Raw genomic sequence first — 131,465 nt, 5'->3', positions numbered from 1 at the left:
ATTATTTAGTATGAAAATTGAAAGATTAAATATCTATAAGGGCTAGGCTTTAAATGAAAATAAAAAAATTAGGGACATGAAGAGATAAATTAAGAAGGCCTAGTTCAATGAGTGATTTGTTTTGAGAAATTCCATCTTTTTAGTTTAGGGAATAAAATAGATAAGGTAAAGATCTTTTGGTTTAAGAAATAATAAGTGGTAGTCATCTTTTACTCTAATATGAGAGAGAAAATAGGGAAAAAAAGATTGAGAGAAAGATAGGGAGAGTATAGACCTTTTAGAGATAGATTTTATTTTATTTGGGATTTTTTTTGTAGTTATTTATTTATTTTATTTGAATTACATTTAACAGGAAGATGTCCCTCATTGTAAACCGATGAGAGAATAATCAGAGAATAAGTTGAATAAAGTTGATATTGTGATAATATATTTTTGAGTGGATTCCCTTGCCGACTTTGTTTTTAGGGTGATTCACTTGTAGACCTAGAGAAATGATTTATTTTATTTATTTTTATTGTTACAATTTTTTTTTCTTCGTGCATCACCTTGGCTTTATGAAAATAAAGCAAAGCCTCACCTCAAATACTAGTCTTGAAAGCACTTTGAGCATCGAAATCTTCAGTATCGAAAATCTTCATAATGGCTTTAAAAATGATTTCTAATACTGACTATGAAATTTGAAGGTCATAAGCTACTGCAAATCTTGTACATCCGTGAACATTTATTTCTGAGGCAAAATATATGGTCTAAACAATGTGCTATAATATACATTTTTTCAGTGCTTGAAATGGTTTTTTTTTTTTTTTACAACAATAATGATCAAGATGGAGATGATCAATATTTGAAAATTTTTCGATGCTAGAATTGCAAGAATTTTGAGGTGAGATTTTATTTATTTTTAAAGGGCTGCCTTATGAAATCATATTCCAAATTTGAAAGGGACGTGGACACCACAAAAGCCCAAGTTTTACAATAAAAAGTAAAGCCGGGTCCCATAAACCCCATAAGAGACATCTTGAATATGTGCATTTTGATAGATTTATGAAATCTTAAAAAAAAAAAAAATTTAAATAATATATTACAGGATGCACTGTAGCTGTATCCCCAAGTTTTTGCCACTGCCCTAAATTAACCTTTTATTTTTTAATTTTGAGAAATATGGGAATGGAGCCATAATTTTAAAGAAAATTAAATGATTGAAATAATGGGATGGAACTAATGCCAAGGTAGGGACTTATTTTTTAAAAAAATTTGACAAATATGGGAATGGAGCCATAATTTTTAAAGAAAATTAAATTATTGAAATAATGGGATGGAACTAATGCCAAGGTAGGGACTTATTTTTTTAAAAAAATTGACAAATATGGGAATGGAGCCATAATTTTTAAAGAAAATTAAATTATTGAAATAATGGGATGGAACTAATGCCAAGGTAGGGACTTATTTTTAAAAAAAATTTGACAAATATGGGAATGGAGCCATAATTTTTAAAGAAAATTAAATTATTGAAATAATGGGATGGCACTAATGCCAAGGTAGGGACTTCTTTTTTAAAAAAATTTGACAAATATGGGAATGGAGCCATAATTTTAAAAGAAAATTAAATTATTGAAATAATGGGATGGAACTAATGTGAAGGTAGGGCATATGGAGGAAGAGGAATTAAAAAAAATACCGAAGGAGAGCTGAGGTTTGGCGATAACGGGGTGATGCGGGGGAGTATTTGGGATTAAAGAAAAAAGGAATAGGCGGAATATGGAATTAATGATAAAAAGGAAAGATATTAATGATAAGGGGTGATGCGGGATTAAAGAAAAAAGGTAGAGGCGGAATATGGAATTGAAATTATTGCTAAAAAATTGGAATTAATGATAAAAAATTAAATATCAAAACAAAGTTTCAATATTCATATTAAGACACGTAGGTTATGGGCCCACCACGGTTCCGCTGCGCTATTTTGATTTAATTATCAATATAACCACCCAAATATATATATATATAATAAAAAATTATGTAAGGCCCGTTTAGATGAGAGAAAATTAGAAATATTAGATATTTTGTCACGGAATCCCCAAATCTTTTATTTAAAAAAAATACATTAAATTCATGGATTCCTTACAATCACTTGTTTGGTAACAAAACTTGATACAATTTTTCTCTCTAAAATTTTTTTATGTTTTGTCTCTTTAAAACTCAAAATTTAAGATACTATACCTATAAAAATTTTGAGATAGTTTCTTTTTCTAAAATTTGATATAGTTTATCTCTCTAAAATTTAACATACTTTCTATCTAAAATTTAAAATTTGAAATTGTCTATCTAAAAATTTTGAGATAATTTTTCTCTCTAAAATTTTTACTTGCTTTACTCTCTCTAAATTCAATATAGTTTTTCTTTCTAAAAATTTAAGATTATTTTTCTTAAACTTAAAACTTGATATTGTTCTCCTTTAAAATAATTTTGAGATAGTTTCCCTCTCTAAATATTTTTAAGTAGTTTCACTCTCTAAAATATGATATATTGTTCTCTCAATTTTTAAGATATTTTTTCTTTTTAAACGCTAAAATTTGAGATAATTTATCTTTAAGAATTTGACGATAGTTTCTTTTTCTAAAAATTTTTATGTACTTTCTCTCTCTAAAATTGATATAGTTACTCTCTTAAATTTTAAGATGCATTCTCTCTCTAAAACTTTAAGTTTGAGATTGTTTCTCTCTATAAAATTTTGAAATAGTTTCTCTCTTTAAAATTTGATATAGTGTCTCTCTAAAATTTGATATACTTTCTTTTTTTAAAGTTTAAAATTTAAGATACTCTCTCTTTAAAATTTTAATTTTGAGATACTTGCTCTCTCTAAAACTTAAATTTTCAGAAGTTTCTCTTTAAATTTTTTTGAGATAGTTTCTCTCTCTAAAAATTTCATGTACTTTCTCTATCTAAAATTTGATATAGTTTATCTTTTCAAAATTTTAAAATACTTTCTCTCTCTAAAACATTAAATTTTGTGATAGTTTCTCTCTCCAAAAAAATTATATAGTTTCTATCTCTAAAATATTTTAGGTAGTTTCTCTCTCTAAAATTTGATATAATTTTTATATTTAAAATTTAAATATATTTTCTCTCTCTAAAATTCCAAATTCGAGATAAATTCTCTTTAAAACTCAAAATTCAAGATAGTTTCTCTATCTAAAAAAACGAGATATTGATCTCTCTAAAATTTCTTTTTGGCCGTATCCCTTTCTAGAATTTATAATAATTTATCTCTAAAAATTTAAAAATACTTTCTCTTTTTACAATTTTAAGAATACTTTCTCTCTCTAAAACTTAAGATTTGATATAGTTTCTCTCTCTAAAAATTAAGATGTGAGATTGTTTCTCTATCTAAAAGTTTTGAAATAATTTCTCTCTCTAAAAAATTGAGATAGTTTCTCTTTCTAAAAATTTGCACATACTTTTTCTCTCTAAAATATGATAATTTCTCTCTAAAACTTAAAATTTGAGATAATTTCTCTCTCTAAAATTTTGAGATAGTTTATCTCTCTAAAAAAAATTGGCACTTTCTCTCTTTAAAATTTTAACATACTTTCTCTCTTTAAAAGTTAAAATTTGATATAGTTTCTCTCTCTAAAATTTTGAGATAGTTCATCACTATAAAAAATTTGGTACTTTTTCTCTCTAAAATTTTAATATACTTTTTCTCTAAAAGTTAAAATTTAAGATAGTTTCTCTCTCTAAAATTTCTGAGATGATTTCTCTATAAAAAAATTAGGTACTTTCTCTATCTAAAATTTTCATACCTACCAAATGCTCCCTATGTTTCCGGTCGAATGAGCCAATGAGTGAAATCGATGAGCCTTGGAAATGTAAAAAAACAGATTTTGGTGTGGAAATAAAATCATGGAAAGGTAGGAATTATGTGCATGCTTTTGATTTTCCTGATTTTAAGTATCTTAGTCCTTAAGCGATCCAAATGGTAGATTTGACAAAATCCAAGATATTAGAAATCCATGCTTTAAAATCCATATACCCAAACAGGCCCAAGTTCTCTACCTGCTGTACCTTTGATGATCTTTTCTTTTTCTTTTTTATTTGAACTTTAATGAAAATTCGTTAACTGTATTGTTGTGTATAATGAGATAATATACAAATTTCTGTGAAAAAGTTAATAAAAAATACGAGACAAGCAAGCCATAAAAGAGCCCAGATCATCATTGTTCCACCATATGAATGGTGATGAGCACAGCTGAAAACAATTCAAGCTCTCTTGTTTTCTCTATAAATTCAATAAAAATTCCTTTTCTTTCCCCCTGTTTTCTCTGTAAATTCAATACCTGCTTGGCTAACTTGTCAAAGTATAAAAATTCCTTTTCTTTCCCCCTGTTTTCTCTTGTAAATTTGATACCTGCTTGGCTAACTTGTCAATCTTACTGTGTTTCTCCTGGTTAGCATGCTGAAAAATGACTTGTTTAGCCACTGAAACATGCTTGTTGCATCCATCAATGGCTTCCAATACCATGCTGTGGGTCTATACCATTTAATATGGATCTTTTACCTGCCTGCTCTACCTCTTTTACTTATAATACGAGTTTGCTTTTGAGTTATTTTAGATGGCACTCAAATTAATAGTTGAAAAAAGACTATGATGATGATAATCAGATGAACATTCACACTAATGTAAATGAGAAAGTGAAAGAGACTTACGCTGAGTTAAAGTATAGAACTAGACTCGTCCTTTCTCCACTTTCAAGCACAAGAAGTAGAGCAGCCATCCAAACTGGCCCTTATTTTTTTGGTAGGTGGTTGAGAATTGAGCATGCTTTAATGACATTGATTTTTCTAATTCTCTAGGATTGTTTAGAAACTTTTTAGAGAGCTTTTCCTAATTGTTTGAAATTTTTTGGGAATTTTCTAATCAATCTGAGAATTTTTTAAGGATTATTTTAGGGATTTTTTAGCTATTTTTCATGTGTTTTTCCTAAGAATTTAAGGGAGTATTTATAGGTTTAAACTAGGGTAAGGTTTGAAATTAATTTCCTAATCTTAATTGGATTAGGAATGGGCCATTTTTCATATTCTTTCAAAATATTCCAAACTAAAACTGACCTTAAAAACCTATTTAAAAAGGGATTTAGGATGGCAAGATCCATTGGGCCACGCACCACGACAAGTTGCATGGAAAGCGGGCCGTTCGCAGCACGTTGTCACATACATGGGCATTTTGGACATTAAATTTCCACGACCTATATCTTTTTATCCATAGTCCAATTTGATGATTCTTGGACTATTGAAAAACTCTTGGGGTCTATTATGGCTTATAATAGGTTTGGGATTAATTAAACTAGGTATACATGAACTATGGTTCGCTAGAGTCTGTGTGCTCCTTATGACTCAAATTCATTGTTTCTAGAAATTTCCCTTAGCCAAAATTTTGAGGGATTAGTTTATAATCGATAAATAAAATAAGAGTAATGATACTATGAGACCCTCCCACACCCATATGAGTAGGACCCCAAAGGATTATCATTAAATTTTGATACAGATCTCTATAAAAGTTATGACATGGTGGGACTTGGGTGAAGGGGTTTATTGATAACTTTTCGAGAGATCTGCATCAAAATTTAATAGTGATCATTTGGGGTCTTACTCACATGGGTATAGGAGGGTCTCATAGTATCATTACTCATAAAATAAATGCGGAATATATCTTTTCTTTTCTTTTTTAATATAAAATTCAAAATCCTTTTGTACTATGTTGCTTTTCAAGAAATTATGTCATTGGTAATATATTATTTTAAATGGTACAGTTTGCATACGGATGCATCCGTAGCTGTAGAGGTAAAGTGCACCTTCAAAATTTATCATGGTATATAATTTTGATGTAAAATGTTCTTAGGATTATCTCAAAATCTATTTTTATATCTAATTATAAAATTTTTAATTTTAAAAATGGTTAAAATCAAGTAGATCTATAAACCTATGAAAATCTTGAAAATGGACGGTGTAGATAATATGTTGCAAAATACACTATTTCTGATATTTAAAATATTTTTATTTTTCATAGTCATATATCTCGATGTCGAGATCATAAATCAAAGGGTTTTTCAACATTAAAACTACCTTTTCCAATGGACTTTTGAGGTGCATCCGTAGTTCTACATTATAAGGTTGCATCCTTATATAAACTTTTTTCTTATTTTAAATGATAAAAGACTATGTTGTCATTTGGTCTTAAAATAATAATATTTTGAAAAAAAAATAGTTAAATTTTAGGACATGTTGGACCGTACCACAATCAATCAATAAAGGCAAGTAATACTTTTGTGGTGGGAAGGGCAAAATGTTGTATACATGCTCCCTTAGGAGCAAATTCTAGGGTTACTCCCTCAAGATAAAGACCATCAAATCTTAGTTTTTTAATAGAAAGTGTAGCAATCTTCATTAAGAAATGGTTAAGAAATAAACGTGAAATTTTCAAATTTTTTAACATATAAAGTTTGATATTAATTTGAGGGAGCATGTACATGATGCTAGATCATAAAATCTCTTGATTTTTTTCATGTGGTGTATTAATGATTTGAAAACTTTTTTTTTTTTTTTTTAACACCATCTCATACTACTTACCTAGTTTTACCGTAGCTATAGTTTTTTTTAATTTCACAAAACCTCTATCCAAACTTAGGTCCCAAACCTCAAAATAACTTCTTGAAAGGTGACAAACACGTTGGCGTTGTATATACGTAGAGAAGAGATATATGGAGATAGAAATATATAGAGATTTGTGAGGCATATAGATGTAGAGATAAATGGAGATTTGTGCCCCATACCATTTCTTAGTTTTACCTTATGCACATGGGATACATTATTTTAAGTGCATTGGTTGGTGTGAAAATATTTTCCAAGGAATGCTTTCACGTTAAATTTTCTTTATACATGTTGGTAAGGTCACTATTTACAATATAATATATTATATAATATTTTATTTATGTATTAAATACTATATTAATATGTAAAATATATTTAATATATAATATATAAATAGTATTTTATATTAAACTATATGTTAGTTAATTAAACTATATTACATAATATTTCATAATATACATTAGTATAATATAATGTATAATATTATATAATATATACTACATTACAGTACAATATAATATAATAGATCTTAGTTTATATATTATATTATATATTATATATAATACATGTATTATTTATAATTATTTCTATTATCTATAATGTATATATATTAAAATATATAATATTTATATTATATTTTATATATATATATATATATATATATATATATATATATATATATATATATATTATAATATGATATAGTATATACTATATATAATACATTTATTATATATAAAAAAAATTATTTCATGTGAGCTGGACCCCATGACTACATATGTGGTCCAAAAAAGGTAAAGCATCCATCTTAAAATGGATGCAATTAGGTGTTCCATCTAAAAACAATGAAAAGTAACGTTCCAAATGTTTTCTTATTAAAATTATTATTTTTAAATTTTTAAATTTACTTATTTTTTCATATTCATGATATCTATCTTAGAGATTACATGTCCTTAAAAATTAAGTCCAAAATCTATCTCAAAAATAAATTTATTAATAGGCCCACATTTCTACATATGTGGGCTTGGCTGCATAGAAACCGGGTCCTATATATAATATAATTTATTTTAGCTATATTTTATATAAAATATATATTTATTGTATTATGTATATTATATACTAATATCACATATATTTATTTATCTATATAATATATATTGTATTATAAAATATACATTATATTTTATTCCATAATATGTTATATATATATATATATATATATATATATATATATATATATATATATATATATATATATATATATATATATATAGAGAGAGAGAGAGAGAGAGAGAGAGAGAGAGAGAGAGAGAGAGCGCCAAGGCTCTAAACAATCAAAGTAAACCGCACTATAGTGCCAAGAAATGTGGTTTCAATACTGGAAATCTTTGTGATAGCCTTAAAATATATTTTTCATCTCTAATTATAAAATTTAAAGCTTCAAAAATAGTTTAGATCGACTAGATCTATGAAAACTTAAAAATCTTCAAAATTGACAGTCCAAGAATGCATTATTTCTAAAACTTGAAATCTATTTTTTTTTCATGTCCATGCATCGTTCTTCTCATGTCAATGCATCTTGAGTTTGAGATGATCAATTAGAGGATATTTGGGCATTAAACAACATCTTTCAGTGAAATTTTTGATGTACACCCTAATTTGATTGTTTAGAGCCTCACACTTATATAAACTTTTTTCTATATTTATATTATATTATATATTTATATTATTAATATATATGTATTATATATTAAATATTTATTATGTTATATATAATATAGACATTTACTATATTATATATAATATATTATATTATAATTTAATATATATTTAATGCTTCTTTAAAGATTTTCATCTCTTTCTAATCTTTGAATCCGTTTTCTCAACTCTTAATTAAAAGATCTTCAACGAAAATTATTTTAGGAATCCCATGTTTTACCATGATGCAACATTCTCGGTTGATGAAAGAGGAATTCATGGAAACATAGCAGACTACCTTATGACCTTTTATTTTTATGAAAGGCCTCGAATGATAAGAATTAATACTAAAACTTAGTTTATCAATAAAGTATACAAATGTTTACTTGGAATCTATTGGTTTACAAACATAATGAATATAAATGATATAAAGGAAGAAATTAAAACTAATAAAAAAAAAGAAAGAATAGTAGCTATAGATATATGTAAAAAGTTATTTAACCAATTCGTTCCTAAACAACAAATAAACAAAAATATTAGTTTAATAAAACCATCTATTACTACAACCCCTTTTATACCTAAGTCTGTGAAATTAGAAAAAACGCCTTTAAAATTCAAAGAAAATATGGAATTATTAACAATTAAATTATCTAAATTATCTTTAAAAGATAGGGGTTAGAAACAAATTAATGCTTTAACTAAAAATAATGAACAAACTTCTTTTGAGTTAGATTCAGATCTGTCTTATAAAGAAGAATATTTTGAAAATGATTTAGAACAAATCTCTACAAGGAGCTATACTAGTACCTTAAATATCTTTAAATATTATTAAACTATTAAACATTAAGTATTTTTGTATTAAATTTATATAATGTACTGTATTGTAAATATATTAATTATGCATTATATAAATAATAAAATATATTATATTACATATATAAATATAAATATATAATATATAATGTAATACAACCCAAGAAATAAATTAATAATATAAATATAAAATATACAAATTTATAGTATACAATATAATGTAATGTTTAAAATATAATAATATATATATATATATATATATATATATGTTAATAGTCTATATTATATATATAAATATATATATAAATATATATATATATGTTAATAGTCTATATTATATATATATATATATATATATATATATATATATATATATATATATATATATATATATATATATATATATATATATATATGGAAAAGTTTATATAATGGTGCAACCTTAAAATGTAGAATCACAGATGCACTACAAAAATCTATCGAAATGTTGTTTTAATGTTGAAAAAACCCTCTAATCGATCATCTCGACATTGAGATGCATAAATATGAAAAATAAAGTTTTTGAGTCTCGAAAATAGTGCATCTTACAACACATTATCTAGACCGTCCATTTTCAAGATTTTTATATATTTATAGATCTACTTGATTTTAACCATTTTTGGAATTTAAAATTTTCTTATAAGGTATGAAAATAGATTTTAATACAATACTTTGTATTTATATAAAAAAGTACTCAAATGGTGGGACAGTTACAAAAATAGAAATATTACAATTGTATGAAATAGAATTGTACAATTGTATTTTACCCATATATATATATATATAATACAAAAATTTATTTCTAATGTTATATAATATTATATACTATTAAATAATTTATTATTTATATATTATATATCAAATATTATTAAAATATAATTTCTGTATTAAATATATAATTTAACATATACATAAATATTATACATACTAATATTCATTTCTAATGTTATATAATATTGTATAATATTAAATAATATATTATTTATATATTAGATATTAAATATTATTAAAATAGTATGTTTTAAATATATTATTTGATAAATTGTATGTGTCAAAAATATATTTTATATTTTAAATATAGTATATTGTAAATGGTGAATAGAGAATAGTGAATGGTGGGTGTGCATATGAAAATAAACACACGGGGAATGTTTCCCCACCCCACCCCAAGAAGTGAGGTTTTATTTTACCGTGAATTACACCATTTCATGGTAAAATATTTTACATGCATTACACATCAAACAAACATAAGAAACAAAATTTGCATGTGTAAATATTTTTTGATATTTGCGAATGAACCAAATGTACCTTAAGGTTGCAACATTATATAGCTAGGGCCGATAATTTACCCTCTTCGGATCCGAAATCCAAAATTTGGATCCTAATCGGATTCGTATATAGATTCGAAATTTGGATCTAGATCCAAAATTTAGATCCGAATAGAAATTCAAATCGGATCTGGGGACATGTGGATCCGACCCAATTTTTTAAAACAGTATATTTATTTCATATATATATATATATATATATATATATATATATGAAAAAGTATATATAAGGTTGCAAGCCTAAAATGTAGAATTACACATGCATGTCAAAAATCCATCAGAAAAGGTTATTTTAATGTTATAAAGCCTCTAATTGATCATCTCGACATCGAGATATATGAATTTGAAGAAAAAAAAATTTGCGTCTCAGAAATAGTGCATCTTGCAACACAAGCTAGACCATCCATTTTCAAAATTTTCATATATTTATATATCTACTTGATTTTAACCATTTTTGGAATTTAAAATTTTATAGTAAAATATGAAAATAGATTTGAGATAATCCTAATAATGTTTTACACCAAAATTACATGTTATGATAAAGTTTGGCGGTGTGCCGTAATTGAATTGTTTAATGTTGCAACCTTAAAGAAATTACACCCATATATATATATATATATATATAACCTGTGAGCCGAACGGCTCAGATCAAATCATGAGCAATGGACGGTTATTGGAGAGTTGCCGTTTTCAAATTTTGAAAACGCTTTTCTCAGAGCATCCTGACAACACCTGAGAGGACGCTCTCTCTCTACTGCGAAACCCTCTCTCTCTCTCTACTGCAACATCAACAACCTAACAAGCTACGAAACCTCTCTCTCTCCACTGTGAAACCCTCTCTCTCCCTCTCTCTCTGTACTGCAAGTATCAACAACCCAACAAGCACTGCAAAAACCATATCTCTCTCATCTCACCCTCTCTCCTTCGCACTCTCTCATTTAAGTGGAACTCCTCTATCGAAACCCCTCTCTCTCATTTCAGTAAAACTCCTCTGCCGAAACCCCTATCTCTCAACTCAGTAAAACTCCTTCACGTTGAAAAGGCTCTCTCCCTCTACTGTAAAACCTATATCTCTCTCTCTCTAGAGCTCAACGAGACAAGGCTCTCTCTCATATGGGTAACAAGACAATGAAAGAAGGGCATCTTTCTCTCTCTCCATAGAGCACAACGAAGGTATGGATTAATGCCAAATTGGTTTCATTTTATGACTTCACAAATTAGGACTTTTTCTTCATTGCTTCTAGGGCATTCAATTTAGAGCTTTTTTTTTAACTTCACATAATAGATTTGTATTAGTGGGCACTTAGAAACATAAATAATGATCGCCTAGAAACATTCTGGATACTTTCGTAACATCAGAATATGGAATTGATGTTGCTCTGCCCCTTCCCTATCCCATCCCTAACCTCCCTCCAACCCCTTCCTGTACCCCTCCCTCCAAATTTCTATGTATGTGCTTGTGTGGATAACATGTGGGATTTTTTTCTACAATTTCGTATGCATCCTATAGCTAGCAGAATGACCATTTGCTTATTAGTTTATTATAGTATTCAAAATTTGTTAATGAATAGGGTTTAGCAAGTAGAAGCTGGAATCAGGATTGGAAATCTCTTTTTGAAATCTGAAATGAAAAAGTTTTGAGTACTAAGTAATTGAAAATACTTTGTTTGGTTAATCTATCTGGAATTCTAAGGATTTTGGAAACTGTGTTTAGAGCTATAAGTTTACCAACTTTGAGGTTTGTAAATTGGCTGATATTACTATTCAATGAAGTTTGCTAATGAGATTGATATTTGTTAAGAGCAAGTATCTCAGCCAGAAGACCTACTTGGGAGGACTTCTTTCAATTTAAAATTTTAGGAATCGCAATACTAGATGATTATTAAAAAATAAAATAATTGAAATTTAAGTATTCTAATACTTCTCATCATCTAAAAATTGGATAGTCTCTATTCAATCTTAATACATTATTTTTTTAGGTGCATGGAGCATAAAATTAGGAATTTTTATTGTTGAGCTTAATCTATGGGTTGAAGATGTTAAATCCTCAAAATTTTTGGGGCCCTAAAATTAATTTTAGGTGAGGCTTTTCCCTGATGGAGTACATACACATTACCGGATGGAATAGAATATGCTGAAGGAAATATATTTTGGCATGCGTTAAAAGGAAAAAGTCTATGTAAAGAAGAAGCTCTAAACAATCAAATTAAGGGGCACTTCCAAAATCCAACTTGTTTTGATGCTAAAAAATGCTCAAATTGTTCATATCGACCTCAAGATGCTCTGTTAAGTGATTAATTTTTTTTCATTAGGTTTGTTTCTTTTCAATCATGAAACTTTTTGGTTTGTTAATGGTTCAATTAGGGTTGAATTGATGTTGCTCTGTGAAGTCATAATTTGGAGATTTTTTTTTAAAAAAATTGTCGAATGGCATCCATTGATGTTGCTCTGTTAAGTGATTGATTTTTTTTCATTAGGTTTGTTTACTTTCAATCATCAAGCATTTTGGTTTGTCAATGGTTCAAACATGGTGGAATTGATGTTGCTCTATGAAGTCATAATTTGGAGATTTTTTTTTTTACATTGTCGAATGGCATCCATTGATGTTGCTCTATGAAGTCATAATTTGGAGATTTTTTTTTTTACATTGTCGAATGGCATCCATTGATGTTGCTTTGTTAAGTGATTGATTGTTTTTCATTAGGCTTATTTACTGTCAATCATCAAGCATTTTTGTTTGTTAATGGTTCAAATAGGTGGAATTGGTGTTGCTATGTGAAGTTATAATTTGGAGATTTTTTTTTTTTTTTTTTAAATTGTCGATTGGCATCCATTGATTTGATTCTTTTTCATTAGGTTTGTTTCCTTTCAATCATCAAGCATTTTGGTTTGTTAATGGTTCAAACAGAGTGGAATTGATGTTGTTCTGTGAAGTCATAATTTGGAGATTTTTTTTTTTTTTTAAATTGTTGAATGGCATCCATTGATGTTACTCTGTTAAGTGATTGATCTTTTTTCATTAGATTTGTTTCCTTTCAACCATCAAGCATTTTGATTTTGTTAATGGTTCAAACAGGGCATCTAGATTTTCAGGATTCTCTAATAGGAGTCATAGAAGCCACCCTACATCAAGGCCCACTTTATTTTAACTGTTATCCTAATTGTATATTAAGTTTAAGTGATCCAAATCTATTAAAAAGTTGAATTTTAATCATTGGAGCTCAAGGGTTTAGTATGATATCTGAATCTCAAAATTTATCTATAATATATATATATATATATATATATATATATATATATATATATATATATATATATATATATATATATATATATATAGAGTACTCAACACACTTAATCCTAATAATAAACATGGTAATATAAAAGGTTACACGACTCTATTTGAATCGGATATTCAAAATAAAACTGTAGTACCAAAACAAATTAAATAGAAAGATGTTGGGCTTCTTGAGAAATTTGAAGCTAATTCCCATCACCCTACATAGAGGTGACTGACAACTCCAAAAAACTGAGATAGATCATCATAGAGAATTGTCAACAAAAGGTGGTGCAACTAACTTTCTAAAAACACCTTTGAGACTTAAAGCACATAGGAATTCGTTAAAACTTAAAAAAACAACTTCTGAAATTTTATTCGTAATAATAAACCAAAGACACCTTTAAGAATCAATTATCCTCTATATAGTAATAAAAACTTTATTAATGCCATATCTATAGATAACAAAACATACTCTTTCGAAATAAACAGAGACTTGCTAAGAAAATATTTCTATTATGAGAAAAAAAGAACAAAGAAAATTCTTTTTAAATTTTTTCTAAATACAAACAAATAAAATTCAAGAAGACTTTTATTCGTTTTTAATAAAAAATAAATGTCATGTATTTTTTTTAGTTGGTTTAAATATATATATATAGAAGAAATCAATTTAAAGGTGCAAGCTATCTAAAAAATATCAAAAACTTGTCAAACATTTAAAAACCCAATAGAAGCATTCATCTATTTATGCAAGTTTTAATAATACTTAAAAACCATTATAAATGTTGTTTTTTAGGAATACAATAAGAAATGTGGTACTACATTATTAATTTTCATTTTTTTCATCAATATGCGAATATTGAGATGTTATTTCCCTGTATGAACTTTTGTTAACTATTAAATTTACATCGTATAAAAGAAAAATCATCGAATTATCATGGATGAAGTACATAATCATACATGAACTACAACAAAGAATGTATTAAATCGATGAAAAAATAGCTACCAAAATATCGAATTAGCCAAAAACACTAATCCACTAAAAAAAAACCCAAATTATTACAATCTAACTAACTATAATCCAAAATTATTACAACCTAACTAACTATAATATTATATACTAAAATTAAAATTGCTGGTTTATATTTTATAATTATTTTACTATGCAAATAATAATAAATCCAAACTATCTTATAATATCATCTAATTTAAAATATAGTGTTGACAATTGTAAGAAAAATAATACATTACATAATTTATAATGCCAATAAATTAATAAATAAAATACAAGATTTGGTTATCAATGTAGAAATTATTAGAATGCATACCAATTTTTGAAATAACACTTTAGTTACCAATTTTTGAAATAACACTTTAGTTTTTCAAAATTTAGGTTTCTAGAATAAATTTAGTGGAAGAGATTGTTAGTAGAGAGAGAGAGATTTCAATGGCTTCAGTGTATGAACCCTATCTTTAAATTAATATTCCTAAATTTATATTAAAGACCACTATGTTATCAAATTAAAAAATATAAATAGACCATTTATTCTTAAGTAAAAAATAATAATCTAACAATAGGTATTCATATATGAGAGAGAGAAAAAGAGCTAACATGCTTCAAGCCTATATTGTATTACTTTTACATATAATAGCAAATTGAAAGACATGAGGAAATCTAGATGACCAAGGCTAGGGTTTGAGAGAGATGTTGCAGTTGTCGAGCCATGGTAGATTGATTTTTTAAAGTCAGTAGCAATGCCGTGCGTGCGTGCGCTGAAGGAGTGAAATATTTTCTAGAGAGAGCGAGTGAATGGTTTGAGGCAGTTAATTGTAGAGAGAAAATTTTGAGGTCCAACATGGATTTTTCAACCGCTATTGTCTCATTTGAAGCATACGCTCTCTCTGCTACTCGCTAAGCATCTTCTCTTTTGGTTATTGGTTCCTTTTCACCCCCATCGAAAGATGTTTCGGGGTTGACTGAGTGGGCCAGAAGAACCTGGAATCTACCCTATTATCCTGTTGTTCGTTCAGTTGGGATCAACTGGATTGCTTTTTATCTGTCTTCAGTTGTTAATGTCCGTAGAGTGACTGCTTGGAAACACTGAAGGGTGCGGAACAAGTCGTTGACCATTGATCAATGGAAACCCAGTGATCACTCATCCCTGGTCCCTATGATTCATTATTGGGTGCATTTTTTGGGTCTCCCCCTTCACGCTTGGAACCTAGGCATCTTTCAGAGTCTTGCTAATCATTATGGAGAATATTGTGAAGTGGACTGGGATTTTGTGGTGGGTTAGGATCTGTCCTTTGTTAGAATCAAAGTCTTACGAGTACCTAAGTCTCTGATCCCTAAGCAGATTTATCTCAAAGTTGGTCATGACTATTTTCTTTTAGATATTACTGTCGAAGGAAATTCTACCCCTCCTTTTGATTCAACTTCGAATCATGATACAAAGACTGTGATTGAAAATGAACCACTCGAATATTGGGTGGAGGTTGTCAAGAAACTTTCTTCCAAATCTCATAAACCAGCTTCTACGGAGCCTTCCATTGCGAGGCACACACCTACTATTTTCAGACACCCTTCGACACATGGCAAGGCTAAGATGCTCCCATCCATTGGATCCTCCAGATCAACCTCCTCTTGCAATTCAAATTCAGTAGTTACAGTGAGAAAAAAGTGGATCCTAATAGGCCATTTGTTTAAAGTTGATTTCACGGGATTTTCTTTTAATGATGCAATACCCTTTAAGGAAGGTTCGATTGGATTGTCTTTAGACGTCTTGGACATGCTTGGTGTTACCTCTTTAGATAGGGACCCGAGACCCTACTCCTTTATTTCCTCTCCTAGGAAAGCTACGGTGGGCAGTTTCCATGGATGGACTATTGATCGTCCTACTATGTAATTATGCATTTGGTGCAACCCCTCATTTGGATAGTGCACGTGATTGTCTTGCTATTATAGAAGGTGAAGATCCCTCCTTGGACGGTGCACCCTCGTTGGACGGTGAAAAAGCTAATTCGGAAGCGGAGGTTGCTGTTAATGGTACAATCATGGCCGGTTCCGGTACCTACTACTATGGTTGTACCATTGGCAATCGTTGCCCCTGAGTTTCTTAACAACCTAGCACAAGTGTATGATGCCGATCTCTCTGTGGTTACTACTGAACCGCTGATTGATCCCCCAACTTTCAATCCGAGGACCATGTCACATACTTGGGTATGTTAGGTGACATGGGTGCCTCCTTCCAAGCTCCAATTTAGCAGGTTCTCAGTGCTATGGGCATCGCCTAGGCAGCTGCTGAGGCAATGGCCAACAATGTTGTCCCTCCTTCGATGGCTGATGCATCTATGGAAGATTTGAATGCTTCCTCTTTTCGACCTGCTCCTACTCTTGCAAGTGAGTCTCCTATCATCAGCCTTAATGGATCTAATATTATTCCCTCTTTGAAAAGCCAAGCCACTGCACAAGCGAAAGACAAGAACATAATTTCACATAAACCTACTCGTTCCTCAGCTAGACTTGCAGCTCGATGCACCACATCATGCTCGATGGCTGGTGGTATTTCATTTAGAGTCACTCGCAATGAAGATCAATCCTTGGTTAACTCTAGCTCTTATTCCTCAATTGCCTCGGTCGAATATGGTGGCTTTGACGAGTTGGATATTATCTCATTTTTTTATGAAGATCATTAGTTGGAATGTGTGGGGATTTGGAGAAGAACGCATGCAAAAAGAGGTTCTTTTCGTAGTTACTAAATTCCATCCTTTTGCTTTACTCTTACAGAAAACTAAATGTTCTAGTCCCTCTTTTTTGGATGCTAAGAAAATATGGCGTAATAGTTCTGTTTGTTTTGAGGGGATTGATGCTCAAGGTAGTTCTGGTGGTTTATGGTTTTTATGGGACCCTACAATTCTTCTGTGCTGCAATGTTTTTAAAACTGATAGATGTATTGCTATCACTTTTGCATGGCCTCTTAGAAATTTTCGTCGGGTGCTAGTTAATGTTTATGGGCCTAATAATTCTGCTCTTAAGCCTGCTTTTTTGGATGATATTTTCAATATTTCTATTTCTTTTGTGCTGCCTATTTGTATTGGGGGGGACTTCAACTTGATTCAGCATCCAGATGAAATTTCCTCTTCTTTTCACTTTAATCCATATAAACACATATTCAATGAATTTATTATGAGGAACAACCTCTTTGCTCTTCTTATTTCTGGGGCACATTTCACTTGGTAACACAATAGTATCAATCACCTAACTCTTTCCAAGCTAAACAGATTCTTGGTTTCTGCCGAATGGGAGAAAGTCTTTCCTCTTGTTAAGGTCAACACTTTAACTAATCTCTCTTCAGATCACCTGCCATTGTGTCTTCATATTGATGAAGTAATTACCGGTTCAAGGTGTTTCGGTTTGAAATTGGTTGGCTTGAAGAGTCTGATGTTGTCGATATCATCAAACAAACCTGGGGTAACTGCATTATTTTGGGAAGTGCGAGTATCAACTAATAGGAAACTTAATTTGCTCAAACGTAAACTCATTGCCTGGAAGGAATCTACCTGATACTAAATTAAGTACATAATTGATAATACTGTTATGGACCTTGAGATGTTGGAAAACCATATTCAAGAGCAGCAATAGTTCTCTGCAGAATTATTGGTTAAGAAGACCATTTTGTTAAATCAATTGTATGATTAGTTGCGACTAGAGGAAATCTATTGAAGGCAAAAGTCTAGAGTTAAATGGCTCAAGAAGGGTGACCATAATACAAAATTGCTTTTAATAATCTTACCACTGCACATAAATTCATTTACCATAGACAAGAGATCTGATTTAAGAAATCCTCAAAAACGTTGAAAGAAAACCAAAGGGAAACCATCTGGTCCCGGTGCCTTATTACCTGCTAGCCCAAAAACAACTTTTCTCACCTCTTCTTCAAAAACCTCCCCCTAGGTCCTCTGCTGAATTAGGGGATAACATTTTGAATGGAACCCCGTCCAAGATAACCTCAAATTATGCTCACTGGAGAAAGCCTTAAGAAAATTATTAATGATAGCATTTTCTTTACCCAGAGAATCTCCCTCAACAACTCCAGGCATGCGCAGTGCTGTAATGTCACTTGCTTCCTGCGAGAGTTAGCTGTGGCATGAAAGCATTAATTCCACATATATTTCTCTTATTCTCAAAAAGGACATCATTGCAGACATATGAGATGTTATGCCCAATTAGCCTTCTGTTGAGCCTACATAAAATTGTTTCAAAAGTCTTGGCCAAAAGACTCAAAGTGGTCCTCCCTTCGCTAGTTTCGGGTGAATAGTCTGCCTTTATTCGTGACATAATGATCTCAGTTAGTATTTGATTGTGCAAGAATGCCTTCACTCTAGATCTCTTGAAGGGAAAGTTAGGGTTGTTATCAAGTTGAATATGGAAAAAGCCTTTGACAGGGTTGAGTGGCAGATCTTTCAAGAAATTATGAGGCATCCTAATTAATAGTTGTCCTAGAGGTTTTTTCAAAGCTTCTATGGGTTAGACAGGGTGACCCTCTTTCCCCTTTTATTTTTTCCCTGATGGCAGAAAGGTTCAGCATGATGTTTAAAAATATAATGAGGAAAGAAAGACTGGAGAATTAGCCTTGGGCGTCAAAGTGATTTTCCATAAAACCTCTGTGGTTGGAGTTTCGTGTGCCAGTGATATGCTTCTTTCTTTGGCTCTTATTCCCAGCTGCAGAATTGACTCTTTCCTTCTCAAATATTTGGGGGTTTATATCTCAGATTCGAGGTTTCCTAGGTCTGTGTGGGACCCTCTAATCCAACGGTACCAAATTAAGCTGGATCTCTAGAAGTCTAAGACTCTTTCCTTAGGAGGTCGTATCCCTTGTGAAATCCACCTATGCAAATGTACCCATTTATCTAATGTCCATTCTACAAATGTCGAGTGATGTTATTAAAATCATTAAAAGGTTTATGCGCAACTTCATATGGGGTTCTTGCGATGATGACCATAGAAAATTCCATTTGGTAGCATAAGATAAAATTTACACTCCAATGAAAATGGGTGACCTAGGAATCCGAAAGCTTAAATAATATGAATTGGGCTCTTCTCTCTAAGTGGTGGTGCTGAATCATTCAAGGCTCTAGGCAGCTATGGAAAGATGTCTTAGCAACAAAGTATGGTTTTGAGCATTTCACTCATTTGATTAAAAAAGAGAGACGAGGTAAATTTTCTTCACAAATCTGGAAGGGAATTTATAGTTGCAAAAATGTGGTGCTTGGTAATTCTCGATGGCTTATTAGTAATGATAACGAAATTTTCTTCTAGTTTACTGAGTGGTACAGGGATTAGCCTCTATACCTTATCTTTCCAAATCTCTATGTGAGGGTAAGCTCTCCGGCAACAAAAAATTGAGAATTATTCTCTCGCTCACTTTTGGGTGCCTCCGTATGGAATGTTGAATGTAGCTATAACATAATGCCGGACCAAGTCATAGCACATTTTATAATTTATTATCTATCATTGAGGATGTTTATATCTTGCCTATGAAGACAAAGTTATATAGGAAAGTGACAGTGACGGGGTCTTTTCTGTTAAATCTGTCTATCGACTATTTTCTGATGATCGTCTAAGTCTAAGTACTATCTTTTGCAATCTGAAAATGGCATATCCATATGAAGATTAAGGCTTTCCTTTGGATTGCCTTATAAAATAAATGCTTTACTATAGACAATCTTCAAAAGAGGGGGAAAATCATTGTTAATATGTGTCTTATGTGCAAGAACAATGATGAAAATTGTTGCCACATTTTCTTACATTGCTTCGTTGCAGATGAAAATTGTTGCCAGCAGATCTTATTTTAGTTATTAATCATCTCAGCTTCCCATCTTTGCCCAAAACAATAACTATTATTTGGGATATCTTCAGAAGTGCTATGCTATGGCAGATTTGGCTAGAGCATAACATACACACTTTTGAAGCGAGGTTTTTGGATCTTGCAAACATTAAAGATAAAATTGTGTAGACTTTATGGGACTAGTTCTCTATTACTGTTGATGGGAGAGGAATTTCAAGGGCAGATACTTTTGTTAATTTAAAGCTTCTAGCCTTCTCTTATATTCCAAAATGCCGTCTGTCTTTCACTTGGACCCCTCTTCCTGAATGTGCTTATAAATTAAATTTTGATGGAAGTTCTTTGGGAAATCATGGGCAAGCTCGAGTAGGTGGTCTTCTGAGAGATCATGAGGGTACCATTATCTTCTCTTACGCTGGGCCACATGGTTCTACCACGGCTAACCAGGCTGAGATGGTTTCTTTAGGGCCTACAATTCATTGTTAGCAAGGAGATTCTTTTAGTGTTATCAAATGGTGTAATTAAAAGCAAGTAATCCCTTGGTCCCTTCATGTCTTCTGACTAAAGATCCTTGATATTTGTGTTGCACTTGGCCATAGGGTTTCATTTTTTCCTGTTTATCGAGAGACAAATGATGATATTTACCGCTTAGCTAAGCTCGGCGTTTCTCTTTCCTCAGTTTCTATTTTTGTTCCCTTAATTCTAGCATTGTAGTAATTTATCAATAAAAGCTTCTGAATATTGTCAAAAAACAAATATATTACCTTTACATATCTAATTTAAGCTTACGATAATAGCAGTTTTAATGTGTGAAGCATGATTACTGTTGATGGGAGAGGGATTTCAAGGGCATATATCTTTGTTAACTTAAAGCTTCTAGCCTTTTTTTTATGTTCCAAAATACCGCTGGTCTTTCACTTGGAAGGTGTTTATAAATTAAATTTTGATGGAAGTTCTTTAAGAAATCTTGAGCAAGCTGGAATAGGTGATATTGTAGAGATCTTGAGGGTACCACTATCTTCTCTTAGGGCCACGTGGTTTCCTGAGGGTACCACTATCTTCTCTTAGGGCCACGTGGTTCTTGAGGGTACCACTATCTTCTCTTAGGGCCACGTGGTTCTTGAGGGTACCACTATCTTTTCTTAGGGCCACGTGGTTCTTGAGGGTACCACTATCTTCTCTTAGGGCCACGTGGTTCATAACCAGGCTGAGATGGTTTCTCTTTTTTGGGGCCTACAAATCATTGTTAGCAGAGATATTCTGGGTATTCTTCTGATCGAAGGAGACTCTCTAAGTGTAAATGGTGTAATCAAGAGCAAAGAAACCCTTGGTCCCTTCATACCCTAAGTGTATATGGTGTAATCAAGAGCAAAGAAGCCCTTGGTCCCTTCATGTCTTTTGGCTGAAGATCCTTGATATTTGTGCTTCACTTGGCCATAGGGTTTCCTTTTTTCCATATTATTGAAAGACAAATGATGATGTTTACCGCTTAGCTAAGCTTGACGTTTCTCTTTGCTCCCTTTCTATTTCTGTTCCCTTAATTCCAACATTATAATTTCATGCTCTTGCAGCAATTTATCAATAAAAGCTTCTGAATATTATAAAAAAAAAACATATATTACCTTTACATATCTAAATTAAGCTTACAATAATCACAACTTAAATGCGTACTTGAAAAACATGATACTTGTTGTATTACCTTTTATTTACTTTTTGACAAGAAATATGTATTCTTTTTTACAAGAAATACGTGTTGCTTAAATGCGTGTAAGAAATACGTGTTGCTGAAATGCGTGCTTGAAAAGTATGGTACTTATTGTAATGCCTTTTATTTACTTTTTGACAAAAAATACTTGTTGTACGATACTTGTTGTATTACCTTTTATTTACTTTTGATAAGAAATACTTGTTCCATAAATGCGTGTTGTATTACCTTTTATTTACTTTTGACAAGAAATACTTGTTGCTTAAATGTGTGCTTGAAAAGCATGATACTTGTTGTATTACTTTTTATTTACTTTTTGACAAGAAATACTTGTTGTATTACTTTTTATTTTATTTTTGACAAGAAAAACGTGCTGCCCAAGTTCGAACTAGGGATCTTTAATGTGTAAGATGAACGTAATAACCGACTACACCACAACACCACTTGTTGTATTATCTTTTATAATAAAGGTCTATTGTATTACCTTTTCAAGCGTATCCTGAATTACTTTTTATTCACAATAAGTACCATGCTCAAATCCCACATCGAAAAAATAAAAGAAGTTAAACGTGAATACAAGACTCCTTAGTACCATATTTCATCACATGCTTGAAAACCATGAGGTAGTGTACACCTGGTCGTACTTGTACAATGCCATAATTGCCCCGATTTTTAAAAATTTTTACAAAAATACCCTCCCAATACAATACTCAATTTGATGACGTTATAATATCGATTACACAGCCGGATCCCGTTTTGTGATTGGATTCAGCACATCGATTACACAGCCGGATCCCGTTTTGTGACTGGATTCAGAACGGCCCAACTGATACCTAATCCGGATCGCCCGGTTTGGAATCGGATCAACGTTTTTTGGAACATTGCTTTAACCATTTATAATTTTTTTCAAACTTTTTTCATTGAGATATTTGCATAGGTCAATATGATAGGATGTGTGTGCAAAAGGAAAAAAGTGGTGTGAACTATCAAGATTATTTTAGTTGCTATTATGTTATTCTATAGCAATAAAAATGAGGAAGGGCATTTTTATCATTAAAAATAGGAAAAAAATTATATATAGTTGAGGCTTTGAATTATCAAATTAGAGCCCACCTCAAAATTTTCACTAAAAGAAGTTGTTTTAATGCCCAAATATCTTCAAATCGATCATCTTGACATCAAGATGCATGGACATGAGAAAAAAAAATGGATTTCAACTTTTGAAAATAGTGCATCTTGTAACACATTTTTAGACCGTCAATTTTAAAGATTTTCAAGTTTTCATTTGTCTGCTCGATTTACACTATTTTTGAAGCTTTAAATTTTACAATTAAAGATGAAAACATATTTTAAGGCCATCACAAAGATTTCCAATATGAAAACCATATTTTTTTACATTATTTGAATATGTGCTTTATTTTGATTGTTTTGAGCCTTGGCTCTATAGAAACCGCATCCTTAAAAATAATATATTGTTGATATGCAAATAATAAATTTACCATCTTAAAAAGGCCATTTTTGAAATATGCACTAACCGTTTGGATAGTCAGATATGCCTATCCTAAGGAGACACTCCTCGAATCCGCATGTCCTGAGATTTAGCAATGCCTGTCCTAAGGAGACACGCTCGTCAAATAGGCATCTCCTGAGATTTGGCAATCCTAGACGATTGATGTATGCTTCTTAGATAACATCTAAGCCAAAAAGACATTTTATCCCCTGTTTAGATTGTCTAGAGGATACATCTCTCTTATAAATTCATTACTTCCTTATTTTCTTTTAAAAATTTCCCCAAATATAATTAGTAATTGATACATTATTAATGTGATGTTCATTGCTTTTGCTAACATGGAAAAAAAAGTGGGGTGACCTTCAAAAGTAAAGCATACTCCCGAACAATGCCGAAAGACGCAATTCCAGAACTCTTGCAATAACATCTTATGAATTTTAAAGTTCTGAAAATAATATAGATCGAACAGATCTACAAACACTTAAAAATCTTGAAAATAGACAGACCGGATAATGCATTACATGATGCATTATTTTCTAAACTTGAAATCTTTTTTTCTTTTATACCCAGACATATTGAGGTCAAGATGATCAATTAGAAGATATTTCAACATTAGAAAGCTTTCTTGATGGCTTTTTGAAAGGCACCTTACTTCTATAGTAGAAGATTGACAACCTATATAAATTTTTTGCATGGCAACAACTTAAAATGGAAGTTAATTTTTGAATTGCTGTATTGGAAGACACAACCCTTCCACTAAAGCGAAATAACAGACAACCAGTCTTATACCCTTCCAGAAACACTAACAAAGAATCTACTAGAAAAAGGTCTAAAATTAAGGAACATGCACAGTTTTGGGGCATGATCATGGAATTTCTACATTAAAATCAGATACAAATCACGCTTAAGGCTGGTACTCTCTAGCCAATATTGGGAAAAACGGTTAAAAAGTATAAAAAAAGGAACATGTTTCAAATTTAGATCAAACTCCAATGCACCTCTTGATTCAAGGCTAGCTTAAAGACCCATAAAAGAAAATGTTGAATATAGTAGCTTAGTTAGCAAGGTAAAAATCATTTACTAAAAATCACATAAAACCAATTTCAAAACCTACAAATTGACACTAGAGGCCACCCCTAATTGACACTAGAGGCCACCCCTGTGAGAGAGAGAGAGAGAGAGAGAGAGAGAGAGGGGTTGGCAGGAGAATGGGAGTGGGGGAAGAGAGAGAGAGAGAGAGGGGTTGGCAGGAGAATGGGAGTGGGGGAAGAGAGAGAGAGAGAGAGGGGATGGCAGGAGAATGGGAGTGGGGGAAGGGGTGGGTTGGCAGGAGAACTGGGGTTGGGGGGTAAGGGGTAGAGAGAGAGAGAAAGAGGGGGAGGGGGAGAGATTGAGTTGCAGAGAATGTGGGAGAGAGGGGCAAGGGGGAAGAGAGGGAGAGAGAGTTCGGTGGAGGGTACCAAGACATGCATTCTTTATGAGATAGAGGGTGGGAGCTGTTAAGGAAGTGGAGAGAGAGAGAGAGAGCGAGAGAGAGAAAAGAGAGAGAGTTGCAAGGGAAGGGGAGGGAGAAAGTTGTACAGGAAGTGGAGAGAATTTGGAGGGGAACAAGAAAGACAGTTGGGAGGGGAACAATTGGGAGAGAGCGTCGTAGGAAAGCAGTGAGAGAGAGTTGCAGCGGCAGCAATGTATGTGAGAGTGAATACCTGAGAAACGGTGTACAGATCCATCAGATGTGAATGACAGGTATGAGGGAGAGAAGACAAGGAGCGACCTGAGGGATACAATGATGAGAAAAGGGCTTGAGGCTCTTTCTTCTAAACGGCATTCAAACCAAATAGGTGGAATTGAATGTGTAAAATAGCACCTTAAGGATACTTATTTCAAGGAGACCACAATTCCACTTATTTTAGTGGAATAGTGATCTCCACGTTTTAACCCCTAAAATGGGGATATGGCTTTCTGTGGGAGACATATTCATGTTTTTTTTGTGATCCCAACTAAGAAGATCGACAAATAAATGGGTCAAGTCACTTCCTCTTTCAGTCCATCTAACTATTAAAAGGAGAGCAAACACTTTCAAGGCCAACTGAAATGAACCGCTCCTTGTTCCTTCGATTGCATTCGCCAAACCACAAAGAAAAGTAATGGTCAATATAAACCAATTTACAAACCCTGAAATTCTATTTAAGGCTAAGAACAACAAAAACTACATTATCTCAAACCAAGTCCTCACATCTCTACATCTTCCCCTAGTAGTTCTTGATTGCTCTCTCTCTCTCTCTCTCTCTCTCTCTCTCTCTCTCACACACACAAAAAAAAAACCAAGTCCTCACATCTGTACATCTTCCCTCTGGTGGTTCTCTGTGTGTGTGTGTGTACGGGGGGGGGGGGGGGAGGAAAGAAGATAACAAACCGAAGGAGTGTCAATAGTCATCCCTAGTAATCATCCTAATGAAAGGGAAATATAAAAAAGCATATATATCCCAAACTTGACAGTAAAAATAAAATACCTCAACATCAACTGAGATTCCCTTGAGTCCTTTCTTGAGGAAAAAAAATGCAACAAAGCTCAAACGAGGACACAAGAACCCCTTTCTATTCTAGACCACAGCCAAGGTAAAGATCATTCTCAGATAGCTGTAAAACAATCAACCTGCAAAATCTTACTCAAATGGAGATGAAAAAGGAATCCAATAGGGCATGTTTCTGACACTATTGAGGGACTGTAAGAAGACGAGTAAAGATTCAAGTTCTTTCTTGTCTGCCTCTCCAAAGGAATTGATAGCAAAAGGATCAAAGAAACAGAAACTTCATAAGACAATAACTTCTGAAAGAGCAAAAACCAACCCCTTCTCAATTAGAATTTTACAGTTGCTTGTAAATCATTCTTCTCTTTGTAATGACAAAGCAGATTAAAGAAAAGAAGAAATATGTGAGTTTGCGTACCTAGATATATATAGCCATTCACTTGGTATTGTCTATGTCAACCCCCCTTAACCTTTAAATAAAAGGGTGGCTGCAGATCGAACTGACGATGGAATCAACCACATGTTTTGGCTGGAAAAGAAAACTCAGCTTCAAAAGCGACTCATTAATTGCGCCGGAATGAGTATTCCAGAGAAAGCTTTGGAGCAACAGAGGTTCCATTTGCAGCATAGATTGGGCAACATTACATGTTACATGTAAGCTGTTGCAGTATCAGATAAACAATTGTATAGCTCTCTGTACAAGAGATAAAATCTAGTCTTGGGGCAAGAGGGATCTGTCCTATGTGAGAACAAAAAACCCCAGGATATCAGACAAAAAACCCCAAAAAGACACAGGCATAACTGGGAGTGCGAAACCCCTAGATAGCCAACAAAAACTTTTCTTTCTTTGATCAACATGAGCTTGGGCCCTGCGGAAGCTCGTATCTAATAACAACAGAACCACAACGCATGATGCCGCGCCTTTGGCACATCATACATTCTATCATTCTCTGATACTCCAGTAGTTGCCATAATGCATCACCCTGATCCAATAGGATGGAGTTCCATATACTGCAAGATCACCACTCTTATCTGATACATAGGACCGCATTCCCACTCGATCGTAGAACCCTTCACCTCAGCATGCCCAAGCAAGTCCATTGTCCACCATGGAATATATAAAATAATGAAGACTCTGTTTATAGTTTCTCCCTGGTGTAATACCTTTTATGCCCACAGAATAATGGATTTTAATCAAACTTCAGATAACTCGGATGCTGGACAGGGGCTGGGCAATCTGGGTAAGAAACGTCGACTGTTTAACCAGTCGAGAGATTCACGATTTCTTATTTTGATTCGATGTCATATGCCTTTCGATCAATTTGTCAACAAAGGAACGTATCTGCAGTCAAAGGTTAGAAAGTATCAAAAAGTCAAATATGCACATTAAGGTAAGGTACAGCTCAGGCCAATCAAGGCCATAGATTCAGTTAACATGGCGATTAAAATGTCCAAATGGTTGCAGTGACCAGGTAAAGATATTTCAAAAGACTGAGTGGATGATCAGACAAGTATAAACACATTAAACAAAGAATAAAATGAGTCAATTGTGAACAACAAAATGATAGCTGGAGAAATCTGACCTTGTTCTTCCGCTTGAAGTCCAAAAACTCTGAAATGGACATTGCCTTCTCTGCTGCTGTGCTATTCTCCACTACCTGATCAAGATAAAATATGGAAATTAATGATCAGCATGAACATGGCACACTCTTGATATCTATGCCTCTTTTGAGCCTTACACGAAAAGATAAGAAAATATTTTGACTTCTGTAACAATAAAATGACTTGAAAAAAACTGATGCACAGATTCTTTCCAGGCAGCTAGAGATCAGTGACGTAACAAAAATGGAGGTCAGACATATTCGGCTCTTCATTTTCCTACTGAAAGACTACCCACCAACTACTGATACTACAATATCCTGCAGAAGAGGAGATTTTTTCTTTACACCTCATGGTATTTGGTCATTTTTGGCCAAATTAGTGGAATGTTTGCAGGCAAATTTCATCCTTTTGCATGAAAGAGAGAGAGCGAGCTTGCGGGAACTACTTATGACTATTGCAGCTCAATTCATCTGTTAAGCAAATGGCATGGAGCAAAGATCCACAAATTTTCATGGAAGATATAATTGACCAAGGGAAGAAGTCAATGTAATAATTATCATGAAGGTGGCAAACTGAAAAAAGAACATCTAAAACAACACAAATAGTGTGATCAAAGAGCAAAAAAGCACATATTCTACCAAGGAAGCCTTAAAGTAACCCAATTCTTGAGACTAACAAAAAAGGAAAAAATAAATAAATACCCAATTCTTTTTTTTCTTTTTTTTGAGACAAGGTTGACTAAAAAAAAAAAACCAATTCTTCTTTGGGATTTGCAAAATCGACAAAATAAAAAAGGGAAGAAATAGCCTGTGATAGATCACAATGGATTACCTTAGTTGCACTTTTCCTCAGTATCGACTTGTATCCTTCTTTGTCAATTTTCTTATCTTTATAAAGAGGCATAAGCAAGGAACCCACATAATCCACAAGACCTTGTTTTAACTGATCCATCCCTCCTGCCTGATTATCCAGCATCACTTTGTTTTCAGCAGCTTCTGAAGCACAACTACTTTGCCCCTCTCTTTCTACCTTCACAATGGGATGATTTAATGCCTTAGTTGAATCTTCTTCATCTGTTACATGCAAACCTGAATGCAATACCACATCATCAGCCCCAAATGGATGAGGTTGCCACCTTTCAGTTGCACGATAATCTTTTCCACCAGAAACACTACCAGTGGTACTGTGGACCCATGATTTTTTAAACCTGCTTTCCACAGCCCCACTTTCCCCAGAATGCTCTCTAAGATTCATCTGGGACAAGAGCTCATTTGAGTAGCCCCTCTGTGTATTATGACTTTCACCCAATATCCTCGAATCATCAAGATTTACACATGTCGCAGCAAAATCAACCGACCAATTCCTAACCCGACAGTTTCGAGAGTCTATTTCCGATAAGCAATCTTGCTTCCCTAAAACACCTCCAGGCCACTTTTTCTTCTTAAAATCTGAATCTTCTCTAGAAGCAACATGTTCACGGCGAGCAAATTTGTGAAATGAGGGGATTTTTGGAAGCTCAGGGAGTACATTAGCTTCACAAGATGCATATGCCTGCAGCCATTACATATCAACAATCTAAATCTGTTCCGAAACAATAAAAGAATACAACCAATCGACTAGGGAAAATGTATGAGCTAATTTATGCGAAACTTCAATGAAATAATCAAGATTTAGATTTTGAAATGACCAACCTCTGCAGCTGCAAGTGCTGCGGCTCGAGCTGTTTCAGCAGCTGCTAAAGCAGCAGCTTCTTCTTCGGTCATGACATTGTCATCCACCCTAGAATCTTGCAGCAGGCTTTGAGAACGTGAAGAGTTGGCTTCAGATTTAGAATCATTGCCAGTTTCTGATTTGAGAGGCTTGTTATCTGATTTCTTAGCATGCATATGGAAAGGAGTATGACTTTCAGACGGATCATTGGGTGCCCTAGTTGGAGGCTTCGCATGACTTGTATCTTTAGGCTTCATCTTTAGGGGGTCACCTGTGTTAAGTGAAGCACTTGTTTGCTTAAACAACCTGGATCCCCCATTTGCAGCTTTTTCCTTCCGGAAAACTTCGATCCACATGTTGACTAGCTGGCTAGCAACTGCACGAATATCACGGCTTGTGTGCACACAAACCTTCTCTTTTACTGTTTTTCCAATACCTACAAAAAAGGGTGGGCATATAAGGAATATAAATACATAATGAAGAAGGCATAGCTAGGATAAATTGAAGATCTGATGAAGAGAATGTAGAGGAGCTCTTATTGGAAAGTATATTAGAATCCAATGGTTTATGGTGCACTCATATTCCATATGGATCAGCACTAGCCAAGGAAATGGCAGGCGATGGAAAGGATGTGGGACCCCAAATCTGAGTCATGTCTTGCTCTGGAGGGCTCCTATTCTCTCTCCGTCACAGACCATTTCATTGAACAGTGATGACACTAATGGACTATGGTTTAAGTCCATTAGATAATTATAGTAATGAGAGGCTCGCAACCAAATTATGCATCTTGACATAGATATTTTTTCATTTTACAAAACCATGGTCACAAAATGGGTAACCAGGAAAAACCTTACCAGATAAACGGACAGAAAGTAAATCTGTTGACACAAGCACAAGCAAACGGACACAGTGACGCAAGAGCTGGGTTCCATCCTTTCCCATTGAATCCTATATATACAGAATATAAATATTCATCAACAAATCAAATCTGCAGTTCAAAGGCCAACAGACAAAAAGAACCAAAGTCCAATTATTTTTTTCGCAGCAAATCAAACCTGACGGTCATGGTTTGGACTACGAAGCCATAATTGTGATCTAAGAATGCTACACATATAGTAATTCCTCAAATCTACAACAGCCAAAATAAAACCCTAGCACACCGAAGAGAGCAAAGAAACAAACAAGCCACACATACCAAAATCCATGAGTTGAGTATACTGAGACCCTCTTTAGTTCCAGTGAATGCCTTCAAAACACCGATAGGTAGCTGCAACAACTCCTTAACCAGATATAGGCGCCCAGCCGTAGTCTTTGCATTCAAGAACATATCTTGTAGCAAGGCTTCCTTGGTCAACAACTTCTGGTCCCCATCCAAAGAGCCCTTGCAAAGAACATTGGAGAGCTCACCAGCATCTAGTCTCTTCATCATGTCCCTCACTTCATTTCTCTCAGAATCCGACTGTCTCTGTGCAGCCTCCATGGCCTCCACTTCAGCAGTGTAATCGTTGCTATTCCTCATTATATCAATAATTCTCACTGCTTCTCGAAGCCCACTCATCATGGCACCACCAACTGTGTCTGGGTGCTCTTTACAAGTGGCCTCACCAGCAAAGAAGACACAATTCTCGACCGGCCTCCCCAAAATATCATAATCCTCACCAGATGCTCCGACAGCTACATAAGAGTAAGCGCCCCTACTGAAAGGGTCATCCCCCCAATTCGTCACAACTGAAGCAACTGGATCAGGCACCGAAGCTTCCCCAAAAAGCTTTCGAAGAACCCTAACAGCATGGTCAACATGGTCAGAGGTACTCATGCTCTGGCCATATATGGCTGCTTTTCCAACCACAAGTGCTATCAAAACAGGAGCCCCAATTGTTTTCTTCAAATTCCAAAACATAAAGCAGCGACCTCTGTGATTTGTTTCCTCAGCAGTTGCCCCAAAGTAATCTACATTGTCATCCCAAAACACAAATGGGAATTCCAAGACCACTTTGTTCAGTACCCCAAACCCTAGACGTTGGATAGAGGACAGCTTCCAGTCAGGCAGTGAAGGAGAAAACTTAATGGTATTCGCTTTCAAGCAACCCAGTGGCACAGTGACTAGAACAGCATCCCCCACAAACTCGTGACCACTTGCTGTGGAAACCCTAACTTCGCTTCTCTTGGGGCATTCCCCTTTTGATTGCCCCACAACATATTTGACCTCCTGGACAACTTCATTCAAGCGAATATCAAGCCCCTTACCTTGGGACTCCACAACAGTACTGTACCCCCCTTTTATCATACAGTGAGCCCCACCAAAGCCCCCATAGACATCATCTTGGTTCCAGTAAGGAAGTGACACTATGTCAAGCTGAGCAGCACAGCCATATTCCAAGTTGGCGAAATGCCAATCCATCACTCTTCTCTCAAGAGGACTCAACACATCATCTTCAGTTCTATTCGTATTCCTATCCGGAGTTCTGCTCTCAGCCACTGTGGAAATTTCACTATCAAATGCAATGGCAGCGTTCAAGGAGCTGAAATCATCACTAACTTTAAGCAGATCTAACTCTGGAGTCACACTAGCGATATGAGCCTCGCGTCGCTTCCTAAGGGCATACTCCAACCCATCTTCAAGTGACATCTTCATTGCAGCTTCACCATTTTGGGCAACAAGCACAACCATGTCATCGAGAAGACTGTTATACTCAGCTTCTAAGGCTTCATCCAAATCACCAGGAACTTTTACACCGGACACAATATCATATAGAGGGCACTCACTGTTCAACACAGTGAGCTCAAGACCGAGTTGTGTGCAAACCAAGGAAGAAGGATCCGGTCTCCTTTCGGTTGCAACATCCGCCTCCACCCCAGTTATAATGCTTGCACCAAGATCAACAGGAACAGAAAGAGATGAACGATCTGTGTGGACACGACCTCCAATCCTGTTACGAGCCTCAAGAATACAGACTCGAAAACCATGGCGTTGCAAATGTCGTGCGGCCGTTAAACCAGCGGGACCTGCCCCAATAACAATCACCTTTTCACCGGATTCCATTGAGGTCTCAATGACACCATTCAGCACAAAAGGATCCAACCTAACCCCCTTTTCAATAGTCTCACTCTCAAGCGACTGAACATAAAGCGCCCTTTGATTGTCTATCTCATCAAATCCATCTTCTTTGTACAAAGCTTGGTTATGATTGAGAACGAAGCCAGCATGAGGATCAATTCCCAGTTCTCCAGAATTTTTAAGAGACAATGGCTCTGCCACCGTGGGGTACAGATGACCTTTGTTGGGTTCCACATAATTAGCATCAAGGCTTGAAGTGGGTATAGTTGGTAGGCCATCTTCATGGGGGCCATCATTCTGAACCAACCCAACATTCTCAGAAGTCTTGACCTGACCCAGAATGTAAGCAACTTCCTCCTCAGAATCAGCAGCAACTTTGCCTTCATAACTACTTCGAGTTTTGTTTCCTCTTGCAAGTTTCAGTTGAGGAGTTCCATGGTTTCTTGAATTTTCTTTTTCAGCAGCAATGCCTACATTTATATAACCCTGCTCAAGGCATATTAGTACTTGAATTACATGTGTTTAAAGTTTTTTTTCTCCAAAAAAAAAAAAACATCAGGGATCTAAGGAATCAAAAAAGGACTTGCGCATATCTATCACCATTAAGTGAAGCAAATCTACCCATTTATGTTGAGATATTTTCAGGGAATGTTTCCCATATGTAACGCCTTCCTGGCTTAAACTTTGCCAGATTATGGTTCCAGCAAAGCAGGATTCATCCAGTGGTTGTGCTTCATATGGGGCTTAAATGCATTTATTACAAGTTTTCGTTCATCCTCAATCTCCTAGAGGAGATCAAAACTCAATATGGCTGATAATTATTCAGCTAGTTAAGCACAAATGTCTGCATGGTTTAATATATCTATTTTCTTCTCAAACAGATGCTTAGTATGAGTAAATGAAATGACAAGAGAAGATTTTACAAAATGACTATGATATGCCAATATTCTTAGCATTCTAGAAATACTAATTTACAAAATAAGGATCCATCATATATGCTGTCCTTGTTTTCTTCATTCTTTCCTTTCCTGTCAGTATTTTTATTTTATAAATATTTTTTTACTTTGTTCCACATTTTAATGTGATGGACACTGGCCTGAAGGTCAAATTAGTTTGGACTATGCTCTTAGCAGAGGTTGTTTTTTTCCTTTTTGACTAAGTTGAGCACATTGGACTGACGTTGCAGTCATATTCCTTTCCCTAATGAAGAACATGAATAGTTCGAGTCATACATCCATAAATTGTTTTTTCCTTTTTTTGATGGTAGCCATCCATAAAATTATTATTTTTTAAGCTGAGCCATCCATAAAATTATTCAACATATACATTAACATATAATTTGATTTTATAAAATTAAAAAGGCAACAGACATGCAGAAGTAACCTTCAAAAGGGATAGGGGTATCATGAAATAAATAATTTGAATTCAACCTCATGAGATGCCATTTCAAACTTACCTGCACTTAACATCACTACCAAGGAAAAAATTACTTACATGATGGTCCAGAAATGAATAAATCTCTCGAATAAGGGCAGCACGTGGTGATTCATCTTCCAGAGGAACATTAGTTATCCCGCAGTCTGACAGAGGCAATATGCGACATACATCTTTACTCCAAAGACCTAGGATCATATTCCTGCAATATTATACATACAAAAAATCAGAAAGTGAGTGGTCACCTCAATGCTCTAATCTCACAGTAACACAGATCACTAAGGGGAGAACAATATCAAAATTTTAGACCTTGCAAGTCTAGTTCCCTTTAAGAAGCTATAGAATGTCCAATTATGCTGGTAAAGTAGACAAGCAGTCATGATTGAAGTTGTCGATTAGCACATAAAATTTCCAAAGACAAACTCATCATTCAATATGAAGAAATTAAATATGGCAACCTGGTCAAAACTTGCCATGACAAGATAAGGTCAAACATGGTAAAAGTTTAAATATTGATCCCATGTTAGCCCATTCCATATGCAACCCTTGTCCTCTGATCATATTAGGATGCTTGCACTATCGGAAATATAAAAAACAACAAACATAGTATGACAGTATGTGAAGCTATTGCTTCAAATGCAAGAAGAAAAGCAAACTATAATAACTTGCCCCCAAAAAAGTACTGCTATCAAAATGACTGCGGCATACTCTGTCTATTTAAGCTAAGACCATCCGTGGATGGAAAGAAAGTGGGACCCACCACAGGAGGACATGACCCTAATAGTGAGTCCCACTCTTTCTCTACTGGACAGTGATTGCAATGTTCAAAAAATCAACCCCCCCCTGCCTAGGCGGCCAGGAAGCCAAATCGCCTAGGCAGGCCAGCTAGGTGTTGTGGGTCTAGGCGCCTGCCCTAAGGCGGGTGCCTAGGCAACGCCCCGAGACAGGGAGGCCCAGGGGGGAAATGCCCTTGGCCGGGGGCATTTTCAGACTCCCCCACCACCCCATTTCTCCTTAAAAACGGGGGTGGAAGGGTTCAGGGGGACATTCTAGTCCCCAAAACCCCTCTTGTGCATCCTAGAAGAGAGAAAAACTCTCAGAAAACTTGGGATTTGAGATTTTTTTGCAAGATCGAAAAAATTTCAATCTTTTTCAGTTTCTTGCGAAAAGAAAAGAGATACTTCGAGATAGTTTTTGGAGCTTGGAGTGGTCGCGAGAGGACTTTTGGCGACCAAAGATCACCACTTTGGGCCGATATCAATTTCATTTTGAAAGGTTAGTGCATTACAATATTTGAATTAGGAATTGTATTTTTTCGTATAATGTACTATGATTTGAATCATTTGATATTCTTCTTTCCTTTTTTTGATATTTTCACATTTTTGTACTTGAAAGTTGAAAGCTTGAAATGTGTTGCGAATATTTCCCAGTTTGGACCTATATCGAATTCATATTGAGTTCTGTTGCAATTTGATGATGTTTGTGTCTATCTACTCTATAATTACCTATTTTTTGAGTTTTGTTGCAATTTGATGATGTTTGTGCCCATCTACTCTGTAATTACCTTCTTTTTTCTTTTTTTTTCAGGGGCTTTGGGCCTCTAAAACTGCCCAAAAACTCCCTAAGGAGGGGCCTAAACCCCTGCTCTAAGAACCCCCGCCCCTTTTTTTGGTTTTTATTTTTATTTTTTTTGGGATGAGGGAGGGATGTTGGTAGTTTTACCTATCCTTCTTCCTGGGAGCCCACCTGAGCGGTCGCATCCCACTTGTTGAATATTAAGGAATTGCTCCAATGGATTATGAGTATATTACCGATCCATTCAATTATAGCACACTTTCTGATACAAGAATCTTGAGCACACTACAGTCTATACACGAATATCAATCCAAAGCTTAGGTAAAGAACATGTGTTAGACGGTCCATAGACTAAAAAATGAAAAAAATATTGATAACAGAATCATTGAACTCTAGGCCATTTATGAAGACAGGATACCTGCATTCAAGATATTCCTGTAGCCCTCCTCTACGTTTCAGAACTTCCTTAAATCTTATCTTTTCAGCTGGACCGGGAGCACGAGCTTTCAACCCAGCTGCCACAGCTGCTGCAGCACCACTATCAGCATCAAGGAACAAACTTGAAAAAGAATCAGGCCTAGTTTTGCTTCTAGTCAACCGATCTTCATCATCTAAAGAAAAGGATCTCTCCTCATGCATCAAGACATCATCCCAATCACTATCTCCTTCATAAGTCATGTCACCATATCTCCGCCTCTTCACTTTTCGCAACACTCGTTGGGCAGCAGTCAGCCTCTGAGATTTCTTCTCTAAAGTAGATGTCTTTCCTGCATGATCAGGATAAAATAATCTCTTAAGATTTCATCGGAAAGGAACCGATGAATTGCTTTGAATAAATAGACAATCAAATTGTCACAAGAACCCAACCTTTTGAGCCATCACTAGACATTGGAATTTCCTCTTTGTTCTTTTCTGTAGCAAAACTACAAGATTCATGGACTTGTGTAGAAGGTAAATCCTTTGAGAAATCTTCAGATGTTTGATTTGGAATATCTTCAGAAATGGGGGTTTCTTCCTCATAGACAAAAGCTGAATTTGGCTTCTGAAAAGTTTGGTTCTCATCAGAAAGTGGATTCAACCCATCATTTGAATCGAAGAACTGTTTATGTCCCAAAGCTCCATCGGGGGCCTGATCCACACAAACCTCCGGCTTAGGAAACAATGCCTGATCTAGAGTAGAAGAATAAGGTGAAAACCCATCATTTGAAACAAACCCGTAACATCGACTGAGACCTCCATCAAGCCTTGGCGAACTTGAGTCCTTAACTGGAACTGAACTCAGGGCAACAGATTTATTCAATCCTTCATTCTCCATCTGCAAGTCCTGCATCTGATTTGCGTTCGAAATGTGATTCAACCCACCCGATCTGTCCTCTGGTAGAGAAGCAGAAAAAGATGTTTGAACTTGGGCACGTGGAGAATCTCTGTTAATTTCAACTGAAGGGAAAGCCTTCAGTTCATCATCTAAAATTCTATCAAAAGCTTGAGATGACCCATCATCAAGCCTATCAATTTTCTTGGGCATCTTAGCTTGGGAAAAGTTACAGGACTCCAATACCTGTGTGAACTGCAAATTTTGTAGTTCGGAGTAGCTTTGTTGCCTTAGCCCACCATCGGAAATACCACTGTTTAGTGGGACTTGAGCCAACCGCTTTGAAAGGGAAACCAAACTAAACTCTTGAATTACACCTGAGGACGAGTCATTTGAAGTTCCATCAGATCTCCTGGTCTCATCTGTCGCAAGTGAAAGTGAAGCGAAATGGTGATTCTGAGCAAGTGGAGAGCACCCGTCTTCTTGAACTCCTCTAGTTTGACCGAAACTATCACCTGATTTCTGAGTATCTTCTGTCAATTTTAAAATACCAGCACCTGTAGTCGTACCTGTAATTTGAAACAGATCCAACTCATCCACACTCATCAGGGTTTCCTCTTTCTTCTTGAGCATTGAACCAGAACCAGATTCCTGAAGTAGGGCAGACTGTGAATCCTTCAAATTTTCGACAGAAACCTCCTCAAAACCACTATCAGAGCTTGGGGTTTCTCTCATCTGCTCATCTATGGCAGCACAATGAGATTTCATTAATGAAACAGGGATAGATATCTCCATATTTACATCAATGCTTTGGTTCAATCCATCATTAAACCTCCGGGTCTCCGTTCCCTTCTTCTGATATGTAACAGAGCGGGATCTTCGAACTGGGGCGGGCAATGAATCCTTCAACAACTCAACAGATGGTCGATCCAAAGGGTCCTCAGTCCTCAAATTTTCCTCTCTCTGTTTCCTCAGAGAAGCAGAACGTGTCTTTCGAACCAGTGCTGAGATCAAAAAGTCTTTAGGGCTCTTATCGGAGACCTTTTGTTGCACATCATCAGAAATTAGGGTTTCTCCAATTTTCTTACGAATCAAAGCAGCTCGAGATTTCGGAACTAGGGCAGAAAGAAGTGAATCCTCCTTGACTACATCTGATTGATCAGACCCATCATCAAACTTTAGGGTTTCCTCAACAGGTTTTGCAATAGAAGAAGAGCGAGGCCTTGTAGACTTAGTCGAAAGCAGTGACCTAGATTCATCAACAACAGAAGGCTGACCTTTTAAAGCTCTAGTGAACTTTTTCGACAATTTCACTCTGGATTGCTTTGAAACCAAACAATTGCTCTCACTTGACTCTTTAACTATCTTTGGCACCTTCAATTTCTTCTTGAAATTAGCTAAAGTATCATCCATGTCTGCGACAATGTTGACATTAACAGAGACCTCCTCACTGACCTTTGAATCCTCTGCCCTAATTTCAGAGCCCTCTTCATTGTCAGACTTTTTCGTTTTAGGGTTTCGTAACTTCTTGATCTTGAATAGGGTTCCTATAGGTAACTCATCGTCTGAATCACCCTGAAATTCTATGGATTTCAGGTTTCTCTTTAGACCCACCTTCTTGTTATCCAACCCGTCCATTCCCCCTTCACCACTATCCATTACTGCACCATCCAAACCAGGCCTAAAAATTACAGAGGTCTTCCTAACCCGAATTCTTTAACCTAGAACCTGAATATCGCTGCAGTGACTCTCCCAACCCCAATCCCTACTCACCCAACAATGTATAGGTACTCTCTCTAACCCATCATCATTGCACTCCAAATCATCCTTCTCTTCACCCAAACATGCCCATCTATTCCCCTTTCTCCATTACACAGGTCGACATCATTCATGACGTGTCCAATTTCTTCTATAAAAAACCAAAAATAGCAACTAACCCAAAAACACAGACGATACTCTGAAACTCCTCACACAACAGAGAAAACCCTAAAAACCAGGTTTTGAGAGAGAGAGAGACCCAACTACAAAAACTGAATAAACCAACTAAAGGTATATGGCGAAAACCAGAAAACCAAGATAATAAAACAAGTTAAAAAAAAGAAAAAGAAGAAGAAGAAAAGCAAGTATAGTAAGAGAATTCAACAATAGCTTAATTCAAAAACTTGTAACTGGGTTGGAAGAACACCACCTGGTTAGGGTAGAGAGCATGATACCACCGACGTGCTCAAAGTGGCAATGCTGAAATTGAAATTTGGGCCTCTCTATTTTTGCAAAAAATCAATGTTTAGACTTTAGAGAGAGAAAAATGAGAAAGAATGGATGAATGTTCGCAGGATTGAAACTGGGGACATCATAAATCTCATGGAGGGAATGTGTTCTAAGAGAGGTTTCCATTTTTCATTTTTGGTGATGTTTTGGAGAGAGAGAGAGATGTTTTTCGAGGAGAGAGAATGGGGTAGGGCGCATTCGATAGAGAAATTTAGAGAGAGATAAATCTAGAGAGAGAAAGATAGTGGTGAAGAGCTGATGGCCTTAATGTTTCCCGAAGCGGGCACTCCACATCGTCCAATATTCAGAAGAAATTCGTATTGTCGTGGCATAAAGTTTGTTAATTTGTTTCATTTTCAGAAGAGATTACTATCTACTAAAAATAGTTGTTTTTTTTTTTTTTTTTTCTCTCTACTTGGAGCAGCATGGGTGGCAGCTTTAAAAGTTCAAACTTTTTTGATTCACTAAGTTAAGTTTGATTAGGGGTAGGTTCAAACTCTTGGGTGGTCGAACTCTCTTGGCGAAAGGCCCGTCGATACTTCTCAAAGAGTTTAATGGGAAAAAAGATCTTTTACGCATGATAGAAATGGAACTCAGATATCAAATCGCGTTAGCGCAACGGCTTTCACAATTAGCGCAACGGTTTTCACACTAAGCTAGTTGTTGCTAGTTGCAAGAAAATGAATGCACGCTAGCGCTCCTCTTGTCAATCAAGAGACCAAGTTCCCCTACCATGATCAAGATGTTGGATCTTCCATAGTGTATCACCTCACCATCCTAATCACGTAGCTTGAGCCAATTTCTAAACGACTGACCAATAGTTGGTCCTTGCTATCATAGTCTTTGCTCGTTTCCTTATCAGGCTTTACTAGGCCTCTCATTATGGCAATTTACCTATGCTACACACTAAAGCACTAATGGAGGAAGAGTAACATCAAAGAACTTGCTCTAACCAGAAAACTTACTAATTTATTGTAAATCCCTGTATGGATTTTTTATTGGAGTTAATGACAATTATTTAGGGGATAATGAGATTTTTATGGTCGGGCTCAAAGAATTAAAAATATATTTCACTTAGTGCAACGGAACAAGTGTGTTTGACAAAAACAAAGAGGTTTGGGAATTAGAAACCTCAACTAAATAAGGAATTGAGCTTGGGTCGAGGCGATCGTAGCTTGATTTTGTTTGAAGTTTCATTTCTATGCAACCTTGTCAAAAAAAAAAAAAAAACTCAATAAAATAAACACAACACAACTAATGAAGTGGTAGTGGAGGAGTGTTAGGCAACTTCTACTATAGTTGTTATTGGAGGAAATATGTTTAAAATTTTAAAATTCTAAAAAATAAAACATTTAACTAAGTTATCAATAAGTAATTATCCATGAGAACTTTACTAAACTAATATAATTATGTCAATCAATTTAGATGTCTCATGACCCTCATCCTATCATCTAAGATTGGCTACAAATTCTAAAAAATAAAACATTTCATAAAGTTATCAATAAGTAATTTATTCATGAGAAGTTTATTAAACTAATATAATTAAGTCAATCAATTTAAATATCTCATGACTCTCATCTCATCATCTAAGATTGGATACAAAATAAGGCAAAAATGACAAAATGATTAAAACATAATATAATCACTAGCATTATCCAAAATTAAATATACGATATGGTAAAAGCATCATAATTAATAGAAAAGTTAGGAGTTTGGGAAGGTGTAAACCCCAAGTCATGTAGCCATGCATCATCATCATCATCACGATTATCATAATTTGTGGAGGTATACTTATTATCCATCTCTTTTAAAGCTTTTTCTATAAATGAATCAAGTTGTTTAAGATTAATTGCATTACAATTACATTTTTCATTTTCACGAGATGCAGTCATCATCTTCGTGTCCACTCTTACGTAAACCAAGTCAGTTAACATAGTTGATGTCAATTTATTTATTTATTTTGGTTTCTATCGCTTCAAAAACACTCCAGTTTCTTTCATACACTGATGAGCTACATGGTTGGCTCAAAATCTGAATATCAACCATTCGAAACAGTGGAATACTTTCTCCACATGCTTCCCACCAAACTCCTACATAATAAAAGTGAAATAAAATATTTTCTTAAAAATAATGAAAAAACTAATAATATAATAAGATACATAATAACACAAGAAGATACTTATGAGAATGAGTTGCTAACAATAATCACATTGCAACACCATCAAATACGTGTGTGGTATTTCAACAACTTTGAAAATAATACATTTTTTTTCTCTTTGGGATCATTGTATTTGAAAATAAGGCAATGCCATTTTTCAATTCAGGATTATCAAGTTTAACAAACCCACCACACATTAAAAATAGATTAAGAAATGTTGCAGCAATATGAATAGGGTGAAGTTTATTTTCCTTTTGCTTCTTTTCAAATTTTTTCAATAATTCAAGATATTTAGATTCATTGTTATTACAATTCATCTTTAGTGCTTTCCTTTCCCTTTGTATCTCTTCACATAAGTATCACATGCCCTTAAATATCAACCATACGAATCACCTTGATATCAAGAGGCTCTAATGTGGTGATTATATCAATTGTATCATTCCAAAATTTGAAGCTTTGAATTATTTCAGTGATTTCTTTTTCATTTTTACTCTTGTTATGGCCCATAGATTTCCGCTTGGATGCAACCATCAATCTCAAACCCCTTTTTACTTGCAATATAAATTAAATCATAAAAAAGTCAATGGCAAATATAGTTTTACCATACTTTTCAATTCCCTTTTATTTGTGTGATTTCTCATTAAATTTAAAATAATGATATGTCAACACAAAAAATTCACTATCAACTTAGCATCTTTAATTACATTTGTTACCTAACGGACATCCTTATCAATGTCTTTTAGAAGCTAAATTAACAAATGGGCAGCATACTGTGTTTTATGAATATGAGGGAATTTCGATTCTATCAGATCACCAACAACTACATAATTTGATCAATTGTCAGTCACAAGTTGAATAATATTTTATGGCCCTAACCACTCAATGACTTTAATAAACACATTTCCAAGAAATAATCCAATTTTTCTATGCTCAAATACCTCAAATGATTTAATAAAAATTGAGGTCTTTGGACAAGAAGCAATAATATTAAGGAAAGACTGATTTTTCATATCCAACCCGATATTTGATATCAAAGTGATTCATGATTGAACCCACAACTTCTTTATTAAAGTTACTTATGCATCCTTCCTAAGCTCTTGTACCAATTTAGTGTGAAGAGAAGAGTAACTTGGTAAAGTGTAACCTGCTCCAAAAATGATACATACATTTATCATATTAACAAATGATTGTATATTGAAAACTTTAAATGCAATATTATTCATAATAAATGTACGAGCAACTTCTTTATTAACAAAGTCTTTATCTTTCTTGTTTAACAATGATGATGAATAATTTTGTTGCAAATGAAAAATGTTAGTAGAGGTACACAGTGACGAATTAGAATTACCTAGGCCTAAGGAACTTTGATCAATATTTTGAGCATATGATGTGATTTTATTTTTATTCTTTGGGGGCTTAGAGGATACCCTATGTGTTGCGCATACTGCCAAAGCTTGTACATCAAGTACTTGAAGGCAAGGTATTATATCATTCCCATGTTAGCTTGACAAGTGATACTTGAATCTTATAACCCTTGCAGAAAAACCTTCGCCACAAAATTTGCAATATAATTTATTTCCTCTTTAATCAAATTAATCCCAAAAAAGATCTTTTGACCTAACCACTGTTTCTTCTCTTTTTTAAAAAAATCAAATAAAAAATATAAAAAATATAAGTACACATCCACAAATTAATAATCTAAAATTATAAGAATATGTTAATGAATAAACAATATTTTAACACACACATTAGGGGTTCATGCACTTAAGATGAACCACCTCAAAGAAATCCACAAGCTTAACTTGTTAATGTGTAGATAAAATAGCATGGTAGGCTATTTAATGAAATTATTGAAAGTAAATATGTGTTTAATTTGCATTATACATAATCAAAATAAAATTAAGTAGAAATAAACAAAATGAAATGATAAAATTGATGAAAATTTTAGATATATCTAGAAACTAAGATCGCACCATATTAAATATCCCACTGTATTAGATCCATAAGTTACAACATATTAGTTCTTACATCCATGAGTAAGTTATACCATATTAAATATCCCATAATATTAAAGACTTTAACATTGCAATGTATTAAAGAGAGGGAAAAAGTTTATATAAGGTGTCAACCTTATAATGTACAAGTAAGGGGCATCTCAAAACTCATTGGAAAAGTTGTTTCATCATTAGAAAACTCTCAAATTGATCATCTCTACTTCAATATTTATGAGTATAAAAAAAATAAATTGAATTTCAAGTATTAATAATAGTACATCCTGTAACACATTATCTAGATCGTATATTATCAAGATATTTAAGTGTTTATAGATTTGCTAGATCTGCACCATTTTTTGAGCTTTTACTTTCATGATAGGGTGAAAAATACATTTTAGAACAATCATAAGAGTTTCAACACCTAAAATACATCTTACAAGATTTTGAGGGGCACCTTATAGTGATTGTTTAAAGTTGACACCTTATAACCTCACCTGAAAGAGGCAAGACTTAAAGTTAAAATTGGAGTGGAGAGAGAGAGAGAGAGAGAGGGAGCAAATGCAGAAGAGTAGGAACAAGATGGTGGACACAAAAGCCCAGAGAATGTGAAGAAGGTTGTGGATATGAAACCCTAAGCCGAGTGTTCTATCATGAGTTAGGTTTGAGGATTGATCCCTAGTCTGTATTTTATTTTAAAGCTTTTGTTTTAAGGATTTGTAGAAATTGTGATAATCTGGATGGTCTTTGAGCCCTAATTTGGATGAGTTTCTGTGGAATTTCGTCAACCAAAAATTGGGGTTTTTGATTAAATGGTTTTATGCTTTTTTATTATAATTTATGAGGTGAAATTGTCATGAGATTGCCAAATCTCTTTCAAGTTTCAACAGAGCTTATGCCATAAATAACGTATTTCCATAATTATTATTAATCACAAATAAAATAAAATTTAATTAAAAATCACAAATAAATTATAGTTCATCCCAAACCAGAGAAGAAATAAAGTGAAACTTAATTCAAGAAATTTGAACATTAGACAATGATTTTCCACAACAATTAGCAAAATTTGCACCTATACGTTCATGTTAAAATAAAAAATAAAAATTCATACCTTTAATTTGCAACTATGGCTTTGAAGAATACGAATTGAGCATAAACCGTAATGAGATAATAAAACCTACAAACATATAACCCCAGTGCTTGGGGATAAACATTTCTTTTGTAGGGAATATAAATCTGTTGGAAAATAATAAGTTTTTTATAGAAAGGATGATAATAGATGTTACTTAAAATAGGAAAAAGGTATTTATCTTTTAAAAATAAAAAAGTATACAGGAATAAATTGAAAATTATTTTTGGTCCATTTTTTTTCATGAAGTTCAATAGGGTGCGTATTAAATGTTTTTTGTGAAAATAACACGTTTTTTTGCCGATGTTTTGAAAATATCGTAGATTTAAATATATATTTTTAAAAAGCCCTTTTTAAAAAAAGTCGCGTTAAAAACGAAGACTTGTCTCACGACCAATATGGCTATGCATAGGAAATGAAGCAGAAGCAAAAGCAAAAGCCCTGCTCTAAGGTTTGCTGCCATTGGATAATCCGGATTTACTATTCATAAAGAGAAAATATATAATAAAGTAATTATGGAGTTTCAAACTATATATTCTTGTAGCAGTTTCTCAATCAATTAGGGCAATTATTATTGGGGGCTCTCTACAACGATATGGAAAAACGGATAAGAGGAGAAGTAGATGCATGAAGGGTTGTACTTCTTTTTAGAAATTACAAAAAACTCGAAGACAATATTTTCTATGCAACTTACTCTCAATTTAATTTTTTCTTATTTTTTTTTCCAAAACAAACTTTCTATGAAACCCTCAAAGGAAAAAATTTATTTTTAAATGGAAATGCCCTTCCCGTACATAAAAATCAATTTGGACCCAGTAGTACATTATCGGAGCGCACCATCACATTGTCGGAACGCACAAGTGCCGGACTGCCCTTTGCAACTGTTGGACCACCCTTTGCAACTGCCGGACCACACTTTACACAGTGCCAGAGCCCTACTGCCAGACCGCACCTTACATAGTGCCAGAGCCGGACCGCACCTTACATAGTGCCAGAGCCTTACGAAACTTTACATAGTGCTAGAGCCCTATTGCCGGACCGCACCTTACATAGTGCCAGAGCCTTACGAAACTTTACATAGTGCTAGAGCCCTATTGCCGGACCGCACCTTACATAGTGCCAGAGCCTTACGAAACTTTACATAGTGCTAGAGCCCTATTGCCGGACCGCGCCCTACTGCCAGATGGCACTTTACAAAGTGCCAGAGCCTTACTCCTGAACCAAACTTTACATAGTGCTAGAGCCCTATTGCCAGACCGCACTTTACACAGTATGGGAGCCTTAGTCCTAGACCGAACTTTACATAGTACTTACTAGAGAGCTACTGTCGGACAGCACTTACACGGTGTCGGAGCCCCTATTTTGGTGGGATAGAGGAAAGAGAGACATGGGTAAAGTAAAAGTAAGGAAGGATAGTTTAAGTATATTTTTATTTTTTATTTGGCTGGGGTTTTTGTATAGAAAATATATTTTGGAGACAAAAGTAAGAGAAAAAGTTAAGTTGGCGATAAGTTACATGAAAAGTGTAGTTTTGGGTTTTGTTTTTAATTTTCCCTTTTAATAAAAATTTTATCATAAATTGATATTGGATTTTTCCCTAATTTAGGGTTTTATCACATTAAAAAAAGACCTTAGGTTCCTTGTGTGATTGTGAATGTGTTAATGTTCTTTGCTGTTGGAATTTATTTTCTCAGTTAATCATTGCATATAAATCTATTATATTGGATTTAATATTTTGAGAAAATTACATATCGTATGAGAGACTAGTTTTCTCAAGTAAATTGATTGTGTATGTAGGGATGTCCATCGCTGAATTATTGGAAATAGAGGGGGAGAAATGATGATGTCTAATTCAATGGAAAAAATGTTTCTAGAAACCTATCACGAGGAGTACCAAATATGGAAAGGATGGTGCAAAATAATGAACATGTTGAAAGCTGTGGTTTCGAGTAAAAAAAGTGAAAAATACGTTGTTCCACAAGTGACTAAACACTGTATTGCATATTCGGTTGTGTTGGGCGTATTATGATTCAAATTTGGGACCCGTTAAAAAATAATAATTGGGACGTCCATTCCTTTTTTAAACTCCCACTAATAAAAACTTAAAAAAAATTCTCGATACAATAAAATGACTAAAAAACTTACTCATTTTATTTTTTCAAAATGTTTTTAAACTTTCTTTTTCTGTTGCGTCCCATTGAGATAATGATACATACCAAATTTCATTTGATTTGTAGAAAAAAATCAACATAAATACTCTGAGGTGTCTAATTTAGATCAAACGATCAATGGATCACTTGTGACATTATGGCTTAAGTTATTACAACCATCTATTCAGATTGGATGGCTGTGAGATGGGGGATTATATATATATATATATATATATATATATATATATATATATATATATATATATATATATATATATATATATATATATATATATATATATATATATAGGAAAATACTACGCAACGTCTATAGGTGAAAATGAACATTGATTTTGCCTACCCCCATCACCGTCCAAAGTTCATCTTGTGGTCACGATTGTCAGATAGTGTTTTATTTATTTATTTTTATTTTTACAAATCGGTATGACCTAAAATTTGGAGATTGTATTAATCAAAAATAGGAAAATCTTCGAAAAATATAAAAAAATATTTTACACGAAAAATATTAACCAAAATACCCCTGAAAATTTTCGGAGGTATTTTGGTCAATTTTTTTTTTGCGGATAATTTTTTTTATATTTTTATTAGATGCATCTCAATAAGATGTACATACCCTACAAATTTCAAGTCATTCCGATTTATAGAAAGAAATGAAAAATAAAATACTACGGGATAATTGTGACCGCACGATGAAATTTGAACGGTGATGAAGGTAGGTGAAATCACTATTCATTTTTTCCTTTTATATATATATATATATATATATATATATATGGGAAAATTTTATATAAGGTTGCAACTTTAACATGTAGAATCACAGATGCACCTCAAAAATCTAACGGAAATGTTGTTTTAATGTTGAATAAACCCTCTAATCGATCATCTTGACATTGAGTTGTATGAATATGAAAAAAAAGAAGTTTTTGAGTCCCAGAAATAATGCATCTTGCAACACAGTATCTAGACCGACCACTTTCGAGATTTTCATATATTTATAGATCTATTTGATTTTAACCATTTTTTAAATTTAAAATTTTCTAATTAGGTATGAAAATAGATTTTAAGATAATACTAAGAATTTTTATAACAAAATTATAGATTTTAAGATAATACTAAGAATTTTTATAACAAAATTATAACAAAATTTTAAGGTGCACTTTAATTGGATTGTTTAAAGTTGCATCCTTGTAAAAACCGTACCCTCTCTATTTCTATATATATATATATATATATATATATATATATATATATATATATATATATATATATATATATATATATATATATATATATAAGTGGGGAAGTATGGTAGTTTTTTCCATTAAAGAAAGCCAAATTATCCTGCATGATCTCCAACATGAGCTCATAAGATCTTCATTCAAATGGACAGCCAAAATATACACTCTCATGAGCAATGCATAACTTCAAGGACGGCACATATGGAATAGAAAGGAAGTGTTACAATAGGAAAGTATACAAATATACCATTTATTTATGGGTGAACTTTCTATAGGGCATAGTCTTTGTGAAAATAAAATAAACAGAAAGCACTTTTGTCAACAAAAATCTATGACATGGCTCTAAAATCAATTTCCAACATTCACAATAAAATTTGAAACTCAAAAAAACTTGTGAATTTGTAAAACACTTATTTGTACGGTAAAATGAATGATTTAGATAATTTGTTACCTTATACACTATTTTTAACGCTTGAAATCCCCCTTTTTTTTTTATAATCATAATGTTCGTACCAAGATGATCAATGCAAACATTTTCCAGAACTTGAATTGCTAGTTTAAATGAGTTAGAGTGATGCTTTAGTTATTTTGATGGGGTTGTGTACCTGTCAAACCACTTTCCTTACTTTTTGGTATCATTGACTCAGTCTCAAATCCATCAGATCCGAAATCAGGTAGTTATAAGAGTATCATTGACTCGGTTTCAGTAATTTGAACTCACATCCATCACCCTGCATTGTGATGAGAAAAGAAATGGGTCCCCTTCTAAGCCATCTCCGTCGGCCGTTTTATATGATCCGTGTGTAATCCCTAGTATCACGCTATACTCTCAAGTATAAATAGGTTTGCACCTTGAACAATCCCCATCTGCTTATTTAGAGACAGAGTGAGAGAGGAGCTTGGGTGTTCAGAAACCATGGCGATAACTCTCAACAATGGGTTTAAGATGCCAATTATTGGTCTTGGAGTTTGGAGGATGGAGAAAAACTTGATCAGAGACCTGCTGCTTAATGCCATCAAGTTGGGTTATCGTCATTTCGACTGTGCCGGTGTGCTTAGACTCTTAAACCTATTTTCTATTTTTGTTTTTTTTCGGATTTTAAGATCACTTGTTTGTCACCCAATTTATCCATTTAAACAATAGAGTTTATTTTCGAATTTGAAACCAAGATCAACCCATATTTTGTTACTGGGTCTCAGTCGTCATTGTAACCCATATTTTGTTACTGGGTCTCAGTCGTCATAGTAGCGGTGGAAGTAGAAGCAGTTTATGGTTTCAGAATATAACTGATGTTTTATGCTTGATAATAGCATACATCCCAAATTCTAAAAATGGGCTTTCATTTTTGCCTGTGTTTTATTCATTTTCATGATTGGCTACTGTTTTTTATCATGATGGCTACAAATGGATTATTTGGGCACTATCACAGTGATTATGAAATATTTGCAACTGAGTTTCTTAGAGGACTTTCAGCTGCATTTTCTGATTTTCTTCATATGATATTCTAATTACCACTTTGTTAATATGGTTGCTTTTATTATTTGGTATCTTGAAATTGCAATACATTTACAAGTAAGCACCCATCTAATCGGGCTTGGCTTTTTGGCTTGGTGGTATGGGAGAGAGCACAACAAATTCTTCAGCTAATGAGAACAAAAAAGGAATTGTTTCTTTAATGGTTGGTGCCATCATACTAGAGAGCCAGTTCTCTGAAAGAATAGAAAATGGAATGTATCACTTAATGGCTCTGAGTACATCAATACATTATAATCCATGGAAAATTTCTTAAGGTGAATTCAAGAGAATTACCTTCAATTTGATATGAACTTCATGTGCATCACATGCATAATCACTTGAATTGGTAATAATGCCTAGATTTTTCTAGTCAAGCACTAAACTTACCTAAAATATAAGATAGCAAGTTTTAATTATTGTATTGTTGTATAAGACATGGACCCTTTCGAGTTTATATCCATGTATTGGTAAAAGATATTGAGATGGCTTGCTATTTAATCCCTTAGAACTTTAAATCCAGTTTCATTAGTTTCCCTGATATTTATGGAAGAGTATAAAGTTAGTATGCTCACAGGGGGAACACTCCCATCTTGATTTTTGTGCTTCAGTACACTTGTAAGAAATAACTCTTTATGTTCTTGAGTTGGATGGACCACAGTTTGAAGCTTTTCTCAAGTCTCTCTTGTTGTGCTCCACTTTTTCAGAGATTGATGCTTACTCTCTAGTTTATTTGAGAAACTATCTAGACTATGACTTGAAAACATCCTCTAAAGGCAAGAGAGAACTTGAACGGCTACCCAAAACATCCTCTAAGGGCAAGAGAGAACTTGCCAACCTGCCTTTTGGTGTTAACTAAGACAAGCAACCCGAGACCTCAATTAGGGCAACTCATCCTACTCAGCTAACAGGCAGGCGGTCCTCAAGACATGCTACCTCCTCTTGCCCTCACTCTCTATGAAACTTTTGATGTGGAACATAAGGGGTCTCGTTGAACCCCGCAAATGTAGGAATGTCCTTAATTTTTGCTCCATTCACTCGTCGCTTGTCCTTGCACTTACAGAAACGAAACTCCCATCCCCAACCCTCCAACTCATTCGCCAAGTCTGGGGTCCCGACCATGCCAATGGGTGGCACTTGAAACTCTTGGGGGCCTCTGGAGGAATCTGTGTGATATGGGATCCACTGCTCACGCCCTTTTACCTCCTCATCCATCGGAAACCGATGACTTCCCATGGAAGTTCACTGCTGTTTATGGACCCAACTCACCTGGCCTCAGACCGGATTTGTGGAATGAATTAGAGAGGATAGGAAGAGCCCTTCCCATACCTGGTGCATAGGTGGGGACTGTAACATAACGCAATGGTTATTCGAAAGAAATTCTAATACCTCAATCTCCCAATCTATGTTGAACTTCTCAGACTTCTTGATTCGCTTAGACCTCATGGATATCTCTGTCCAAGGGCCTCTTTCACCTAGTCGGACCACTCATCAAATGCTTCCCTATCCAAATTGGATAGATACCTTATCTCCCTAGAATGGGATACTACCTTCCCTGATTCCCATTCCCTAGCCCTCCCAAAGCCTACATCTGACCACTACCCCATTTTGTTAGATACTTCCCCAGTTTCTTGAGTCTCAAAGCCCTTTAGATTTGAAATGGCCTGGATGGAGGAACACGATCTCCCCAATCTCATTCAAGAGTGGTTGTCCTCATTTCCCAATCAAGTCCATGGATGGGCAGGTTTCCACCTTCAAAGAAAGCTCCAACTTCTCAAAGCGGCAGTTAGAACCTGGAGTTCCCAATTACCAGGCGGCTTTTGCAACCAAAAAGAGGCCATCCTCCTCACCATCCAGCAGTTGAATTCCACTGAAGAGCACCGAAGCCTCTACTCTGTTGAAAGGGCAGCTTGATCACAAGCAAAACTAAACTTCCATAATCTCCTCTGGAAGGAGCAAGTCTATTGGGCCCAACGGTCCCGTGTCAAGTGGATTAAAATACTACTTTTATTCCATAAAATCGCCAATTGCAGAAGGCGTGACAACATTATAACCCAGATTAAGATCGGAAATCAAGTTCTAGAGCAAACCCCTCAGATAGAAAGTGTGATCCTTGACTACTTCCAGAATCTTTTCCAAGCCTCCTCTGGCCCAAGCCGAGGATAGCGGATTTGTCTTTCCTAACCATTACCCCACAATCAGCAGCATGGCTTGACCGTCCATTCTAGGAAGGTGAAATTCTCAAGGCCATCTCTGAGCTTGGCCAAGTCTGGGCCCCAGGCGACCGGGCCAGATGGTTTTCCAGTTGCCCTATTTAAATCTTTAAGGGCCTCTGTTAAGCCTGGTATTATGGCCTTTTTCCACGAGTTTCATAACAGAGGGGTCCATGGGCCATGAACAAGACTTATATCGCCTTGATTCCTAAAATTGAAGGGGCAGAGAAATTCAAAGATTTGAGACCCATTAGCCTCACCTTACAATAGTTCCTACAAAATCCTTTCCAAAGTTCTTGCCTCCAGTGTCTAGGAGGTTCTAGGATGGGTCATTTCTCCAACACAGGGTGCATATGTTAAGGATGGGCAAATCCTTGACGGTGCTTTTGTTGCCCACGAGGCCATTCATTCAAGGCACCTTTCTAAAATCCTAGGGGGGATCATCATCAAGATGGGCTCGTAGAATGGCTACGATCACGTCGATTGGGGCATCCTCGATAAGACTCTAAATCATATGGGTTTTGGGGCACGGCGGCAGACTTGGATGAAAGGTTGTGTGTCAAGCCCATTCTTCTCACTAGAGGATTCTTCCAAGGAGAACCCCTCTCCCCATTCTTGTTTGCCATAGTGGGCGAGGTTTTTAGTAGGTCCATTTCTTGAATGTACTAGTCTGAACTCCTCAAAGGCTTCAAGGTGAGCCGCTTCAGCCCTATTATTAGCCAACCTTCAATATGCTGATGACACCTTGTTTTTTTGTGATGCCTCCCCCCAATAGTCGGGCTACCTTCTCATTTTCTTGAAATGCTTCGAAATGACAACTGGCCTTAGGGTCAACATGGCCAAGACCTAAACGTTTGGGGTGGCCATGAATTCATCACTAGTAAGAACCTTTGCATCTTGGTGGGGCTGCACAGCAGAAGACCTTCCTTTTTTGTATTTGGCTTTACCTCTCTGCCTCGGCAAACCCAAGCTCAACCTATGGAGTCACATTATAGATAAGTTCGATCGTAGGTTTGCAAGCTGGAAGGGTAAATTTTTATCCTCGACAGGGCTCATAACTCTCATCAAAGCCACTCTCTTGAACATTTTGATATACCAAATGTCTCTTTTCCACATGCCAGAATCTGTGGTGTGTCGCCTTGAACAACTTATGAGAAATTTCCTTCGGTCGGGAGATGGAAACAAGAAATTTCACCTTATTTCTTGGTCTAAGGTCTGCTTTTGTTAGTCTTGGGGGGGTTAGGAATTCGCAGACTCAAGCATAACAATCTTGCCCTCCCCAGGAAGTGGTGGTGGTGACCGGCCACTCAAAGCAACCATCTATGTCAGGATGTCATCAACTCCACATACCGCTCTTCGGATTTGTCCTGGATCCCTGAGCACAGAGCTCGCAATAACTCCCCCGGGGTATGGAAATCACTTCTTCTCTCCTACAAACTCTTCAAATCCAAAATCAGAATTTGACCTTGCAGTGGGAACATAACCCTCTTTTGGTTAGACCCTTGGGTGGGTCCTGGACCTTTAAAGGAGCAATATCCTAGCTTGTTTCTGCTTGCTAGAAACCCGTGTGCCACGTTGGAGTCCTGATGGAAGCAGTTCCTCAACCTTTCCACCACCTTGCACTCTCTCTTTCTCCCGCTTTGGGGCCCGACAAACTCATTTGGACTCTTATCCCCAGTGCAGGTCCATCCTTTACGGCTAGAGCTTGGCTTCTGGTGGAGGCCAGTTTGCAATGGAGAAAGAGATGGGCATTGGTCTCCTCTTCTTCCTCCAAGCACATAATACAGCGGTTAGGAATCTGCATTCTCTGGAGAGCCTATCTGTAGCTGCAATACTCTGGGTTATCTAGCATGAAAGGAACAGCAGAATATTTCACAGCTAAAGGTCCAACCCGGTAGCCATGATTGAGAAGACCAAATCCCTCGTCATCTTTTGGGCCACTCGCATCAAACACTTTAGCTACTTATCCCTCTCTGACTTCCACCTTAATTGGTCTACTTTGATGAAACTGAGATCGATTAGAATCTCTGGGGCTTTCGTCATCTTTTGGGCGCCATATAACTTTAGCCACTTATCCCTCTCTGACTTCCACCTTAATTGGTCCACTTTGCTGAAACTGAGATCGATTAGAATCTGTCGGGCTTTCGTCATCTTTTGGGCCACCCACATCAAACGCTTTAGCCACTTATCCCTCTCTGACTTCCACCTTAATTGATCCACTTCTCAGAAACTGAGATTGATTAGAATCTCTCAAGCTGTCTTGGGCCTCAGGTAGGACACCATGTCCCTTGAGACTTGATGAGCAATTCGATTCAAATTCTGTGGAGTCACACCTGGAGAGAAGGCCAATTCCTCTCAATCCTCCCAATCGGCTGTAAACCCGAGCACAAGGGAAGCGACTTAGCACAGTTTTGAGCACGTGCCTTCCCCCTTCACTCCTGCTGTTGTTTTGTTTGGGCTTAGCAACTCAATCTGTATAGCATTTTTTGGACACTTTTTTGGACACGGCCTCTTTAATTTTACTTCTCCCTTGTAATTTTTTACTACTTTAATACAAATGTTAACACATTAAAAAAAAAAGACTATGACATGAAAAATTAAATGTAGCATAATATGGCTTGACAAAAGGAATGATAATTTTCCAAAAAATATAGAGGGTTCATGGAACTAGTGATGTTAGAGGAAAAATAGTCACTGCTTCTGCCTCTTCTTTCCTAGTGTATATTGGTCCATCTAAAGGTGCCTGAATCGATTGGAGGATTGGCAAAAGTTAATTTGTTTTTATCATTAACTAGAAAATCTGCTACATGTTTTATCTCGATATATTTATTGATGTTGGAACGAGATTAAAATTCTTTTTATCATTAACTAGAAATTCTGATACACATTTTATCTTGATACTTTTATTGATGTTGGAATCAGTGATAGCCAGGCATGTCACTCACTCTCATGTTGCATGTCAATGCATGCCAAAACTTTGACATGCATTGACACCGCTTGACACGGGGGTCAATAAAAGCCAATAAATGTAATTTCCGAGTTGAAATTCTGGACCTCTTGTAGAGAGGCAGTGACGTTTACTGCTGTGAAACTCCTGGGCATGTTTACAATATATGCAAATAGTTTATATAATATTCAAAAGAAAATATAAAACAATACAGAACTTAATTCTTGAAGCTTGAACTTGGGACCTCTCAACAATGAGTGAGCAAGGAAAGCTTGGAGAAGTGCTTTGAGAAGTTTTTCTGTGTAGGCATGTCTCGCCATCTCCCCTTTTTTGAATGAAGAACTTGACACTTTAGATACTGTCTGAGACCAAAACTTGCATATGTGTGCATGTGACTTTGGTTGGAATTTGATTAAATGTAACTGGAGGGACTTGCTTGAGCTTTTCTTTTCAATCATTGAAAGAACCAATTTGTGTTTGCAGCTGATTACGGAAATGAAGCAGAAGTTGGAGAAGTTCTCTCGGAGGCCTTGCGCTCAGGCCTGGTGAAAAGGGAAGACTTGTTTATTACCACCAAGGTGAGTTAATGCTTAATCAACTCCAAAGCTGCATATTCTCTCTTCCTTCTGCATATGTTTCTTTCATTGTCCGTTAATTATATATATAGAACTAGACTTCCATTGTGTTATCTCTGCAGCTATGGAATTCGGATCATGGGCATATTCTTGAAGCATGTAAGGATAGCTTGAAGAAACTTAAGCTGGAATATTTGGATTTGTACCTTGTTCACTTCCCTATAGCAACACGGCATACAGGTTTGGCATTCCTATGCAATTACTTGTATCTTGAGATGTTTAATCTCTCTCTCTCTCTCGCTCTACACAAATACACACGTGTGTATGCCATGTTCTTGTAAAATGAAAGGGTACCCTTATTTCTTAACAGAAAGATTGTTACTCTTCATAATTCAATTAATTAGTTTTCTTTTTCTTTCCTTTTTTTTGTAATAAGAGCCTATATTATTACAAAAAGGTTCAACATAGTTCATTCATATAAAAGAAAAGGTCTATCTTATTACTGATAAATATAATTCTGGGGATGCTATGCATGATTTGTTTTTCACCTCTGTATTATGTAGCTCTCGATGGGTTTTCCATTCTCAATGTTTTCTTCGTTCTGGCATAATTTAGGAGTGGGGACAACTGACAGTGCCTTAGGTGAGGATGGCGTGTTGGATATAGACACCACAATTTCTCTCGAAACCACCTGGCATGCAATGGAAGATCTAGTTTCCAAAGGACTGGTCCGCAGCATTGGTATCAGGTGATCCAATGTTTGTATAGTAAATTTTGAAAAGTCCTTTTGCATATGAGATAGCAAGTACCATTTTTTGGTAAAACTTAAGGTCTCTTTCTCTCTCTCTCTCTCTCTCTCTCTCTCTCTCTCTCTTTCTCTCTCTCTCTCTCTCTCTCTCTGACACACACACGCACACACACACACACTAAGAAAACCGGATGCACACACAACACTGACAAATACTTAGAAAAGTTACATATTTGAAATTCAAGGGGCTCTGAGGCTGGGCTGGTTTACTCTCTCTTTAATGGGACAATTATTTCAGCAAAATTAACCAACTTCTTGGTTTTCCACCAAAAACTGTTCCGTGAAATAGATACATATGTAATTTGAACAGAGTTTTCTTTTGTCTATTTTTTCATTTCTTATACTGAAACAAACAAGTTTAAATATGTAGAGAAATTTGTTCCCATGAGTTTCATGAAATATGGACTGCACTTACAAAAATTGAATTGCTCCATGTGCAGCAATTATGACGTCTTCCTTACTCGGGATTGCTTGGCTTACTCGAAAGTGAAGCCTGTTGTGAATCAGATAGAAACTCACCCTTACTTCCAACGTGAATGTCTCGTTAAATTTTGTCAGAAGCATGGGATATCTGTTACTGCACATACTCCTCTGGGAGGTTCTACTGCTAACACAGAATGGTTCGGTTCTGTATCTTGTCTGGATGATCCAGTACTCCAGGTAATCCTATTAAGCTGTCATCTTCCATTTTCTGTTAATTATGTGTCATATGTTTCAAAAAGGACCTGAAAATATTATCTGGTTCCTTGAAAATATTTGTTCCGAGTGTGTGGGCTTAATGCTAACGCAACAATTTTTTTGTGAGTTCGATGAAACTAAATATTTCAAGCCCAGATTCTGATGTTCGCTGTGCTTCAAGTAGTAATGTTAGGATTATACCCTGCTCCCTTGTTCTGTAAGACTGAAGTTCAGCTGAATTATTTCTAGGGAAAGGTTTCTATACTTCCCCAACAGCATAGAAGATCTATGCTTCCCCTACCATCCAGCCGTTCAATTTTGATCAAGAGAGCCACTTATCGTTTGATCTTAGATTCGACGTCTCAAAGTATTATATTTTTAATTTTTTTTATACAAATTTTATGGATATGAAATTTGGTACGTGCCACCTTCTCATTGGGGCGCACTTATAAAAAATATTAAAAATAAATTTTCGATAAAATATAATGACTAAAATATCCCTAGAGTCTTTCGGGTATTTTGGTCATTTTATTTTGTTGAAAAATATTTTTTTTATATTTTTCGCTAGTGCGAGTTTAATAGATGATTGGACGTACAAAATTTGGTGTCACAATAGTTTATATAAAAAACTTAAAAATAAAATAGTGTAGAAACGTGACATTGTGATTGAGGCCATCTTAGCCCTCCATTCAGAATGGACGGTTGGATAAGGGGAAGTATATAAGTTTTATGCTGTAGGAGAAGCATATAAAGCTTGCCCTTATTTCAACAATTTTTTTGTGAGTTCGATGAAACTAAATATTTCAAGCCCAGATTCTGATGTTCGCTGTGCTTCAAGTAGTAATGTTAGGACTATACCCTGCTCCCTTGTTCTGTAAGACTGAAGTTCAGCTGAATTATTTCTAGGGAAAGGTTTCTATACTTCCCCAACAGCATAGAAGATCTATGCTTCCCCTACCATCCAGCCGTTCAATTTTGATCAAGAGAGCCACTTATCGTTTGATCTTAGATCCGACGTCTCAAAGTATTATATTTTTAATTTTTTTTATACAAATTTTAATGGATATGAAATATGGTACGTGCCACCTTCTCATTGGGGCGCACCTATAAAAAATATTAAAAATAATTTTTCGATAAAATATAATGGCTAAAATATTCCTTGAGTCTTTCGGGTATTTTGGTCATTTTATTTTATTGAAAAATATTTTTTTTTATATTTTTCGCTGGTGCGAGTTTAATAGATGATTGGACGTACAAAATTTGGTGTCACAAATAGTTTATATAAAAAACTTAAAAATAAAATAGTGTAGAAACGTGACATTGTGATTGAGGCCATCTTAGCCCTCCATTCAGAATGGACGGTAGGATAAGGGGAAGTATATAAGTTTTATGCTGTAGGAGAAGCATATAAAGCTTGCCCTTATTTCAACAATTTTTTTGTGAGTTCGATGAAACTAAATATTTCAAGCCCAGATTCTGATGTTCGCTGTGCTTCAAGTAGTAATGTTAGGATTATACCCAGCTCCCTTGTTCTGTAAGACTGAAGTTAAGCTGAATTATTTCTAGGGAAAGGTTTCTATATTTCCCCAACAGCATAGAAGAATCTATGCTTCCCCTACCATCCAACCGTTCAATTTTGATCAAGAGAGCCACTTATCGTTTGATCTTAAATCCGACGTCTCAAAGTATTATATTTTTAGTTTTTTTTATACAAATTTTATGGATATGAAATTTGGTACGTGCCACCTTCACATTGGGGTGCACCTATAAAAATATTAAAAATAATTTTTCGATAAAATATAATGACTAAAATATCCCTTGAGTCTTTCGGGTATTTTGGTCATTTTATTTTATTGAAAAATATTTTTTTTATATTTTTCGCTAGTGCGAGTTTAATAGATGATTGGACGTTCAAAATTTGGTGTCACAATAGTTTATATAAAAAACTTAAAAATAAAATAGTGTAGAAACGTGACATTGTGATTGAGGCCATCTTAGCCCTCCATTCAGAATGGACGGTAGGATAAGGGGAAGTATATAAGTTTTATGCTGTAGGAGAAGCATATAAAGCTTGCCCTTGTTTCAACAATTTTTTTGTGAGTTCGATGAAACTAAATATTTCAAGCCCAGATTCTGATGTTCGCTGTGCTTCAAGTAGTAATGTTAGGATTATACCCTGCTCCCTTGTTCTGTAAGACTGATGTTCAGCTGAATTATTTCTAGGGAAAGGTTTCTATACTTTCTCAACAACATAGAAGATCTATGCTTCCCCTACCATCCAGCCGTTCAATTTTGATCAAGAGAGCCACTTATCGTTTGATTTTAGATCCGACGTCTCAAAGTATTATATTTTTTGTTTTTTTTATACAAATTTTATGGATATGAAATATGGTACGTGCCACCTTCTCATTGGGGCGCACTTATAAAAAATATTAAAAATAATTTTTCGATAAAATATAATGACTAAAATATCCCTTGAGTCTTCCGGGTATTTTGGTCATTTTATTTTGTGGAAAAATATTTTTTTTATATTTTTCGCTAGTGCGAGTTTAATAGATGATTGGACGTACAAAATTTGGTGTCACAATAGTTTATATAAAAAACTTAAAAATAAAATAGTGTAGAAACGTGACATTGTGATTAAGGCCATCTTAGCCCTCCATTCAGAATAGACGGTTGGATAAGGGGAAGTATATAAGTTTTATGCTGTAGGTGAAGCATATAAAGCTTGCCCTTATTTCAACAATTTTTTTGTGAGTTCGATGAAACTAAATATTTCAAGCCCAGATTCTGATGTTCGTTGTGCTTCAAGTAGTAATGTTAGGATTATACCTTGCTCCCTTGTTCTGTAAGACTGAAGTTCAGCTGAATTATTTCTAGGGAAAGGTTTCTATACTTCCCCAACAGCATAGAAGATCTATGCTTCCCCTACCATCCAGCCGTTCAATTTTGATCAAGAGAGCCACTTATCGTTTGATCTTAGATCCGACGTCTCAAAGTATTATATTTTTAGTTTTTTTTATACAAATTTTATGGATATGAAATATGGTACGTGCCACCTTCTCATTGGGCGCACCTATAAAAAATATTAAAAATAATTTTTCGTAAAATATAATAACTAAAATATCCCTTGAGTCTTTCGGGTATTTTGGTCATTTTATTTTATTAAAAAATATTTTTTTTTATATTTTTCGCTAGTGCGAGTTTAATAGATGATTGGACGTACAAAATTTGGTGTCACAAATAGTTTATATAAAAAACTTAAAAATAAAATAGTGTAGAAACGTGACATTGTGATTGAGGCCATCTTAGCCCTTCATTCAGAATGGACGGTTGGATAAGGGGAAGTATATAAGTTTTATGCTGTAGGAGAAGCATATAAGAGGAGAAGCATATAAGATGAAACATAGAACCCCCCCTCCCGTACTTTGCAAAACAAAAAAGGAAAAGAAAAATGATTCAAGCTCAAACCTATTTGAATGTAGTGTGGACAACAGCGGGGTCGAGAATGGATGTGTATTCAAATCGTAGGAGCTAGTAACCCCCGGTGTTTCTCATAGTTGATGCAAACTCAAACACCATCCATATTTTAAAAAATGACTAGTTCTTAAGGTTTCCTGAATTCAATATTATTTTTATTTTAGGTTTTTGTCTTTGTTCATTCTTTGTCATTTTATTGTTTTCTTGTTTCATATGTTAACCAAATTCCATAAATAAATCTATCAAAAATAATATAAGACAAGTTTTGTTACGAATGTTTGTGAATTGCTAGTTTTTTATATGAAAATTAAGAGTTTTCTGGTCTCCTGAGACAGGATCTTTCCAAGAAGTATGACAAGTCTCCGGCACAGATAGCCCTTCGATGGGGCATCCAGAGGAACACCGTCGTCATTCCAAAGTCATCGAGGATGGAGCGACTCAAGGAAAATTTTGACGTGCTCGATTTTGAATTATCCGACGAGGACATGGATTTGATCAAGAAGATGGATCGCAGGTATCGGACCAACACTCCTGCAAAGTTTTGGGGCATAGATTTCTATGCTTAGTTCCAATTTGCAAATTTCTATTTGAATTGGCCAGTGTCGAGAAAAATATGTAGTGATTCAACTATTGAAGAATCACGATGCATGGTTAATATCCTGATTTTGATAAGAAACTTATGAATGAATCAGTTTGATGAAACAGGGCTAATATGCTGTATATTTCTGTAAGAAACCTGTGAATAAATCAGATTGATGGATCAAGGATGGATTCTGTCTCTACCAGTGTTCACAAAATCGAACCGGAACGATTAGCCTGACATGGGATCGGGGACAGTTACGACTTGAACCAGACTAACCAGGCAGTTAATGGGACCAACATGTCTAGTAATTTGTCTTTTAGTTTTTGTTTTTGTTTTTTTTATTTTAATGGGTCGAAAACCCAAAAATAATTAAAAAAATCGAAAAACTTAGATTAAGTGTATACTATCTTATTACCAAAAATAATTAAAAAAATTTCAAAACAACTTTTTATATAAATTAGCATATAAATATTATGAAGATATGCAAGACAATTTATAATTTGATTTTTAAATCAACTGACGGAATTACAGAGTCCAACTAACAATGACTAGTACTAATGAGAGTGGTGAGGGGGGTCAGAGCACTGTTGTGTGTCACTATTCATTTAAATCTAAGTAAGGCTTGGTGGAGTATGTAATGTCGCAACTGTGCTATTTTGCCAATCAAAAATCAGAGTAAGGCTTGGTTGCTTGGTTGAGTAAGGTTTGGTGGAGTCTGTAGTGTCTTTTCTGAGAAAGGCTTGGTGGAGTCTATAGTGCCGCAGTTATACTCCATCATCAGTCAAAAACATTTCTCGTGGTACCCCTCGGCCACCCCTCGGCCACCACTTGGCCAAAGTCTCCTAGAATCGTCTGACTTTAGTGGTGTCCCCCACCTTGTTCCATGTTAACCCCACCTTGTTCTGTGTTACCAGAAATAACTAGGTTACGGTGTTGGCTATGGTTTTATCTCTCCCTTGTCGTCTCATGTACATCGGGCATTGTATCATGTTGCGCCCCTTCACATTCCTCGATGATTGGACCTTGCCAATTGTTTTCCATTGTCCCATCTATCTTCTCGTCATCATGCTCATCGTCTTCGTACTCGTCATAGTCGGTGTTTGAAGTAAATGAGCAGTACACCTAATATTGATTAATAAAACTAATGCAAATTTTGTGCAAGATTTTGTCCGGAACCGATAACAAAGTAGTGAAGTTTACTTCCTCAAACTTTCTGTTAGTGTGATATGCTAGGAAAATAGGCAAGGTCCAATCTAATGAAAAGAAATAAATAGAACATGGATTTCCTTATCCCTTTCGAACTCATAATCCTGATTGAACATAATCCATGGGAGTAACTCATTGCCCAATATTTCCGAAATAAAAGCCATTAAACAGTCATAGAGAATTAACAATGAGACTAGTAGCAGTAGACCAGCAGTTCTTGTAGATGCTCTTTGATATTGTTGTTGATGTTGTTGCATACAAAAGTATCCCATGAACTCTAAAAACTAGTATGTCTACCGAGATCTGAATTTATGGCCAAACTAATTGAGAACCGGTATGTTGGATCCCTGATATGGCCATAGAAGTTATTAAAGAATGAAATAAATTCAGTGATATGTAAAAGTGACATTATAATAAACATATTACCAATTTCCACGACTTCAACAGAGCCATTGAAAAGTTAAAAGAAAACAGAGAAATAGGCCATAAATCCAACTCAAAATCAATCCGAATTCCACAATTACATATACAATCCCATTTCCATTATTACAAATATAACTATACCGTGCACTTAAAAAAACATAATGAAAACTAAATCGAGCAAAAGATCGAGGGACATTATCATACACTTATTTGTTTTTTGTTAGAAAAAATATAAAACATTAGCAAAAGAAGAATCGATTTTTTTGTGATATTCATCGAAAAAACATATTTTTTATCAAAATAATAATTTTACTAAGCAAAATAGAAAAACACTTAGCATATTCATCAAAAAATAATTTTATTCAGAAAAATATATATATTTTTAAAATAATCAATATCTCAAAACCCCCTAAAACCGAGCAACATTTCGAACAACAAACGACCCTCAACATTTGGATAATCGAACAAATCATCACACATGCGTTGTAAAGTTTCGATCATCTTTCAAACGCACCAAATCTCATAAAAAATATTTGGTTTTTTTTATTTAATTGAAAAAATGGCAGAAATTTCAGATCTATAAAATTTTCATGACATCGTGTAACAAAAAAGTTCATATTAAAAATTTACTCAATCATAAATAAGCATACTTATTTTATTTGAGAGGTGAAGCTTTGATGATCAAAATTCACAACTCAATTTGATAAAAAATAACCAATAAATATTTAAGAAATTTGCCTTTGGATCAAACACAGGTTCTTTGAGCAACAACTTTTGGGCCCAAAATCAACCCACAATCTTTGATTTTTTGAACAAATTGAAACATAAATCTGGTAAATGCTTCGATTAACTATCAAACCCCCCCAAATTTCTTCAATAACCATTCAGTATTGAAGAGATTACTGAAAGAGTGGTAGAAATTTTTGAAACCCTAGAAAATCTGGTGTTTCAATCCAAGAACTTTTTTTTTTTCGATATTTCAATCCAAATTTCTTGTTTTATAAACATTATCTAATGATTTACAGCAATAAAGCATGAACAAAGCCAATAAAAAGGCAAGAAAATGAATAAAAAAAGGCGAAAAAGTGGATTCATGGGTGCCTGCCACACATAACGGCCACTATTTCAAAATAATGCTCTTTATAGTTACATTAGCGTTATTGCTTAAAACAGTCTTTTATATCGGGTAAACCGTTCCAGTTAGCAGAAAACCGGCCCGTAAGAAAAAAATATGGCTTGTTCGACCCCTAACCGGCTGGTTTTGGGCCAAACCTTTTAGGGGGGTTGTTGCCTAGGGTACTATACACTCAAAACAGCCCCTAACTAGACTCGGAACCCTAGCGGTTCCGGTTCTAATAGGTCGGTTTTTTTAACATTGGTCTCTACTGGCTAATTAAAAGCAACAGATTGCCAATAGCCAACAGAAAGCTGCTACCATTCCAACAATGCTTGTTGCCATAATAGAGAGGACACCATTCTCACCGATGAAATGGTCTAAATACACCCGCCAAATGTACCACTATGAGGGAAAAAAAGCCCCAAATTGTGAAACTACAAACTTTTAACCTCCATGAGTCGTCGTTCTATGCACATTTCATCAAGATTAAGACTCCAGAGCCCTTAGCATGTTTTAAATCATATATCAACTGTGACACCTGAACACAGTTCAAGACAAGCACACTGATCTGCCATTTGCATGTGAATGACTCAAAATATTTCTTGAGACTTCAAGCAATTTGAGGGCACTATCAGCTTTCCATGATGCGCTCAATAAGGGCAAAACGAAATGCACAATGAATACATCCCACACATTCCACTACACAATCCGTGGAATGATGGCATAACGAGTTCGTGGGTAGTCATCAAATTTGCGGAGATACCAATTGTGCGTTTCTAGTGCAGCTAAGGTGAGGTTTGATACCTGCATCCAAGATGAGAGAGTTAAGTATATTCTTTTTAAATGTGGCTATTATTTCTATCATGGAGTGCATATATAATTGTAGAGAAACGGTCAACCATACCACAAATATGAAAACCAGCCAAATTGTCAAATCTAATCCTCCACTGGCAATCAGAATTCCAGCATACAATATCTGCAGGATAGAAAATGCTCGAATGATGATGCTCTGCTAATAAATTTTGTGTGCAAGAGGAGGACAAAGAGAGGATAACCAAAACTTTTCATGAGTCATAATATAATATATGACTATAAACTCTGTGCCCTTTATGCCGAACCCAATACATATATATCCCCCACTCTTAGGTAAATACATGAGATAATCAGTATATATCATATGCTCATCCTTAAAAGCATGAGATAATCGCTAAAGAATTGGCTTAAAGCACTAATGAGAGCAGGGAAAAGTGATTTCAGCTTCCCTTTTGAAGCAACCCTGTAAATGGTACATCAATCTCCCCCTAATTTTGCATGAAAGGCTTGAATAAGAAAGAAAGCGCATTCTGATTACTCACAAATGCTGTGGTGCTCTAGTCACTCATAAATTTTTTGGTTTTTTGGAAGTTCTGTATTGTTTCAAAATATAGAGAAGTTGAGGACTCACTATTTCTGCCAAGTAATGTGCGCACGAGACAAATTCAAACCAATCGCCATGTGGAATTTTATATTCATCATCCTCTGATTGTGTTCTGAGAGATCCCTGCAAATTATTATAAAAGTCATCCATGAATATCCCTGTCCACGCAGCCATAGACAGGTGTATATAGACAAAAGAGCACACTGGCATGCACATTGTATGGGACAGAACATATGTATGAGCATGAAATGCACAGCTTAAACAGAATTGTTTGCTCAGCATGGCTAGACTTGCTGCTGCACTTGGTTTCAGAATATTTCATGAGAACATACCATCCACTGGTTTGGAGTATGTGAGATAGTTGCAATGATTATTAGTGCAAGAAAAAACTAACAGGAGATTTGCTTCTTTTGGATAAAATAAAAAGCTATACAGCATAAAAAGTAAGGAAAACCAAGGAGAGTTAAAAAAATAAAAAGAAAAAAATAAAAAATAATCTTCATAACCGAAACAAGAGAAGAAAATGAATAATGACATGCTGATCATAAATACATAATGAATATTTCTTTTTTTTTGGAAGTGTTAACCTTTAATAAGAGATAAAAGTACAAGAGGCCTTGGCAATCCACAGTGGATATTTCTTTGAGGTTAAGAAGATGCTTTTTAAGTCTTAAGCCAAGTACAACAGAATCTATTATTCCTTAGAAGTTGGGTGGTGTTTTTATGAGGATTTCAAATCTATCATCCATCTCAATCCTAGGTGTTGGCCATGATCACAGGTGGGTTATCTATCCAGTAGTTCATAAAAATTGCATCTTCATTTAGGTTGACATCCAAGGCCTGCCAACTGTAAGCTAGTTGTTAATCATTCATCCATGGGTACATTTATCTTTTCTTGTATGCATTGACACTGCTTCATAATTGATATAATGATACAGTTATTTCAACTCTCAAGGCACCTGTACAACATTGCTTGCATATGAAAGATATAAATCACCTTACATATATTCCCAGACTTGATGTGCTTGGTCTCCTGATGGGGTTTACTCCAAGTTTCAAAAAGTGCTGTTACACCATTTCATTGGCTAGGGGTTGTTATTGTTACATTGGGTATAACTGCTGTGATTTAAAACCAGTAAGAAGACACTAGGAGCACACCTCATGGTGTTGGCTCTCCTTGTTGGTATAACTTATCAGAAAACTGTGCTCACAAATGAACATGGAAGTGGATGTGTTCTGACCAACTTATGTCATGAGTAGAAGCAATAAGGGAAGGACTGATCACTTCTCCATAGTCCTTCTGGGTGGAGCAATCTGGCAAAAGTATTTTTTGCGAAGAGATAGTAACTGTATTAAAGAGGTATGTAAAGTGATACAAATACAAATTGCAAGGCATACAAAATTGGAAATATAATGTGTACAAAATCAGAAAGAGCCTTTCCAAAGAAGAAAACTGCCCAGTCTCCTGAAATTACTCAGCAAGGAAAGAGAAGCAAAACATTACAGGTGGTTTTGTACTTCATGGTAGATTGAGCACTAGAGATGAGTAAAAAGCCACCAGTTTAACCAAGCCATCCACATTGCTATTAGCCTTTCACCAAGTATGATTGAAAGGATGTTTCACCAGATACTAACAAACAATATCTCTTAAAAAGTCTGATCCATTCTCCATGGCAGATGAAGATTCCATTGGCCCCGTCAATGGTGTTTTTTGAATCCTTTCGACAATTAAAGAGGTACCCCAGCTTCTATAAAAGAATTGAGACCTTGTGGAAGGCCATCAGCCTATGTCATTGATGAGGTGGCAATGCGAATGGGCTCCGAGGAGATTAAGATCAGGGACCTGGATGGATCTAAATGTTCCTTCCACAACAACGCCCCCTTCCCCACCCTGCCCTACCTGGGTACCAAATGAGCAATCCAACAAAGTTTAATTTGATGATTTCCTATTCCAGAGGTCACCAGCAAGAGATCTACCTTGAGTGCTCTACCCGATCTAGCTATAGTCTCCCAATTCAGAACGAGTCTGAGCTTGTGTTGTTTCGAAACCATGAAGCTCTCACACCCATTCAATCACCAATTTTTTGAAGTCATCCATAATATTTAGGACGGAACTCTCCTTGTCCTCCTGTTGCACTCCAGCCATACATTCCATATAAAAGTAAGGATCAATGCCATCTAAAGTATTAGCCCTACCTTTGGTGGGGGGGCAAGAAATAGGCTGGAAATAGTTGTTTCATGGTTCCCAGTATTACCCATTCTACCCTAAATATCTGTAGACATTTGCTCCAAATGTGTCCTAAAGCAGGGCAATGGAGTCCTCTCTTCACCACGCCTTCGTAGTTTGTCCACATAAAGATCTTTTTATGTATGCATCCAAACAGCTGGATTTTGGAAGGCGCTGGATTTTGGAAGGCGGAAAAGGGAACCAGGTCCTATTGACCACCATGTTGGTGGAGCTTCATTCCTAATGATATGGTTGAAAGATGGGATGAAGAGAATTGATGGGGCGGGGCTGCGGATGAACTTGTCCCTGCTAAACTCAAACACAATAAAGCTTTGAAAGATAGGGAGTAGCCTTTCTAGTTTGAGCAGTTCCATGGTGTTGAGATCATATCAGAATCTGTGATGTATCATAAGATCACTTACTCACTTTGATGGTTTTGAAGTTAATGGGGTGTAAACTTTAGAGTTCTGATTTTTTGTGTGAAATTCCGGTTAAGGTTTCAAGGGATTATTTAGGATTAATTCTAGGAATGACATATACGTCACTTTTCAGGTTTTAGTGGTTGTATTAAATGGGGAATGTTTGCTGGTTTGGAGGGTTATAAAAGACAAAAAATATTAAAGAAAGAAGAAAACAGAAAAAAATAAGGGGGAGAAAGAATAATTATAAAAGGAGGAGGAATATTAAAGATTTTAAGGAACGAAAAGAAAGAAGGGAAAAAAAGGAGAGGACAAAAGAATTTAGGAGAAGAAAATGGAAGAAAGGAGAAGAAGATAATAGATGGGAAAGAAGAGGAAATGAAATTGAAGAATACCTTGAAGGGAGGGACCTTAGGAGGTGCTACGAAGCCTTCTTTATAACCTTCAATCAAAGAGTTCAAGAACCTCTTCTATAGGGTTTGTTTTTTTTACCTTCACAAAGTTATCAAAATAAACATTTTAAGAGTTGGACATCCCTCTCTTCCCTTCTATACAATTTGTCTTAAACATAATGACGTAACATACACTTGATTAAAATAAAATAATAAAGACTAAACTACCCCTGAATTATCTACAACTCCAAAAGACATAAACACCCATAGGTAGCTAAAAAAAATTAAAAGACCAGTAACCTTAGTTTTCAGTTCTCCAAAGATTAAAAAGAGTAGAAATCCTAATGCAAACTAAGGTTACCCTTAGGTACCTCCACGACAGAGCATATGCTTGGTTTGGGGGTAACAGGAACAAAGATGGAATTGATTAGTGATGCTCAAGTTTCCCAACAAAGTGTCTAACCAGCACCAAATTCTTCCCCCATCTTTTAGACTTAGTAGCAAAGGAAGAGTATTCCGAGAGCACCCCTTGCCATGTTACTCACATGCATGGACAGGCGTTAGGCTTTGGCAGCGAACTAGACTCATGCGAACCATATTTTTGCGGGGTGACCTTCCACCACCGGTGGGTTTCTTGGGTCACAAAGCGCCAAAACCAATGGCCCAGCAAAGCAGTGTTCATATCTTCAAGTGATCTGATACCTTAGACCCCGGCTTTCTTGGACTTGCATACAAGGGACAATTTAACCAAGTGCATTTTGGCTATCATGTGGCCCTTACCATAGGAATCTCCTCATCATTTTTCTAGTCTATTGACTGTTAGCATCGGCAGTTGAAAAGCGATGGCTTAAAGATTGCGATGCTTGAAAGGATAGTGTTGATGAGTGTAACTCTTCCCTCCAAAGATAAGAAGCACCCATGATAGGCGAATAGTCGCTTCTCGAACCTCTCAATTACGCCATTCCATTGGTGTATTTATGGTTTCCTACACACATAGGTAACCCAAGGTATTTACTTAAAAAAAATTCTACATCACGATCCAAACTAACAGCCAGATTCCTCAAGTTTTCATTTTCCACCCCAATACCCATGAGTTATGTTTTTTTTCGTGTTGATTTTGAGGCCTGTTGCAAGTTCAAAGAACCAGAGAAAATACCCAAAATTAGTCGACTTGTTTGGTGGCTTCGCACAAAAGTAGATTGTCATCTGCATATTGTAAGTGCGGGATTGATAAATTCCCATTTGACAATCTGAAACCACAGATCATGTTTTGGTTCTCAAGGTTTGAGTTGATCAGCTGAAAATTTCAGCCACTATGGCAAAGAGAAATGGGGATAGAGGATTGCCTTGGCACAACCCTCAAAAGCCTCTCAAGTGGCATTTTGCACTGCCATTAATCATGCCCATGTACATGGCTGAGGATAGGCACTCCAAGATCCATGATCACCACCCATCCACAAAATCCATCAACTGTAACCAACCTAATCAAGTTTGAGGATCAATCAGGTAGAAGTATTTTTAACCCTCTTTATACCAATTCACTAATTTACATCAAAGTTGGGTAAGGTATTGTTTCATTAATTTGGAGCAAGGTAGTTTCTCTCATATATAAATGCAAGACCTCTTCAAACTACACTGGTAATATGGATGGGCTCTATTTGTTCATTAAGTGGTGGTGCCACTTAGAGTAAATGATCCAATTACATGAATTGTTGCCATAAGGTAGATTGAGAAATCCCCTGAAAAATTATTGCTTTGATAAACCAACTACAAAACCACTAAATGCTTCCCCACTACCATGAAGCACATAATTAGAAGCAACTCAGATTAGGTGAAGTCTTACCATATACCAATGGGGGATCCAAAATGTGAAGGGCACAAATATCCAGTAAAAGAGGACAATTCACTTGATGTCATTATATGGAGGCATGTGCCAATATGGTGGCTGACACTTTTTCCAATATAGTGGCTGACACTTTTTTCTTCAATAATACAGAAATTTATAAATTTAGCTATACGAGATTAAACAATTTAACATTTTATCAATATTTTTTCATTTAATTTCAAAATACCCATAAAATAACTCATATCCTGAGTTGAAATGGTTCCAAAAGGGTAAGTTGTTGAATAGTTCATCTCTTATGGGTATTTTGATAAATTTCCCATAATAATATAATGGCCGATACTTTCACAGCCGTAATTCAGGAAGGATTGGATTTGTCACTGTAAAAATTCTTTTCTCTTTACTTCTAACGTAAATCTCAACACACTGGACAAAAATGGCAAATTATCAAAAGGAGGATGAGAATAGTTGCAAGTAGAATTCAGTTTAATCAAATATCATCTAACACAAGAAATTTCTCCATTTAGATTACTCACTCTTTCATGATTAAGATAAAGAAAGATTCCACATTTTGAAAAAGCACCAGACAATTTAACAAAACATCAATGTTTCAAACCTACAAGTATAGTGTGGCAACGAAACTGACGAGTCCATCCCCAAATGAAAATGCCTGCACCAATCCACTGAAACAATCCCAAGTGTACAAATGGCTTAATATATTCCAACCAATCAATCTTGACATCTGGCATATAAGTTCGACCTTTTACAATGTAATTAGCAGCTTGCTGGGTTACATATCTGATCACTTCTGGAGCATAAGAGATGCAAAGCGATAGAGGTGCAGCTATATAGAAACTGACCTACCAAAATAAACATGACAATCAACAAGCAAACCTATAATATGGACAAAAAGTGTTAAGATGTTAGGTTAACCAAAAAAACCACTTCAAAATTTATTTCACATGAGTTCTATGCACAGGAATTATGGCATGCATAATGACAAAAAAAAGTCCACACATAGATGCATTTGAAATAGCAGTGCTTGAAATATGAAGTGACATCTGGCAAGGATTAATGAAGCAGACAGTGAAAGAACTTCAATTGACCTACCTATCACACCAAGTCACAAACACAAGAGGTTGATAAAAGCCTCACCTCCTTCAAGAAAGGTACTAGGTGCTTTAGTTCCTAGAATGATTTAACAAGGTTGAATTAACCCAAAACTAACTACCCACTCAAAAAATGTTAGAAAACCCAAATTTCCATCACAAATAAACAAGGCCATTTCTGGCCTTGAGAATGTTGAGTTCGTATGGGAATTACATCAAGGAAGTTATCACTGTTATCCATGGAAGTAGACAACTTAAGTGGGAAGAGAAGGATATTTTAAAAGTGTTGGATGGAAAAATTCACCCATTAAGCGGAGCTCATGGCATCCACCATCAGGGCTAACCATTCTATTGGCATTTCGACACCCCATAAGAAAAAAAATCTGATCTCATCACTCAAGGAATCCAATTAGAAATTGTTATTTAACATCGCATTGAAGAAACTGCTCTAGAAAATGACATAAAAAGGTAAACCAATTGCCTTTCCTTTTTTATAAAAATAATTTAGCATTTAATTTTCAAGTGTCAACGTTTTAGCAAATTCTGATTGATGCAATGGCAGTTCATGGCACACAAGGGTGCAAGTCCTAAACTTGCAAGAAATATGATATTGGGGCAACAAAATATTGATGTAAAAGGCTTCTGATGAAAAAGGAAGGGATAAATCACCAAATACACTAGAAGACTAAATGTTTCAATAGACTGAAGTTCCTGAACTTTGATACATAACATCCCTTTTTAGGTTGGAAGATACATTATTTATAAAGAACACTGCTCATAAACTTAGACTTGCTCGACCTGCCAAGTGCCTGGAATGAGTTGGCCAGCGAGTCCAGACTCCAGAGTAGATTCACTATGTCTAGTCTGAGTTGGAAGAGTCACCCACAAAAATTCCCACAAACAAAATGGAAAATTAGAAGCAAAAAATAAAAGGAAATTCAAAATTATGAAAAGTTTATTATATTGGTATACACTCGGTGAAATCTAATGCAACATTCAATGATTGAATAACACCCAATTTTGCTTACCCAAACTTTTCAAGCTGACCCCTCAACCTTTGTGCCAGATGCGCATCGACGACTCCACTCTTTGCGAAAAGGTCCTCAAATACCCCAGATAAAAACCCCTACACTAGACTTGAATTCGAGTTGCGATCTAGTTGATCTCAGCTCCTGAAAGTTTCAGCCAACTAGTGTTTTGGCGTTCAAAATATCGCAAATCTGAGATTTAAAGTGGTTTTTCATGGAAACTAAGCCTTTGATTTGATAAAGAACTCAAATGTAAGGTTAGGGAAGAAACTTCAAGTCACATTGAGCTACGGTTGTGAAATTTTCGCAGGTTTTCAAACTTAGTAAAACTCTAGACAAAAATTAAATTCTCACAAATCCAAAATTTAAGATGTTCTCTCGATTGTGATCTTCCTAATAGTTAGAGGATGCAAAAATATGCCTAAGGATTAATGCAAATGGAAGATTGGATCTATGAGAAATGGGGTTCAGTTTTCAGCCTGCATCTTTTGTACTAACAAAGTGTAAAGACCCGGTGAGTTTCTACAAATTTGCCAAGTCTGTCAGAAACTCGCTGAGTCAGACAGAACTTGCCCGAGTACTAAAATAACTCAGGCGAGTATGTGAATAGGGGTGAGGGTCTTGAATACAGTAGCTGACCAGCCTAAGTAACTCAAGTGAGTCCGAGTTGGACTTGCTGAGTTTTTTGAACACCAATAAAGAGTGTATGTCATATGAGGGTAGAAAACTGCGTGAAAGTCATAATTGATAACACATATGACTATGTGGCCATAGGAAAATTATCAATGACGGGATATTTTCAATACTTAGGATCCTGATGCACATCATTTAGATGTATTATCAATAGCTGAAACTAAGCAACTCACAATATTTGTTAAGAACCATACTCAGACCCTTGGATGTTGTATCTGCTTAATATGGTCAAGGATGGCTACCCCCAGCTATAAGAAGAATCTAAACATACTTTATCACTCATCTCTTGCTATTAAGAAGGGACCTTAGACCAACCTATACACCTCATGAACAGTAGGAGCTAGACGCTAGCAGGAGAAAAAAGCTCAAGCTGTTTCATATAACATTGGAAGCTTTTGCGTGGTGCCAAGAAGTATTAGAAAATGCAACTTTTTGCCTTTTTTCATATATTTCCATTTAATCATATTTCAGAATCCTCAGAATGAAAAAAACATATTTTAGAATCCTAAAGCCACATATGACTTACTGTAACTAAATGCCTATTAATAACATGCTTGCAAGAACAAGTCGGAAAAGATTCCAAACTCAAGGATGGTTCCCTCTATTGGCCACCCCTGTCTGGCCTTACCCCCCCTCCTCCTCCTCCTCCTCCTCCTCCTCCTCCTCCTCCTCCTCCTCCTCCTGAACTACACACACCTCTTCTAACCTTCCAAATCCACCTCCTTGGCTCCCATATCCGCCAAGCAGACAATCAACTCCAACCCCTCTCCCCGCTCGCTTCTCTTGTAGTCCACTTACTCCCAACTTGATCTCCATAGAGGGACAACATATTGCTGCCCTAGAGCAGTCGTTGAAGCTCTCCTTGATTGGCCATTTCAACCCCCACAAAGATGATCTCAGAGGCATAGAGAAATGAGGAAAGGAACTGCAGGCTGAACCTAAACAGAGTCGCCACAAACTCTCCAGTGGAGACATACTCTTCTCTTTCCCCCAGAGGGGAGCGACCCAATGGAGCGAACCACAGTTCAAAGGTTCCTCGCTTTCTCTCATCTGGTGGAACAAGGATTTGGGGGACCCCTAACTCAGAAGATTTGGCTCAGAGAGTTTCACATCCCCCTTCATGCCTGGCATCTCGACAGTTTCAAGCTTATTAGAGAGGCTTGCGTGCCTTTATCTCGGTGCATAGGAAATCGTCAGAGTTCCTCGCTTTGGGGCAACATCTAGTTGCTCATCAACACTTTTAACTCTTATCTCATTCACACAATGCTCGGGTTAGCAGTGGAGGCCTAGTTTTTTTTGTATCCATATGTCCTGGTTCCCAGTCTCTCGACCATCCTCATGCCATGTCCAGGACCATGGTTCTGGTCTCTCGAGTGCCGAGGGCCTAGAGCACATAGGCCTCCACCCATAGTTCATGCCGCCGGGGATACAATCAGAACTATCAAAGCTCTCATTGCAGGGGTCATCTTGACCCCCCTCCTCGATCAATAGCTGAGATCCCTCCCCAGAATACCATGCCCCTCGTTTCTCCCACCACCTCTCTCCTCCCCTCTAGGGCTGATGTCAGCCGCCATCAAAATCTTTCGTGGTCCTTCCACATCTTTCTCCCATTCCTCTCATTTCTTGGATGCTCCTTGGGCCCACAGATCATACCCTGGGGCCACATGGCCTCCACTGACTCACTTGTTCATGTGGAGCCCATTCCCATACCCATTTCAATTTTACCACCTTTTAAAAGGCGGCTTGCCTTACACCTCCCCGACATATCAGGATTCCCCACCGTTTCTCCCCCCCCCCCCTCACCCACCCCCCAAAAAAACCAACAAACGAATCCAGGTGCAGCCTCCTAACCATCACCATCCATCCTTCCCCTTCCCCCCCTCTCTCGTCATCCACAACTCCTAGCATCAACCCTATGGCCCCAATATCGAAGGAGCCTCCACCGCACGTGCCGAGGCCACCCGTGCCACCCTCATCATCCCAAGACGGTGTCTCTTGTTCTCGTACTTTGACCTTTCCACTCTCTTCACAAACCCATTGGGTGAATCTATCCCCATCTCGGACCTCCACCTCCTCCGGGGCCCCATTGTGCCATTGTCCCCACAGCCCAAAGTCTCCGTCAAACCCCTCTTTAGGAACCTGCACTCCCCTCCCACCAACGGCAACTGCTTCCTAACCCCCCTCCACCTTTCCCCTCTTCCCCTCTTCTAATCCCTTGCTTCCCTTACCTGACTGTGCCTTTGCACCACTGTACTCTACCTCCAAACCCCTGCGCCCCCTCTCGTGGCATGCGCTCCTTGCCCTCCTCCTTACCTCTGCTAACCCATATCCTCCTCCCCCTCAGCCTCCTTTCGCCCTAACCCATCCCATCCCCTTTCTGTCTCTCCCTCTCTCTCGCTCCTTGGGCAGTGGTCTTTGCTACCCTTACTCCCCCTTCCTGCCCTTCCTCCCACCCACCGCTTCTCCTAATTGTTACCCCTACCACAGCCTCCTCCCCTTCACAGGACCTTGCCACTCTCTTCTCACCCAGTGGACTCTTCCCTGCCCCTCCCCTTCTTAGGACCCTTATCTTTCCCCTTCTTTGGGACCCCTATCCCTCCTGCCTTCCCCTAGTGGGTTGCTCTTACCCTCCCCAGGGTGGCACAGTGTTCATGTTCCCAAAGGTGAACCGAACCCACCCCACCTCTACTTTATTACAATTCCCCTGGTTTCCAAGAAATTTCCCACTCGTCATCTACAACTTCCATGGACTCCAACAGCATAAAAGGCATGGACAACGCACAAGGCAACATCCACCAAGTCCTCAAGTTCATGGTTCCACTACGACGGACCAAAGGAGGACATTGAAGTTTTCATTAGACATGACACCCAAACTCAATTCAAAGTAAGAGCCAAAGGCAATAGAGAGCTCTCCAACCTGGCTTTTGGGGTCAACTACGACCAGGTGGACAACAACACCCCTCCTTCCCTCCTTGCTGCTCCAGCCCCCTCGGCTTGTCAGCTCCCTAGGCACTTCTCGAGGCACGCCCCCTCCCCTAACCCTTCCCCATGAAAGTCCTTACTTGGAACAATCGGGGCCCAAGCGAGCCCACAATAAACGAAAAGCAGTTTGGGATTTCAGCCTTAAGTTCTCGCCCTCAGTTCTGGCCATCATTGAAACTAAGCTTCCCTCCCCCAGATCCGACGAGTTTGGGGTTTCAGGCCCTCCCAATGGGCAACTTTGGAATCTTACAGGGCCTCCGAAAGTATTTGGGTGCTCTGGGACCCGACCCTACATGCCCTCTCGACCTCCCAGATGGGTATCTTCTTTGTCTCTATTGCCCTTACTAGAATTTTCAATGGTCGTCCTTGAAGTTGACTGCTGTCTACGCCTGAACTCAAATAGCTTCACGGGCTCTTTTTGAGAGGAGCTCGAAATGGTCTCTTCTTTGCAAACTCCTATATGGTGAATTGGTGGTGACTTCAACGTAACCAGATGGTCCTTTGAGCGCAATTCAAACCCCAAAATCTCTCAAAAGCAGGCTCGGCTTTTCTGACTTTATTTCTAGGAATAATATCCTAGACATCCCTCTCCAAGGAGCAGATTTCAGTTGGTCCAAACACTCCTCTAACCCAAGTGATTCATAAACTCGCGGACTTGTGGGGTTGTAAGGTCAACAACCTGCCTTCCACCTATTTGGGTACACCACTGTGTATTGGTAAGCCCAAGCTGCAACAATGGAGCCACATCATCGACAAATTCAACCGGAGTTTCGCAGGCTGAAAAGGTAGGTTCCTCTCCTCCGTGGGGAGAATCACCCTCATTTAGGCTACCCTCTCCAACATTCCAATCTCCCAAATGTCAGTCTTTCACATGCTTGCTTCAGTCGTGGCTCACCTGGAACAGCTCATGAGGAATTTCCTCTGGTCCGGAGAAGAGGGAAAATGTATCACTCCATCTCTTGGGCCAAAAGTGTCTTCGCCGGAAGCCCAAAGCCCATGGAGGACTAGGTATTCGCAGTCTCAAAATCAACAATTAGGTGCTCCTAAGCAAGTGGTAGTGGCATTATGCCACACAAGAAAACCACCTTCGGCAAGAGGTCATCTGGAACAAATACCGTTCTGTAGCCTCTGTCTGACTCCCTAGTTGCAGGGCCCAACAACAGATCCTCAAGACTATGGAGATCCCTTCTCCGCAGCTACAATCTCTTCAGAGATAATTTCCAGTTCCAGCTGTGGGAAGGTAATAGGTTCCTCTTCTGGTTTGACCTTTGCATAGGTCATTCAACTTTGAGGGAGCGCTTCCCCAATTTGTTTCCTCCTTGCCGACGAGAACCAAGTAACTGCTGTAAATCACTTCGATTGTTGGTACTTAGGTTTTGCTAAAGTATGGAACCCCAATTTTAGGAGACCCCTAGCAGATCATGAAGTCGACGACTTCTTAGCCATGTCATCCCTTCCCAACTCCATTTTCCTCCCACCCCATGGCAGTGACAAGATTATTTTGTCACTTGCTCCCTCAGGTGTCTGCTCAGTATCTTCTTTATACCACAAAATCCTCATGCCACCTACCCTACCAGCATGACCCCCATCCATCGCCGCTAAAGCTTGCTTCCTGCTTATTCCTCCCAAACTCCAAGTCTTTAACTAGATTGCCCTATCAGAGAGAGCCTTGACAGTAAATCAGCTTCAAAGAAGGGGATTGCCAATACCTAATAGATGTGTCATGTGCACAACAGAGGAAGAAACCCACACAAATCTCTTTATCCACTGTCACTTCGAGAGATCTCCCCAGTGGGACCTCCTCCAACTCTTCAATTGGTTGTGGGTCACTCTGAGGTCGGTTGTACACCTCTTTGCATCCTTCCTCTCCCCTCCTTGGTCTATGTCGGACATCCTCCTCTATCGGGCTTCCGTGGCAGCCATGTTATGGGTCATTTGGACCAAGAGAATCAACAGGACTTTCCATGGGGAGAAGGCAACATTGAAGCCTTGAAAGACAAAGAACTTTGGTCACCTTTTGGGCTAAGGACATAAATCCTTTTGGGCTGCTCCCTTGGCAACCCGGGCCTTCAGGCATTGGGGGCATTTTCAGAGATAAGGACGGGTATACCCTCAACTCATTCTCTCAATTCATCACGCACACTGATTCTAATACCACAGAGGCCTTGGCCCTACCCACCTCAGGAACTTCACAAAATTGGTAATAGAAACATCATAGCTTGGGCCTTTAGACCCTCACCCAGCCCTTGGAGACTTGACCATACTGTTGACGAAAGTTTCTACATTTGCAGGTGCATATGCGTCTCATGGAGACATGTCTAGTGTGAGGACAAATCAGCAGCCAACGCTCTCGGTAAAGGGGGAGCACCTCAAGACAGCACCCAGGGGATTTTTGGCACCTTTTCTAGCACATAGTTCCCCATTTTTGTATCTAGACTTCTTGTTCATTTTTTAGATGTCAAGCATATTTTTAGCCCCTCTGCAGGTTTTTGGTATAGAGCACCCTGTATGTGGTTTGCCTAAACCCCTGTATTTTGTTTACTTCTAGACCAGTTGAAAGATTCAAAAAACAAACCTCGTCCGAAAATCAGTGAGTCGATGCATTTAAACCCTGACAGCTCAAATTGCATAAATTACTAGGCCAAGTTGAAAATTAGGGAAATTTATCAAAACACACCTAAAAATATCAATAATTCATTGTTTCAACCATTTATCAAAGCACACCTACAAGACGGACTAATCTAACTCATGATTATGCGTCTTTTCATGATTATTGACGTTAAATTAAAAGAAATCAGTGAGATATTAAATAGTTCATCTCTTGGGTGCTTTTTGGTCAATTTCATTAAAAACTATGAGCATGTAAAACATCAGGACATTCAAATCAAAGCAGAAAATACTAGATATTTAGGAAACAAGTAACATGTTGAGGATATGGATATGTACTTACAATAAACCTGTTAAGTAGCCAAGTATGCGCATTCTAGCAGAAGAACTATAGTTGAATACATACAAAGACTCATAAAAGCGCCTCAAGACTTGAGCCTCCATCATCAAGAGTAAAAATACAACCGTCCATATCTGATAGCTGAGCTCTGGATGAGAAGATCGGGACTTATCAAAAGAAAAAATATGAGAGCCTCCAGTTAAATGGCTAGCAACTGTCGAAAAATGCAACGCTTCTGATGCCATTGAAACTGTCATGTCATGTGCATAGGACCAAGTACAGACAAGTAAAGCTGCTGTCCATACAACTGCCACTAAGTAAAAATGCAAGAAGAAGTTCTGTGGAACAGTGAATCTCTGTATTACCAAAGAGAAAATTAAGATCAGTGGACTTCAATAAATGTAAGCAAGAAGCATCACATTTAGTACTTTTGACTAAAAAGCAACCCAGTTTGTGCTACTATATAAGTGTAACATCCAGAAAAGGAGAAAAGAAAGACTTTGGAAGAAGCCAATAACTAGTTTTGTAGATTTGCAACTAAGCCCTGAGAGGCATGCAGCGATTGGATTAACATAAGGAAGAAAAATAAACAAAAATTAATGGAATTCAAGAAGGGAAAAACCTTGATACTCAAAGAAATATAAGTTCTACAGACAAACATCACCGCATAAAATTTTTACCAAGATTTCTGATTGTTTAGATAAACACAACTAAGTAGAATATTCTGTAATAGCCCAATCATCTGATTTACAAATGTTACTCTGGATTTTCATGGTCTAAAACTTTTTTCTATAGATAAAATTTGGTACATTCAAGCAATTTATAATGCTTGCAAGTTAGTTTATTTCACAAGAAGCTACAGGTCAAAAAAAAAATATGGTAAAAAAGACTGCTTTTCATTTTCTCATGAGCCAGAAAACCATTTCTCTGTCAAAATAATAAGCAATTTCCATAGAGAAAAATAAAAGGCATGAAACATTGATAAAGCACAAATAAATTCAAACAGTATGATCATTGGTTGAAAGATAGAACACATTTCAATCATCCCAGGAAAAGAAAATAAAAAAGTCACAGTTGTATTGGAGATATGGAACTATGTTAACAGGTCATTTCCCAATGAAGAAAATGACTACAACATAAACATCTCCAATAATCAAAATGAACAAGGGAAACCACAGAAAACCAAGGTTCAATTACTTGGATCAGGCTTGGGACTCCGGCCCTGTCCAAGCCGAGTAAAATGAGAGAGTCCAGTGTACCAGCCTAAAAATATGCTAAAAAAAAAGAAAAAAAGAAGAACAGTTCAAAATAAAAATCAAACTAAACTATAAGCAACATTGAAAGTTCGGAAAAAGGAAAAAATTATAAAATTGGGAGAGAGAGAGAGAGAGAGAGAGAGAGAGAGAGAGAGAGAGAGATTTAAGCACAGAGAAACTAGTCGGACCAGAAACGCCATTCCCAAATACCCAGAAAATCTCCAAACTTCAACAACCTTAAACAGCATCATGAAGAAAAAGTTCGAAATCATAATCCCCAGAAAATTCACTAATACGACACCCAAACCTAAACAAAATAACACAAATTTGCAGATTTCCAATGCCTAAGAATACAAAACGAAAGCACTACTCTTACCAGCATCTAAATCCATTTAAACACAAAAAGAACCAAAACACGCATAAAATTGAACGTAACAACCAAAACAGGAAGAAAAACCACTATTCCAGAAAGCGATAAAAAAAAAACCTGAGAAGAAGATTGAAGAAGCTTCCCTCGTTTAGCAAACCCTAAAACCACATTTCGAATACGAACGAAAGAAGAAAAGGGAATGAAAGAAAGCAGTATAGGTAAGGTTCCAGCTATCCATGCCGCTCTCAAAACCATCACAAGAAGCCATGACCACTCCTCCACAGAAAAAGAAAAAATCACAGTAGACAAAATCTCTCTAATGTTATAGAAGGCCATGATTTTTACAGTAAGCGATGCCCTAGCTTCTCCTCGAGAGACTTAAATTATAGCCATGGGGAAGAGTTGCAGAGAAAGTAAGTTCCAATTTCTTCCATTCACGGGATAAAGAGGAGATTCGAAGAGTAAGCGTAAGGGTTTTCCTCATCATTGAGCTTTACTCTGACGTAACTGATTTAACTGTTCTCTACAGCGAGAAAACATGGCTAGAAATGCCCGGTTTTTTTCGTAAATTACGCGATGAGCCACGCTAATCCCAAAAATTTAATAAACACGACATTACATATGTCGGATTCTTGGATCGATGATCTCTAATCTACAAATGATAAAAATAAATAAAATAATATACAAATTAAAATAAAAGGTATATGAGGTAGGAAAATAGAGGGGATTTAAAAAAAATTATATAAACATAAAAAATATTTAAGGAATAGTATACAAATTAAAATAGAAGGTTTAAAGTATCTTTTGAATTATAGGTCATTTGAAACTGGCATCAATGCTTAAAGAGTGCGGTTTGTATAAGATGTCTACCGTAAACAATCCAAATACAGTGCATCTTCAAAGATCATAGAAATATAATTTTGGCGTCGAAAATTTCAATGATGACCCAATAAACTATTCACATCTAATTATAAAATTTTAAACTTAAACAATGATACGGTTAGAGTTGATCCACAAACACATGCAAATATTGAGAATTGACAATATGCATAATGTATTACAAGATAAATCACTTTTAGGACTTCAGTTTTTTTTTTTTTCCACATCTAAATATCTCAAGATTGAGATAATCAATTACAAAGTTTTTTAACATGAGAACAACCTTTTGTTGGATTTTTTAGGCATGTTTTTTTCTATAGTATAAAGTTGCAACTTTATATAAAGTTATAAAAACTTTTCATGCTTAAATATGTTTTTCTAATGTTAATTTAAAGGAGAAAAGGAAATAAAAGGAGAGATGACTTCCTCCAATAAAACATGGATCCCATAAATCTTTCAAATGCAACACTTACGGGAAAGGATCTGCTGATATTTAGAAAGTAAAATGTATGAAGATATACTTTTCTTTATAACTATTTAACAGTTTTCACTGTGGTTTAAAAAGCGAATCGGTGACCCGGATCGGGCATATGAAAAACCCATCCGGATCGGTGAATCGGTGATCCGGATAGGGAATCGGCTGAATCGGTCAGATTAAACCTTAAAAAAAATTCGAAAAAATTATTAAAATTTATTATAAATGTTGTTTTTTAAGAATTAAATAAGAAATAAGGGTATTCCATTAAGAATTTTCATTTCTTTGCATGAATATGCGAATATTGATATGTTCTTTCCCTGCATGAACTACTATTTACCATTTAATTTACATCACACAAAAGGATAAACATAGAACTATCATAGATTAAGTATATCATACATGAACTACAATAAAGCATACAATTCGTAACATACGATCTAAAAATAAAATGACAGACGACATCGTTCTTCATCTTGATCAGCTGGTGCCATTGATTGAATTCGTGTGACAATTCATTGACTCGATCTAAAAACAAATCATCCAAATTAGTGGACACCTGATTATACTTAAATCCATGAGTGTTAGTGTTTTGTTGTGGTCCTAATCCAAAATCCTTTAAGCTTATCCATCATTCATGCTCACCTACACTATTGTGCTCATCCCTACCCTCTTGTCATTGGGACTCAATATGTGAATAATTTGGCTGGGATTGGGTGGCCTCAGAATCATCATCTCTCTCATTTCTCCTTCATTTGGTGCAATATCACCGACATCTCCGACGAATTGTGGATATATTGGCAGGCTGTTTCCTCTTTCATGCTGCTCATCACCTTCTTCAAGATCTTCCTCACCGATAGCTTCAAGGAACGCTATCTTGTGCAACACTGGCTCCTCTTCTTCTACTACCTATTGTTCTGTTGTGTTTGTAACAAATATTGTGTCCAAGTCTATCGGCCTATAGTCTTCAAGCTTCCTTTTTATTTGTCGCTCTCGGATGTTTAAGTTGTAATGAACGTAGACTAGTTTATGAAGCTTCTCCGAAGCGAGTCGATTCTTTCTAGTAGTGTACAACTATTGGAACGTACTCCAGTTTCACTCACAGCCAGTAACAGAACATGTCTAGGAGAGCACCTTGATTGCTATCCTCTCCAGGTGAGGTGCATCACTACCATATATCTCCCATCATATATCTCTTTTTTCTTATACTATTCTCTGAACAAAAATAAAATTTTAAAATGGTTATACATAAATCTTGACACCAACCTCGCTTCCTGTAGAGTCTCCTTCACAATTTTGATCTCACCGATCTCCTCTAACATAAGATCGATGTTGTGTGTAGCATACGGGGTCCATACAAGATGCTTCCTCTTATCCATCAACTTCCTGCTCGTAGAAACACATGCACGCGTATTGTCTGTAATAAACTGGACTACATGCTTATCTCCCACCTCCTCCACTATCTGATCATATAGTCGTACGTAGAAGTTTGCATCCTTCTTCCTCCCCGATACATCTTTGTTAAACAGAAAAGTTGTACCTTTTGGGGAATAGGCCAAGAAGTTTAGAAACTCCTTTTTGCCAACTTTATTCAACCAACCATCACTCATGAGAGTAATGTATGTTCTGGGCCAACTCTGTTTATATTCTTCAATCCACTTTCTAACTTCCTCCACCTCTTCATCCAATATTGGCCCACTAAGCTCATATGTCGTCGGGGGTTTTACCCCGGGCTCGGCTCTTTAGATTGCGTTGACCATAGGTAGAAAATATGGGCTATTGGCTGCATCAAAGGGGATCCCTTTATCGTAGAACCATTTACCAACATATCTGCCCAACATGTTTCTCGTACCTTTCGCCATGCCTTTGAGAGTCATCTGTTTTGACTTAGGCTTTGAGAAAAATGGGTCTATATGACTGTGATCTGCAATACTGACACTCCTAGATAAGCTAGAAATAATTTCTTCAACATCTAATTTCTCTTGATACATATTGCCACCAACCCCTCCATACATATTTGAGCTGGGCCCGCTATATATGCTCGAGCTGGGCCCACCATGCTCTAAGCCGTCTTTTTATTGATGCCTGCTTCTTACCAGTCTCTCTCTTAAGAGATTTGGATTTCCAATAAAGCAGCTAAGGATATGGAAGGTTGATGTCTGATCATTTTCAATTCGTTCTCTCCTGATTTATGATTGGGGAATTTTTATTGTGTTTTACATGTTAAAATTTTAGTGGTTTTTTCTCAGTTTTACAAGAATTCCCTGATGACTGAATTAGGCTAAATTTTATGATAATGAAATTGAATTTATGGGAAAGCATGATGTTGCAATTTAGTACATGGCTGGCAATTATTTTGGCCTTATTCAATTATACAATTAATTAAATTTTTAATTTTTGAATTTTGCATCATGGACACAAGCAGTAATACTCATGGAAAACTGTAATGTGGAACCTCAAAGGATCACTAGACTGAGGTATGAGGTATTTGACAATTGCGTATAATCCACTAAATTGGAGTAATATATATTGGAAAGTTGGTTACCTTCTTTGATAATTTTAATTTTCTCTTTGCAAGGCTGCCTATACCAATTCATCTATTAGTTGCTCCTTCAATACTAATTCTTGTGGTTTTAGCAGGATATGTTAACCAGTTCTTCCTTTATTTTCTTTTAATATTGAATTTTTTTTTTTTTACTAACAAGGAAATATTGTGTTCCATGGCAATTACCTCATGTGTCTGAATGTAAACTTGATAAACCAAGACAAAATAATTTTCACACATTGATCCAGGATTTGAGGAATCCATAAATTTGCCCCAACATATGGTGATTGTAATTTTCTTAACATATAGAAGAAGAAGATGAATGCTTGGGAAAACTGCTCAACATGATCCCTGGTCTATTATGGATGATCTAAATAGCAAATTAATACACCTGCAATAAAATTTCTTTATGGATTAAACTGGTTAATTAACCGGTCTCCAAGTTGATAACTTCCAGGTGGTACCAAACACAAGTTTCTCAGCTCCCTCTTAATTCTAGAAAAATTACCAAACACAGTATTTTTTACTATGAGGAGAAAGATCATCTAGCTTCTCAAGGAGAAGGAACTTCCGGGTTCTAAATACAACCAATTTCCAATTGTCAAAAAAGCCTTATAGGTTCCATTTTGAATATTGTTAATAGCTTATACCAGGAGGAAGTAAATATTTCATCCAGTATGTTCGAGTTCATCCTTGTTGTTCCTGGGGGAGGTGTTGGGGGCCATCCTATGTAAGTTATTTGGTAATATTTGAAAAGGGATGTTGAACTTAGTTGGCATGATTATTGTTAATAATGATGGTTGGCATTTTCTTTAGATGCATGGAACCTTTCTTTTCTTTTCAATGCATCTGTAGTCACAGCTTACACCTTATATCATGCCCCACCATTATTTAATTTAATAAAGTGAACCAAACTTACGATCTAAACCATCCAATTTTTTAAAACATATTATAATTTGAATGTCTTAAAAAAATCATCCTAATTGGATGGACGTCGATATCAAATAATCTATATTGCAATAGAACGATTAAAAGTTGGTATTAATCTAGATTTTAGGAGATATTTTACCAATTGGTTACCAAACATAAGAAACTAGGTACACAAGTAGTCCACACATGTGAACCAAACTTGGGAAAAAATAGGATTGGAAAATTCTTGCACACGGGACGGTTCACATATGAAAACTGTTTTACATATGGAAACTGTTACGCATGAACCAAACGAGCTCTAAATAGGTTACACACAAATTCCAAACATGTGAATCAAATGTGGGAAAAAAATAAGATTAAATAACTCTTTCATAGCAAACTATTTATATAGGAAAACTGTTTTACATGTGACTATTTTATACAAACCAATCGAGCCTTTAAAGGCAGTGCATTACAGTTTGTTGTTTGGTCATGCCTTGAAGTTGAGGTGCTGGAAGTGCGCACTCCTCTTAAATTTGGAGTGGGGCCTTCTATCCCTCCCCAAAAACCTAACCTCTCTTTCTTTCTCTTCTCTCTCTCTCTCTGTGTGTGTGTGTGTGTGTGTGTGCTCACTCTTCTCTCATCCTCCTTGAACTTGGCCCTAGTGCTCCCTCTCTCTCTATACCACTGCAGATCATCTCTAAGTTACATACCCACTCGTCAATCTATCTGTGAAGCCCTAACTTTCGAATTAGCCATCACAGCTGATCGTAAGGTGCGGCTGATTTGGTTTAAGACCAATGCTTCCTTTTTGGCATGAATTTACATTTTTGTGCTTGTGGTTAATGTAAATGTTTTTTAGTTTTAGCATGTAGATGCTCTTTAATAAGCCAAATATTGGAAGTATATAAATTTTGAAGCGAAAAGAATTAAATTTTTATCATAAATGGAATGGATGATGATATACACTTAAAATGGGTTTCTTTATTGTGAATGTTGAACTATTGTCAATATATTTTACCTTTTATATATATATATATATATATATATATATATATATATATATATATATATATATATATATATATATATATATTTGACCATTATTTGCAGTCATCTTTACTCTTATAAGTGAAATTGTGCACGGGGATTGCCTTCTTATATTTGTTATGATTGCACATATTATTCTAATGTTTCAAATTATTTAGTTTACATTGCTGTTTACAGTAAGTAATTGAAAATTTTTTATGTCCAAGAAGTGATTTGTTCACCATATATTATAGAAAAAGCTATTTGATAATTAGTTTAAATAAAATGATGGTGATACTGTACCCCCTTTGGAGAAGGGATGATGTTTTGTCTTTACTGTCTATTGAGACTCTGCCCTGTTCTAATTGTGTCTGCACTGAACTTCTTGTTTGTTTCTGTCTGCTGGTTTCATGAGTTATCTGTTATGCTTTTGCTTTTGTAGTTTCATTTACTTCATTGGGTTAGGTTTCAATTTCTTTTTTATCTATAAAATCCTATATTTTGGGACCATGCCCACTAAATACAAAAATCCATGTAAGAAGAAAAGTTGTGGGATCTACTTGACAACGGTTGCGTCCATCTTAAAAATCTTGTTCAATCCAAGTTCTTCTACACTTACCACACCAAGCCACAGAAGCAGGATGGGTGTGCTGTTCTTGTTGAATGCATCTTTGTGGGGGTGTCAATTTAGTTCTTTGGTCTAAGTAACTAACATACTTCATATGCATGTTGCTGGACTTTGAGCCAATTATGGTGTCTACAGAAGTCATTCCTTGGATAGAATGGTTCATAATAATGTAAAATAGGAAGCTGCACTGTAAGGCAAACAAGAGTGGCAATCTTTTTATGCATTGATGGGTCTTCCATGGGATCTTTAGTATTTATGCTTCATGCATTTTTTTTTTTTCATTCATGCTTTATAAAAAATCCTTGAAAAATCCCTTCTTTTTTGCACAAGATCCCCAAAGAAGGCCGTCACATTCATTGTTGCCTCCTGTATATTAACCTTGCAATTAATTCTTTAGTATCTTCACTATCTAGGGGCAGATTCACTTTACTAGTTTAGGAGGCTTCATGTGATAGTTTGGTAGCCATCAGGGGGTGCTCTTGCTTTTATATATATATATATATAAGAAAACTCAATTACAAAGGTTTTTAGGATCCCTCAATTATATTGCGGATTATTACAAAAATCTGGCGGCTGACTTCAAACCCCTTTTTCATCAGCCGCTAGATGTTTTGCGAACTAAATTCCATATCAAACCCTTGAGTTTTAAGGTTTAATGTTAGGACCTTTAAAATGTTGGGATCAGTTAAAGAAACTGAGAAATTGGGATTTTTCAGTTAAATATTTCGCAGTTTCTTTAACGAATTTTTTCGAAGTCTTTGTAAAAGGGGTTTGCAGTCAGCCACCAGATTTTTGTAATAATCCGCAAGATAATTGAGGGATCCTAAAAACCTTTGTAATTGAGTTTTATCTTTGATTTCATCGGGAAATTTGTCAGCAAATTGTAAAACTCTGTCAATAGGAGTTATAGTACCTTGGGAAATATTATGTCCCAAAAATCAGATATTAGTTTGAAAAAGCTTAATCTTTTTGGCTGAGACTACCAAACCTCCTTGCATAATAATTTTATGGAAAAGATGCAAGTGTTTCCAATGTTGCTTTATAGATTCAGAGAATATCAGTACATCATCTATATAAACTATTGTAAAAATTGTGTATGGATTAAAAATTTCATTTATAATATTTTGAAATTCGGAAGGAGCATTTTGTAGTCGAAAAGGCATTACGTTCCATTCATAATGTCAAAACGGGCTGTGAATGCAGTTTTGCACTTATCTTTTTTGGCGATCTGGATTTGCCAGTATCCTGATTTCAGATCAAATTTGGAGAAAATCGTAGCTTTTGAATAATCTGCTCAGTAAATCCCGTTTATTAGGGATTGGATACCGAATCCATCTCAATGCTTTGTTTAATGGTTTATAATTGATTACTAACCTTGGAACTCCTCTTTCTAGTTCTCCCGCTTTTTCTACATAAAAGGCTAGGCAGCTCCAAGGAGAGTATGACTTTCTTATAAGATTTTTCTCCAATAAATCTTGTATTTCCTTTTTACAGATATCCAAAAGTCTGCTATTCATCAGGATTGGTCTAGATTTTATCGGAATAAGTCTTTCATCAAAATTTGGTTCATATGGCAACTCTACCATATGTTGTTTTCTATTCGAAAAAGCAGTATTCAATATTTGTGTAGTTTTGTCAAAATATTTAGAAGGTACATGACCTTGATTAATACAATTCAAATTGGCGCCTGAGTCAATTAAGTCGATAGTCTGGAAGTTGAATTCTTTGTTTACAACAATTGTAACATAAGTATGCCATTTTTGAGATATAACCTTATCAACTAGATTGACATATGTCAAGGTTTTCGGATTTTTTTCTGAAATATGATTATTTTTAGGGATGTTAATCTCTTCAAATTCATCCATTAATGGGATAACAGGTTCATTTCCTCCTGTTTGAGGGTCTCTAATTGTTCAATCTTAATCTAAGCTGTTTTATTTATTGTTTAATATTATTCGCTTCATATTTTAATTCTTCTATATGTATATATATATATATATATATATATATATATATATATATATATACTTAAAAACACCTATAGGTGATTTTGAACAGTGTTTGCCCCGCCACGGACATGCTATGTCCATGGCAGTTTTCGCATGTTTTTTTACCACCACGAACATGCTATGTCTGTGACGGGGTACTGCCACAGACATGCTAGGTCCGTGGCGGTCTTTAATCCTTGGCGTCCAAAAAAATCAGACAGCATCGAGCTTAAGGGCAAAAACTAAGGTGCACCTCAAAAATTCACTTGAAGAAGTTTCGATGCCGAAAAACCCTTAAATCTGATCATCTCGACCTTGAGATCATGGACGTAAAAGAAATGCACTTCAAATCTTGGAAATAGTGCATCTTGTAATACACTATTAGAACCATCAATTTTCAAGTATTTATGGATTTTCTTGATTTACACTATTTCTTCAGCTTTAATTTTATAATTAGAGTTGAAAATAAATTTTCAGGCCATCATAAATATTTTCATATTACTGAAATGACATCTTTTGACACTATTTGAAAGTGCTCCTCTTTGATTTTTTAGGGCCTCAGCGTTATACAACCCACACCCAATATATATATATATATATATATATATATATATATATATATATATATATATATATATATATATATATATATATTTATTTATTTATTTATATATATATTTATATTACATAAGCTAACTGTCAATGGAGAGCCCTTTTAGAATGTGAGTCGTTGCTTATATTTAGCTTTTTTTCATTTGGATCAAGATATGGATTGGGATATTTATTAGTAGTAGATGTGTAAATATGCATATTTATCTTGTTTGACTCTATGAAATTTTTATTATTGAATTGATATTACCCTCTTAAATATAAATACTTTAAGGTATGAATTAAACTAGCTAATTACCAGGTCTCCAGGTTTGAAACCTTCCCAGTGGTGGCTAACACAAGTATCCATGCTCCCTCAAATTTCCAAATAAGTTCTCAAACACATTATTTTTCTAGTACAAGGAGCTAGGTCATCTAGCTTTTGAGGGGGTCCGAACAAGGGGCTAGGTCATCTAGCTTTTGAGGGAGTCCGAACTTCCAGCTTCTAGGGAACTGCCTGCTTTTAGTTGTCGAACGGGCCCAGAGTGAAATTAGTGAAAAGCCCTACTTAATGAAAATTTCTATGGCCCAAGAACGCTGGAGGATGTGCACTGATTCTCTCTAGCACGATTCTTTCTCCAGGTACTCTGTGCATCTTCTCTGTGGACTCTCTCTCTTTCTTACCTTTGTTTTTCACGTTCTCTCTCTCCATATCCTTTTCCTTTTGGGTTTACAATGCAAAAGTTCATGCTTTTATGAGATTTTTTTATAAAAATCAGGTGGCCCATGCTTGTTGGAGTTCATATTTGCCTGAAGAGAGTGCAATATTGTTGGTTAATGGGGAATTGAGATTATATGACTTAAATTATTGTGTTGGGGTCAAGAATCTGCCTGTGAAATTTAAGGGAGAGTTGGTTTCAAAGAATTTGGGGAGTTTGATTTCAAGAGAGTCTGACAACGATTGGTTTTGTTGTGAATTTGGATGGCATCCTAGGGTTTTGATTGTTACTTCTAAAACCACGGTTTTGATGGTTGATTTTAGGGACAAGAAGGTGAAGGTTACAGTTTTAGCAAAGATCGAATTATGCAATTCTGTCAAGCACCATTTCATAGAGAGTGATAGATTTCAAGCTTTTTGCAAAGCCAGTTTTGATGTTTTCCTGTTCTCAATGGCTACTAAATACTATCTATTACTATTTGACACTAGGAAGCCATTAGATCCTGTATTGCAATGGGATCATCATCTGGATCATATGCGTTACATTAATATGTATAGATTATCAGATCTAAGACCATCTAATGGAAAACTTAAATGAGCTTTTAATTCAGGTTACGTTATTTTGGTGGGTTCTTTTTGAAATTGTGAGTTTAGCCTTTTTTGTTATGGGCCTCATCCTATAGTTGATTTGAAGCTAGGTTGGACCTCTGATAGTGGTTCTTTATATGCTTGGGGTCTTCCATCTGAGATCGCTTTGGTTTCACAGGATTGTTGTTGTATTGATTGTGAATTGAAAGAAGAATTCAGGACAGATTCATATAAGCTGCAAAAGCGTGAGAAGGTTTTGGGTTTTTTTGTACTTAGTGAGGCATGTTCAGAGAGATATGAAGATGATTGTACAAGTGGTTTCTTTATGATTAGGCTGACATCTAATGGGATCTTTGAAACATTGAAATGCCAGGCTTTGTGGGATTTCTCTTGTGTAAAGTCCAGTTGTAAACCGGTTCAGGTACAATCTAGGACTACATTTCCTTCACATGTGGAACCAGAAGACATCGATCATCTCAAATTGCTGCACAAAAAGTTTGATTACTTCTTGGGATACTTCAGTGGTGGTCCAACTCTTGCTGAAGTTTTGAATTCGAGACTAGAAGAAACTTCAAGTAGAGGATCAATGCATTGTAACAATGTTGAAAGTACCGAAGCTGCAAAGGAGTTAATATTGGAGGCATGGAAAGCTTCAGGTCAGGTGGAGTTTGGCTCACTTCCCTCGATGGACTATGTTCTTGGTGACATAAATACTCCTAGCAGTGCTCATGAAATTATATCTAAGAGTATATGGACTGGTCTAAATTTGTGTTATGTGGAGTTGGCATTTGATTCAGATCTAAATCACACTGGTCCTGACTTCTTGGCCATTCCTAGCTCCTCTTCCACTCAATTGCCACCGTTTCCATTTCGTGTACCATCAAAAAGTTATGGGAGATCGCGCTCCAAGGCCACTAAGAAGTGTGATCAAGTTGGTCCTCTCAGTGAGAAGGGTGATGTAATTGATCTAGTGCCTCCCCATCTAGTTGGGCCAATGCTCCCCCTTCCCCTTTTGCTAACTTTTCAGATCATCGATAAAGGAAGAACATCTTTTGTTCCTGAGATTAATTGGTTGTCTACAGATGCGGAAATGGGTAATCAATGTCAAGAACTCATCAGTTTAGCCAAGAGTTCGAAACTGCCGAAATCTCATCCTAGACCTGAAGTGCCTTATGCGGTGTCTCTCTCTGATGATTATGATGCATGGACTGAGTCCCAAGACCCCGAAGAAGAGGGGCACTTATTCTACATGAGACCCAGGCAAATAATTTGGATCCTGAGAAGTCACCCCTTGAAAACCTTTCTTTTGGGAAATCATAATTTGGTCATTACAAAGACAACATATTTGATATTTTTATTACTGCATTCCATAAGAAAAATTGTGATCCTAGAGGTGAAGAGAAACTAGATGCATCAGAACTCTTTGACGAGCTAAGTCCTGTGAAGCTGAATTTTGGTGGATCTAGAGTCAAAGTTGAATCAGAAGAGATGGAAATATTTAAATGCTTGAAGAAAAGATTTTCTCAATGGCAAGAAGGTTTCAAGCCACGCCAAGATTATTTGTTACCGAAGATGGAGAAAGGTGGAGAGTAAAAGATGGAGAAAGAAGATGGATGGTGACCATTTCATAGTGTGCATCTCCACTTTGAATTGGCTTTTTTCATTTGGTTTGGATTGGCTGTTTTCTCTTTGGACTTTATTTCTTGATGTGACACTGGCATTGGGTCTTAATGAGGGTGTGATACGGGCGTTTCATGTGTCAAATGCACTTTGAATTCCCTTTTTGGTGAATGGGTCCCCTCCCTATGTTGTCCCCCTCTATTCGTTTTGAATAACAGGTTTATAGACTTGAAACTTAGAATTTCCTTTTCGACACAACCAACCTTCGGTTTTGTGCTCTCCTTTCTTATGCAACATTATTCTCATATCTTGTGATGAGAATTCTTCCTTTGATGTATGATGTGTGGATCCTATTTATTGTTATTAGAAAACAGTCTGTGTTCTTCTTAGATTAAGGCAAAGAATAAAAGGAACAAAGAACTGTATTTATTTTTTTAAAGAATATATTATATTATTAATTGGAATACCTTTTTTTTTTTTTTGGTGCTTTGTGATAGGTAATCTGGGATCTTAATCCAAGGCCACAACGACCCCTGTTATTTCATCATCATCATTAGAGCCTTTGACCAACTATTTACGGTTGGCTAAAAATTTCACAGTGACCCCTGTTACTTGTGATTAGTAAATATTTCACTCCTATGAGTTTGCACAGAAATAGCTTAAACACAGGTCTTATAAAAGGAGTGGAATTGCGATGAAGATTCTTTAAATTGGACGTAGAATTTTGCTATGTGGATTTCTGATTGACGAGTTCCCAAAGTCTATTTATTATGAGAGTAAGTAATGACATTTAAGAGCTGCTCAGTAACAGAACTAGAGTGCAAATAACTTGGAATTCCAAGTTGCAACTGACAATAAATTAATGAAAGTTTTATGCAAAGTCTGGTGGGTCTGTTCATCTGTTTTATGTTCTTTCTTCGTCATTATATCGTTTTCCTTTCATTTTAATTAGGCTCTGAAACATTTTATTTGCTCGAGTAAATATCATCTTGTGACTATAAATCCAAGAATTTAAGACTCTAGAGAATTAAATGTAATTAACCTCTTATTTTTGAAGCTCTATTTACGTGTGTATCTTTGGGAGTACAAATTTTCTGAGTCTTGAGGTTGCAATTATGAGGCTAGGATTGTGGGTCATTGAGCAAAACTGTCCATTTTTCTTGCGATGTTGCTTAGTTTTTTTTGTTTTTCCACGTTGGTTGATTAAGTAAACATTGTTAAATGCAGGAATCGTTTGATTTCATTGTAATTAGAGGTTATGGTGGTGGGTCTTTGAGAGTAATTGTCGATTTTGGCACCTCTAAGGTTCTTAACTTCCATTTTTCTGTGATATTGCTTACAAAATTTTGCTCTTTTAATGTGGATTCATTAACTAAACTCTATTAAATCCAGGAATTCTTTGATTTTATTGCTTGTGGTTTAAGATTTGTCCAAACTGAAAATGGAGTGTTACATTCTTGATGTGATTAAATTTCATTCATTTTAAAGTAATTGGAAAGAGTAATTTAAAGTGTCAGATTGAGTCTAGATGGTTTCATCATCATCTTCCGAGCTTTATTTAGGGTTGGCTATATGAATCTTCTTCCGCCATTCCATTCTATCAAGGGTCATACCCTTAGTCAAACTGTAAGTCAACATATCTTTTCTCATTACATCCATTCATGTTCTTTAGGGCCTTCCCCTTGCTCTCCTAAGGGGCGTTTGATAATGGTGAATTTGTGGAAAAGTCCCCAACTTTCTCCTATACTATAGCTTTCCCTAGTTTGGGAACAACAAAAAGGTGAAAAGTTGGAACCACCACATTCCCCAAAACATTATTTCACTGGGGGAAAGTTGCGGGACATTGGTACCCCGCTTTGCAACTTTCACGAAAAGTTAATGAGCAAAAAAGTTGTAACATGGAAAAACTCATCGGGGCTATAAAGTCCAAAACTCATCCATGCAGGGGACCCTTGGTTAACTCACCTCTTTGAGAAGAAAAAACTCACCACCCTCTGAGAAGAAAAATTCCTAGCAACTCAACCATCCATCTTTCTAACCCTTTCTAACTCAAAACCCTAGCAACTCAACCATCCACTGCCACTCGCCCCAACAAAGCTCAACCCTCAACCAACTTCTGCCCTCCTCGCTGTAGGTCTGTTCCCCTCATCGCCCCTGTTGCTGCAAGCTACGCTCTTAGAGAAAGCTCCAGCAAGTCCTTTTTTAATTTTTTTATTATTTAGAGCTCAAAAATGTTAATCCCAGATCTAAATGAGATTTTATTTTTGATTTAGGTTCCTTTTTTTTTTATTATTAAGCTCAAACAAGATTAACCCAAAGTCTACAGAGAGCTTTGTTTCTTTTTTTTTATTTGATTTTTTGTTTCATTTTTTTTCTTGGTTGTGCACAACGAAGAAAACCCCCATATTCACTGAGTTTATTTATTTATTATTTATGTTTTATTTTTCTAGTTTGTCACGTAAATTTTGATGTGAGTTTTCGTTTTATTGAGAATTACTCTTTTATGGCTCGAGAGTTTGATTAATTTGATTTTGTTTATATAATGTAATATGTTTTGGCGTTTAGGTGTTTGATTAATTGATCATTATTGCTATCGTTGTTGATGTTGTTTTTGTGGTGTCATTGAACTAATTTTCATTTGGTTTTATGAGTTAATAATCTAAGTATTCTTTTCAATAAGGTGCATGTTAGCAGTCGTGCTGTAAGAAGGGCTCAAATTTTTTTTTATCCTCAGGCCCAACCACAAGGATTTCCATAGGCGGAGAGCAGATAATACTAGAACGAAAAGTAATGAATGGGCTTTCAGTGGCCAAGACTTGTGTAGTGAGCAAGAAAGAAAAGTAATTAACTAGGTTATTTCTCAATAAAAATTCACATGTTATTCTATTCCTATAAAATGAAAAACAGATCTTTGGGTCATCATATAAATCATATATAATTCTATTTCCACTTGTGCTTATTTTGGAAGAGTAAGTTATTGCAGGTTGAATTCGGAATGGATATGTAGAACTTTTGCCTTCTCGTATGGAGTTTAGATAGTCTGATGTACAAACAATCATGTATATGTGTTATTGTTAAATGTTGTCCCTTATATCTTGAGTTAGTTTCCCAGTTTCTTGATATTCTATGCAATTAGATTTCTCCCTTGAAAATGTGCTAATAAAGACATGTTGACTTTGGATTGGCAGTGAAGAATTTAGTTGGTTGTTTGCATCAAGCAATGGGAAGACATGGTCTATATAGGCATGTCTCAGCCCTGGTAAGTTCCTTAGGGCGTGTTTGTTTGGGCAAATCTTTTGCTTCAGAAACCAAACGTTCACCCATTCTATAGCACTTATGCGTTTGACACGCAGGAGTGCTACAGTTAAAAGAATTTCTATCTTCTTTTTGTTTTGGCTCATATGAGAAATGTTTTGCTTCCGTTGAAACCTAGGGAAGCAAAACCTTTTACGTTCAAGCAATACAATAGTGAACAGTTCCAGAAAACCTTATGAACTTTTCTCTCTCCTACTCTCCATAAATAGACCCGACGATCCACCATTCTAGCTTGGCTGCATCTTCACCCCAGCTTTGTTGTCTGCATCCGGTGGCTGCGTCCCACCCCAATTTGAGCACTTGCAATCAACCAGCTAGATCTCTCTCTTTCTCTACTCACTCTCTCTCCATGATCTGTCTCCCTCCTCCTTGGTTTGCTTGGTGCAGAAGATTCTCCACTCTCTCTCTCTCTTCTTCTCGTTTTTCTATTTCTCTATCTTGTTTTTCTATTTGTTTTGTTTGCAAAAGTGTCTCATCATTGTATATTCTTCCTTGCAGTCCTTTCTCTCCCCCTCTCTCTCTCTCTCTCTAATTTGATATCATTCCTTATGGTGTGTTAAAAATGTTTGCTTGTGGGTAATTCCCTTTCAGGCCCAAGCAATCTCTCTCTCCCTCTCTCTCTCTCTCTCTCATTTGATATATCATTCCTTGGGGTGTGTTGAAATTTTTTGCTTGTGGGTAATTCCTTAGGGTGCGTTGAAAATGTTTGCTGGGAGACGCAGCCAAGCGCAGAACGGTGCTTGACTTCTGCAAGAAATTTTCCCCAACTCTATTTCTCTATCTTGTTTTTCTTTTTCTTCACCAGCCCCCACGGGTATTTTCTCAGTCACTTCTTTCTACAAAGCTTGCCAACCTTCTCCCCCACCCAATCTTTAGCCCTCTTTATATTTAGCTAGCTTTCTTTGAGAGAGCTCTTGTGGTAGACCAACTCCAAAGAAGGGGCCACCAGCTCCCTAACAAATGTTCTATGAGTGGGGAGGAAGAGGAAACTGAAGCACACCTCTTTATTCACTGCCGTGTTGCCTGCTTCCTATGGGGTCTTCTGCTTCAACGTTTTGGCTGGGTCTGGTAACCCCTTGTTCCATATGCCCCAACTCATCCAGACCTTCCTCTCTCCACCTTAGTCCAGCCACAGGCAATTACCTGTGGCGTGCCACTGTTGTTGCAACACGTTGGATTATTTGGTTGGAGCGTAACAATCGGATCTTTAGAGGTGTAACCACAACTGTTCTGGCCATGCTCGAAAAGGTAACTTCTTTCATCACCTTCTGGGCCAAAGACAACATGCTATTCCAACTTTATTCCTTTTCGGACTTCTACCTTAATTGGAAAAATCTACTGACCCCTAAACCAGCTAGGGTCTCTCGTTCTTTGCTATGGAGACCACCTGAGCCGGGCCAAGTGAAGCTCATTTTAGATGGCTGCTCCCTCGAAAACCCAGGCGCCGGAATAGGGGGAATTTTCAGAGACTCCATTGGAAATACTCTTCTATCTTATTCCCTCTTCGTTGGACACACAAACTCTGCTATGGCCTAATGTTTAGCCTTTCTCATGGGCATCCACAAATTTGTTCATTGAGGGCGATTCAAACGTCATAGCTTGGGCATCCAACTCATCTCCATGCCCTTGGAGATTGGTTCATGTCTTTCACGAGATCTTTGACCTTTTCAGGGATATGTACGCTGTCTATCAGCATATATTTAGAGGTAGGCTAATACCACAGCTGACTCCCTCGCTAAAATGGAGCCTCAGTGTAGAGCACCTCGGACCCCTTTCAGTAGCTTTTTGAGCTCTAATCGCCCTCCGTAATACTTTATGTTAGAGTAATTTTTGGGGCCCGAAGGGTTTTTTGTATACGAACACCTGGGCGCTTCATTTTTTGTACACCCTTTTATAGAATGCAACAGTTTTCATTTTCAAAAAAAAAAAAGTTTGCTTTCAGGCCCATGCAATCTCTCTCTCTCTCTCTCTCTCTCTCTCTCTCTCTCTCTCTCTCATTTTATAATTCATCCCTTACGATGTGTTGAAAATGTTTGCTTGTGGGTGATTCCCTTTCAGGCCCAAGCAATTTCTTTCTCTCTTACTTTTTTGGTCTTTGCAAAATCTTTGGTTCTACAAAGAAGAATTGCTCTCTCTCTCTTTCTTTATATATATTTTGGTCTTTGCAAAATCTATGGTTCTACAAAGAAAATGAATTGCACGGAGAGAATTCTACTTTATAGAGGGTTTATCACACTTCAATTTATTAGGTTTTTTCTCCTATTTGAGGTATTCTGAACTGCTTTGCATCAAAGCAAATCAAAGGGGGTTCTGGTCCCCCCTTTTGTGAATTTGGGTTTTCTTCGATGTGTTAGAATCTGCCTTTTGCCTGAAACCCCTCATTTTCTTCACTTCCTCAGTCAATAATAACTCAATTTTGCTTAAATTTGACAAATTGATTCACCAAATTTTGCAAATTGTTGATTTGGGGTCATGATGAGTTGCATGATATGGTGGAATCAAAGCCACCTGCAGGGCTCATGGTTCATGTTGTAGGGGATGGCCATAGTTTAGGTAGGCTAGAAATATGCATGATGAAATGTTAAAAGGGACTTAAGCCTGATGAAGCTACTTGCATATGTCTCATATCTAGGTTTCCTTGACAAGGTCGTGGCACCCTTTATCTGCCATAACAATGCAGGAACACCCTCTGATACCAACTGGTTCTGCTAACAGGGGCTCAAACCTTGATCCCCATGGCCTAATTCAAGAAGCACATAACTTCATGACCTTCAGCAAGGAGATGGGTATTTGGGAAGGATTTCTCGACTGGTGTTTCTAGTGATTGGATTCTCGTAAAATTAATAAAATGGACATTTGTTGTTAATTGCGAAGATCAGGGATCCCTGAATAGGCTAGATTTTTGGTGATTCTATGTGCACTCATATTGGATGAGGGTCTAGACATTTGAAGTGCTCATGGCCAGAACTTGCCCAAGCATATGTAGCATTGTAATGGCTTACAAATGAACTTCCTACTCCGACCATCGGAAGCAGTCATTGATATGACCCAACTTGTGGAAACAAAGAGTATATGAAGAAATCATCCTACATGCTTAATTTAGTTGAGTAATTGGTAATCTTAAAGCAATATATTATCTGAGATGTAGTTATGTCTTGCTTTGATGCTTCACTCCGCCCAAGAGTTGGTTTTTTGCATTTGAAGTTTGCTTTGATGTGGGTTTGTTTGGGAGTGGGGGGGAGAGAGCGTTACATTTTAATTTGATGGTTTCAATTGAAGGAGACCGTTTTAGGTGGAACGTCATGGTTTCAATTGAAGGAGACCGTTTTTGGTGGAATGTTTGTGTTTTTAATCATGATGCAATGTTCAGTATGATTCATATTTCCTCATCTTAAATTATGAACCATTATCTTTAATGGTTACTACATGCAGAGTTCTCTCTTAATAGCAAACGTGAGTTACATTGACCATGTAATATCCATAAGAGATTTTTCTCTTTCAAATTTTGTAATATTTGTGAGGCATGGAGAATTGTTGATACTAAATGTAGAGTTTACTTGGAACAATTACAAATTACAATAAAGAAAGATAGAGATCAATTATATACTTTAAAGAAGATAGGGAGTAATGACCACAAAAATTGTATAACAATAATTTAGAACAAATGTATTCTATTGTATTTTGTAGAAGCCAAGATTGGCTTTCATCCAAAGTCACCGACCACTTTTTCTTAAAAGGAAAATGTGGACTCTTCTCAATGAGTTTTTAATTGCCTACTGAATTAGATATTAGAAAAAAATCTATATTAATTAAGGGAAAAGTGTATATAGAGCTGGGGCTCTAAACAATCAAATTGTAGCCTACCTCAAAATTTTCACTAGAAGAGATTGTTTTGATGTCCAAATATCCTCAAATTGATCATCTCGACATCAATATCCATGAACATGAAAAAAGAAAATAGATTTCAAGTATGGAAATAGTGTATTTTCAGATGTATTTTTGGACCGTCAATTTTCAAGATTTTCAAGTTTTCATAGATCTATCGATCGACACTATTTTTGAAGCTTTAAATTTTATCAATAAAGATGAAAATATATTTTAAAGCCATCACAAAGATTTCCAACACTGAAACCACATTTCTTAACACTATTTGAAGGTAGGCTCTAATTTGATTGTTTAGAGCCTAGGCTCTATACAAACCGCACCCTATTATTAAAGGTGTTTTTATTTGGGAGAGGTAGAGAGAGCATAACGTATTCCTTATGCCTTTGATCTAAACCTTCCCTTTCATTAGACCTAATAAAGATTAGGAGTGTATTAAATATCCTTTTCAAACAATACACAGCGACCTCAATCCCCAGCTCTCCGGATGCCAAACGTTCCACGGTCAATCAAACACTGGGACCCAAAACTTCTTTAACATTACCAAACATTTCAGGATCAATCAAACACAAGTACCCAAAAGTTCTTCAACATTCTATACATTCTATTAAACACAACAACTAACAATTCTAGAAAGGTAATATTCCAGTTTTTAGAAAAAAACTTTCAATTTCCAAAGAACATTTACCTTCCAACAAACATATAGGTCTTTAGTTTATTTTCATTTTTTTTATTTTATTTTAGAAAAAAATATAGATACCCTCAAAATGAACTTTGCAGACATCCTCCTCCCAATGCCTTTAGTATCGCACTCACAACCCAAAGACTGTTTTTTTTTGCTATTACTCTTGTTCAAAAAGTCAAAATATTTAAAACTAAAATTCTTTTCTTCTCTCTTATTCTCTCTACCCGCCATCTCTCTTTCTCACTCTCTACCTCCGCTCTCTCTTTCTCTCTCTCTACTGGCCCTCTTTCTCTTTCTCTCTCTACCCGCCCTCTTTCACTCTATCTATCCGTCCTCTCTTTCCTCTGGATCTCTCTACCCACCTTCTCTCTCTAAGAATAGAGATTAGGAGAGAGAGATTTTGGGATAGTGAGAGTGGATACATGGGCACAGAGAGAGTGAAAAAAATGGGCTGAGAGAGATTGGGGAGAGATATTTCAGGAGAGAGAGTGGGATATAGCAATAGCGACTAAAAAAAAGTATACTCTCTACAAAATCTCACTGGAAAAACCCCATCTCTCGCTCTCTCTCTGTGAAATATCTCCCTCTTCACCCAAAATCTCTCCCTCTCTCTCACTGTTGCTATCTCTCTCTCTCTCTCCCTAAATCTCTCTCAACCTATGTTTCCTCTCTCTCTCTCCCAAAATCTCTCTTCCAATCCCTCTCAGCCTATTTTTCCACTCTCTCTCCCAAAATCTCTTTCAGCCCATTTTTCCCCCCTCTCCCAATCTCTCAGTCCATTTTTTTTGTTCTCTCCCAATCGCTATTCTTAAAGAGAGATGGCATGTGGAGAGAGATCCAAAGGAGAGAAGGTGAATAGAGAGAGAGAGGGTGCTTAGAGAGAGGGTGGGTAGGGAGAGAGAAAGAGAGAGAGAGAGAATGGGTAGGGTAAAACTGAGAGAGAGGGTGGGTAGAAAGAATGTGAGAGGAGAATGACATTTTAGTCTTAAATATTTTAACTTTTCATTGAGAGGTTAAAGCAAGGAAAAACAATGTTTGGACTGTAGGTGTGATACTAAAAGTATTAGGGGAAAAATGTCTACAAAGTTCATTTTTGGGGTATTTATAATTTTTTCTTTATTTTAAAATAGTGAGACTTTATGATAAGTTATTCTTTGATATGTTTACATGCTCATTTGAATTTAATAGCAAGAAGTTCTATCCTCCCTTTTTATCCAACCGTTCTATTTTTTAATGGAGCATTAAGATTGGCCCAATCACAATGTCACGTCCACACTATTTTATTTTTAATGTTTTTCTATAAATCAGTGGTTAAAAAATCAACGAGTCGCAACGGACTCGCTCGAGTCGGTACGGGAATCGGTAACCCCGTGCTGAATTCTTTTTTTTTTTTTTTGTAAATCAATGGTCTAAAACCGGCGAGTCGTAATGGATAAAACAATGGTTTAAGAATCGGCGAGTCGCAACGGACTCACCCTAGTCGGTACGGGAATCGATAACCCCTTGCCGAATACATTGGGTTCTGAACGATAAATCGCCTATAGAGGTCACAAACCGGGGAGAACCGGTTCTCAATCACATATGGCAAGTCTCAAAACTTAACCACACGTGGCAAGCCTTCAACCCCACAGCATTGCAACCCCACGTTTCCACGCTTGCATGTAACAAAGCATAACGAAACTATTTATATCACACACTTTTATACTCATTCTTGGATGTGGGATAATTCCCACAAGGTGCATTAAATTAAAATATACATTGAATAAGTATTATTAATATGTAAAGCAATTATACTTGCCATAGTGTGGCTTTATGGTTATTGCTTCTTCTTTGATGAAGGATGGTTTAGGTTCGAACCTTAGCTTGGGCACACTATATTATTGTTAAAAAAAAAATTATTCCATATGAAATTCAATCTTTCTATTATCAATCTTTTTTACTAAATTTATTCTAGAATCTAAAAAATTAAAATTTTGAAAAATTGAAGTGTTATTTCGAAAATTGATACGTATTCAAATAGTTTCTATATTGATAACCAAAATTTTATTTTATTTATTAATTTTTGCATTATAAATGATCTAATGTACGATTTTTTTTACAGTTGTCAATAATATATTTTACATTAGATGATATTATAAAATATTTTGGATTTGTTATTGTTTGTATAATCAAATAATTATAAAATGTTAACCAACAATTTTAATTTCAGTATATAATATTATAGTTAGTTAGGTTGTAATAAATTTGGAATTATTTATTGACTTTTGCATTATAAATCATGTAATATACTATTTTTCTTACAGTTATCAATAATACATTTTAAATTAGATGATATTATAAAATATTTTGGATTTGTTATTGTTTGTATAATAAAATAATTATAAAATGTTAACCAACAATTTTAATTTCAATATATAATATTAAAGTTAGTTAGGTTGTAATAATTTTGGATTATAATTAGGTTGTAATAATTTGGGTTTTTTAGTGAAGTAGGGTTTCTCGCCAATTCAAGATTTTAGTGGCCATTTTTTCATTGATTTAGTCTACTCTTTATTGGAGTCTATGTGTGATTGATATACTTTATCACTGATAATTTTATCATTTTTCTTTTGTGTGATATAAATTTAATGGTTAACATAAGTTTATGCAGGGAAAGAACGTCTCAATATTCACAAATTGATGAAAAAAATGAAAGTTAACAATGTATTACCGTCGTTTCTTATTGGATTCCTAAAAGACAACATTTATAATGAATTTTAATAATTTTTTTGGATTTCTTTAAAGCTTAATCCAACAGAGTTAGACGATTCCCGATCCGGATCGCTAATTCACCGATCCGGATGGGTTTTTGGAGTGCCCGACCTGGGGCACCGATCCGTTTTTTAAACCACTACTATAAACTATGTTGACACCAAATTTTGGACGTCAATTCCTCTATTAAACTCGCACTAACGAAAAATATAAAAAATATATTTTCAATAAAATAAAATGACCAAAATACCCCTAAAAATTTCAAAGGGTAATTTGGTCATTATTTTTTATCAAAAAATTATTGTTAATATTTTTTATAGATGCGCCCCAATGATAAGATGGCACGTACCAAATTTGATATTCAGAAAAATTATATTTAAAAAAACCAAAAATAAAATACTTTGAGACGTCGGATCTAAAAACAAAAGGTGAGTGGCTCTCTTGATAAAAAATGGACGGCTGGATGCTAGGGGGAGGATAGAACTTCTATGTTGTAGAGGGAATATAAAAATCTTTCCTCTATATATATATATATAGATATATATATATATTTGATGATTATGAAACATTTTCATGTATACTGATGATTATGAAACATTTTCATGTATACTGATGATTATGAACCATTTTCATCTATGATATGTATGTTATAACCATTTTCATCTATGATATGTATGTTATAATCTTTGTTACTGCAACACTCAAAATTGCCAAACTTTTGTCTCAATACGATGTGACACTCCTAGACACAGGGGGGATACTTGTATGGGTAGCTGTCTGTCATCATAGAAAAGTTTGGATACAGAGACGAAGTGTCCTAGCTTATGGAGGCAAAGTTCGGACACAGCAGAGACGAAGTGTCCTGGTTTATGGTGGCAAAACTTGCCCTAACAAGAGCGGAACTCATGAACTTTTGCTTTAAATCTAAATGCTCTACCACGAACGGTTATGAGCCCTAGATGACAATATATTTAGAATTTAATTAGTAATATAAGTCTTTGATGCAAATTTGAATAAACAACGAAGAACTAAAAACGTTTACGACAATTAGATTGAAAGTAGGCTATATGACATTGGGAGTAGAAGTAAATTATGCCTCCCAAGAAATATAGAATGCATGGTCTATTGTCAAAAGAAAAATTTTAAATTTGAGTTTTGTAAAGATGTCATCATCGAAAAATTAGATGGTGTCTATTCAACCTCGAGATATTATTGTTTTCAAGTGCATAGAGGATGCATCTAAAAAATACTTTTTATTAAGGTTAATATGAGTTGAAAAGGTTACATTCCCCAATTTGGGGACCTAAAATGAGTTCTAGATGAAGTAATGCGGGGGAAACTTAAATAGACAGTGTACTCCCGTGGGAGTATACTATATTTGGGTTTATAATACTATTTACACCCCCTAAAAATCTAAACAAAATCAATGTACGAGAGCGCCATGACACACTGGTGTGAAGCCGCCACCTCTCATGGGGGCCTCACAGACCTGCACCAGACGCTTCATCTTCAAAAACCGTAACCCTAGACAGTTCACCTCCATGCTTCTCTCTGCAACTACCTCTAAACCACGTACCACTCTTTGCAAAACCCAACAACTTCTTGACTCCATCAACGCTCTCTGTGACCAAGGCCAATTGGAGCAGGCCATAACACTTCCGCAAGACACAGATCATCAGGCCATTAAAAAGAGGTTTCCAGCTTACTCTTGCCTTCTTCAAGCTTGTTCTGAATCAATGGCGGCCTCCCTAGCCCAAAAGGTCGAAACCCACATGGCCAAAACCAGTTTTCCCCATTGCCTCTTCTTAAACAATAGACGCATCGATATCTATTGTAAATCTGGTTATATTATAGAAGCTCGTAAAGTGTTTGATGAAATGTCTGAGAAAGACCTCGTCTCGTATAATACAATGATTCACGGATATTGTTGTTTTGGCCTGTTGGATGATGCACGCCAAGTTTTTGTTCAAATGCATGAGAAAAATCAGGTTTCATGGGGTATCATGATTGGTGGGTATGTGCGCCATGAATATGCATTTGAAGCTCTTGAAATGTTTGTTGATATGAATCGAAGTGGACTTAAGCCTGAACCAATTATTTTAGTTGCAGCCCTTCGTGCTTCAGTCGTGGCTGGGAGCTTAAACCATGGTTGCAGATTCATGCTGTAGTGTTAAAGATTGGTGTTTTTATGGAAGAAATAGTGAGGAATACTTTGTTGGACGTATACTCAAAGCTTGGAGACATGGAAGACGCTTGGCATTGCTTCGAAGAGATGGGGAAGTTGGGTGATAATGTCTCTTTTAATTCTTTGATTGCAGGTTATGCAAAGCTTGGAAAGGGGGAAAGGGGGAATTATCTCTGGTTTTATATGTTCAGTTTCTTAGAACTGGTCTGAGAATCTCTCAATTTACATTTGCCGGAGTTCTTAGTGCTTGTGCTGGAATTTCAGGCCTTGTTGAAGGCAAGCAAATTCATGCTCTGGTCTTCAAGACTGGTTTCGAGGGCCATGTCTTTGTGGCGAATGCAGTTATGGACATGTATGCAAATCAGGGGAGCTTGAAAGTTCTTGGAGAGTGTTTATGGGCATGCATCATAGGGATAACGTTTCATGGAATGGCTTGATCAGTGGGTATAGTAGAGAGGGCTTGTCAGAGGAAGCTATGAATTTGTTCATAGAGATGTTGAAACATGGATTTGCTCCCGATCACTTCACCTTTCCGAGCATTTGAGCTCGTGTGCTAGTATTGGTAGCTTGTTACTCGGTATGCAGGTTCACTGCTAAACCATCCATTGTGGGCTCGAATCTGATGTATTTGTATCTAATGCTATCATTGATATGTATGCAAAATGTGGGTCATTAGAGTCAGCAATGTTTGTTTTCAATGGGAGGTCTAACCTCAACACCATCTCATGGACGGCCTTGATTGCTGGTTATGCACAAAATGGGTTCAATGAAGAAGCCATTAAACTCTTCACCCATATGCTCAAATCAGATTTTAAACCAGACAATGGCACTTTCGCTAGTGTGCTCAGTTCTTGTGCGGGCCTAACTGCTCTTAATTATGGCAAACAGGTGCAAGTCCATGCAATAAAACTTGGTTTTGATTCAAATATATACACCGCAAATTCTCTAGTTAGTATGTATGCTAAATGTGGTGACATGAAAGAGGCATCGAAGCTCTTTAGTGCAATGCCCATTCGAAATTTGGTGACATGGAATGCCATTATAGCTGGCCACACACATAATGGAGAGGGTGAGAAAGTGCTTGAACTATTCAGAACAATGGTAGAACAGGATGGCATTGCCCCTGACCATGTCACATATGTGAATGGCTCCATGCATGTAGCCATGCAGGGATGGTCGAGGAAGGGTATTGGCACTTCAGGTCCATGAGTGAAGATTTTGGAATTACCCCTTACCCTGACCATTATGCATGCATGGTTGATCTGCTAGGGCGCTGTGGCCGGCCTGATGAGGCCGAGGAGTTTGTGGAGTCCATGCCTATTGAGCCTAATGGGGTAATATGGGGGGCCTTGTTGGGCGCCTGCCGAACCCATAGGCATGTTGAGCTAGCTGAACGAGCAGCGGAAAGGCTCTTTGCCATTGAGCCAATGAACCCTGTTGGCTATGATCTATTGGCTAATATATATTCAGCTTGTGCCCTATGGGAGGGGGTTGCAAGAGTGAGGAAGATGATGCACGAGAGGGGAGTGAAAAAGGGGACAGCTTGCTCTTGGGTCTAAGCCCAAATGGGGGTTCATGTTTTTGTGTCCAATGATCGGGTCCACCAAGACTAAGAGAGATTCACGAGAAGCTTGAGGAGTTGGGAGAGGAAATGATGAGATTTGGGCATGTTCCTGATAAGAGCTTTGTGTTGCAGCAATTGGAAGAAGAGCAAAAGGTGCCAGCTTTGAGCTATCATAGTGAAAAGTTGGCAGTGGCGTTTGGGCATATTAGTATTGATGCTCCAGCACCCATTAGGGTTATGCAGAATCTGAGGGTCTGTGGGGATTGTCACAGTGCTATGAAGCTTATATCACGAATTGAAGGGCGAGAGATAATCCTCGGGAACTCCACCCGATTCCACCATTTCAACGATGGAATATGTTATTGTGGGGACTATTGGTGAAGGTAAAGAAAGTATGTTCATCCTCCCAAATTATGACTAAAGGGAAATAACCCAATGGAATATGGGAAAACCACAGTTCATTAGGGTTAACTCTCATCCCTTTGCAATAGAATGCCAGACAGTGATGGAGAGAGTGTAGGACACACCATTGTGGTTATGTCCTGTTTGTTGTGCCCAACTCTCTCCATCACCCTCCATATCACTGGATGGTGGGGATCCCAATGTACTATGGTTGTCCCACTGTCTACAAAGATTTTAGTGTGCTTCCATAAACTAGATATGTGTGATTTCTAGTGACATTCTTTTCTGATTGAAATGCGAGATGTTTAGGACATTTATAGGCCAGATGCTGGTGTTAATAGGCCTGCCAAGTGAAAGACTCAAATTAATTACTCCATAAAGTGTTCCAAAATACACAATATTTATTTAGTATCATCTGATGACGGCGATTCCATTTCCTTTTTCCTATCATTACTGATATTGCGGGTGCTGCCATCGTCTTTTCTAGTCCTTGTATACATCTTTCAAAACTCAAAACTAACAGATGACCATAATAAACTTTACTCGTCTAGAATACTACTGTAGTTTTTTTTTTGGAGGAGGGAATCTAATATGAATTTGTGCATGTTGGTAAAATACTACCTAGGCCAGATTGTAAAGAGCAGCTAGACCCTGAGAGAGGCCACTTGATCATCCAAACTCAATACTGCGAATTATCTAAAAAAGAACTTTGTATGAGAATCCTTCTCATACAAAGTTTGATAAGTATATATTTTTTTAGAGAAATGATCCTATAGGACCCTCCCCCATGAATGTGACCATTAAATTTGGCACGGATCTATAGAAAAGTCAAGTCCCACACCCATGTGATAACTTTTTTAGATATCCGTGTCAATTTTAATGGTGATCCTTTGGGGTCCTACATACATAAGTGGGAGAGGGTCCCCTATAGCATCATTACTCTTGTTTTTTATTTTTGTTTTCCTTTTGCTTTTGGGAGAATAACATTGAAATGGAAGTTAAGAGAGAGAAACCAATCCAAAAGCAAAACCAAAAAAAGAGAGAGGCCAGGGCATTGAGAGGAAACCATCCATATGTATTTTCCAATTATTTAATATCTTTGTATCTATTCCCTGTATTGTTTCTCATGCTACTATTAATTTTCATTTTCTTTGATCTTCTCAATGCACTATTTTCCATCATTGCATCCTTGAATGCAATAAAAATGAGCAAATGTGCTATTATTTTCCCACTTGTTATAGTAATTCTAATTAAGTGTACGTTAGTATTATTGTATGGTAAATGATATTGAATATTCAACTGCAATAGTATATTATGATAATAAAATGTTAGGGCGTGTTTGTTTGATGGCAGAACCAAATCTTTTGTTTGATGGCAGAACCGAATCTTTTGCTAAACAAGCATGCCATTCAAAGTCAAACTGGACAAGTAGAACATGACTGTACCTTACAAAGACTGTTCTACCTCTTCAGACAATGCCATTAGCCTCTTTCCTGTTTATTTGTTGTTTCTATTGCTTTGTTTGTCTTTGTCATTGTGTTGTCTGCCGACATGGACTTTTTATGTCTACCTTCAAGTGTGCGTGTGTATGTGTGTGTGAGAGAGTATTATGGAAGACAAAAAAGCAAGAGAGAGAGAATTATGAAAGACAAAAAAGCAAGAGAAAGAGAGAGAGTATTATGAAAGAGAAAAAAGCGAGAGAGAGAGAGAGAAAGAGAGTATAATGAAAGACAAAAAGCACTTCCAAACTTACATATGTTGTGGCATGCTTCTGACCATCCAAAGAAATGTCCAAAAATGCCGCTGAATATTCTGGAAATTGTCTTAGTACTTGGATTGGCCTTGAATTTCTCTACATTCTAATCCAGTTGACATTTCCTATGCTTCTATTTTGTCTTAACTGAACTTGACATGGACTGATTTTTATAGAAGTGGTTTCCCTAACTTTTCTCCAAAATCTTTCTTAATGTATGTTCTTGGTTCATCTTCTGTGAGAGACTCTTTTAAGTTTCGATCCAGGTTATAATCCTCTTTTATATTCCTTTGTTTTCTCCCATTTCTTTTAAGAAATTCTTTTTATTAAGTCTGGGATAAGGAGGAGCGCCTGACCACAGTGCACGTCTGAGAAAATGAGCCGTCCCTGCCTTCAGATACTCTTTTTCCAAGAATTGCTACTGCTCATGTTACTTGAATCTTGTTATATTGCAGGCTAGATTTACTATTTTTCCCCCCTCTTGTCTAAGTATTTCTTTTTTTTTTGCCTTTCACCTGTATGAGGTCTTTAAATGGTCGATCTTTAGTTTTTATTTAAATATGTACATGTTACTTGTCAAAACAAATTTGTTTTGATATTTGTTTATGGGTGCAGACTGTTACGACCCTTTGGATCCGAATGGGAATATAACAATTATGTATGATATCATTTCATGGACCACTGACACCGATGGTTATAACAATTACGGTCAGTAAGAGTTCCTTGTGATGCCGTTCAGATTAACCAATGCCCCTATTGCATTCATAGATCTAATGAATAGGGTGTTCCGACGATTTCTAGATAACTTTGTGGTGGTCTTCATTGATGATATTTTGGTATACTCAAAAAGCTGGGAGTTACATGAGCAGCATCTAAGATATGTTTTGCCAACTTTAAAGTAAAAAAAGTTGTATGCTAAATTTAGTAAAAGTGAGTTTTGGCTTCCCAGCGTAACCTTCCTGGGTCACATTATTTCCCATGATGGGATCGCGGTCGACCACTCCAAGGTTGAAGCCATACTTAGATGGGAGAGGCCAACAAATGTGACTGAAGTTCGTAGTGTCCTGGGGTTAACCCGATACTACAGGCACTTTGTTCCTCCAACTCGGCTAACCAAGAATAACGTAAAATTCATATGGTCAGAAGATTGTGAGAGAAGTTTTCAAGAAGTTAAAAAGAGACTGACCGCTGCCCTGATCCTGGCATTTCTCGAAGGAAATGAAGACTTCGTGATTTATACCGATGCATCTCATAAAGGGCTCGGGAGTGTACTAATGCAGAGAGGTAAGGTTATTGCTTATGCCTCCAGGCAATTAAAGCCGCACTAGCAAAACTACCCTACTCACTATTTGGAACTCGCGACAGTAGTATTTGCACTAAAAATCTAGAGGCACTACCTCTATGGAGCCCAGTTTAAGGTGAATGGCCATTCTGAAGGAAGCACACCACTCTCGTTACACGATACATCCTGGGGTTACGAAGATGTACCAGGATTTGAAAAGAACATTTTGGTGGAACAACATGAAGCGAGACGTGGTGCAATATGTGGCTAAATGTCTAACGTGCCAACAAGTGAAGGTCAAACATTAGAAACCTATTGGATTATTACAACCCCTGCCCATACTAGAGTGGAAATGGGAACGCATCGCAATGGATTTTGTCTCTGGGTTACCAAGATCTAGTGTAGGGCATGATAATATCTGGGTCGTGGTGGACTGACTGACTAAGGCTGCTCAGTTCCTATCGATTCGCATGACCTATACATTGGACAAGTTGACCCAGCTATACATCAGAGAAATTGTGAGACTTCATGGGATTCCTATCAGCATTGTATCAGACAGAGACCCCAAGTTCACTTTTAGGTTTTGGGTAAGTTTACAATCAGCCTTGGGGACCAAGCTTACTTTTAGCACAGCCTTTCATCCCCAAATAGACGGGCAGTCAAAAAGGACCATCCAAACTTTGGAAGACATGTTGAGAGCATGTGTAACTGATTTTAGAGGAAGCTAGGAAGACCATCTACTCCCGGTAGAGTTTGTTTACAATAATAGCTTTCAAGCCAGCATCCAGATGGCACCTTACGAGGCCTTGTATGGGAGGAAGTGCGGATCGCCCATCTACTGGGAAGAAGTGCAGATCGCCCATATGCTGGGAAAAAGTAGGCGAAGGGAATTATTAGGGCCTGAAATAGTTTAGCTAACCTCTAAAAGGATCTCCAACAGCTCAAGGCAGCCCAAAGTCGGCAAAAGAGTTACACCAATAATCACAAGAGAGACCTCGAGTTTGAGGTAGGAGACCGGGTCTTCTTGAAGGTATCGTCAACCAAGGGTGTTACGAGATTTGGTACGCAAGGGAAATTAAGCCCACGATTCATTGGGTCTTTTGAGATTCTGAAAAGGATTGGGGGCGTGGCATACCGATTTGCACTGCCACCTGATTTGGCCAACCTCCATAATGTCTTCCATGTATCCCTGCTGAAGAAATATCAACCTGACCCGTCCCATAGTTTGGAGTACGAACCAATCCCACTCAGGGAAGACTTAACCTATGTTGAATGACCGAGTGCAAGTATTACGCAATAAGAAAATTCCTCTAGTCCGAGTACAATGACAATATCACTCAAAGGAAGAATCAACATGGGAATGGGATGATGAAATTAGGGAGAAATACCCCCACCTCCTTGATCAATGATTTTGGGGACAAAATCCTTTTTAAGAGAGGGATGATGTAATGACTGCAATTCGATTGCACCAGACCACTCGCGGCAGAAGCGAGAGAGAGAGAAGGAGTCGAGAAAGACAGAAGCGCACGACCGGCATTGAGTGCAAAGGTTAGCGTCGTCTGGGCGTTTGGACCTAGTGTCGTCCATGTATCATGGAAGCTATCGCCGCGCGCAAGAGTGAAGAATGGTAATGCCGCGAGCGTGAGAGGATTATTGCCTCACGCGAAAGGCGTAAGAAGCATCGCCGCACGTAAAGGAGATTAATGCCGCGCGTGAAACAAGGTATCATCGACTGGAGCATTGCCGTGAGCTTATCGTCGCTTGGATTAAGGACACGACAGAGAGGAGAGGGAGAGAGGCAGACTATCACCGCGCGGAAGGCGGAAGGCTATCTCTGCGGGGAAGACAGAGTATCGCCACAAGAAGAGGAGGCTATTGCCGTGCGGGCTAAGCATTGAACAATAGCCGACAGGGTCAGCGCCATTCCGCTTTTGTCAGAAACGCGTCGCGCAGCTGATGCCGACTGCAGTTTTCTTCCCCACCTACCTCGACGTTAACCACAATGACCTTCACCAACTCCCACCAACCCTCGCCTACCCTCGCGTCTTTAAATAGCGCCCTCTACCCATCGTCGTGCGCGTGCCTGCACCATAGCCGTGGGAGTGCTATCGTCGTGAGGGGGCCTCTGGGACAAAGGCGACTGCGTGAAGCTACCGTGGGGAGCACCAAGGGCGGCGGGCGAACTGCATGCTGTGAGCCTGTAAGTGGGTTTAGCTTGATGGATAGGACTTCTACTAGCAGGAGTAGGTGAATTAGGGAGTGAGTATATGATGTATATATTGGAATTATGATTTCTCCTGTATTGCATGCCTGGTGTTGCTTATGTTTGATGCACTTTTGTATTAGATATCTTGTTATAACGGCTGTATTGATTTGATAACCAATATGCTCGACTACTGCGCTATTATAAGTGATGATTAATGATACTATTCCTTGCACCTGAGTATTTAATAGCCATGCATAACACTAGATCTGCTTATTGAGCTTCAAAGCTCATTCCACTACATTTTTCTCCCTGTAGATTGAAAGCAACATGTTACAAGTCGGAGGTGTGGGCTGCAGCTTAGTATTGAAGCGACTACTTTTTGAAGAAGATCGAGATTCTTGTATGTTTTGGGCCCTCAACCCTGCTTAGATTGTTCTTAGAAATTCTGTAATTATGGGCTTTGGAGCCTTGAACTTGATTGTATCACCTTTTGAACTATAATATAATGTAATATCTTTCTCAGGAATGGGCTTGTTAAGTTTTACTTCATAGCGATGTTCATTTCATTGGTTTGTTGATTACCATATAAAGGCGTTAAATTTACTCCACCTGAGTGATAAACGCTGTATTGGGATCACGAACCCACGCCAGATCGCCTTCCGTTGTGAAGGTTAGGTAGACGGGAGCAAGGTCGTGACATTTTCCCTTGGGGGTATTTGTATGGAAAGTTTGTTTTGGGGAAAAAAGTGAGAGAAAAAGTTAGATTGGGGGTAAATTGCATAGAAAGTATGGTCTTGGGTTTTTTTTTTTTTTTAATTTTTCCTATATTTTAATAAAAAATTACAGCAAAAATTTGACTTTTATTTTATGTATGATATATTTAACCAAAAAATTACAACGATCACTCCACCCTTATATTATTGTTATAGTTATATTTTACTAAAAATTTATAATGAGCACCCCATTGGCGTTTGTTCTTAGAATAGCTTTTCATACTAAAATTCTAATTTTGTTGAAATATTGCTCAAAATTATAGATAAAAAAAATTCTAACCTTTTTAATTTTTAAGTATTATGTAACTATCTAAATTAAAAGTCTTAGATTTGGCTACTTTTAAATTGAGAATATGATATTTTATATATATATATATATATAAATTATCAAATATTATTGAACCACTCAAATTTAAAATATTATAATATTGACTAATATTTTAAAAAGTAAAAAATACTTAAAAGCAATATACATGTTTAGTCTCTTCCAATGTCCTAACACTAATCACCAAACTTTGTTCGCTAAACAAACCTATATTAAAGTTTTAGTTTTTGAAGTATTTTTAGCTTCACAAATTAGGTAGAAGTTAGAAGTTACAGAGAAAAGCTTGAAAGGCTAATAGAAAAAATAAAAAGGGAAAAAAAACTTATCGTAATAAAAGTATGTTACTCCAAAGCATGTCATATTAAAAGCATGTGATTTCAAATTAAGAATCATTTTTTAGAAAATAGAATTTTGATTTCTTATATGTTTTGAGAATTTTTTTGGTTTTTTCTTTGTGTTTAATGTTTCTACAAAACACTTGTAGAGCACGTTCATTTCGCTAGTATATACATATATAGAAAAAGCTAACAATAGTTTGACATTTATAACGAATAGTAATATAGGTGGAATGAGAGCCGTCAGATCTTCTTCATGAGGTTCAAAATGCATATCAGTATATGAATTTTAATATTTTTTCTAGAAATCGGATCATAATGAAATTTTAGACGTGTTTACTAAAAAATAGGGCGTACAATTTATATATATATATATATATATATATATATATATATATATATATATATAATATTTTCCAAATTATAAAATGATTGAAATACCCCTAAAAATGACAGGGGTAATTTGGTGACTTTAAATTATTGAAAATAATTTTTTTATATTTTATATGGTTTGAAATAGTGTTAAGTATATACACCCAAAAGTTTATCTGAATTAGATTTATAGAAAAAAAAAAAAAAACAACTAAAATCCATATGGTGATATACATTCTGAACCACTCAATGAAGATCTGTGGCTAGGATTCCACCTATATTACTGTTCGTTATAGCTGCTCAACTATTGTAAGGTTTACTCTTCTCATATATATAATATATTATTTATATACCATCTATGATGATAGTATGCAAAATATTATATAGTATTAATATACCTAATATTTTCTAATTTTACATGCTTAATCTAAAAGACTGATATATTAGGTAAGTAAATAATATTTATTTAAACATATATTTAGGATTTTAGATATCTTATAAGACAACTATAATTATATTTTAAAAATTTGTATTAGATAACTAAAAATATATGTTTAAAGTTGAAATTTTAACTGGATATATTAAACACTATATTTGATGATGATGATGATTAAGCCTTGATATCTCATAATGGTAGATCATGATTTCTTCTAGCCAACCCCAAATAGTTGCGAAAAGCCTCTGAAGATGATGATGATGATCTAACTAAACATAAATATTTTTTGTTTATTTAATTTATATGTTTAAACTTCAATATATATCTATTAAATTATGTAGCTAAGTTTAAATAATCTAATGTATGCATAAAATTAAAGCCTACGCTCTAAACAATCAAATTAGAGTCCACCTTCAAATAGTATCGGGAAATGTGGTTTCGATACTAGAAATCTTTGTGGTAGCCTTAAAATATATTTTTATTTTTATTTATAAAGTGAAAAGCTTAAAAAATAGTGTTAATCGACATATCAATGAAAACTTGAAAATCTTGAACATTGCCGGTCCAAAAGTGCATTACAAAATACACTATGTCCAAAACTTGAAATCTATTTTTTTCTCATGTCCTTGCATCTTGATGTCGAGATAATCACTTTGAAGATATTTAGGCATCAAAACAACCTCTACAAGTGAAAATTTTGAGATATGCTCTAATTTGATTGTTTAAAGCCTCAACTCTATATAAACTTTTCCATGATAAAATCTCTAGTTTTAAATAATTTAGCTATGGCACATGCACTGCACGTGATTCATTCAGAAAGCGAAAAATGGCGTATGCTATGTCTGAACCGTAAAGCTTGAACAATATGCACTTCTCCACCGTGCATTTGTTTGCATTTGTCTCTCTAATTTACCTTTCGCTTTCACCACCAATAATCTCTTCCGTCCTTAGGGTTGGGTAGCACCCATAATGCCTTTTGTTGTTTAACTAATTCTCATATCCATTCAAGAATAAATGTGTTTGAAAAATTTGTAAAGGATGTTAAATTAATTCAACTAGTAGATTTAATAATAAAAGTGCAAAATGTAACCATGAAACAATTAAACTTTTACAAACCTAAGTTCAAAGCAACCACCTTTCCCTAGAGTGGCTAAACTAATTTAGAATTGTTAAACCTCTATTGTATACAAATAAGATACTCATTGTGTTGGATAAATTTTCTCAAACTCATACATCATGAAATATTTTGCCACATATGCATGGAATTAAGACCTCAATATTTTCCACAGTGGCTCTCAATTTTGCCTAAATAAAAATATGTGATGATTTATATATAATAATAATAATAATAACAACAATAATTTACATGGTATTAGTAAAATGTTGAACACAGGGCATTAGTAAGTTTTCAGTACACACAGAGAGAGGTTTTATTTTGGTTGGGGGAGAGGGGGCGAGAGAGGAGGCTATTAATGAGACCAAGTACATTTGTACTAAATAAAGAAAAGACTTGGCTTTATTTGTCTTGAGAGGTATGGATGTTGTTTTTTTGTAAAAATAGTAATGAAAATGATGTCTATAAATAATGTAAATTGCATACATAATAGTATGTGAAAAGTATCAGAATTTAACATCATGATAGGATGATTTATTTCAATGTGACCCATTGCTCTAACCTTATGTTCTTGTATTTTATGGAGTGATGCTTTGGTTATTTGAACCATATACTAAGTCGAGGGAGTACAGGTTTTCTAAATTTCTATCACTAAAACAAAAATTAATGTATAGCCTTTCTACTATCTCTTGATCATTGAAGAAACGGTTGGCTTCTCTCTTTTGTTCCTTAGGCAACGTGGGTCTTCCTCTCTCTTGCTAGCAACTTTTCATTTTCCTCACAGTAAAGAAATATGAGCGCAGAGCCATCGAGAGAATTCTGAAAATTCTATCAAAGAAACCCTATAATTTACTGAAGGAAAAAGTTTATATAAGGATACTACCTTATAATGTAGAACTATGGATGCCCTCAAAAATCCATCGGAAAAGGTAGTTTTAATGTTGAAAAACTCTTTGATTGATCATCTCAATGTCGAGATCTATGACTATGAAAAATAAAAAGATTTTAAAGTCTTAGAAATAGTACATTTTATAACATATTATCTACACCATCCATTTTCAAGATTTTCATATGTCTATAGATCTACTTGATTTTAACTATTTTTTAAATTTAAAATTTTATAATTAGATATAAAAATAGATTTTGAGATAATCCTAAGAACATTTTACATCAAAATTATGTACAAATTTGAAGGTGCACCTTACCTCCACACCTACGGCTGCATCTATATTCAAACCGCACCCTTTACTGAAACACAATACACTTCAAAAAAAAACCTTAGAAATCACGTAATCCCCACAGGTTCAACCCAAAAAAGAAGAAAATATAAGAATTACAGAACCTGCATTTTCCAGCCCAAAAAAAATCCCAAAAAACAAATGCTGAGTTTACAAAGTCATGGAGAGAGTTCAAAAAATTTTACAGATTGAGAATCAAAGAAATATGAGCGCAGAGCTATGAAGAGATTTTCGAAAATTTTACAAAGTGAGATTCAAAGAAATATGAGTGCAGAGCTATGGAGAGTATTCCAAAAATTTCCTCACTACGAAAAATAAACTCTTTAGGAATTGATTGTTCTTTGTCAGGGGCCTTGTTCTCTGGGTCTCCTCACGTCTCTATACTATTGGCTCTTGTATTCTCTCTCCAATGGAAAAATTAATTGGCTCTTGTATTCTCTCTCCAATGGCAAAATTAATGTGTGGGCTCTCTACTATCTCTCTTATTCATTGAAAAAACGGTTAACGTTGTCTTCTCTCTTATTCCTTATGGGAATGTTGGTCTTCCTCTTTATTGCTAGCAACTCTTCGTTTTCCTCACAATAATGTCTATCTTCTTCTCTCTCTTGCAACACTTGGTTTTCTTCACATGCCCCCTCTATCGCCCGTATTTTGCCCATCTTCTTCTCCCTTGCAATATTTCCTTTACGTGCAATATTTTGACGCCAAACATCTTATACATTTAGTGAGTGCAATGTGATTGCTACACTAAGTGGCGTTTTATATCGAGAAGATGATCTAAAATATAATTTTTTTGCATATGTTAGATTATCTGAAAAACTTGACTTAAAATTAGATTATATGATGGAAATCAAATGTTATAAAGCGGTTAGGAGCGATGATTTGGTTCAAGTGAAAGGCTCTAGAAGGATAAAATGAAAGTTCCAAAGGATATGGATGGAAGTGAGAAAAAATATCGTCACTTATGGTCTGACTAAGTGTATGGCCTTTGATAAAGCAGAATGATAAAACAAGATTTCTGTAGTTGAACCAAGCAATTAGTGTTAGTCCCAATAAAAAATTAATAAATAAATAAATAAAATTGATAAACAACTTACTTGGACCTATCCTTAAATCACACAAGGGACTTAAGGTTCTATACCAAAAATTATATAGACCAAGCCATCCGGTGACAGGCTACCTTGATAGTCCTCTTTTGTGAATCTCATTCACCCCTTTTCCATCCTTCTATATGTTATTCTCTTGAGGGGTTAACCTCTTTTTATAGTGAATTATTTGGTTTGTAACTCTCACATGCATGGTCTATTGGAGTTGAGATCCAAGTATAACTCTCGCTTTAATTCTCTTAAGTGCTGCTAATTAGGATTAACAAGTTGTCACAAAACTGTTAAGTTTATATAATGAGCTAAACTTGTCATTAGTCCACTAATAATTCATATAATACGATGTCATTCAAGCATTCTTACAATTTGATAAAAGATATTTCAAAATTAAATAATATTATACATCTATAATATAGAAAAAACAATTCTTACAAGACATCCAAACACACCACTATGTTTTGCCTCCAGTGCAATATACTATAAAAACTCCAAAATGGATCCTAGTATATGGCATTGCCTCATGTCAACCACATGGGAATTCACATATATTATACAATATGGCTTTAGTACTATTATTGAAAAATAAATTCTTGGGAGAAAAGTGCCAGAAAGGCTACATTTACAACATCTCCCACTTGGCCTGAAGGCTCTTTAACATCTTGTACATGACATTGCCTTATGATTTCCACATGTATTTTTCATATACCCCGCCTGAAGGCCCTTTGACATCTTATACATAGTATTGCCTCATGCGTTCCACATGGGATTTTCATATACCTACTAATATGGTTTTATGCACTATTATTGAATTTCTACTTGGACTTATCTCAATCTCATAGTTACTACATGTTTCTCGAATGTGTCCCAACTTGAAGCCTTAGTCAATAGATCTACAGTCATCTCATTTAAAGGTATATACGCAACTGTTATATCTCTATAGCAACTATTATATCTCCATATTCTACTACATCTCGAATATGGTGGTACCTCCTGTGAATGTGCTTTGATTTAGAGTTTATTTTTTAATATTTGATAACGACAATGGCTGCTTGATTATCACATAACATATTTATGGATCCATTCCTAATGCATTCTAACTTTAAATCCATGAGGAAATTCCTCAACAACCTCTTGTGATCCTAAACTGCAAGCCACATACTCTACTTCCATTCTTGCTTTACACAATCTGATTTTTTACTACACCATGATACAACTCCTACACCAAGTGTGAATATCAAACCCGAAGTGGATTTACTATCATCATAATTACCACTCCAATCTGCATCAGATTAACCTTGAGGCATAAGGGAAGAACCTTGATAGTGCAACTTGTATTTCTTTGTTCATTGGACATATCTTAATATCCTTTTAACTGCTTCCAGATTATGATTCTAAGGTTTCTTTGATACCTGCTGACAAGTCCAACTGCAAAACATAGATCTGGCCTAATACATGAGACAACATAATTAATGCATCAAATTGATAAATATTTCTCATATCATCATTATCATTAATAAGACATAAATCAATAGACAATTGAACTGCTTTATCAACAGGGGTGGATATCTGCTTGCATAAATCCATTTTAAAAATTTTAAGAACAAATTCTAAATAATGCTCTTGGGATAAGTTGAGCATTCTATTTGATCTATCTCTTGTAATTTCAATTCTTAAATATATGATGTGACCCTATATCTATCATTTAAAAATTATATTTCAACCATGATTTTGTTTCATTAATCATATCCATATCATATCCAGCAATCAAAATATCATCCACATATAAAGATAATATCACTATCTTACTCCCTCTAATCTTTATAAAAATGCAAGGATTACTTTCATTAGAAACAAAACCAAGTTTATAATAGCATCATAAAATTGTAAATACCATTGTCTAAAAGATTATTTCAATCCATATAGGGACTTGATTAATTTGCACACTTTATTTTCTTTGTCTTTAATAATATATCATTCAGGTTGTGACATGTATATCTCTTCGTTTAAAATTTCATTGACAGATGCAGTTTTAACATCTATTTGAAACAATTCTAAATAAAGATTAGCCACAATAGATATCAAAATTCTAACAAAATGAAATCTTACTAGAAGAGAAAAAGTATCAACAAAATCTATACCTTCCTTTTGGTTATACATTTTAGCAACAAGTCGTACTTTATATTTATTTATACTACCATTAACCTTGAGTTTTCTTTTTAAAATTCATTTATAACCAATGGGTTTTCTCGCACTAGGTAAATTTACGAACTCTAATATATGGTTTTTAGCTATAGAATCCATTTCTTCATCTATGGCATTAGTCCAAAAATCTGATTCATCAGAATTATATAGCTCTTTATAATTGGAAGGTTCACGAGTATCTTGACAAGCAAAGTTATAGTAATGGCCTAAAGTGTCCATGCAAATAAAACTTTGATATGGTTTTAAATGATATGATATGTTTCTAATCTCAGAACTTCTCCTAGGTTCACTGTCATCTACAATAGTATGTTCAAATGTATCACTCCTACTATCCATTTTCTAATCAACGTTTTTTACATTAGGTTCATAATTTTCTATGCTTTCATTTACTCTTTTGTTTTTATATAATCCATATAAATCCATAAGAAAAGGTTTGCCTATTTTCATATGTTCTTTTAAGAAATGTACATCTCTAGATTCAACCAAAGATTTAGTCTCATGGTCATAAAACTTATAACCCTAAGAGGTGTCAGAGTACCCTATGAATGAGCATTTTCTATTTTTAGCATGTAACTTAGATCTTTCATGGCATGGAATAAGTACATGAGCATCACAACCCCAAATTTTTAAATGATCCAATTGAAGTTTACGTCGAGTCTATAACTCAAAAGGCATTTTCACTACAGATTTTGAGGGAACTCAGTTTAAAATATACATGGCAGTATGCATTGCTTCACCTCAAAATATTGAGGATAAGTTAGCATGACTCATCATTGAACGTATCATTTTTATAAGAGTTCGGTTACGCCCTTCAGCAACACCGTTTTGTTGGGGTGTGTGGAGCATGGTCTTATGGTATATTATCTCATTTTCTTTTACAAAAAATATCAAACAAATTAGAACAATATTCCCCCTTGGTCCGTTTTAATGATTTAAATGCTTTTATCAGTTGATTTTCAACTGCTAATTAAAATTCTTTGAACATTTCAAGTGCATCAGATTTTTTATTAATCAGATAAATACAGCTAAATCTCGAATAATCAGTAATGAATGAAATAATGTGTTTTTATATTAAGTGGTCCATAAATATCAAAATGAATAATAGACAATAATTCATAAGATCTACTTGCTTTATCAAAGGGTTTTTTACTCATTTTACCAAATAAACATGGTTCACATTTTTTAAAATTTAAATTTGTCATTTTAGGAATTAAGTCATCATTAACATGTTTAGAAATTCTATTTATACTAATATGACCCAAAAGGATATACCACAAAAAAAAAGTTTCATCATCACATACTTTCAAGTAAGCAGAAGAAGATAAAATTTCATTTATTTTATCAAATACATATTCCCTCAAGCTTTCCCCCATATAATAACTTTCCTATTAATCTCAATTAAAATTTTCCCATCCTTGAAAAGAACTTCATATCCCTTGGCATCAAGTGTCCTAACCGAAAGCAAGTTACAACGCATGGATGGAGCATAAAGAGTATAAAAAAGGAGCAAGAAATTCCCATTTGGGATTGCTAATTTATAAGTGTCAATACCCAATACATCAGACTTAGAATCATTATCCATAGAGATGACATATTCATAGCTTTAAGCTCCTTATATTTTACAAAGCCCTCTCGAGATCTGGATATGTGCTTGGTGGCACCAGAGTCCACCCACTAATCATCAATAGGCACATTAGCTATTATGCAATAAACCACTAAACTTAAGTAGTTACAACCTTGGTTGGGTGTTTTGGGTGCCCCTTTGTTTGAGCATTGGGATTTGAAGTGTCACACCTTCCCACAAACGAAACATGTCCCCTTGGGTCTATTGTGCATAGGTTTCTGATTTTTAATTTCAAAATTATGTCTTTTAATATTGTTCCAAAGTTGATAAGGTTTACTTTTGTTAGAGGATTCTCCATTTTGAAGGTTTTGAGTTTGGACAATGTGAAGTGCATCAGCCCTCCTTGAAAATCTACGATCCCCTTCAAATTTCAATTCAATAAGAATATTTTGAAGCGTAAGATCCTTGCGGTTTATAGATAAAGTAACCACAACATATAAGATCCTTGCGGTTTATAGATAAAGTAACCACAACATATAAGATCCTTGCGGTTTAAAGATAAAGTAGTCACAATAGATTCCCAAGAACTAAGCAAACTATTTAATATGGTAAAAACTTGTTGTTGATTATTCAAAGCATAAGCCTCACTAATAAGTTGTCTGCCCAACTACAGAGTCATTTTCCTTCATCTTAAAAGAATAGTACTCTTGAGTCAATACTCTTAAATTACTCATTGAAGTCAACCCAAATTGTATCTCCAATTCATCATAAATATCTTTGGCGTTTTTAAATTGATCAAAGCTCAATAATAATTCATCATCCATGTTTCTCAAAATTTCGTTCATACACTTCTTATTTTATTTTCCAATTAGTATAAGCTGATTTTTCTGCACTATTGCTAACATCAGTGGGGCTCAGTAGGTACTTTAGTTGAAATTATATGATCTAAAATTTCATGCTCTAAGATCAAAGCCAATCTTCTTTTTCACGTATTATAATTTTTGCCCATACAGTATTTCTATCTTCAATTCTAGCTTTTGATTCATGAATAGTAATAATAATAAATGCAGACCAAGTAAAATAAATCTGGCTTCTAGTTACAATCTCATCAAGCGATAGTCTGGACCAGCGTTTTAAAAAACGCCGAGTCGAACCGGACTCGCCCGGTTCGACTCGAAAATAGTGAAAAAGGAACCGGATCGCCCCGAAAATCGGAAATCGTCCGGTTCTAGAGAGAACCGGACGATTCTGTACAGTGAATCGCCGATTCACTGTACGGAATCGGCGAGTCCGAACAGTGAATCGGCGATTCAGTACGGAATTTTTTTTTTTTTTTTTTTTTTTGGTAATCCATGATAGATTTTTTTTGTAATCCATGATCGAATTTTTTGGTTTTTTGTAACCCATAATAGAATTTTTTGTAATCCATGATCGAAATGTTTGTTTTCTTTTCTTGTAATCCATGATCGATTTTTTTGTTTTTTTTTTTTTTTTTGTAACCCATGATAGAATTTTTTGTAATCCATGATCGAATGTTTTGTAATATATGATCGAAATGTTTGTTTTTTTTTTGTAATCCATGATTGAAATGTTTGTTTGTTTTTTTTTAATCCATGATTGAATTTTTTGTTTTTTGCTTTTTTTGTAACCCATGATAGAGTTTTTTGTAATCCATGATTGAATTTTTTGTAATCCATGATCGAACTATTTTTTTCTTTTTTTGTAATCCACGATTGAATTTTTTGTTTTTTTTGTTTGTTTTTTTTTGTAATCCATGATCGAATTTTATGTAATCCATGATCGAATTTTATGTAATCCATGATTGAATTTTTTGAAAATTTGTGATTTTTTTTGTTTAATCCATGATCGAATTTTTTTTTGTAATCCATGATAGAATTTTTTGAAAATTTGTGATTTTTTTTTTAATCCATGATAGATTTTTTTGAAAATTTGTTTTTTTTTTTTTTTAATCCATATTATTCAAAGAGAAAACGAGAGAGATGATGATTCTGAGGCCACCCTATCCCAACCATATTATTCACATATCGAGTCCCAACAGCAACAGTGTAGGGATGAGCACGAAATACTGTAAATTAAATGCTGAATGGCGGTTCATGCAGGGAAAGAACATATCAATATTTGCATATACATTCAAAAACATGAAAATTCTTAATGGAGTACCCTCATTTTTTATTGAATTCCTAAAAACCAATATTTATAATGAATTTTAATAATTTTTTCGGATTTTTTTGAAGCTTTATTCTGACCGATTCACCCGATTCCGATCCGGATCGCCGATTCGCCGATCCGGATCGCCGATTCGCCGATCCGGATCGGTTTTTGAAAAGCCCGATCCGGGTCACCGATCCGGTTTTTAAACCATTGGTCTGGACTATCAAGAAAAATCTCTCAAGAAAATTTGCAACATCCGGTTATATGAAGCCTCAATGTGGATAAGCCTAATCGACAATTCGTCCACCCCTCTTAGCAGATGAATCCCTTATTGCAAGCAACAACAGTATCAAAGTTTCTAGAAAAAAAAAATTCTCTCTAGATTTGAGAAAAATAGAGAAGAATAATAACAAAAAAATGGATGATCCCATATTAATCAAACAATAGTAAATAAAACAAAATTAGGATATACGAGAACAACAAAGGAGAATAATGTGTACTATCTCAGAAAGGGGGAAATTTTCATAATTATAATAGGGTTTACAAGCTCAATTTATAGCGCTTCACAGCAATCAAAATAAGAAGGGGACAGAAACACATACCTGTTACACAACCTTTACAATGTGATGATCCAGGAAGTAATTTTGGCAAAGAGGCAGCCATATTCGTTGAGGAAAAAAAAAAGAAAATGGTGAGAGATAGCCAGTTTATTGTAGAGGAAAAAAACTAGAATGAAACAAAAAAAAATCTTACCATTGGATATGAATGCCAATTGCAAAATTTTGGCCTTATTCCATAAGGGTCATTGGAAAATAAATAAATAACTAAGCCACCCCATTTTCAGCTTCTTCTCTATCCTCATCCAAAACCCTTGTAAGGAGTAAAAATAAAAAAGATAATGAACCTTTCCTCCATCGAAACAGCTAGAGCAAAAAAAGGGAGAAAATGACGCGCATCTTTTGGCTCAATGTAGTTACTGCGAGAGAGAGAGAAATATTCATTTGTTTAATAAATTCGTTGACGATAAAAAATAGCATGAAATTAAAAAATAAAATTACCTCCTTCACTCCTCTTCCTTTCACATATCCCAATTTATTGTTCAATTGTTCATATTTTTTAAAGAGCAATTTTGTCCTTATAAAATAATATTTTTCTTTCAAACTATACCCAAAATCTCCACCATAACAAAAAGGGAAGGCCTCCTACCCCCTTTCCTCTCTCTGGATAGTTTCTCTCTTTAAAATTTTAATAATACTTTCTCTGTCTAAAATTGAAGATTTGAGATCATTTCTCTCTTTGTATGGAGTATAGAAGAAACTATCCAAAGAGAGGAAGATCATTTCTCTAATGGGGAAAATCAAAACAAATCCTAATTTCTAAGGAGGAAAATCATCAGTCAGATTTCATAGCCAGGTTGAAGAAGTTCCTGTTCATGAGCAAAGAGAAAACTTTCATTACAAATAATAGAAGGTATGACGTGGTATTTGGTTTACCCAAGGATTATTTGACGGTTTTAGAGATTAATTTTGTGGCGCTTTCGCTCTCTCCAATATGGAAAATGGGAAACAATGTCTAAGCTTTATTGTGAAGTATTGGAGGTAACCATATTTTTATTTAGCAAAAATATATGAGAGAATGTGGGCCGATTGCTTTCTCTTTCTACACCTTGAAAGGGTTGATTAAAGTGAAAAATCAAAGCTTGGGTTGAAGAATTGCAGAAACTTTCCCATGTATCTCCATGTGAAGACTCCTTTGAATTGAATCCAAACATTGATATTTCATTTAAGAGAATTGTTAGGATTTTGCATGAATTGCTAGTCCTTTTTATGGAAAATTTAAGAGAGACAAAGAAATTGCTTTGTCTAGGGAAGCAGGTGGGTTGATTGTGAGATATGGCTTCATTTATTATTCTTATAGTTAGAAGCTCAAGCTCTCTCTCCATGTTGCCATGAAATTTAGAGGCGAGAGGGAAAGGAGAAAGGGAGAGAGAAAGGGTTTTCTCCATGTTTAAGCCAGGGGAAGAAAGGTCCATCTTTCTTGGTCTTCTTCCTCCGCCCAGAGTTTCACAGACTTTTCCCAGAGCATCCTCATCTTCCCCATCCTCCTCATTTTTCAGCGTCTGGTCTCTTCCATTGGGTTGCTCTACCTTGTTCCCGCAATGAGACTGCTTTGGATCAATGTTCAAAAAAATAGAAAAAAAAACCAGGGGAAGAGAGAGAGAACACAATGACGGGGATAGAGGAAAAAAAAAAAGTGAAATAGTATCCAAAGGGTAGGAATGACGTGGGAGAGTACGAAGAGAGAGAGAGAGTATGAATGAAGCAAGAGAGAGAGAGAAGGGTTAAAACCTACCTCGAGATATGGAGTAGAATATAACGATGGTACGATGGGGTCTCATGGTTGTATGTGACAAGGTCCTACAAGATCATTACTATTTTTAAAAAGTTCAAAGTATTTTCTTTAAAATTTGATATAGTTTCTCTCTTTAAAAATTTCATGTATTTTTTCTCTCTAAAAAGTTATGGTATTTGCTCTCTCTAAAACTTGATATAGTTTCTTTCTAAAATTTTAAAATATTTTTTGTCTCTAGAACTTAAAATTTGAGATAGTTTCTCTTTCTAAATTTCTTGAGATAGTTTGAGATCTCTCAAAAAAGTTTCAAGTAATTTCTCTCTCTAAAACTTGATATAGTTTCTATCTCTAAAATTTTAATATGTTTTCTCTCTTTAGAATTTAAATTTTGATATTATTCTCTCTCTCTAAAACTTTGAGATATTTCTCTCTCTAAAAACTTTTAGGTACTTTTTCTCTCTAAAATTAGATATAATTTTTATCTCTAAAATTTTAATATACTTTCTCTCTCTAAATCTTAAGATTTGAGATAGTTTCTCTCTCTAAAAAAATTGAGATACTTTCTACCTCTAAAAATTTTCAATACTTTTTCTTAAAATTTGATATAGTTTCTTTATCTAAAAATTTAAGATGCTCTCTCTCTCTAAAACTTTAAACTTAAATAGTTTCTCTCTTTCTAAAAATTCCGAGACAGTTTATCTCTCTAAAAGATTTTAAGTAGATTCGTTCCTTAAAACTTGATAGGGTTCTTCTATTTAAATTTTTTATATACTTTCTCTCTCTAAAATTTAAAATTCGAGATAGTTTTTCTCTAAAAATTTTGAGATAATTTCTCTTTAAAAAATTTCAAGTACTTTCTCTCTCTAAAATTTTCATACCTACCCAATGTACCCTAAGTTTCAGGTCAAGGGGTGGATGAGTGGAATCCACAGGCTTTGGAAATTCAAAAAAACATATTTTAGTGTGGAAATGAAAGGAACACACTACAAAACGCCTATAGGTAAATTTTTACAGTATTTCACCTACGGATCTATCACCGTTCAAAATTTATCACACGTTCACATATGTATGATAGTGTTTGAATTTTAATAATTTTTTTACAAATCATAATTATCTGAAATTTTGTAAGTATGTGTGCCTTAGTGAGATGCAGATGAATAAAATATAAACCAAATAATTTGAATGATAAAAATTATACAAAATACCCCTATAAAGTTTCTGAGGGTAATTTTATCATGTTATTTTATGACTTAGTTTTTAATATTTTATTTTAGTGTGATTTGGTCATATGTATACGAGTCCCAAATTTTAGATAAACTTGATTAGTATAATAATTATAAAAATTCAAATACTACAGGATAATTGTGATCTTGTGATGAACTTTGAACGGTGATGAGGTGTAGGTGAAGTACTATAAAACTTTACCTATAGGTTTTTTGTAGATGCTTCCGAAATGAAATTATAGAAAAGTTAGGTGATTTTTCAAGATTTAATTTTCATGAAATTTTAATATACTTGACATTAAGCAGTTCATATAGAGCCGACGCTCTAAACAATCAAAGTAGAACACACCTTCAAAGAATGTCGAGAAATGCGGTTTCAATACTGGAAATCTTTGTGATAGCTTTAAAATATATTTTCATCTTTAATTATAAAATTTAAAGCTTCAAAAATATTGTAGATTGACCATATCTATGAAAACTTGAAAATATTAAAAATTGACGGTCCAAAAATGTGTTACAAGTATTTTTATATCTAATTATAAAAATTTAAATTTCAAAAATGGTTAAAATCAAGTAGATCTATAAACATATGAAAATCTTGAAAATGGACGGTGCAGATAATATGTTGTAAAATGCACTATTTCTGAGACTTAAAATCTTTTTAATTTTCATGGTCATACATCTCGATGTCGAGATGATCAATCAAAGGTTTTTAACATTAAAACTACATTTTTCAATGGATTTTTGAGGTGCATCCATAGTTCTACATATAAGGTTGCAACCTTATATAAACTTTTTCCAAACTTGAAATCCACCTTTTTCAATGTCCATACATCTTGATGTCGAGTTGATCAACTTGAGGATATTTGAGCATCAAAACAACCTCTTTTAGTGAAAATTTTGAGGTGGGCTTTAATTTGATTGTTTAAAGCCTCGACTCTATAAAAACTTTTTTTCTTTTAGTAATATCCAATATATTAAAAATCCGCTATCCCAAACTCCCTGTACCCAAACGGGTCTTAAAGGAATTTACAGGATTCCCCAATATATTTTAATATATGCAAATGATCTTGGGAAAATTTCTAAAACCCCCCCAAGATGGACTTTTTACCCACTTTACACCCCACCCAACTTTTCCTAGCAAAAAACAGTTGTTTTCTAGCTAATACCCCTTTACACAAAAAGTTCACTTATTTTGGACGGAACTTCCCTTCCCTCACATAACAAATTATTTTCGTTAGAGAGGGCGGTCCAGCATTTTGAACAAGCGGTCCGACCATTTTTTTTTGCTGGAATGGGCGGTTCGGCATTTCATGGTGGCGGTCCAACGTTTCATGGTGGCGGTCCGGCGATTATATTTTTGTTGGAATGGGCGGTCCAGCATTTGGAAGTCACGATCGGGCATTTTGAAGTTGCGGTCTGCCATTTTGAAGGGGCAGTCCGGTATTTTGATATGGCAGTCAGAAATTTTGTAGGGGCAGTCCGATGTTTTGAAGTACGCCAGACTGAGTAGTACGGCGTTGTACAAGTGCGGTCCGGCGTTTCCTTTTATTCGGATCTGAAAGTGATTTGTCATGTAAAGGGAGGGTATTTTCGTCAGAAAAGATGTAACTTTTTGAGTTGGAGGTATTAGTTATAAAAGATGGTTTTTGAGAAAAATAAGTAAGTAAAGTTTAGGGTGGGGGTAGAGTATCTAAAAAGTATATTTTTGAGGGTTTTTAGCAATTTTCCCAATGATCGTTGCTGTCGTGGGAATCCACTGTCTATTCACTCTCTCCATGATAGACACAAACCCCGAATATTGCTAGGACAAGGACTTTTGAGCATGTAAACTCTTGAGCCTAGCAATTAATCTTAAAATAAATAAATAAATAAAATTCAATTGTATTCTATTAGTAAAATTTGTCAAAATATTAATAAAGGACTGTCCAATTTTGGGAAATTATAAAATATCCTTGTTGCTTCAAAACTGAAAAAACCTAATGTTTTCGAAAACCTCATTCATACCAAAATTTTTTACTGTTCATAGTTTTTTTGCATAAATTAGGAAGGTCATTACGGGGTCAAATAGGTCCATAATACTCATAAATCCACTTGTTAAATGTGTACTATCTTGAAGTTTTGAACTCATGGGAGCCATCACGGATCTACGAGAACCGTGATGCCTTTTAACTCATAGGAACCATCACGGTTCTAGGAGAGAATCATGATAGTCTTCTAACTTATTTGAACAATAAGAGTCTTAATAGAGCTATGATGGCCCTTTGATGAAGCTTTAAACCACATAGAAAACCATTATTGATATCAAACTATTAACTGTAATACTATTTATTTTTGCATCTACCCTGTAAAGCAAAAAGGCTAACTTTGTTTTAGGGAAATTATCACAAATATACTTTAATTTTCGTTTATTTAAAAAAAAAACCTTTAACTTTCATAAACCTCGCCCACACCATTTTTTTTCAATTTTTGCGTTTTGTGACCAAAATAACACTCACGCTAATCGTATTATCATCAAGCACAATTATGATAATTAAAGTATCATAAAAACTAAAATGTTATACGGCATTTTAAGTACCGTAAAAAATAACTCATGTTATACGGCATTTTAAGTACCGTAAAAATTAACCGATGTAATACGGTATTTTAAGTAACGTAAAAACTAACCCAGGTTATATGGCACTCGAAATGCCGTAAACCATTTTCTACTATTTATATTTATCTCCTTTATTTGTTTATATTTATCTCTTTCATATCTCTATTTCTTTTTATTATGTTTATCTCTTTTTTCTCGCTCTATTTCTTTTTAATATGTATCTCTTCTTTTTCTCTCTAATTCTTTTTTATCTCTTTTTTTTCTCTCTAACTCTCTTTCTCTCTCCTAGGAGATTTGTATAACAACATGTGTACCTTACCATCCCTTATAAAAACTCCCTTCAACCCCATCCCTTATGAAAATTAGACGAAGTCAAATTTGTATCTTGTTGGAATCATGTTTGTTGAGTTGATGAAAAAAGTTGAACGAGAAAGAGAGTTAGTGAGAGAAAAGATTTAGATGGAGAAATAAGAAATAAAAAAAAAAATTAGAGAGAGAAATAAGATATAAATATTAAAAAGAATTAGAGAGAGGAAAAAAAGATAAATATGAATAGGAGAAAAGAGTTTACGGCATTTTGAGTGCCATATAACATGAGTTAGTTTTAATGGTACTTACAATGCCATATAATATGGGTTAGTTTTTATGGTACTTAAAATGTTGTATAACATGGGTTAGTTTTTACAGTACTTAAAATGCCGTATAACATGGGTTAATTTGTACGATACTTAAAATGTCGTATAACATGGATTAAGTTTTACGATACTTAATATGTCGTATAACATGGGTTAGTCTTTACTGTCCTAAAAATGTTGTATAACATGGGTTAGTTTTTACGGTCCTAAAACTGTCGTATAACATGGGTTAATTCTTACCGCAATTAAAATACCTTTCACGGTAATATGACTACTATGAAAGTTATTTTGATAAAAAAAACACTCAAAATTGAATAAAGAAAAGGTGTGAGATAGGTTTATGAAAGTTGAGGGTTTTTTACTAAATAAACAAAAATTAATGTATATTTGTGATAATTTCTTTTTTTTTTATTATCAAACTACCCTTATTTTAACCCACGTGTCCCACTTTCCCTTTCTAAGACGGTATTAGCACAACTTAAATAAAGAACTTGGCATGGTACAAAATGTGCCGTATTAGCACAATTTCAATATAAGCCGGTCCGACGCATTTTGTGTCGGACCGGCAGATTTGAATATGAAAAGTCAATCCCCCACATTTTATATCGGATAGGAACAAGTTGGTCCCCTACATTTTTTTGTTGAACCAAAGCATGTTGGACATCGCGTTTTGAAAACATGTGTCAAAATGGGATGGGCGTAAGTGGTCTAAAATTATTATTTTTTACTTGGGGAGATGAGGGAAATAAATAAACAATATTAAGGTTAATAAT

The 131,465-nt window shown here is 35.6% G+C and overlaps 4 protein-coding genes, 1 long non-coding RNA gene and 1 other non-coding gene across 11 annotated transcripts; 4 read left to right on the top strand and 2 right to left on the bottom strand.

Annotated features, from left to right (window-relative positions):
• Nucleotides 1-26,685: 26,685 nt before the first annotated feature.
• LDL3 (LSD1-like 3) lies at nucleotides 26,686-39,699 on the bottom strand. Its single transcript, XM_011628938.3, has 9 exons — nucleotides 36,635-39,699; nucleotides 36,186-36,534; nucleotides 34,253-34,394; nucleotides 30,896-33,244; nucleotides 30,555-30,648; nucleotides 29,682-30,136; nucleotides 28,822-29,541; nucleotides 27,972-28,046; nucleotides 26,686-27,730 (listed from the first exon to the last, which is right to left on the bottom strand). Exons 1-9 carry the CDS (start codon nucleotides 38,736-38,738, stop codon nucleotides 27,665-27,667), a joined length of 6,354 nt encoding a protein of 2,117 aa, XP_011627240.2. The 5' UTR covers nucleotides 38,739-39,699; the 3' UTR covers nucleotides 26,686-27,664.
• A 9,234-nt stretch (nucleotides 39,700-48,933) lies between these two features.
• LOC18444623 (NADP-dependent D-sorbitol-6-phosphate dehydrogenase) lies at nucleotides 48,934-61,028 on the top strand. Its single transcript, XM_088846341.1, has 6 exons — nucleotides 48,934-49,083; nucleotides 55,191-55,285; nucleotides 55,405-55,522; nucleotides 55,898-56,030; nucleotides 56,531-56,750; nucleotides 60,584-61,028. The coding sequence occupies exons 1-6, from the start codon at nucleotides 48,951-48,953 to the stop codon at nucleotides 60,812-60,814; spliced, it is 930 nt and encodes a 309-aa protein (XP_088702467.1). The 5' UTR covers nucleotides 48,934-48,950; the 3' UTR covers nucleotides 60,815-61,028.
• Nucleotides 61,029-63,912: 2,884 nt separating this feature from the next.
• On the bottom strand, nucleotides 63,913-81,088 carry LOC18444657 (polyprenal reductase 1). Of its 5 annotated transcripts, none has more exons than XR_016040467.1 (6): nucleotides 80,378-80,886; nucleotides 78,638-78,990; nucleotides 70,496-70,735; nucleotides 65,022-65,117; nucleotides 64,482-64,553; nucleotides 63,913-64,381 (listed from the first exon to the last, which is right to left on the bottom strand). XR_016040467.1 is itself a non-coding variant. In XM_006854788.4 (6 exons), exons 1-6 carry the CDS (start codon nucleotides 80,594-80,596, stop codon nucleotides 64,277-64,279), a joined length of 1,080 nt encoding a protein of 359 aa, XP_006854850.1. In that variant the 5' UTR covers nucleotides 80,597-81,088; the 3' UTR covers nucleotides 63,913-64,276. The 5 variants fall into 5 exon arrangements, 4 of the variants coding, with proteins under 4 accessions (XP_006854850.1, XP_088702465.1, XP_088702466.1 ...); XM_006854788.4 differs by having other exon boundaries at nucleotides 70,496-70,730; nucleotides 80,378-81,088; XM_088846339.1 differs by having other exon boundaries at nucleotides 70,496-70,730; nucleotides 80,606-80,883.
• Nucleotides 81,089-84,047: 2,959 nt separating this feature from the next.
• On the top strand, nucleotides 84,048-91,731 carry LOC18444664 (uncharacterized). The gene is made up of 4 exons (XM_088847820.1): nucleotides 84,048-84,098; nucleotides 90,081-90,571; nucleotides 90,674-91,565; nucleotides 91,690-91,731. The coding sequence occupies exons 1-4, from the start codon at nucleotides 84,048-84,050 to the stop codon at nucleotides 91,729-91,731; spliced, it is 1,476 nt and encodes a 491-aa protein (XP_088703946.1).
• A 3,765-nt stretch (nucleotides 91,732-95,496) lies between these two features.
• On the top strand, nucleotides 95,497-98,931 carry LOC148780573 (uncharacterized). Of its 2 annotated transcripts, none has more exons than XR_016041706.1 (2): nucleotides 95,497-96,790; nucleotides 98,175-98,931. It is a non-coding gene; the product is annotated as an uncharacterized LOC148780573 (long non-coding RNA). The 2 variants fall into 2 exon arrangements; XR_016041707.1 differs by having other exon boundaries at nucleotides 95,661-96,790; nucleotides 98,258-98,931.
• Nucleotides 98,932-104,257: 5,326 nt separating this feature from the next.
• On the top strand, nucleotides 104,258-107,425 carry LOC18429683 (putative pentatricopeptide repeat-containing protein At5g52630). Its single transcript, XR_016041388.1, has 2 exons — nucleotides 104,258-105,476; nucleotides 105,643-107,425. It is a non-coding gene; the product is annotated as a putative pentatricopeptide repeat-containing protein At5g52630 (transcript).
• Nucleotides 107,426-131,465: the final 24,040 nt, after the last annotated feature.

Source organism: Amborella trichopoda, chromosome 9, assembly GCF_054954075.1.
Source record: "Amborella trichopoda isolate Santa Cruz 75 chromosome 9, AtrichopodaSantaCruz75HAP2 v2.0, whole genome shotgun sequence".
Taxonomy (NCBI): domain Eukaryota; kingdom Viridiplantae; phylum Streptophyta; class Magnoliopsida; order Amborellales; family Amborellaceae; genus Amborella; species Amborella trichopoda.
Note: the sequence above shows the minus strand (reverse complement) of the source record. Positions and strands in the feature narration are given on the sequence as shown.

What these genes read in the sequence shown, in the direction of transcription:
- LOC18444623 (XM_088846341.1), top strand. Translation starts at nt 48,951, where the DNA reads ATGGCGATAACTCTCAACAATGGGTTTAAGATGCCAATTATTGGTCTT. An exon ending in GTCCGCAGCATTGGTATCAG is followed by an intron (nt 56,031 to 56,530) that starts GTGATCCAATGT and finishes CTCCATGTGCAG; the next exon opens with CAATTATGACGTCTTCCTTA. An exon ending in TGGATGATCCAGTACTCCAG is followed by an intron (nt 56,751 to 60,583) that starts GTAATCCTATTA and finishes CTCCTGAGACAG; the next exon opens with GATCTTTCCAAGAAGTATGA.
- LOC18444657 (XM_006854788.4), bottom strand. Translation starts at nt 80,596, where the DNA reads ATGGCCTTCTATAACATTAGAGAGATTTTGTCTACTGTGATTTTTTCT. An exon ending in TTCGTTGCCACACTATACTT is followed by an intron (nt 65,118 to 70,495) that starts GTAGGTTTGAAA and finishes AATAATTTGCAG; the next exon opens with GGATCTCTCAGAACACAATC. An exon ending in CACATTACTTGGCAGAAATA is followed by an intron (nt 64,554 to 65,021) that starts GTGAGTCCTCAA and finishes TCTATCCTGCAG; the next exon opens with ATATTGTATGCTGGAATTCT.
- LDL3 (XM_011628938.3), bottom strand. Translation starts at nt 38,738, where the DNA reads ATGGATAGTGGTGAAGGGGGAATGGACGGGTTGGATAACAAGAAGGTG. An exon ending in ACTTTCTGTCCGTTTATCTG is followed by an intron (nt 30,137 to 30,554) that starts GTAAGGTTTTTC and finishes CCTTTTTTGTAG; the next exon opens with GTATTGGAAAAACAGTAAAA. An exon ending in CAGCACTTGCAGCTGCAGAG is followed by an intron (nt 29,542 to 29,681) that starts GTTGGTCATTTC and finishes TAATGGCTGCAG; the next exon opens with GCATATGCATCTTGTGAAGC.
- LOC18444664 (XM_088847820.1), top strand. Translation starts at nt 84,048, where the DNA reads ATGGAAAACTGTAATGTGGAACCTCAAAGGATCACTAGACTGAGGTAT. An exon ending in CATATGCGTTACATTAATAT is followed by an intron (nt 90,572 to 90,673) that starts GTATAGATTATC and finishes TTGTGAGTTTAG; the next exon opens with CCTTTTTTGTTATGGGCCTC. An exon ending in CTCTCAGTGAGAAGGGTGAT is followed by an intron (nt 91,566 to 91,689) that starts GTAATTGATCTA and finishes GGTTGTCTACAG; the next exon opens with ATGCGGAAATGGGTAATCAA.